General features: G+C 39.1%; 1 protein-coding gene across 1 annotated transcript; it reads left to right on the forward strand.

The window, feature by feature from the left end:
* The first annotated feature begins 69476 nt into the window (after window positions 1-69476).
* Window positions 69477-69986, forward strand: LOC149256988 (uncharacterized). Its single transcript, XM_089430155.1, has one exon. It carries the CDS (start codon window positions 69477-69479, stop codon window positions 69984-69986), a length of 510 nt encoding a protein of 169 aa, XP_089286281.1.
* The last annotated feature ends 74193 nt before the right edge of the window (window positions 69987-144179 follow it).

Below are 144179 nucleotides of genomic sequence, written 5' to 3' on the forward strand. Positions count from 1 at the left end.
AATCTTGGTCTCAATTCCTTAGCCAAAATGCTGATATGAGTGTACAATGAAGCCCAAGGCTTTCTCAAAAGTCCAAACTTCTACCAAAATCCAACCCCTACACTATAAAATTCATAAAATATATACATTTTCTCATCCTTGTACTAAGGGATTGAGCTCAACGATTTTCTTCAAAATAGAATTAGTTCCATTAAACTTGTGCCAAATTTCTGAAAATAGGTGTTGAAGATAAACTCGTATCTCATAAACCCTAGCACCTGTTACAAAACTGAAAGAGGTTTTTGTAGATAAGGTCATGATGGAGAAAAACCTCTCTCAAATTTTGGAAATTCGTTTCCATTTTCTCGAAATATATTCCACAAAATCATCTCTAAAACAGAAAATCATTAAAAATTTAAATCTGTGAAAGTGAGCTATAAAGATCTAGTCACATTTCCCAATTCATGACACCTGTGGATAAAATGAAAGAGTATTTTGTTATATGACTTGTGGTTAACAATAATGTCCTTGGGTTTTGCAAAATTACTTTCCATTGTTGTAAAATGACCCCGCACTAAAATGACTAAAACAGTAAAAAAATATGAAAAATTTGCTTTGTTTTAATGTAGGCTCCAAATATCACTGTATATCTCCCACATAGTAGCACCTGTGCATAAAATGAAGGAGGTTTTTTTTATTTGGTATGTGATGAACAAAAAACTCTTTCACTTTTGAAAAATTCCTTACCATTATTTCAAAAACTGATTTTGTACTAAACTTGTCATTGTGTGCAACAACTGACCTCAAAACATGCATAACCAAGAATCACTCATTCATTTCGATCATATCTTCTAATCTAGAAACTGGTTATGGGAGCGTGATATACCATTGGAAATATTTTCCCGAGCTTCTTCTGATGGACACACTTATGACATGTTTTGTTCTGAACATCATGTGCAAAACATCTAACAAAACCAGACATAGTAAGAGCTCATGTTGATCCCTGTTGACAGGCTACAAAGACTGGAACTAACATCAGCTCCATTGGGGATGGTAGCTCCTTGGAGGTGCCAAGAACTACAGATCTCTGGAAAGCAGAAAATGACTCTTCCATTGGGCATGGATGGTCAAACAACTGCAAACCCAAAACAACTCATACCAATCCAAAAACATATACATACTATAACATGTACATAACCAAATACCGAAAACTGAAATGCTGCCTCAGGCAGCTTATTTATGTACAAATCTAAGCGACTTTGCTGCGAAATTGATAGATCAAGTAATGTTGTAATGCCATGTCAACCAATCAAGTAACTGTGACAAGGATGCTGCTTGGAAGTGCTCGAACCAAGACACAACTGGAAAAGCTGGTAGCCATACATGCACATAATGAATTTGGTTGTGTAAAAGGCAACCTGATCTATCATTCAAATTGAAAAAAATTTCCATGTACACTGCAATAGGATCGAAGAAACCAAACTCTATTTGCTGCCCCAACTCTTCAATACATGCTTCCAGCTGCAAACTATCAATGCAAATATCCACGGGCAGCCTTACCTTTTGTTCTTTCTATTGAAAAAGGTCCCCAAAGAATGGGACTCCACAATCCAGATCCTGGGACTGTATTTGGGTCTCCAATTCAGCTAGATCTCCTTCAATTTTGATGGCAAACTCTTGCAAAAAATTGAGCTTAGCTTCAGGGCTGCATCGATAGGATTTCAGATAAGAAGAAAGAGATGAAGAAAAGTTCTCATCTATCTCATCATCCGTGCACATATCTTCCCATTCTCTAAAACCTTGAATAAAGGGCACCTCTATTTTGAATTCTTCCCCTTTCTCCATCCATGTTTCAAGAAAGATATGCCAAAAATCTGCAAAGGACTTAATAGATCTGATAGGAAAATCTTGAAACCATTTTCTACATTTTCCTTGAAACGAATCAAAGAACAATCTGATGAAGACATCTTCCTTTTTAACTCTAAGAATTTCCACAAATGTTTTAAAATTTTCTATATGTTCTAGAGTCAAAGTTAGATCTTCCCCATTGAATTTAGGGCCATTACTCAAAATGTATGCATCCTTTGGTACTTGATTAGGAAAACCAAGAAGATTAGAAAAATCGACACATGAATACCTTGAAAAAATAGAAGCAACATCTGAGTCCTTGATTTAGCCAGTGGAGCCACCATCAATACTTTGAAACTTGGGACTTCGAACAGTGGAGTTGCTAGGTAGATGATTTCAGCCTTCATATGTGTCTGACTGCTGTCCACCATCAACAATCAGATCTAACTTGATACATGTACTGGGGCAATTTGCAAGTCAGATGTTCAGTTCATAAGACTAGACCGGAGATTGACTGAAGCAGCTTTTATCTACTTTCGATAATGCAAAGCAAGAGCATTTCGAAGGCTACCTGGCTAATCTTCAGGCTCCGTCTGTAGTTTATAAAATGAAGAATACTAACAAGCAAAAAATTTATTTCCCAGTATGGTCGCCACTATGTTAGTGCCTAGATTTACCTTAGGCTGAAGAAGGTAGGATCGAGGGCCAACATCAAACCACGCTTAACCTGGTAGCTAGCCCTACCAGGTCAGGAGAGGGCTCTCTCCATGTCAATCTCAGCAAATTCTAATTGATGAGAGCTTGAGATGACTGATAAAAATACTGATCTTAAGCTAGGTATATGTGTGAAAAAGTTTGATTGAATAAAATGATGTTTTTGTTGGCTCAGATGGAAAGGTTGATTTTGGATGCGGGGATTGAGGCTCAGTCTTGTAAAGGTCTCAATGGGGCAAGGTAGGAAATTGTTTTTGGCACTTAAAATTGAATGAGATGGAAGGAATAGATAGGTGAGGTGTTGAAGAGGGCAAGAGCAACCATGGATCCTCTCCAAACAGCTGAAAACATCAAGAAACTAAAGCAAACCTCAAATAGAGCACTGCAATTTCAATGGATTATACTTACACTCTTGTTTGTTTAGTTAAGAAGAAACAAGATATAGAATGGCATACATAACACATAAGAAAATTCATAATTACAAAAGAAAGCACTGTACCAAGACAAATTGCCACATGGATCCCAAAGAGTGCTGCAAATCTTGGTCTCAATTCCTTAGCCAAAATGCTGATATGAGTGTACAATGAAGCCCAAGGCTTTCTCAAAAGTCCAACCTTCTACCAAAATCCAACCCCTACACTATAAAATTCATAAAATATATACATTTTCTCATCCTTGTACTAAGGGATTGAGCTCAACCATTTTCTTCAAAATAGAATCAGTTACATTAAACTTGGGTCGAATTTCTGAAAATAGGTGTTGAAGATGAACTTGTATCTCCTAAAACATAGTACCTGTTACAAAACTGAAAGATTTTTTTGTAGATAAGGTCATGCTGGAGAAAAACCTCTCTCAAATTTTGGAAATTCGTTTCCAGTTGCTCGCAATCTGTTCCACAAAATCATCTCTAAAACAGAAAATCATTAAAAATTTAAATCTGTGAAAATGAGCTGTAAAGATCTAGTCACATTTCCCAATTCATGACACCTGTGAATAAACTGAAAGAGGCTTTTGTTATATGGCTTGTGGTTAACAAAAAATTCCTTGGTTTTTGAAAAATTACTTTCCATCTTTTGTAAAATGATCCCGCACTAAAATGACTAAAATAGTAAAAAATATGAAAAATTTGTTTTGTTTTAATGTAGGCTCCAAATATCACTATATATCTCCCACATAGTAGCACCTGTGCATAAACTGAAGGAGGTTTTTTTTATTTGATATGTGATGAACAAAAACCTCTTTAACTTTTGAAAAATTCCTTACCATTATTTCAGAAACTGATTTTGTACTAAACTTGTCATTGTCTGCAGCAACTGACCTCAAAACATGCATAACCAAGAATCACTCATTCATTTCGATCATATCTTCTAATATAGAAACCGGTTATGGGAGCATGATATACCATTGAAAATACTTTTCCGAGCTTCTTTTATGATGGACACACTTGTGACATGTTTTGTGCTGAACATCATGTGCAAAACATCTAACAAAACCAGACATAGTAAGAGCTCATGTTGATCCCTGTTGACAGGCTGCAAAGACTGGAACTAACATCGGCTCCATTGGGGATGGTAGCTCCTTGGAGGTGCCAAGAACTATAGATCTCTGGAAATCAGACAATGCCTCTTCCATTGGGAATGGATGGTCAAACAACTGCAAACCCAAAACAACTCATACCAATCCAAAAACATATACATACTATAACATGTACATAACCAAATACCGAAAACTAAAATGCTGCCTTAGGCAGCTTATTTATGTACAAATCTAACTGACTTTGCTGCAAAATTGATAGATCAAGTAATGTTGTAATGCCATATCAACCAATCAAGTAACTGTGACAAGGATGATTCTTGGAAGTGCTCGAACCAGGACACAACTGGAAAGGCTTGTAGCCATACATGCACATAAGGAATTTGGTTGTGTAAAAGGCAATCTGATCTATCATTCAAACTGAAAAAAATTCCATGTACACTGCAATAGGATTGAAGAAACGAAACTCTATTTGCTGCCCCAACTCCTCAATACATGCTTCCAGCTGCAAACTATCAATGCAAATATCCACGGGCAGCCTTACCTTTTGTTTCTTCTGCTGAAAAAGGTCCCCAAAGAATGGGACTCCACAATCCAGATCTTGGGACTGTATTTGGGTCTCCAGTTCAGCTAGATCTTCTTCAATTTTTATGGCAGACTCTTGCAAAAAATTGAGCTTAACTTCATGGTTGCATCGACAGGATTTCAGATAAGAAGAAAGAGATGAAGCAAAGTTCTCATCTATCTCATCATCCGCGCACATATCTTCCCATTCTATAAAACCTTGAACAGAGGGCACCTCTATTTTGAATTCTTCCCCGTTCTCTATCCATGTTTCAACAAAAATCTGCAAAGGACTTAATAGATCTGATAGGAAAACCTTCAATCCATTTTCTACATTTGCCTTGAAACGAATCAAAGAACAATCTGATGAAGACAACTTCCTTTTTAACTCTAAGAATTTCCACAAATGTTTTAAAATTTTCTATATGTTCTAGAGTCAAAGTCAGATCTTCCCCATTGAATTTAGGGCCATTACTCAAAATGTATGCATCCTTTGGTACTTGATTAGGAAAACCATGAAGATTAGAAAAATCGACACATGAATACCTTGAATAAATAGAAGCAACATCTGAGTCCTTCATTTAGCGAGTGGAGCCACCATCAATACTTTGAAACTCAGGACTTCGAACAGTTGAGTTGCCAGGTAGATGATTTCAGCCTTCATATGTGTCTGACTGCCATCCACCATCAACAATCAGATCTAACTTGATACATGTACTAGGGCAATTTGCAAGTCAGATGTTCAATTCATAAGACTAGATCGGAGATTGACTGAAGCGGATTTTATCTACTTTCGCTAATGCAAAGCAAGAGCATTTTGAAGGCTACCTGGCTAATATTTAGGCTCCGTCTGTAGTTTATAAAACGAATAATACTAACAAACAAACAATTTATTTCCAAGTATGGTCGCCACTATGTTATTGCCTAGATTTACCTTAGGCTGAGGAAGGTAGGATCCAGGGCCAACATCACTCCACGCTTAACTTAGTAGCTAGCCCTACCAGGTCGGGAGAGGGCTCTCTCCGGGTCAATCTCAGCAAATTATAATTGATAAGGGCTTGATATGACTGATAAAAATATTGATCTTAGGCTAGGTATATGTGTGAAAAAGTTTTATTGAATAAAATGATGTTTTTGTTGGCTCAGATGGAAAGGTTGATTTTGGATGCAGGGATTGAGGCTCAGTCTTGCAGAGGTCTCAATGGGGCAAGGTAGGCAATTGTTTTTGGCACTTAAAATTGAATGAGATGGAAGGGATAGACAGGTGAGTTTTTGAAGAGGGCAAGAGCAACCATGGATCCTCTCCAAACAGCTAAAAACATCAAGAAACTAAAGCAAACCTCAAGTAGAGCACTCCAATTTCAATGGATTCTAATTACACTCTTGTTTGTTTAGTTAAGAAGAAAAAAGATAGAGAATGGCATATATAACACATAATCAAATTCACAATTACAAAAGAAAGCACTATACCAAGACAAATTGCCACATGGATCCCAAAGAGTGCTGCAAATCTTGGTCTCAATTCCTTAGCCAAAATGTTGATATGAGTGTACAATGAAGCCCAAGGCTTTCTCAAAAGTCCAACCTTCTACCAAAATCCAACCCCTACACTATAAAATTCATAAAATATATACATTTTCTCATCCTTGTACTAAGGGATTGAGCTCAACCATTTTCTTCAAAACAGAATCAGTTACATTAAACTTGGGCCGAATTTCTGAAAATAGGTGTTGAATATTAACTTGTATCTCCTAAACCATAGCACCTGTTACAAAACTAAAAGATATTTTTGTAGATAAGGTCATTCTGGAGAAAAACCTCTCTCAAATTTTGGAAATACGTTTCCAGTTGCTCGCAATCTGTTCCACAAAATCATCTCTAAAACAGAAAACCATTAAAAATTTAAATCTGTGAAAATGAGCTGTAAAGATCTAATCACTTTTCCCAATTCATGACACCTGTGAATAAAATGAAAGAGGATTTTGTTATATGGCTTGTGGTTAACAAAAAAGTCCTTGGGTTTTGCAAAATTACTTTCCATCTGTTGTAAAATGACCCTGCACTAAAATGAATAAAACAGTAAAAAATATGAAAAATTTGCTTTGTTTTAATGTAGGCTCCAAATATCACTATATATCTTCCACATAGTAGCACCTGTGCATAAACTAAAAGAGGTTTTTGTTATTTGGTATGTGATGAACAAAAACCTCTTTCACTTTTGAAAAATTCCTTACCATTATTTCAGAAACTGATTTTGTACTAAACTTGTCATTGTGTGCAGCAACTGACCTCAAAACATGCATAACCAAGAATCACTCATTCATTTCGATCATATCTTCTAATATAGAAACCGGTTATGGGAGCGTGATATACCGTTGGAAATATTTTTCCGAGCTTCTTCTGATGGACACACTTGTGACATGTTTTGTGCTGAACATCATGTGCAAAACATCTAATAAAACCAGACATAGTAAGAGCTCATGTTGATCCCTGTTGACAGGCTGCAAAGATTGGAACTAACACCATACATTTCTGATTCTCGCAAGTGTGATTGGTTTGATAGTTTCCTTGCTTTCTATGATTTTATCTCCTTCGCTATTTATTGTTTTCCTGTATTGATGAAATATCTCTACTTTATATGATTTACAACACTGTCGTTTGATTTAGTTTACCTTCATTATAGATTAAGTTACTTAGATAAGTATTTGAATTGATTTAATCAACTGTAAAGAGTTTAATTATCGCTATTGGACTCTCAGATTGATATCATTGCTATTTGGATTGTTTACTGGAGATTGAGTTTGATTTAGATTAAATCAGTTAAGAAGAGATGAGTTATTGCTACTATACTCTCAGCTGATGATGTTGTTACTTGAATTGCTGTAAGATTTGATTTCGGTAGAGGATTGAGTTTTGATATTTCCTTTAATAATTGCAATTGGAGTTTATTAGATGCATCCATTTACTCTTGTATTAAAAGATCTATACTACAATTTAGGAAACATTACTCTCTAAATTAATAGCAGCCACATACTGTGTACACTCTTGAAATAAGAGGACTTTCTCGGGTTAGTGATTAATGTGGGATAATTAGGAGTTTTAAAAGGCACCTTTTATCATTCAACATAGTGGGCAAGATTTTTGATAACCTTTTTTCAGTTCAAGTTTGGAGCTCTCTCATTATTCTCTCTCTCTTTCTCTCACTCTTGGTCACTTAGGGTTTTCTTGGAGCACTCTAGCTTTGGATCGAGGAAGGAAAAGCAAACAAAGGGAAAGGAAGGAAACTAAGGATCAAGGAAGGAAAAGCATGATCAAGCAACTTCGGTAGGAATATTTGTAGGTAATCTTTTGCATGTGTGATTTCCTAGCTGGTTTGGACATGCATGGCTTTGCATGTTGGTGTATGGTTCTCTTGCTATCAGTGGCATGGTTTTGTCGGGTTATGATAGTGGTTTTCAACCTAGCCTTGCATTTCTCTGGATGCCATGGTATGTTGGGATGTTTATCTCAATTTTGAGCTTTACTTTGCTAGATGGATTTTAGAATCTAGGGCAGAGATGGTCTTAAGGTTCATTCCCAAAGGCCTAGGAATCCCTTAACCATTTTGGTGGGATACATGGTAAAGCCTAAGGAAGAAGTCTCGGTTTAGGGCCTAGTGATCTGGGTTTGGATTGTAGTAAAGCCTGAGAGACTGGTCTTGGTTTAGGGCCTAGTGATTCAGGATTGGATTGCGGTAAAGCTTGAGAGACAAGGAGACGGAAAATTCCTCAAGGATAGTGATGGATTCTGGATGGCATTCCAAGTTCGGTTTGGTTGTGATCAGAGCACCGGTTTTGGTGTGATCATGGTTTGGTGAGGGTGGAGGTGGTTTAACCTCTGGATTCCCTTGGTTGTTCTATGAGATCCCACATTCATGCTTGGAATATGGCAAGGGGGTGACTGGCTGAAAGAGAGTTTTGGTTCAACCATGTCTATTGTCAGGTGGTATGTGGAAATCCCGACCCTGGTCAGATTTGCCTATGATTAATCAAAGCTTAGTTCTCTCACTTTTGTACTTTTTTTATATGTAGATTTAATGGTTGTCATATCCTTGATATTTATATGTTTTAATGTTGGTTATAAGCATGGTTATGTGACTGGTTCATGTCATGGTTATTTCATGTATTCACTTATAATTGTTAAATGGATTGATGCAAGACCTAGTTGATGATATAATAGTCCAATGGAGAAGGAGGTGATCCTTTTGGTTATGTTTCATAAGTTCTTTCAATCATTTATGCTATGTCTTGTATCCTAGACCTGTAGGTTGCATTGATGCCAAGTGTTTGGAAGAATGTCAGTCCCAGTTGGGGATGCTCAGGCCTAGTCTTGAGGTTGATTTTTTATTTATCAGCATTGTTATCATGTATTTGATGGATTTTGAAGGTTGTAGCAAGTTCTGGGTAGAGGTTGGGATTCTAGGCTAGAAAAGTGGCTTAAATATCAGAGTTGATGGCACAAGTCTGCTAAGAAAAGTCCACAGTCGCTGGCACAATGGCCTATGAGAGTGACTTTGAGTTGCTAGTCACTGTCTTTCCTATAGCATTAGAGTGACTTTGGGTTAAGACGCTTAAAACATCAGTGGGACCTAGGGACAGGATGTCTCAGTGGCTGACATGTCTCCCGAGGGTGTAGTTGCTGATGTGGATGGGTTTGTTTGATAAGTTCCATCAATTTCATTTCCCTAAGGTCACTAAGGAGATTTAATCCCTTATAGTAACCTCTCTCATCACATTTTTTCCCGGATGGTTGGCTGCTTGGGTGGACCTGGGAGGAGGGGGTGTTACAACCAAGCCTAGGAAATATACATTTGTCTATAGTCATAGATTTTGCATAACATCTATGAAATTGATTATGAATACCTAAGAGGGAGTGTTAAATTTGTAACTATGGGTTGTATTCATATTGTACTTTTGGTCACTTTATTTAATTATATTTAACATTGTAAATTGTATTTATTATTTCTTGATTAAAAGGGAAATTTGTTTGGAGTTAAAGTCCCATTTCAAATTTTAAAAGCTGTAAATTTTAATTTTTGAAATGGATTTTTTGTCTCCAAAAGTGACAAGCCGCCTTCCCTCCAAATCAAGTCCTCATTTGGGAAATTTACATTCCTCTCTTAAGATTGTTTTTGGGCAAGTGAGTGAAGGACAAAGAAGAAGGAAATGTTTTCTCTCTCCTCTCTCTCTCTAGAATTTTTCACGTGTGAATGAATCTCTCTCTCTCTCTCTGATTCACATTTTCTGGGGCAACTATTGCAGTGATCCGGGTCCGGGTGTGACAAAGGACCCTTCCAAGACCTTTTACTTTCGTGATGTGTTAAATTGCATTTTTAAAAGAACATAAATGAATACATCTACATGCTGTAAAGAAGAGGAACATGACAATCATCAGCACATGAAAACATAAGCCGTTGATAACGGAGTTCGTCCAGGAGGGACTACGTCTCCGGGCCCCGATGTCAAGATGGTGTAGGCCACTGCATTAAGTGTTGTCAATAGTGATGATGTACATAAGAGGTGATGTCGCTATCATACAAGGAAAATGCCCTCACGCAGGAGTGGCTCCAAGAGATGTTCCACTGCAAGAAACTCTCATTCAAAAAGGTACTCCTATCAGTATGACACAAACTCATGCATGATGAGCATCCCGCCGACATGGCATAAAAGGGATCTCAGTACAAACCTACATGGCGACAACATGAGTATCCCATCAACATGACGACAAAGGGATCTTAAACAAAACATGATGAATCATGACAACAAGTACATCCATAAATGATTCTGCATCAGATCAAGCAGGAATCATGAAAACAAGTAAGAAAACAAGATCCTTCATAAAACATCAAATAGGGATCTGTGCAACACAATGCGTAGCAAAAAGAAGTACATGAATGCACTGCATATACTTCTCATCCTAGGGCCATCTGAAGAAAAGGGTGTCAAATTGTTGAAGCTGGCCATACCATCGGTCTCACGACGTCGAATCTCATGGAAATGGTTGCTCACACATGAATGCTGACACCTGCACTCCACTTAGAAAAGTGGCCGAAAAATGAAATGAGAAAATGGAAAATTTGAACACACCATCAGATTTGTGGCATCGAATAGTGCAAAATCGACTGTCAAATTTCTGAATTCTGAGAAAGTGGAAATTTGGGGCTCAAGGAATCTTTTAGATTCCCCCTAGATTCCTCAAAGATTCCCTCCTCCGGGTCCTCTGCAAATCTTCTACTCAGATCAGGAAACTGACTACGCCATCGGGTTTGTGTCACTGAGAGGTGTAAGATCGACATAAAATTTGTCCAATTTCGACACTGCAAAAATTTTACCCTCCTGAGAATTTTGCCCAATCATGGTTCCACTTGCAATAAATTAATTAAAAATCTACCTCGATTTCCATGCGCGCTCCTGATTCATCCATGCCTGGTGCACTGAGAAATGATAGGTTTATATTAATTTTCTAGGGTGGACATTACAATGAAGTTTGTTTGGGCAGATTGGTATAAGGCAAAATTAGTTGAGGAGGGGTCGGGTGATCAAACCCTGCCCCTCCCATTTTAATACATTATTGTTTCTTTTATAAAAACCGCGCGCATATTTTTATGGGGGTCGGGTCCGCATTGGGTGGCCCACCTCTTAACTCCTCGCAACAAATGGGATGGAGGTCGTATTAAGGTTGGCGCATTAAAATTTGGGGCACATTTGTTTTGAATTGCGTTGGCACATTAATGGTTTGGTTTCCACCACATGGCGCCGCTTAATGGCGGTCGGCCTGTGTGGGTTGGGCAGGTTCGATCCTTGCTGGCCTCACATCAAATGGCATATGGTTATGATCTTGTGGATGTGGGCCGGGTCCACCGGAGGTGGCCCACGCCCACCCCATATATTATGTTTAATGTGTAGTTACGGTTGGAGGGTCCGACGGGATCATGGCCGCCGACCCATTTAAACATAGTTAAAGCAGTTGGTTGGTTGGGGGTCGGCGGGGTCATGGCCCGTTGACCCAAAATTTATATTAAATTTTGATTTGGGTCCCAGTGGGGGTGGCGGGGGTCATGTCCCGCCACCCATTTTAATATATTTTGTTTTATTATAAAAACTAATTAGTCATTTTTGAAAATTCGAAAAAGGGACCAAAGGAGAGAAATTAAATAGGCCACAAATTCACCCTGAATTTTGCCCAAGTTGGCCGGAATCTGGTGGCTGGATTTTGTCCAAATTGCGGCCTCCTTAAGCCTGCCCAGTCACCAAAGTCAACCTGAAGTTTGACTGCTCCTAACTTTCGCATACGGACTCAGTTTGATGAACCATTCACACCACTACAATTAGGACAATGAGATCTATGCTCTGGTCCTGGTTCGAAATCACTCTGATCACTTTGATTTTTGAGCTTCCATAAGCCCTCTTTGTCTTGTGTGTGTCCCTAGAACCACCTAGATCAATTACTTTTGGTCACTTTATTTAATTATATTTATCATTGTAAATTGTATTTATTAGTTCTTGATTAAAAGGGAAATTTGTTTGGAGTCATAGTCCCATTTCAAATTTTAAAAGCTATAAATTTTAATTTTTGAAATAATTTTTTTGTCTTCAAAAGTGACAAGTCGCCTTCCCTCCAAATCAAGTCCTCATTTGGGAAATTTACATTCCTCTCTTAAGATTGTGTTTGGGTAAGTGAGTGAAGGACGAAGAAGAAGGAAATGTTTTCTCTCTCCTCTCTCTCTCTAGAAATTTTCACGTGTAAATGAATCTCTCTCTCTCTCTCTCTCTGATTCACATTTTCTGGGGCAACTATTGCAGGGGGTCGAAATTTTCTAGTTTACTAGGGCAACTGCTACAGGGCTGAAAATCTGGAAGTGCAGGATCAAGAGAAAAGTGTAGAATCAGTTTGGGTGACTTGACTTGGAGAAGAAGACCAAGTTTGACCATAGGTATACATGTGTCTCTCATTAAACAAGAATAATTTCTCTGCTGAAAAGGTTGTTGGGCTTTTCCCCATTGTGGGTTTTCTCGGGGCAAATCTCATCTCTCTTTTGTGCATTATGATCTCTATTATTCTTTTGTTCTTTATTGATGAATTTATGAAGTATAATTGTTGAATAATATAATGGAATAAGTTAAATGAAGATCTACATCAAAAGTAATTATCGAAAATTCCGAAATATTGTGCTAACCCTAATTTCACTAGAAAATCAACAAGGGGAAAGGCCTAGTTTGGTGATTTGGTGTCCAAAAACATCCAAATCTGATTTGAGGTGTCAAACAACAATTTTTGATGTCAAAAATTTGTAATCATAGTTTCTAGCACCTTTATGCTATTATAGACATTGAAATATTTCCAATAATGCAAAAATAACCTCAATCAAAGTTTGTATGTAGAAGTTATGCTTCCCATAAGTTGACCAACCTTGTTGACCACCATAATATCGGGTGGATGTCATGTGAACCCCCTTGAATCACACATGTGGGGCTGGGATAGTAAGGTGTGGAATAAATATGGTTTTTTGTGGTCCAAATCCTTAACATTGATTAAGGGTTAAGACATGAAAAACCTTAACCCTAACCCTAGAGGGCTACAACTTATGTTAAACTAAATTTTGGGCTACTAGGAAAGGAGGGGGTCACATTATTTTGGTATTGTTATTGTTCTATGGTTGAGTTGAACATATATAAGTGGATATTGAAACATAATAAAAGAGGAATAAGATTTTTTAGCATGCATTTAGACCATGGTGTCCATTGTAAGTCCCTAACGAGTGCTCCCTTTTTTTGTGCTTGCATTAAGAAAAAGGAGCAAATCATAGGCCTCACCTTCTAGTAGGGTTTTCCCCATATTGGATTTCCTAGGAAAATTTCGTGTTCATATGTCTGGATCATGTGTTCATTTTCTTGTTATATGTTTAAGTGTTTTCAATACTTTTGAGTTCCATGCTAGTAATAATAAACCTAGGATCTAAACTAATAAAGTGCATGATAAAATATTTCAAAGAATTTTAAGCCCTATTGTGATGAATTGTTTTAGTGGAATATCCACAACAATAGACAAATCATATTAGTATTAAAGAAATTTTCTTTGCGGTTTTGAAGGAAGTAGCAAGATCCAAAGACTGAGTTAAAAAGGAAATTTCAGAACCTTGGCCGTGGTGGAGTCTAGTAGTAAAAAACCTTGGGATGAGGCAAAGGATATATTTTCAAAGATAGAAGAACACATTTCTAATATCTCTTGCAACATGGGCCTCCCCAAGGAAACACTAGAGAACAATTTTGGATCTTTTTGGGAGGTTGGTAGTACTAACTTAGAAGTTGAATTAGATGAAAAAATCAAGAAATAAAGAAAACCTAGAAAAGATGTTGAAAATAGTGTAATAAAAAGAGCAACCAAGTTCTAGCATCACCAGTTCTACAAAATATCTATTTAAAATGGAAGGGAGATTAAACATAAAACCCTACCAAGGAGATATTGTCATTTTAAGTTGAATAAATTGTTGCAATTTTTACAAGTTTATTTCAATGTCTATAACATATGAGAAGATCCAAATATTTCATTTTTCCCTATTGAAATTAGAGGGACATGCCCTAGCCTAGTGAGAAATCCACATGTAGACACTTTAGTTGGAAGATGATCCCTCAAAAAATAAGTGAGAGGTGTCTAAGACTCTCATCAAGTCACAATTCTACCATATTGGTTATGTAGAGGACCAATGGATCCATTGGCATCACTTGAAGTAGAGGCAAAGGTAAAGTATGTAAGAATACAACACAGAATTCAGAGAATGGTGATTATGTTGGGTATGTCTCTCAAGAACCAATATGTATTCATAAGTATCTAAAGGGTCTACATTTATGGAAGCATGTGATGCTCCTTAAACGTAGGATAGTTGATGAGGCATGCATGAAATTACAATTCTTAAATAGTCTAGGCAATAAAAAAGGACAACCATGTGGTTTCAAACAAAAAAATCCCAGCAAAATGATTCCAAGGAAGTGTTGAAAAGTATGCAACAAGAAATGCTAAATTTAGGAAGTGCTAAAAATAGAACTGCTAAAAATAGCACTTCTAAAAATAGCTATTTGGCCAATGAGCATTTTTGCCACCTTGGGTGAGAGGTGAAACTGCTAAATATAGCATCTTCTAAAAATAACATTTCTGGGTCCCTTCCTATTCATAGCAGTCCCTGGTCTATCTATAGGAAGTAAATTCGAATTTGGTCTTACCAGCACTTTGGAATGTTAATTAATCAATTCTCCATGAGTTAATTAGTTAAGGAAAAGCAAACTTGAAGTCTTTGTGAGAACATGCAATTATTTCTCCACTAATTGGGGAATGTGTCCTTGATTTGCTCCACTGATTGAGGAATTAAGGATGAGTTCTATATTGAGAGGATTAGTTGACTTAGTTTAACCTAGTCAAGTTCAGTTAGATTAATTTAACAAGTTGTTAAATTAATGAGATATAGTTTGTTGATGCTTGTGACGACTATTATTTTCATATAACTGTGTATTCACTCATGGATAACTGATGCATGTTAGTTCTGTCAGAGACCTAGTTGAGATCATATGTGGGACAGTGTACTATCAGATGCTAGGATATTTCTAGTAAGTATTCCTTGCATGGGGAAGGAAATAGGAGCTTGGACCTGAGGTGTAGCCTTTATATAGAGGGCTAGGTAGTCCATGAGCTTTATCATCAGAGTACAGAGAGAGCAGGATAGCTTTTGAGCTGATTCTTTTTGTATGTTGTTCAGGATCTCCACTTGATTGATAATACAGTGTTGGGGTTTTATGCTGGTGCTTTCCCCAGTGATATATTCTATGTTATGTGATTGATTCCTTCTTATCAGTTATATGTGTTCATGCTTGATGTTTCTCATGGTTGATTAGCTTCCGCAAAGTTTATGGTAGATGTAGATCTAGTATTATGCTTTAGTACATTGCATATATCAGTTTGATCTACAGGTGAAATTTCTACATGATATCAGTGAGCTAGCTGATTTGTAGAGAAAATTCTACATGGTATCGAAGCACAGGTGATCAAGGAAGAACAATATACTGAGAGGAAATTTCAAAGTTTTGAGTTTTGGGCCAAGAGTTTGCAGAACAGATTTGAAAATTTTTGTAAATTTTTTTTAGAAATAAATAGAAGATTTGGATTCCTTGCGGAAAAATACCCAAAATCAAAAAAAAAAATCGGCTGAATCAGAGTTCGGATGAGGGAGATATTGTTGATTTAAAATCAACTCTTTTTCTAGAAAATTTCGTGATGGCGGGAAAGTGGAAATAGATTGGTGTGCTAGCCAAGAACCTATATGCACTTGAGGTACAAGATGCATGCAAGGCCTTGAGGAGCAAGACAAAGGTTAGATACTTGGTGGTTGAGAGGGAGAGTAAATTACCTCTCAACATGCAGAGCCAGAAGAAGTCTCAGACAATTGTGGAGGAGCCACGATTGGTGCAGCAGCTTTAGGAGGTTGTGGAGCAACCACAACAGGGGAAGTTGAGTGGAGATTGAGTAGAGACATCTACTCATGTAGAGACCTCCAGGAGGGGGAAACTTTGAGCCAGGTGGGTAGAGGGATCACATGTAGCCATACCTCCAGGTAGGAGGTGGGGCGATATAGAGTGATTGTCCCAAGGAGGAGGGGCAAGATCCTTGAGGTACCAAACCTCTTGGATGAGACCTTGCTACAAGAGCCCCGATGTGGAGTAGCAGGAACTGACTAATTGGGTAGAGATAGATGCGGATGGACCAACAGAGAGAGCTACGGTGCAGGGAATCCCAGGACAGAGCAGAGCATGCAGGCTGCAACAATGAGGGGCACAAGTGTGTTGCACAGTGCAGGGTAGCACAGAGAAGGGTGCAATGGTGCGAGATGCATGGAGATGTTGCAGTAGCGTAGAGGTCAGAGAGGGAGCACTTGTCAACAGCAGGTAGAGCTTCAGCATCAGAGTATGTTTCTAGCCCAACAGAGAGGTCAGTTGGGAGTTTTTTTGTTTCGAGTGTTGCTGGAGCAACCACACTTGATAGATGTGTTGCATGCAGAACATTCCAGAGTTACATGATTGGGTTTGAGAGGAAGCCTTTCTTGTTGAGAGGGAGTGTTGAAAAGTGTGCAACAAAAAATGCTAAATTTAGGAAGTGCTAAAAATAGCAGTTTGGCCAATGAGCATTTTGGCCACCTTGGGTGAGAGGTGAAACTGCTAAAAATAGCATTTCTGGGTCCCTTCCTATTTATAGCAGTCCTTGGTCTATCTATAGGAAATAAATTCGAATTTGGTCTTACCAGCAGTTTGGAATATTAATTAATGAATTCTCCATGAGTTAATTAGTTAAGGAAAAGAAAACTTGAAGTCTTTGTGAGAACATGCAATTATTTCTCCACTAATTGGGGAATGTGTCCTTGATTTTCTCCACTGATTGAGGAATTAAGGATGAGTTCTATATTGAGAGGATCAGTTGAATTAGTTTAACTTATTCAAGTTCAGTTAGATTAATTTAACAAGTTGTTAAATTAATGAGATATAGTTTGTTGATGCTTGCATGCATGTGACAACTTTTATTTTCAGATCATTGTGTATTCGCTCATGGATAACTGATGCATGTCAGTTCTGTCAAAGACATAGTTGAGATCAGATGTGGGACAATGTACTATCAAATGCTAGGATATTTCTAGTAAGTATTCCTTGCATGGGGAAGGAAATAGGAGCTTGGACCTGAGGTGCAGCCTTTATATAGAGGGCTAGGTAGTCCATGAGCTTTATCATCAGAGTACAGAGAGAGTAGGATAGCTTTTGAGTTGATTCTTTTTGTATGTTGTTGAGGATCTCCACTTGATTGATAATACAGTGTTGGGGTTTTATGCTGGTGCTTTCCCAAGTGATATATTCTGTGTTATGTGATTGATTCCTTCTTATCAGTTATATGTGTTCATGCTTGATGTTGCTCATGGTTGAATAGCTTCCGCAAAGTTTATGGTAGATGTAGATCTAGTATTATGCTTTAGTACATTGCATATATCAGTTTGATCTACAGGTGAAATTTCTACATGATATCAGTGAGCTAGCTGATTTGTAGAGAAAATTCTACAGAAAGAATTGTGCATTAGTACAAGGATCGAAACAACTATTGTAATATCAATGGTCACCTCAAATATAAATGTCAGAAGTTACAAAAATTGAAACCAAAAAACTGTAAAAGTATGCCTAGAAGAAGATCAAGCTAGCCATGGATTTAAGCAACCATATAGAGGGTTACTTGAATATAGGTGATAATATTTTATACACTAAAATGTAGATGAACTTGAGTAACCTTGATCACAAGGAATAAAAAAGAGATGATTAAACCCTTCCATATTAAGATGTTGAACTTAACTCAATTGCAAGTTCCAAAATATTTTGGAAATTTGATGGACGTGAGTGAAGTTAAATAATTGACTTCACTCAAGTTTGTCAGACTTCAGAAATATTCTAGAATATGCACTCAAGATAAGGATGGTCTGTTGGAGCAGTGTTTTGGGGTAACAAGTGTTGGGGATTTGCGCAGAGGAGTACCGCGTAGGAAGGCCAACAGAGGGAGAGTGCGCGGAAATTGGAAGATTAAGGAAAGTCATTGGGATAATTTTGTATGTACTAGCACATAATAATGTTTAATGCCCCATAGTATTAATTATAATACAAAGGGGTTTTTCGTTAGATTAGGTCCAAATGTAAATCTATACATAAATTAAAGCGAAGAATTAAAACACATAATTGATATGTCTAAGATATACGGAGACATATAATTTTGCGTTGTAATGTTTGATTATTTGCTAGGATGGTGAGTTGTGATGGACGTGATTGTAATAGAATATTCACAGTGATATAAAAAGATTTATTTTGTCTTATTCTATCTTCTTGCGTGGTATGTAATGGCTTGTCTATTTTTCATAATATTGTTACTTTAATTTGTATGCATGATGGAATCACTGTGTAGAATTAGGGTATACTTCATTTATTTTTCTAAATAATAATAAGGAATAATATGTCGTCTATCAGTATTTCTAGCTTAAGGTCCCCATCTCCTTCATCACTGCAAAACCATTCAGGTTCTTGCAATCCCCCTTAGATGCCTTGCGAGAGACTTCACCTTCTTGCAGGTGTTGCCGAAAGGGTTGTTATCTGAACTGGTTTTGTTGAAAAACTCTCTCAAACTTTGGGTCTACCCCTTGTGTGCCAACATGGTCATATTAAGATCTAAGGCGAGGAGACAAAAGTGGAAGCTCTATTTGATTCTGATTCACAAGGCAACCTCATCACAAAATATTTGTTGGCCAACCTCATTGTGAAGATTTAATCAACAAGCTTACATTGAAAATTCATGATCATCCTAATCCATATTTATTGAAATGGTTAAATAAAAGTATGATACTCAAATTCAAAAATTGTAAGAAACACATTACTTCTAATTTTATAATTTCAACTAAAAATTAGAAATTCTCTAATGTTGGGAGCTCTCTAAGAGGATTTTTCTAGTGCCCCGATACCTTATAATATGATACAGAAATAAAAATGTGAATTGAATGTCCAAGACATTCTATGACTATGTTTCAAACCCATCCCTTATACCTTCTACAATAATACACGAATCCAAATATGAATTAAATCTCCAAGCCACTATATGACTATGTGGCAAACCCATTATTGCAACTAGCTATAGGAGGAACACAGATAGAGAAACCAAGAATCCTTAATGGAATTTGACAAAATTATTTTATGAGTTCTTGTGGAGATAGATATGGCTAAGGGTCTACCAAAAAAATGGACATATCTGTAGGGGACTTCTATTTCATCGAGAGACTAGATTTTTGGAAGATACCATTCAGATGCTTTTTTTGCCACCAAATGGTACATCTCAATGTGAATTTCCAAGTTCCGGAACCTCATGGCATAAAAAACCCTCATCCAGTTTCCTTTTTGCAATAGTATGGATATTAGCGGGAATATGATTATGGGGTTGAAAACTTAATTCCTCAACATACCAATTTCAGGTTAGAGGTGTAGAAATTTTGAATAATTTAACACATATTCAATGGAGATTATCCTGATCATGTACTATTACGGAATACATACACAATACATAAGCTCCTCTACGTTGATCATCAATATAGCAGCATCAATAACAATAAAACATCAAGAGCATCCACACATTAACACAGTATGTAACCCGAGGAAAGCTTACAGCTGAAAACCCCACACTATCTGTATATTAATGATTGAGAACATGTAACATTACAAAGTACAATGCTTATCACAAGAAATCCAGTACCAGCTCCACCTGTTACACACAATACAGCTTAGATCTGATCTCCAAATCTATTCCACTGCTTGCCTGCCTCCACTGCTCAATACCTGCTCAAGAATCAATGAGAATGGATTAACCAAACTCGTATTTACCTCCAAAGAATCACTCACACTGGGAAAGATGTGAGCAGAGGCTATAATACTGGGCAATACTCATTGGCATACTCAATCCCTTGATTGTGCAAATCCTCATGCACAACTATAGTCACAACTGATAGCAATCTGATCCTCTAACACTTGTCCCTGTTGAACTGAACATGCACTGACATGCAACTGAGTTAACTGATGTATTCTATAGTTGCATTATGAGTTAATAATTAGTTTAACAACTCATCATCAGTCTATTTGTAGTTAGACTAATTACAACTAGTTTAACCAAGTCAAACTGAACACAACTCCATCAACTCCACAATCAACTCCACCAAACTCAACTGATTGAGTTCTAACTGAAGTCATGCATGCAACAACTCAACTGACCCATAAAGAAAGCGTACTTCCTTCTGACAGCTGCATGTGCCACATCTGTAGCTCAAACTGAAGTGCTCCAAGAGAATAAGATCAAGTTTATAGTCCAAATATTATTATGAGACAATAATATTTGACTTTTCTATTTTTGACAGCCAGTCTAAAAATAGACTTTGATCACTCCTGCTGTGATCACTCCTGCTGTGATCACTCCTGCTGTGATCATCCCTACTGTGGTCACTCCTGCTGTGATCATCCCTGCTGTGATCCAAAAATAGAACTTGCGCCATAATTTGCCTGCGGGCCCACTTAGTGAAGGCGACTCTTTTCACTAAGCTCCATCATCTTGTTGCAATCTCAACAAGAGGGTTCAAAGGGTTTTCTAAATGGTGCTCGGGCTCCTGTGCCATGTGAGGCTCCTTCTCTTGTTTTTGTTTCCCCTTGTGTTGTATATTATCCAAAAATGAAACTACGTCTACAGTGGACTCCTATGGCTAGAGTTTTTTCAAAAATGTCGTATCTATGTAATGGGGTTCAAAATGTTGTGGAATCTACTGTTCATGACATTGTCGAGATTGATGCTTCGATGGTGGCTGTGGTGGTCAGGATAGGGGTTTTTTTGATCTCACCACTCAGGGCGAATTCTCTGAGAATGGGAGGGTTGATGCTCCTAGAAAATGTTTAAGCATTATGGTATGGGAAACTTCTCCTATCACACCTGCTCTCCTGCCTCCTTTGTAGACCACTCAATCAATTATTGACTCCATAATCAATAAGCTTATTAGCTCCCCCTATGAAGATAATATTTCTTTACTATATGGTATTGCTCATTCTTTATCTACTCCTACTTCAATGGTTGTTAGTTATATGGTGAACCCTATTTTCCAAAACCCTACCCTTTGTTCTAAGGGTGTAGAAAAATCGAAACTATTCTCATCCTACTTCCATAGTGACCCCTTGGTCAGGCCCCCTATTTTGGATGTTTCTCCTCCCTCGTAGACATCCCTGAGTAAATTATTGGGGATTCTTCGGAATAGGTCTCTGTGTCTTTAGATCCCTCTCTCATTTCCTCTCTTAATGTAGTTGTCATCCCCTCTTTTCCTTCTTCTCCAGCATCCCTTCTCCCCTAGATACACCATTTCCCACCTTTCAGAATGTCACTGTTCAAAAGAAAAAGTATTTTAAGCTTCTTTTAGATTGTGCAAATTTTCTTCTAGGAGACTTACCAATATTCTTATCTCCTTGGAGCCTCTAAGGGCTCTTAGAGCACATATTCCCTCCTCCAAGGGTTTTCCATGATTATTATGTCTATGAATATTAGAGGAGTCGAGGGCCCTCCCAAAGTTCATGCCCTCTGCAAACTTGTTATTGTTCATTATCCTTCCATCATCTTGTTCCAATAAACTATGGTTCTTACTTCAAAATCCAGAGACACCTTATCGAAAATTTTCCTCAATTGGTTTATCTGTGGAGTGGATGTTGATGGGCATTCGAGTGGCATTGTTGTTATAAGGAATCTTAAAGATGCCACTCTAAAGCCTTTTCACTCGTTGGATGGGATTATTATGGTTGATTTATTCAAGGGCCTTGATGGATAGGTTGTCTTAGTTAATTGTTATGGCCCTTTCCAGGATTGGGAAAATTTATGGAACCTGCTATATCGTAGTGTTATGCTTTGCCCAAAAACTATTATTCTTGTAAGGGACATTAATTTTACTTCATCTATTAATGAGAGCTGGGGACAATATACATGTACTGACCCTTTCACATAGGTGATCTACTAGATTATCATGAACTCCAATCTTGTAAACCCCTTCCTCATTCCTCTGGTGTAGAGAAATGGAATAACTGGTGTTGATGGGGTTGCAAAGAGGTTGGAAAGGTTTCTCATTTGTTGGCTCTTATATTGATCTTGGAACTGTCTAGAAGTTATTTCAAACCATCTTTATATTTTCCTCCAACTTGACTTCAATGGTTTTGGTCATGTTATAGGGAAAAACCAACACCCCCCATTTTTTATTTATTTACTTCAATTACTTCAAATAATGGGGATCCTTTCCATAATTTTTGACTAAACCAACTTTTAATATTTTCTTTTGGTTAAGTGTCCTACAATTTTATCATTTTTTTCATTTTTGTCAGATTTCTATTTTGATTACTTCATTGAGTTCAATTTTTCGCTATCTTTCATCAATACTCGTTTCATCTTATTTGGTTATACGGTTTGCAAATGGTGTTCGTCCAAAGTTCGATAATTTTTATCGCTTGGGTTAAAAAAATGTAGAAAATGTATATTATTTTATTTTATTGTAAATAAATTAGTAATTGATTGTAAATATTATTCCCTAGTTAATTTTTACTATTTTTTCCATTTTTCAGTAACGGTCCTACAAAATCACCCAGCCAAATTGGAGAACAATTAAAATAATGTGCTTTCGGGATCTTGGTAATTTATTCTAATTTATAATTTTAAAAGAAATTACAAGACCCAAAATCTCAAAATTGCAAAGTGATTGTAGTTCATTTTGTAGGATTTTTAATTACCAAAGTGGGTCCCACTTCACCTCACCTCCTCCTTTACTCTTTTGCAAAAAGTCCCGATGGAGGAAGTCCCGACAAAAATATCTCTAATAAAATTTTTCTGATATTTAAAAAATTAGCCAATATAAAAGTCCCGATATGAGGATATCAGAAATAGGCGTTTTGATATTATAACACTTCCGATCTTCGATATAAAATATATTGTCCCTATTGGTTTTAAGGTTACCTCCACCATTTAATTCACACGTCCCTCTTTGTTTTAAATCCTCCGCCTCCATTTTCATTTCGTTCCACCATGGATATAAGCCACATGAATGAGATTTCAAATTTGTTATTATAATATATATATTATATTAATATTATAAATTATTATATTTTAATTATAGTTTTTATATAATATAATTATAATTTTAATCCATTTTAATTTTTAACTAAAATTTATTTTTAATGGTATATAATGAATTTATAATTAATGTGATATTTTTTAATTAATATTAATTAACTAATAATTATTAATCTAATTTAGTATTATATGTTTAATTAAAATTTTAATTTTTTTGGTTTAGTAGCAAATTTTCTAGAATTCTGACAATTTTGACACTTCAACTTTGGAAGCTCATAAGTTGAGTTTTACTTGGCTAAATGAGGCCTAGGACCACTCATTGGATAGATAAAATCATGGAGAATATTTATGAAGTGGTTTCCTAATCAGATTTGATCATTTAATAAGTCTAAAATTTAGTAGAAGATCAAGCTCCGAATTGTTAAATAAAATTAATTCTGTAAGTTTAATTTTCTATATTTTCATTTGCTCATAACCTATGTTGAAGATAGATCCATTCGACTATGTTCTCCTCGTCCAATTACATCTTTATAGGGATCAACGAAAAACTCATATCTCCTTTAATTTATTTATTTAACTAAGTTTTTATTGGAGATATTTTGTGTTCCAAATTCGGTATTTTGATTTTAATTTGTATTTTAATTGAATTTTAACTGGGCTTGATAGGAAAACAATTGAAGAGATGAGGAAAAGAATATTTCAATCAATGAAATTTCTCCAGCAATAGAAGAAAAGGAATTTGTACCAGTAAAAATTGTTGGAGCTTAATTACTCTTCAACAGCTCGCTTATTTGGAATTCATCTTCGTAAATTATAAATGGTGAGTTGTAGGATGTGCAAAGGGCTTCTCCCTTCTGCAATTTTGTGATCCTTAAAACACTATTGTAATAGGGATTTCAGGTTGTAGGTTGAGAGGATCAATCTCAGATCTAGGAATTATTGGGATTTATCTTTTTCCTTTTGAACTTTGTATGAGAGGCAAATTTTTCACTATTGTAGCTCCTACTTTGGCAGTAGAGTTTATGTTTTGGAGAAGATATAGGAGTTCAGATTTAAAGAACAGAACAACAAAACATGTTCAAATTTATTTGTATTAGAAATACTATTATTTTTAATATAAAATTCATTTTTGATGGCAGAATTATGTTAATTGGATTTGCATTATGCACTATTATAGATATGAATTCATGTCTTACAGATTAGCTATCTAATCTGTTTGTTTCATAGATCTATTGTTAATTCCTCTTATGATCTTATGCTTAAATCGGCTTTATGAGTAACTATTTACTCATAAATATGTCATCTAATTCTGATTTAATTTCCATTGGCATTATGAGAACTACTTCCTCATATTATTGGTTCATGATTTATTGTTAATGGATCTCTAAACAACATGTTTGGTAAATTATAATATCAATTAATTAAACTACTTCATTAGCCAAATATTCATCATAAACCAAGCATGTTGAAATCTCGATCATTTAATCGAGATAGGCTTAGAATTTCTTTGTTTTTGCTTACATTTAGATTTAATTCTACATTCTTGGAAGTCCTCTTATCAAAGAGGCAAAATTTAGTTGTGGTTTGGCTGAGCCCCAAATCAGCTTAAGGGTCACTTTCTTGCTTGATCAGCAAGAGGGTTGATTTGATGTCTCTTCTCTATTGGTAAGTGAAATTCATACTTTAAGCCAATAGAGAGAGAGAGAGAAGGTTACTAGATCTAGTTTAACCAGTTGGAGCCACCATTCCAAATGGAAAAGGAGTTGCTTTAAGGTCCCGATCGTGTGGTCTTCCTTATAATGTTGCGGCAAATAATTTTGAGCCTTCAACATTTTTGCCGCTAGAAGGAAGGTCTGCTAAATTATTGTCTTTGAAATTTTTTTCTATTTACTATGGTCCTATGTAAAAGACTTCCTTGTAGTTGCTTTATTGGACCTCATCCAAAAACCACTCTAGTAAAGACAGTCAAGATCCCGTATCAGGTAAAATACAATGGTAAGACATTTGTTTTTAGTCATCTCCTTCAATTTCTTTTAAGTTGCAATAATTTCAATATTGATGAAGATATTATTTGCAGAATATTCACTCGTACATTGACAAGAAAACCCAAAGACTGGTGTTTGTCACTTCCAGTTGCCTCTATACGTAGTTGGGATGAATTTTTGAAGATTTTCCTTCACACATTTTAGGAATATGACTACGAAAAGGTGGGTGATCAGTTAGAAGAATTGCATGGGATGGAAAGTGAGACTTTGGATATGTTTTATGTTATATTTAAATTAATTATAATGCAACTTTGACCCAAATATTTGCCTCCTCGATTCCAATTAATTGGATGGTTCAGGAATTCAGTGTCTTTGTCTTGTGATAACTATCAAGATCCAGAAATTATAAACTTTGTTGATAGTGATACACCTTCTCAAAATAACAACTTTGACTCTTCACAAATTGAAATTACAAATGCTAATCAATATGTTAGAAATGCTCCAAATTTACATAATGTTGATCAAGCAGAATTTCAACAAAATGCACAATCTATTAGCAGCAATCAACAACAATTTAATCAACGAGAGAATGTCGGCAATGCACAGTCTAATGCTTAAATTAATTCACAATCTGTTGATAATAAATTGAAAATGATGGAGCAACTCAACAACAATTTGCACATCGATCAAATACATGAAAAATATGAATTTTCTATTTTGTGAAATTAGAAATCATCTACGCATAGGGCAACCTTCAGGCATATATCTTCAACTTCCTATTTTTCTCTCTACCTCAATATTTTCAACAATATTAATTTAATTTATGATCAATCAACTGTTGGCATTATGATGTATGTGTTGTACTTGATGGCAACCCATTTGTAGCAGAACAACTCACTTGTATATGGTAACTAGATGAATCTATAGAAGAGATATCAGATGTGACAGAATGCGATGTGACTTGGTGTGGTTGTTGCCATCAAGTCCAAAGGGGGAGATTGTTGGCATTATGATGTATGTGTTGTACTTGATGGCAACCCACTTGTAGCAGAACAACTCACTTGTATATGGTAACTAGATGAATCTACAGAAGAGATATCAGATGTGACAGAATGCATGACAGTAGTGTTTACAAATGTGATGAAATGCAGGGCAACTTCAAGGAATCAGTTCAGAAGGCAACTCACTCAGATGAAATATCACAGTATAGCAGGTAAACAACAAAGAATTACAGATCAGTCTTCACAGAATGAAGAAAGAGAGGTATACGCAGGTTCACCATTGACCAAGCTACGTATACACACAGGTTCACTGTTTACAAGTCACGTATACGTACACACGCACTTTCACAAAAGGAAAAGTGCGTATACCTTGGAAAACTAAATTTTTGGTTCGAAGTATTTGGTCCATGGTATTTTGATCCATGGTATTAGTCCAAGGTATCTGGTCCGAGGTATTGACCCTAGGTATTTGGTCCAAGGTATTGGTCCTAAGTGGTTTTGGTCCATGGTAATGAGAAAGGCATAAAACTAAGGAGGAGAAGATCATTAGGCCAAGGTGTGCAAGTATCGAAAATCTGATGAATTGTGAGATCTAGTATGCAGGTTATTGGGTTATGGTGCATTGTTGGATCTGAACCAAGGATGAACCTTAACGGATGATGAGGAACTAGATCTAATGATGGATCGGGAACTTAAGACGTAAAATGAACTATCATTATGTGTTGTTTCTCATGAATATTCTAGATCTAAATACTGACGCATATATTATTCTGTAAATGATCTGATTTGGGTATAACTAAAGTCTGGAATAGCTGCAGAATTTTGAATTTATATTTGCAGATATATACGCTGGTTGGCTTTGAGTAAAGCGCGTATGCACACAGGTTCAACACATGGAAGTAGTGTATACCTTATAAAATATGTTTTAGTTGCTTATATTTGCTGATGCAGTGTTCTAGGTTCTGGCTTGGGTTTTGGTTACTATATTCTGGTGACAACATTCTGAATGATCATATTGATGGGTTGTCAAAGTGATTGATTGATTCGGTTGTGGTTGGTTCAAAAGGAGATTGGTTGATGCAGATATATTTGATGATTGAATGATGTTGTTGATGGATCCAGTCTGAAAATTTATGAAACGTGGTCCCTGGTAGAAAAGAGAAGGTTGTAGCCTTCTGTAGGCCGGTACCTATGTACTAGTAAACATATCAGCTAGTACAAGAGCTAGGGGGTTGTAGATCCCTTCCAGTAGAATATGGAGAACAAGAGAAGGTTGTAGCATTCTGCAGGTAGAAGCCTGCCTACTGGTATAAGACTGCACCAGTACAAAATTATAAACAGAATTTTCTTATTATTAAAAGAAGACAGAGACGACAACAGCAGGTGGTTTTTACCCACATTGGGTTTCCACCTTATATCTTGGTGTTCTTGTGTGTTTCTTATGTGTGACACTTTATTCTTCTTTTACTGCACTATCTAATGAATTCCTGATATACTAATTAAAGTTCAATACATGATAATTTGGGCAAATCTAAAGATCTCTTCATATATGCTGGTTTCATTAAGTATAGTTGTGTATACACGCTAGTTCACTGAGCTGAACTAGCATATACGACTCAGTTTTGAAAATTAAATTATTGATCTAATAATACTGATTCACCCCCCCCCCCCCCCCCCCCCCAAGTATTATTTCCAACAATTGGTATTAGAGCAGGTCCACTGCCCATAGAGACATTTGAATATCTCAGGCAAAAGCTGGGAGTAGTTGCTGCATCATCCTGCTGTTAAAACCTATTTTCTTCAAAGAAAGGTGGTTATACACGAGTTTCATAAAGTGTAGTCATGTACATACGCGGGTTTCTGTGGGCACAGTTGCGTATATGTTGGTTTAAAGAAAAGCAGTGGGCCAGACTCAGAAAAAAAGGGGTCTGCTATGGTTCTGTCAATTATTTGCTATGTTTGATGATGGTTTCAATTTGCTGATAACATGTGGAAATATATTGGTCCTCATAAAGTTGTTGATAACTTGATGTATATCTGATTGATGATGATGCTTTGATATCTCTTACTGACATATGCAATGATCAAATCTAACAATGAACAGGTGGAACAGGTTCAAGGGGAGAACATGGTTGATGATATTTTGGGAACTAATGATGGACATATACAGGTTGCTGGTTTGGATGCTGTTGATAGATGTTGCTGATGGTGCAGATCATATGATAATTGCTGATGACTATCATGGTATTGTTTAAGATATGTGGTCTCTGTTATATATGACATGTGTATCTTTTAATGTAACAGTCATGAACAGACCTAATTTGTAACCCCCCCTATGCATGGGATGGATGATGTAATGTTTCTTGGTTTTTTTTTACATGTATAAACAATTGATATGTCCCCACTTGGTTGGGTGGATGAGTCAAATTTGGTATATCCCCACTTGGTTGGGAGATGGATGTATGTATGAGTCATTGGTGATAGGAAGGTCATTTGTGATGTATGTATAGAGTCATGTTCTTCTTTTAGAACATCTTTTTACAGACTTTGCTTATGCTCAGGGGGAGCATGGACTCAATCATGGGAGCTCAATTAGCACACTTCAGCATATCAGAGAATTCAGCATGCACTCAGGGGGAGCATGACCCTTTGCCCTTGATGTCAAAGGGGGAGAGTGACTTGGTGTGGTTGTTGCCATCAAGTCCAAAGGGGGAGATTGTTGGCATTATGATGTATGTGTTGTACTTGATGGCAACCCACTTGTAGCAGAACAACTCACTTGTATATGGTAACTAGATGAATCTACAGAAGAGATATCAGATGTGACAAAATGTGATGTGACTTGGTGTGGTTGTTGCCATCAAGTCCAAAGGGGCAGATTGTTGGCATTATGATGTATGTGTTGTACTTGATGGCAACCCACTTGTAGCAGAACAACTCACTTGTATATGGTAACTATATGAATCTACAGAAGAGATATCAGATGTGATAGAATGCATGACAGTAATGTTTACAAATGTGATGAAATGCAGGGCAGCTTCAAGGAATCAATTTAGAAGGCAACTCACTCAGATGAAAGATCACAGTATAGCAGGTAAACAACAAAGAATTACAGGTCAGTCTTCACAGAATGAAGAAAGAGAGGTATATGCAGGTTCACTGTTTACAAGTCGCGTATACGTACACAGGGACTTTCACAAAAGAAAAAGTGCGTATACCTTGGAAAACTAAATTTTTGGTCCAAAGTATTTGGTCCATGGTATTTTGATGCATGGTATTGGTCCAAGGTATCTGGTCTGAGGTAGTGACCCTAGGTATTTGGTCTAAGGTATTGGTCTTAAGTGGTTTTGGTCCATGGTATTGAAAAAGGCCTAAAACTATAAAAGGAGGAGAAGATCATTAGGCCAAGGTGTGCAAGTATCGAATATCTAATGAATTGTGAGATCTAGTATGCAGGTTATTGGGTTATGGTGCATTGCTGGATCTGAACCAAGGATGAACCTTAGCGGATGATGAGGAACTAGATCTAATGATGGATCGGGAACTTAAGGTGTAAAATGAACTATCATTATGTGTTGTTGCTCATGAATATTCTAGATCTGAATAATGACACATATATTATTGTGTAAATGATCTGATTTGGATATAACTAAAGTCTGGAATAGCTGCAGAATTTTGAATTTATATTTGCAGATATATACGCTGGTTGGCTTTGAGTAAAGCACGTATGCACACAAATTTGACACATGGAAGTAGCGTATACCTTATAAAATATGTTTTAGTTGATTCTGTTTGCTAATGCAGTGTTTTGGGTTCTGGCTTGGGTTTTGGTTACTGTATTCCGGTGACAGCATTCTGAATGATCAGATTGATGGGTTGTCAAAGTGATTGATTGATTCAGTTGTGGTTGGTTCAAAAGGAGATTGGTTGATGCATATATATTTGATGATTGAATGATGTTGTTGATGGATCCAGTCTGAAAATTTATGAAACGTGGTCCCTGGTAGAAAAGAGAAGGTTGTAGCCTTCTGTAGGCCGGCACCTACATACTAGTAAACATATCAGCTAGTACAAGAGCTAGGGGGTTGTAGCTCCCTTCCAGTAGAAGCTGGAGAACGAGAGAAGGTTGTAGCCTTCTGCAGGTAGAAGCCTGCATACTAGTATAAGACTCCATCAGTACAAAATTATAAACATAATTTTCTTATTATTAAAAGAAGACAGAGACGACAGCAGCAGGTGGTTTTTACCCACATTGGGTTTCCACCTTATATCTTAGTGTTCTTGTGTGTTGCTTATATGTGATGCTTTATTTTGCTTTTACTACACTGTCTATTGAATTCCTGATATACTGATTAAAGTTCAATACATGATAATTTGGGTAAATATAAAGATCTTTGCATATACGCTGGTTTCATTAAGTACAGTTGCGTATACACGCTAGTTCACTGAGCTGAAGTAGCGTATACAAATAAGTTTTGAAAATTAAATTATTGATCTGATAATACTGATTCACCCCCCCCCCCCCCCCCCCCCCCTCTCAGTTTTATTTCCAACATCAACAATCCCTTTAAATTCAAATTTAATTTTGAACAAAGGAACTAATATTAAAAATGAATTATTAAACTTTGGTAGAGAAAATTTAATCGATAATTCAATTAATAAACCTAAAGATTCTCTTAATTTGGTAGTCAATCACTTGCCTGGTTTTGATTTATTTAATTCAGAGGAAAATAACACTTATGAAGTTACTTATGATGATGACTTGGAAAATGAAAATACTCAACCTCTTTTCTCTTCGGAAATGATTTTGTCTGATTCCTTAGATGAATCTATTTTTTAAGATAAAGAGAATTTTAAACAAGGATTTATTTCGGTCCATTCTAATTTTCAAACATTCAATCATCATATTAATTTTGGTATTCAAGAAGCTATCCCAATTTTTGATTCCTACAATGATGAAATGTCATTGTTGGATCATAAGCTTGAAATTTTCTCATTCTCGCAAAACAAAGCAAACAATGAGTTTAATTTTATAATTTCTATTGATGCTTATGGAAAAGAAATCTTCAGAAATGAATCCCAACCATGTTGTATCATTATTTGTAATATTAATGTAAACTTGAATTTTCTTCATTTTCAGTTCCCTCCGTTTGAATTTGTTTTTCTTTTGAATCTCATTTTTGTTTTTGAGCACATTGTACTAGTATTTTGAACATTCAAACTCCATACACTCATCAAACACATTAATAAGCATATATAGAAATTAATTCCAGAGGTTCACGTAAGGAAACCAGCTACTTTTTATTTTGAAATTGTATTTGTTCGTGTTTAATCAATTTATTTCTTATTTTCAAATAAGTTCATCACAAATTATGGCACTTGAGAGTACACCATTTCATTCTGACCAACAATGCAATACTTATAGAAACCTTTTAAATATTCACTCATTCTTTATTGATCCATTTGAAAAATATCTGGAAGTTCCAGTGCTCAAGAATATTTCTGACTTTGTCAGTGTTCAACAGGGTTTAATGATTAAAAATGTATCATTCAAGTTTGGCATGATGTTTCCTCTTCCTTCGAACTTCTTCCATTCATTCACTAAAATTAATGCTATTTTTTATGATCTTGTAAACATTTGGTTGGAAGAATTTCAAGACAAGAATTTTGTAAATAAATTTATTTCGCTAAATTTGTTAACTATGTATAGTAGGTTGAAATTTTCTTTTTATAATTTAGTTTCATTTTTACTCCTATTGATTGACTTATACATACATGCATGAATTAAAATGAGAGAATGATTACATTGGAAGTATGACTATACCTATTCATGTTTCTTTTCATTGAATTAGAATTAGAGATAAATTAATTTAGATTTATATTCCTTTCTTGTTTGCATTTATTTCATTATTTCAAAATTTCAGTAAACAAGTAATGAGCCCAAGTTTTTCCCTTGACATTCCCTTTTACTTTTTGGCAAAGTAGCTTAGAACATATCAAAATTCTTATATAATCGAATCATACACACTTGTTGAAGCACTTGATTGTTTTGTTTTTGTAAAACTTCATTACATTGTTAAAAAATGTTATACGAAGAAATTCCAAGGATTATACTCAGCAGGAGATCATTCTCCAGATGGCTCCCAGCTTCGCGAAAATAGTTGTTGGCTCAGTTCTGTCCACCTCTGGGGGGCAAGCTCCTGCCCATATTGTCAGTGAAGCCCCAGCTCCCACTATCTAGGTGGTCCAGGCCTCACTCGATGAGGCTTTGAAGTTCTCTGAAAGTGCCCTAATCTGCCGATTCAATGGTTTTTGGCCACGACTGACAGCTCTCCACAGTTGGATCTCGGAGGTATGGAAGCCTCTAATTCCTGATGCAATTAATATCTACCCCTGTGCTAGGGGTTTCTTTATAGTAGATTTTGAAAACCCTGAAAGCAGACAATGTATTCTAGATTCCGGCCCTTGGTTTTGGGAAAAATCAAGCCTATTCATGAGGCCAAACCTACCCTTGCATCTCTAGAATTTCTCTTCACTAAAAGCCATTGGAAATGCAATTGGGAAATTTTACTGCAGGTGCCTAGAAACAGAGGAATATGCCAGAACCACCTATGCACACATCTGTGTGGAAATGGAATTCAGCACCTAATTCCCACCTGAAATATGTTAGGATATTCCGACACATAGGATATAGTTAAGTTCAACTTGGTCTAGTATAGAGTTAGGTTAGAGTTAGGTAAAGTGTGTTTCTTTACCGTTGTACATTTTGTAACTTACAATCCGACGGTCACGATATGTAGTGATCCGACGGTTCACTCTCACCTCGGTATTACCGACACTTGATCCGTGGCTTGACACCCGATTGGTCCATGAGTTCTATTTAAAGCGCATGGAGGGTCATTGTTCGGGTAATCCGTGCATGAGAGAAGCTTATGTAAATTTTCATTCTTTGATTAATAAATTGCCTGTAGTACCCACGTTGGGACAGGCCGTGGACTGTTTCCCTCCTTGCACTCTGAGGGTTTTAACCACGTCAAAAATACTGGTGTATTGATTTGAGATCTGGTTGTGAGCGGTGTCCTTTTGGTATTCTTTCTGTGGAACTTACCCTGTAAATTCCTACATGGTATCAGAGCTATTTGAGGGCCGCGTCCGTTGGTGATCCAAATCTGAAGCCGGTAGAACTGCATGCGGCTGTCGTTTCCTAGATCTGCTGTTTCTGACTGCTTTCGGGCCGAGAGGACTGCTCTGTTGCGTTCGGAGCATCTGTTCCAGTGAGGAACCCCTTTCGTTTCACGCGAAAAGGTTTCCGGTAGCCCTAGCTGCGTCATTTTTCAGATCGGGAGGTATACAGTGTTTTTTTGCAGTTTACTGTTATTTTCTCTCTGCTTATTTCGGTCTCAGTTTATTTAGCCTTTTTTTAACCGGATCTATACCTTTCATTTCTGCGTATGCTCTTTGCCCTGCGACTCTGTGCGATCTGGGCAAATCAGAAACAGAAAGGAAGGATTTTTCTCATGCGTATGCTCTTTTCCCTGCACCTTAGTGTGATCTCGGAAAATCAGAAACATTGAGAAAAATATTTAGTTTTTCGGCTAAAGCTAACTTTGAGATTTTTTTTTAAAATTTCTAGTTTTTTGGCTAAAGCTAACTTCGAGCCGTAAGGTTCGTTTTTCTTTGCATATTCGTGTTGGGTTTTGTGTTTTGTGTTTTGTAGGGAAAAAGAGCTTTCTCAAGGCAAGCACGCAAACCAAGCCCCCCCCCCCCTCTCTCTCTCTCTCTCTCTCTCTCTCTCTCTCAAATTTTTTGTATAGATCAATTGGTTCAAAGCTATTTTAAGAGAGTAGAGGTCTTGGGTTCAAGTCTCCATTTTGTGGGGGCGGATTTTTTCATTCCCGCACATTCGCGCACTTTGCCGGCAACGTCAACATTTTTTTTTCAAAAAGCCATAACTTCTTCATCCGGAAGCCTTTTTCAGAGCCGTTTTTTTTAAAACCGCCTATTTTTTCGAGATCTATCCATTGGAACACTTACTTTCAGCATCTTCAGCTTCAGTTTTTTTTAAAATGGAAAGTCCATGCCAAGTCATTCTTGACAGCACTAACTACTTCCAATGGGTAGCCTACATGGGAGATTTACTTAGAAGTAAAGGTCTCTACAGAATAGCCACAGACCAAGAGAAGAAACCAAAAGATGAAGACAAGGCGGCAAAATGGGAAAATAGACAAGATCAAGCACGTGGTTTGATAGGGATGTCTATTTCTCCTGATCTTAGATTCCACATTGCAGAACTTGAGACTCCTCATGAAGCATTAGAAAAACTTGCTAAAGTTTTTGGGATTAAAAATGAAATTAGAGCCCATCAACTTGAAAATGAGCTGCTTACTTTGGATCCTAATAATTTTTCTTGCATTGAAGATTTCTTGTCCAAATTCAAGACCCTTAGATATCTCTTGGAAGGTGTTAAAGTTAAGAAAGAAGATGGTAACCTTATTTATTCCATCCTTACTAAGTTGGGACCAGCCTACTCTGTATTTGTTTCCACTTTCCATTCTACAAGGGAAGCTTTCATTTGTCAAGGACAAGACTACAAGGCCCCTTCCTTTGACTCCTTTTGTGATTCCTTAATAAGAGAACAAGAAAAACTCTTACACCTTGGTCTTCTTAATCTTGGAAACTCTTCCACGAAAGCGTTAGCCGCCCAGCAGCAACCAAATTCAAAGAATCCTAAGAAGTCATATCCTCAAAAGAATGGTCCTAAACCATCTCAGCCTCAAAATGAAAGATCATTTCAGCAAAATGATAAGACCAATAAAAACAAATGGAAGAAGACTGATAGACATTGTAACTTTTGTAATCGAGATGGCCACTTAGAATCTAAATGCTTTAAGAAGATGGAAGCCTTGGAAGCCGCAATGAAGAAACATAACATCCATGTGGAGCCTACTTCAACTTCAACTTCCGGAATGGCACTTTCTGCATGTCATTGTCAATCATCTCAGTCTGGTTATGCATTAAATGTATCTTCTTCTTCTTCTCATTCTCATGAGTGGCTCATTGATTCTGGAGCCTCTTGTCACATGGCCAAAAACCAAGCCATGTTTTCTTCTTTAAATGATTGTAACACCAAAAATATATATATTGGTGATGATAGATCTCTTAATGTTGTAGGGACTGGAACTGTTCATCTAGACAATGGTCAGTTTAATGATGTATTATGTGTTCCAACCTTATCCTGCAACCTTCTATCTGTCTATCAGATAACTCATTCAGGTGAAGGTAAAATTGTTGAATTTTCACCTCATGATGTTGTAATCAAGGATCTAAAAGATCCTAAACAGATTCTAGCTACTGGTCTTGCTGATGATTCCAAAAGGTTGTATAAGTTTCACAACTTTGGGTCATCCAATCTTCCCTCAGTATTTGTTGCTCATAATGATGAAGTGAGCAAACTTTGGCATGAGCGATTTGGTCACTTAAACTATCGCTCCCTTCAGCATCTATGTAAAGAAAATATGGTGACAGGTCTTCCTATGGTATCTTGCAGAGATGGTGTTTGTTCCGGATGTGTACTCGGAAAACATCATCGGGACAGTTTTGACAAACGTGCCTCTTGGCACGCCTCAGCCCCTTTACAGCTTGTGCACAGTGATTTATGTGGTCCTCTTCCTGTTGCTTCATTCTCTGGCTGCAAGTACTTCTTAACTTTCATTGATGATTTCTCCAGACGCACTTGGGTATACTTCTTAAAACTCAAGAGCGAAGTATTTAACACTTTTTTGGCCTTCAAAGCCTTTGTTGAAAAACAATCTGGACATCAAATTCTTAAGCTAAGAACTGATAATGGTGGAGAATATGTTAAAAACACATTCATCAACTTTTGCACCGAAAATGGAATTCAAATGCAACATACTGTTCCATACACTCCACAACAAAATGGTGTAGCTGAAAGGAAAAATCGCACCTTAAAGGAAATGGCTAATTGTATGCTGCAATCTAAAGGACTCAGTCTTAGTTTTTGGGCCGAAGCAATTAATTGTGCAAATTATATAATCAATCGCACTCCTACTAAGGTTCTAGAGAATATCACTCCAGAAGAAGCTTGGAGTTCCATTAAACCAGATGTAAGTCACTTTCGTGTGTTTGGAAGTGAAGCATGGGCCCATATTCCAGATGAAAAGCATAAAGCTTTAGAACCTAAGAGTGAGAAATGTACTTTTGTTGGATATTCTGAAGATGTAAAAGGTTATAGACTTATTCCATTTAAGTCCAAAAATGTTATCATTAGAAGAGATGTAAAATTTGATGAAAATAAATCGGCCTGCGAGCCTAGTCCGGCGGATGTGCCACCTCTTCCTATCTCTTCTACTTTTGAAAACATTTCTTCTTCAGATGATGAAAGCGAGGATGATAATCCTCCCCCACCTTCTCAGGATCCTCAACTTCCAAGATGGGTCCGTGCTACTCGGGATGCAGCAGGTGATCTTGCCGGTGATCCTACAGATCAGCGACGTACACGTTCTCAGTTTGAAAGAGCCTCTTCTTTACTGGCTCAAGCTCCAGTAAATCATGATCCTGACACTTTTGCAGAAGCTTCAGGCCATCCACATTGGGAAGCAGCTATGAATGAAGAATATCATTCATTGATGACAAATGATACATGGGATCTTGTTCCTCTACCAAAGGGACGCAAACTTGTTAGATGTAAATGGGTTTACAGAACCAAGTATGGACCAGATGGGAAAGTTGATAAACATAAAGCTCGTCTCGTTGCTAAGGGCTTTTCACAGGTTGAAGGCATTGACTACACTGAAACCTTCTCCCCTGTTGCCAAAATGAACTCTATCCGCCTTGTTCTTTCCCTTGCTGCCTCTTTAAAATGGGAAGTCCATCAGATGGATGTTAAATCTGCCTTCTTGCATGGGGACTTGCAGGAAGAAATCTATATGGAACAACCCATTGGCTTCATACAAACAGACTCCAGCCTTGTTTGTCGACTTAAGAAATCCCTTTATGGCCTCAAGCAAGCTCCTCGGGCTTGGTATGCCAAAATGGATAGCTTTCTTTTAGAATCTGGCTTTTCTAGGTGTCATTCTGACAATACTGTCTACACCAAGAAAGTGGGCAACTCTCTTATCATCCTTGTTCTTTATGTTGATGATCTTATTCTTACTGGTAGTGATCCCAACCTTATAAACCATGTGAAGTCCAGCCTTAAAAAGAAATTTGAAATGACAGACTTAGGACACTTACACTATTTTCTCGGTCTTCAAGTCTTGCAATCCCAAGAGGGTATTTTCCTTTCCCAGTCCAAGTATGCTTGTGATATTCTTCGTCATTTTCACATGGAAGACTGTAAGCCAGCCCCTTCTCCCTTTCAGTCTGGAGTCAAACTTTCAGTCTCTTGTACTTCTCCTGAAGTTGATGCTACCTTATACCGTCAACTTGTCGGAAAACTCTTGTATTTAACCCATACTCGTCCTGATCTTTCCTTTGCTGTTGGCCTTGTTGCTCGTTTTATGCAAAACCCCCGTGAAAGTCATTGGAAAGCAGCTAAAAGAATACTTCGTTATGTTCGAGGTACAGTACAGTTTGGGATTCATTACAGTGCCAAAGCAGCTCCTCTGTTAGTTGGTTTCACTGATTCTGATTGGGCTGGTGACCCTGATGATCGGAAGTCTACTGCCGGTTATGTCTTCACTCTTGGTTCAGGACCTATTACATGGGCTTGTAAGAAACAGGCTGCCATTTCTCTTTCGTCAGCAGAAGCAGAGTATCGTGGTGCCGTGGAAGCTAGTAAGGAAGCCTTGTGGCTTCGTCAGATCCTATCAGAGTTTGGCTTTGAGCAGCAGCATCCAACCACACTTTGGTGTGATAATCAAAGTGCCATTCAGCTATGCAAAGATCCAGTCCAGCATCAGCGCAGCAAACACATTGAACTACACATGCACTTCATCAGAAAGCTCATTCATGACCATGTTCTTGAAGTGCAATATTGTCCAACAGATGATCAGGTTGCAGACATCTTCACAAAGGCTCTCACAGAGGCGAAGTTCACTAAACTTCGATATATGCTTGGAGTTCAGGAAGTTGTCACTAAGGGGGGATAGGCTCTAGTGCCTCCTTCCTTCTCCTATTGTGTCATATTTGTAAATCCTTCAATCCTATCCCAAGTTGTTCTTAAGGGGGGATGTGATCCAGGTGGATATTGGTGGCCACCTGCCAAGTCCACCTGGACCCCCACCATTGTCTTTCTCAGCATTTTCAGTTTCCTTAATTGTAGCACAACTTACTATTTTTAGCAGTTTTTCGGGTCCTGAACTTCCGGAGCCGTTTTGAGGCCCTAAACGACGTTTTTTGGGAAATCTGGGGGCAACATGGGTCCATGGACCAATGTTGCCCTTCCCAAAGTGGTAGTGCTCGGATAGATCTTTCTAACGAGCTATTGTACGCGTCAAACAGAGATCGTATGCCAAAGTTACGACCCCGGGAAGTTGATGTACCAATTTACCCAAACGGGGCCCACAGTTTGGCGTTTCATCTCCTAGGGTTAGGTTTTGGAATGTTAAGGGTTTTCCATTGTTTCTCAACAATAAATAGGCCTTCGAGCCTCATTGTAACACAGTTCAGAGGCATGTAGCCATCACATCTCTTCTCAGAGATAAGCTACCATCGCCCTAGCTAGTTTATTGCCATTTCTGTTTGTAAGCATATTTCAGTATTTTCCATTAATGAAATGAAGTATTATTTCCGCTGCATCTTTGTGTATATGGTTATCTCTGTAATTTGTTGCGTTCCTGTTTAAATCCGGATCAGTGGGATCAGTGGTATCAGAGCGGTCTGCTTTTTCTCTGTTTTTCTTTGCATGTCCCCAACAAGGTCGGGATATAAGGAGTTAGGGCTTGAACTGGTTGAACCTTTGCAAGACCAGCCTCGCAAATCCCGACGGCCTCCCATGGCGGACGAGAAGAAAGACGAGGGGGCAGGAGATCCCATCAAAATCTTGCTCGAAGAAGCGCTCGAGCGACAACGGAACGCGATGATGGACAGCTTTGCGCAGATCCTTCAGCGGCTACCCAGAAGCGGCGCATCGGCTTCCAGCAGCTCCTCTGGAAACGCCACACCCTTTAAGGTACAAGTTAATTTTGAAATCCCCATATTCGAGGGTCAGATAGACGCCGATGCCGTAGATAAATGGTTAAATCTGCTAGAGGGTTATTTTTCTGTTCATGAATTTTCGAGTCGGGAAAAGATTGTTTTTGCTCTTCTCAAAGCAGCCCCCCACGTCAAGGACTGGTGGGAAACCTACTGCGAGCAGAAGGATGAAAGTACTGGCTCACTATTTTCAGCCGCACCCACCTGGGATTCGTTCCGGGATGCCATCAAGGAGCAGTACTACCCTGTCGGAAGCTATGAGGATGAATACATAAAGTGGACCACGCTGCGGCAGGGAAGGGACCAAGACGTGCCGGAGTTCACCAATCTTTTCCATACCCTTCGCACAAAGTTGGGTATCAAGGATTCGGAGCAACATTTGATACTCAAATACCGTGGCTGCCTGCACAAGTACATCCAGGAAGAAATACAGTTCCTAAACATCCCCTCGCTCGGCGCAGCATACCGGTATGCCGTCAAGGTCGAGCAGAAGTTTAAACAAAAGAAGCGAGACTTTGGATCTGCGAATCCAAAGCAGGGGAAAGGTGCCCCTAAACCACAGAACAAAGGACAAAGCCAAGGCGGGACAGCCCAAGACAACCAGCCGAAGCTGCAAGCAAAGAGCAACGCCGCGAAGCCGAGAAAGGACACTGGAAAATGGTGCGAGTTCCATAAGAGCTCCACTCACAACACAAGTGAGTGTCGGGCCAAGCAGTCACTGGTGGCTGAGCTAAAGGTTTCAGAATCAGATGCATGTTCCGACTCTGAGTCAGAACCCGATAAGGGGTATGAAAAAGGGAAGCAGATCATTGATGCGGATCCCAGCGCCACTGTTGCTACCGCAAAGATCCAGAAAAATGAACCCGAAGATCCAGAGGAGGAGGAGCGTCTCTTCCACTCCCAGATGTGGGTAAAGGGCTCCCCGATACAGTTCATTGTTGATAGCGGGAGTCAAAAGAACCTCATTTCGGCAGAGGTCGTGAAGCGGTTGGGCTTACCGACCACAGCACATCCACAACCATACACCATTGGGTGGCTTCACCAAGGGCGAGATCTTCGCGTGAGCCAGCAGTGTCGCCTTCCATACAACATCAAGCCCTTCACGGATGAGGTATTGTGTGACATTGCTCCCCTTGAAGTTTGTGATGTATTACTAGGACAACCATACTTGTGGAAGCGACATGCTGTGTATGAATCAAGGCCCCGTGCTGTTATTATTACATTGGGAAATAAGTTGTTCAGGATACCAGAGGTAGCACCACCTGCCGCCATCTCTTTGATTACTGCAAAACAATGCAGTAAGATCATTTCCAAAACCAGGAAATTTGTTTTCCTGATGATACGCCCTCAAGGGAAGAAGAAGACAGTGGCCGCGGCCTCCAAACGGGGTCCCTCTGCACGGCAGCTACAGATGGACAAGATTGTGGAGGAGTACGAAGACATCTTCACCTCCCCGGCAGGGGTTCCTCTGCACTGTCAAGTCAAGCACTCCATCGATCTGACCCCAGGTGCGCCGCTACCCAATGGACCAATTTATCGGCGCTCCGTTCTGGAGAACAATGAAATCAAGAGGCAGATTCAGGAGCTCCTGCAGAAAGGTCACATCCGTCCGAGTTCTTCGCCCTGTGGGAGCCCGATAGTGTTGGTACAGAAGAAGGATGGGACGTGGAGACTCTGTATTGACTATCGGGCGCTGAACAAGATCACTGTCCGTAATAGGTACCCGATCCCGCGGATTGATGACCTCCTAGACCAACTAAAGGGGGCGAAATATTTCAGCAAGATCGATCTGAAGTCAGGATATCACCAGGTACCAATTGAACCCTCAGATGTGTGGAAGACTGCCTTCAAATCCAAGGAGGGCCTCTTCGAATGGTTGGTCATGCCTTTCGGATTGACGAATGCTCCTGCAACCTTTATGAGGCTAATGGATGACATCTTGCGGCCATTCACCAACTCCTTTGTAGTAGTATACTTGGATGACATTCTGATCTTCAGCCAGAGTTGGGAAGAGCACCTCCACCACATCCGACAGGTTCTCCAAACACTGCGGCAACACAAGCTATGTGCCAATTTGGAGAAATGCACTTTTGGCATGACCGAGGTTCAGTATCTGGGATACATCATTGATGAACAGGGGGTGCATGTCGATCCAGCCAAGGTCCAAGTCATTCGGGATTGGCCCTCTCCAACCACTCTAACAGAGCTCCGCAGCTTTCTAGGTCTTGCCAACTTCTACCGCAGGTTTGTGTTGGGATTTTCTCATATTTCTTGGCCCTTGAGTCAAGTCACCAAGGGCGGGGCGAAAGCAAAATTCTTTTGGTCTGAATCTCAACAGAAGGCATTCAGGGAGTTGAAGGATCGCCTCTGCACGGCACCAGTGCTCGCGTTACCAGATTTACAACAACCATTTGAGGTCGAGACAGATGCCTCTGACTATGCTATTGGGGCAGTCCTTACTCAACATGGACATCCAGTGGCATATCACAGTGAAACACTTTCAGACACAGTCCGGAAGTACCCCACTTATGATAAAGAGATGTATTCCATTGTACAGGCCTGCCGACAATGGAAGCATTACATTTTGGGGAAGGAAACGGTCATCCACACAGACCACCGACCTCTGCAGTTCATACAGACCCAAGGGAAATTGCAGAATGATCGCCATCAGAAGTGGTCTACATACCTGCAACAGTTTCACTTGAATATCAAGTATAAAAAGGGCAGCACCAATAATGTTGCAGATTGCCTCAGTCGACCACCGATCATGGCGCTAACCACCGTGCTCAACTCTTGCGGGCACGAGACTTCTGATTGGCCACTTCTCTACAAAAGCGACCCAGAATTCGGCCACACATACCAGACACTCTTGGAGGGTCGGCAGGTTGCAGATTTTCACCTCCAGGATGCCCTATTATGCCACCTCGGTCACCTTTGTGTTCCTTCAAGCGAGCGTGCCAAGATGATTTGGGAAGCACACTACAGTCGGGCTGCTGGGCATTTCGGGGTCGAGAAAACAGTGGCAGTACTGCAAAACTATTTCTATTGGCCGAATCTTCGACAGGATGTTGGGAAGTACATCCGATCATGTACTGCCTGTGCCATTGCCAAACCGACCATTAAGAAGCAAGGCCTCTATACCCCGTTGCCTACCCCTAGTCGACCTTGGGAATCCATCTCCATGGATTACATGTCAGGCCTTCCTTCCACTAAGCATGGAAATGACTGTGTTTTTGTGGTCGTCGACAGGTTCTCAAAGATGGCCATTATGATGGCCTGCAAGAAGAATATCACAGCAGAAGCCACTGCTAAACTCTTCTTTGAACGAGTGTGGGTGCACTTTGGGATCCCACAGTCTATCATCTCAGATCGGGACAGTCGGTTTCTCAGCACCTTTTGGTCCAGTCTCTGGTCAATGCTGGACACCAAACTCACGAAGTCCACAGCCTTCCATCCTCAAACTGATGGCCAGACAGAGGTTGTCAATAGGATGATTGTGCACATTCTGCGCATGTATAACTCAAAGCATCCACGCACATGGGACGAGAGCCTCCCCTACGTTCAGCACAGCTACAACCGAGCTCTTCACAGCTCCACTGGCCATAGCCCTTTTCAGGTGGGTTTGGGATTCCAGCCACTATGCCCCATTGATGTGGCCATGCCACTTGCAGCTACTCACATGAATTCAGCTCATGTCCAGTCCGAAACAGATAAGGCCACCAGCTTCATTGAGCGCATCCAACATATTCGCCAGCAGGTCCATGACATTCTTGAGAAATCAAATGCCAAGTACAAGCAGCGACATGATCAACATCGGGTGCCACACAAGTTTCAGGTGGGCGACAAAGTCTGGTTGCATTTGCAAAAGGAACGCCTTACTGGAGCCTATCGAAAATTGAGACCACTCCGATATGGTCCTTACACCATTACTAAGGCTATGGGAGACAATGCATTTGAGCTCAGCATTCCCCCATTCCTTGGCCTGCACCCAGTATTTAATGTGGACCGCCTTCGGCCATACTTTCCACCATTGCTAGACACATCCGACATTGCAGAACAGCTCAAACCCACAGAATTAAATCCAGATTGCATGGAACAAGCTGCAACTGATCGGATCATGGACACACAGATCAAGAACACTCGCCAACAGAATATCCAACTGTATCGAGTTGTCAAAGCGGGCCAACTCCTTCAGCAGGGCAAGTGGCTCACCAGGGAACAAGTTCAGCAGAAGTTTCCTCATCTCATGGAGGAGCTCAACGCAATGGGGACCATTGCTTCCTAAGGGGGGAGGAATGATCCAGGTGGATATTGGTGGCCACCTGCCAAGTCCACCTGGACCCCCACCATTGTCTTTCTCAGCATTTTCAGTTTCCTTAATTGTAGCACAACTTACTATTTTTAGCAGTTTTTCGGGTCCTGAACTTCCGGAGCCGTTTTGAGGCCCTAAACGACGTTTTTTGGGAAATCTGGGGGCAACATGGGTCCATGGACCAATGTTGCCCTTCCCAAAGTGGTAGTGCTCGGATAGATCTTTCTAACGAGCTATTGTACGCGTCAAACAGAGATCGTATGCCAAAGTTACGACCCCGGGAAGTTGATGTACCAATTTACCCAAACGGGGCCCACAGTTTGGCGTTTCATCTCCTAGGGTTAGGTTTTGGAATGTTAAGGGTTTTCCATTGTTTCTCAACAATAAATAGGCCTTCGAGCCTCATTGTAACACAGTTCAGAGGCATGTAGCCATCACATCTCTTCTCAGAGATAAGCTACCATCGCCCTAGCTAGTTTATTGCCATTTCTGTTTGTAAGCATATTTCAGTATTTTCCATTAATGAAATGAAGTATTATTTCCGCTGCATCTTTGTGTATATGGTTATCTCTGTAATTTGTTGCGTTCCTGTTTAAATCCGGATCAGGATGTTAGGATATTCCGACACATAGGATATAGTTAAGTTCAACTTGGTCTAGTATAGAGTTAGGTTAGAGTTAGGTAAAGTGTGTTTCTTTACCGTTGTACATTTTGTAACTTACAATCCGACGGTCACGATATGTAGTGATCCGACGGTTCACTCTCACCTCGGTATTACCGACACTTGATCCGTGGCTTGACACCCGATTGGTCCATGAGTTCTATTTAAAGCGCATGGAGGGTCATTGTTCGGGCAATCCGTGCATGAGAGAAGCTTATGTAAATTTTCATTCTTTGATTAATAAATTGCCTGTAGTACCCACGTTGGGACAGGCCGTGGACTGTTTCCCTCCTTGCACTCTGAGGGTTTTAACCACGTCAAAAATACTGGTGTATTGATTTGAGATCTGGTTGTGAGCGGTGTCCTTTTGGTATTCTTTCTGTGGAACTTACCCTGTAAATTCCTACAAAATACACCTAACAAGTAAAGACTATGTGTGGAACCAAAAACTCAATTATGAAAGTGTCCTCTTCAAATTTCAATCCTGTTTTGAGACAAGCGACCTAGCCAAAAACTGCCCAAAAGCCTCCCAGAAAAATTCTGCTAGAAAAAATCACCACAGATCTACATGGTGGGAAGGAGCACAAAAGGAACACTACACTGTCATCAAAGAAGAATACTCTCGAGAAAACTCTGAATCATAAGAAATCGGGCAAGAAAGAAACAACTCTCAAGACAAGCAGGGGGAAAGCCCCGCCCAACAACAAAAGAGTGAACTCGACAACCCCTCAAGCATCAACAGTTATGAGGATTCGAATACCACACAAAATAAATCTTTATTTAACAGCAAAGCAGATCTCTTAGATTGAACTTCTTCTCCGACTATCTTCAAAAGGATGAACACAATAGATCACGAAGCTAAGACACCAATGTCCCAAGGACCAGAAGAGATGAAGGAGATGCAAGATAGAGAAAGTTGGAAGACCGTAGAGAAAAAAAAGAACGCTGCAGCACCAATCTCACCAAGAAAGACGTGGAGCCAAACAATTAGAAACTAAGAAAATTATAGGTCCGATAGACCAATTTGGTCTCAGTGGACGTTAACCACCACCACCATCATCATCATCATCACTTAGCAATTTTTTTATTCGTAAGTATTTCTGAAAAAACTCATTTTCACCACTCTTGTCCTATGATGTAAATTTGAGGAGGATGAAATTTGAAAGTTCGTTACTTAACATTTTTTACTGAATAAGTAGATGATTTTGAACATATGAAAAATTTGAAAAATGCATGGGAGAACTTGAAGATTCATGTGGTAAACTTACAGTCAAAATTCTTTCATGTATGCATTAACAGGTTCATATTCATCTATTTTTAGTTTTCTCTTTTTCATAGTTTATTTCTTATTTATGTTTTGTTTCTTTTGCAAGTCTTCATTCACTTGATTTTGGAGACTTGAAATAAGCAAGCAACCAACCTTTTCTAAATTTGCAACATGTTCAGGGAAGTATTTGTTGTTTCATTAGAATTTGGGTATTCTTTAGTTTTGCTTCTATTCATTAAAACACCGATAGGCCCTTTTGTATTAAATTAATGCATTATCGAAATATTCATATCGGATCATTATAATATCATAACTCTCCTCATAAGAAAGTTACGATAAAATCATTCTCTGATCAAATATTCCCGATATTTAATGTAATTATTAAAGGGGCTTTTGTAAAAAGACGAAGTTGAGTTGGGCGCTTTCTTTTGAATTAAATACTTTAAGAGTTGTTAGCCCCACAACTGCCACTTGGCATATCGACCTTCACAAATATTGTAACTTATAAAGTGTGTTATGCTCAAAACTCTCGATATCTCAATCATATGATATTCTGACACTTTGATATCTCGATCATTTGATAATCTGATATCTCTAATCTCCCAATGTCCCGATATCCCAGTCTCTCGATAACCCCCTCCCCCCTCCCCGATATCTCCATCTTTATCATATCGTAATTTTTTATAAGAAGTACCTATTCACTACAATCTCAGTATTCCCAATATAACATTCCCCCAGTGAAAATTCGTCCGATATGTTATCCCGCCTCCTCTCATAACCATTATAATTTTAAAAGGCTTGGATCAGAAACCTCACATATCGTAATTCTAAAGTATAGCCAAGTGATTCTAGCCACTATGTCCCATTGATGTGACCATACCATTTGCAGCTACTCAAACAAATTCAGCTCATGTCCAGGCCGAACCTGACAGGGCTAACAACTTCATTGAGCACATTCAGCATATCCGCTAGCAGGTCCATGACATATTAGACAAAGCCATTGCTAAGTACAAGCAGTGTCATGATCAACATTGGGTGCCACAAATGATCCAAGATCTTTTACTTATGGATGCATCAGAATTACATGAAACATATCTTATTAACCATGGAACTTAAAAGCACATAAAAACAATGCATAAATAATATGATAATCAAGAAACCATGACACAAAGATTTGATTATGGGGTTTGTCCAATTTGGACTACGTCTTCGGGCCCCGCTCAATAGTGGGGAGGCCTTCTTTCATTAAGTAGCATAAAAGAGATAAAAGTACAAGCAACATTCAATTACAATCCTTATACCTCCAAGATGGAAGATTGAAGAATGGAGGGCCCAGATTCTGAAATAGACAGTACCACCAAAATCCTGGCGAAAAATCGTGCAAAAACGCCTATCTGAACACCCAATTCGGATAATCAGGCTTTTTGCAGCCTCTCGAAACCTCCCTGCTATTCAAGGTGAGGTTCCAGCCTGCTGCCAAGTTGGGTTACTACTGCACGTGATGTTCTGACTATCGGATAGTCTCCTCCCCCTTCCTATGTGGACTGTCTCATATATATAACCTGATTGTTCAATTATTCAATTTCGGTCAGTTCCAATAGATGACCAATTTAGGCAAACAAGATGTTTCCAATAGATATTCTTGGGCCTCGAATAGTACGAAGGTAAAAAACCTATCATACATGGAAAACCACCATCGAACAATTCAAATAGATCATTCCATTTTAAACCTCAAACTGACGAAATAATACAAAGGATCAGCATATTCCTGAACCAGGCGGATAACACAGAGAATTGACAGTTTAACTTGGTGGGAAAACCTGACCTTTGCAACAATTGACCTGTGCTAAAGGCGGAATAATCGATGCATTGCAATCGATGGAGCCAGAGGTAATATTGTACATGGGACCCTGCACATGGCGATATGCAATAAATGATGGACGTGATGGGACTATCAACTGGAACCCATAACAATATCGCATCTGAGATTCGTCAGCATATCGCAATCGAGGGAGCCAATGGGTAACACATTGGGACTCCGTGACGTGCAATTGCAATATTGAAAGGCACAACCTGATCTTTCCAAGGGTTGATTCTTTACCACTCCTTGTGATGTGCGATATGCGATTTATCGCATCATACCCCTTCCCTGCTCGGGGCCGATTTATGACCATCGTTCCTTGCGATCTGCGATTACGATTATCACATCACAACTTGGTAATGTTGGGGCCGATTCATGAACCTCAGACTTTTGTGACCTGTGATTAGTGAACTGTGGGGTCAATGGAAGACTTCCACTTGTTAGTTCCCATTTGCTGAAGACTTAGCCACGTCATTTTCTCCTACCGCCTGTCCAAGTCAAACATGATCTTTTACTTTCTCTAACTTCTTCATATGAGCTTAGATTTGAGTGTCATTCACATCATTGGAATCAAGATGATGAGCAATTCGATCTGATACTAACTTTATCCAGATTCTTCCACTTTGAATTTTGAGCCTTTTTACCATGTCACTGGTACTTTTTAGAGATCTGCCTAGATCAATCCTCCCACTAAGAGGTTTTGGACTGCCAAAATCCCTTTCAGTCTATTGGCAAGTGAGGAAATTTCTCCCTCACTTTTTCTTTCTCCATCCACCGAGATTTACTCGGATACATTCCTTTGAAGCTACACGAATGTACTCCACCAAAAGTATTAACACATCCAGTACACTGCCCGTGTCCTCGCCAAACCACACTTTCAACCACTTGCACGCAAACTGGTACATCCTTTGCAATCATATACAAACCATACATGACTCAAACAACCCTTCACTTTCCAAGAGTTTATAGCACACACTCTTTGGCCAAGGATTTCATAATAAAAACCAATACCTCAACTACTCATAATAAAAGGCCACAAACATCATCGTTGCATTTTTAAGCGATGGGAAACACATCATCACTTTTACATTTATTCACAATGCATGACTTACAAACGGTGGCCATAACAAGCTACTACATCTAAAAAAACCATATTTGACTTAATAAAGAAGACCACCATGAATGTGGTGGGTTCGTTTGTTGAAAATTTTCACTCGTTGGCCTCTTTATCTATGATTTCTCAGCATGGAGCATATGACATGTGACTCCCTAGTGTCCCACCTCGTTACAATGACTACAACAATTCTTTCTCCTCCAAACTTTCTGGGTCGTCTTGGAGTGCTTTCCCCTGATGTGCCTCTGATAAGTGTTCATGGATCCCTCACTATCACTGGAATGTGATGAGGTTCCCTCATCATTTGTCATTGGTGGGTCGCTAGCTGTTTTGGAGCATTCCCCAAATTCCTTCCTGACATATCGGAGTGCTGCATGATGAGGCAATTCCTCCACTTTGATGGAATTTATGTTTCCTTGGCCATTAATGTCGAGGCCCTTCCCCTGATACCCCATTTTCTTCAACAGTTTGGATCTGATACCTGTAGTATGTTTTTCAAAAGCAACGAAATCATCATCAGGAAAGGTACATGAAATCGAAGAGTCACTTTTTACCTCAAGGTGGTTATGCTGCAGCTTTTCTAAAGCCTTGTCTTTAACCTACAACTTGAATAGCAACCTTTGTTTCTCCTTCTCTGCTTCCTGTAGGAGTCTCCTTAGCTCAGCATTATATGCTTGAATGCTTTTGTTGATCTCCTCAAGTTCCTAGAGCCATGCTGCATTGGGTGTCCTTTTCATCTTTGGTGCAATATTTATTGAAACTTGTGTTTCATCGCCCAAATCAGAACCCAAATCGATGGGTCCATCTGCTGCGATCCCAAGAGCTACAATCTTCCTTTCATCACAGAAATCCGGCCCTAGGTCAATTGGTCTACCTCATGCAAATCTCATAGTTGTGACCTTCTCATCTTCTTCTGATTCATACTCGTGATCTTGTTGCATGGTGGCAGTTGTCTTCTGCCTCTCCTTCATGTCATTCTTCTTAGGTCTCAGTTTGTTGAAAATGGCAACAAGAAATGCTAAAAATAGAAGTGCTAAAAATAGCACTACTATAAATAGCAGTTTGGGTACCAGTGCTGGATTGAGCAACAGGGAATGAAAAATGGAAGTGCTAAAAATAGCATTCTATTTTTAGCAGTTCAGGATGGATTCATATTTTTAGCCAGTCCCCAAACTAAAATAGGAAGTAAAATTCGAATTTGAACTTAACAGTTGTTTGAAAATAAATTAATTAATTCACCATGAGTTAATTAGTTGTGAAAAATCAAACATGAAGTCTATGTGAGGACATGCAACAGTTTCTCTATTAATTGAGGAATTTATCCATCAGTTAAAGAGATAAGGATGAGTTCTATATTGAGTATGATCAGTTGACTTAGTTTAACTTAGTCAAGTCCAGTTAGATTGATTTAAACAGTTTGTTTAAATTAAGTAAGTTCAGTTAGTTAATGCATGATTGCATATAACTACTACACTTCAGATAACTGAAGATTCTCTCATGAATAACTCATGCATGTCAGTTCAAATAGAGACCCAGTTGAGATTAGAGAAGGGACAGTGTACTATCAGTTGGATGAATATTTTTCCTATAAAGGAAGCTCATCCATGATGAGGATTTATCTCCTTCAGGACTGTGTAGTTGGATCAGAGGTTAGTGAGTGTGTGAAGAGGCCAATTCACACAAGTGGTTGCACTGGACCCCAATCAGAATTGCGCAAAGAAATAGGAGGCTTGGAGGGCAAACCAGAGGTTAGATAGAGGCCTTTGACTGTCTATGAGCAGCAGAGGTATTGCAGAGAGAGCAGGATAGCTTTTGAGATGATACAGAGTTAGGATTTTAGGCTGAGGCTTTCCCCGGGTAAATTCTTCTATGTTATGTGTGATTGATTTCTCCATATCAGTTATATGTGTTCTTATTGATGTTGCTCATGTTCAATTAGGCTTCCACTAAATTGGTTGTAGAAGTAGATCAAGTATTTTGCTTTAGTCTATTGCATTATCAGGTGATCTACAGGTGGGAATTTCTACATGGTATCAAAGCAAAGGTGATCAAAGTGGAGAACAATATACTAGAGGAGATTTCAAAGTTTTGAGTTTTGGGCCGCGAGTTTTCAGAGTAGATCTGAAAATTTTTGTGCAAAATTTTCAGAAACAAATAGTAAATCTGGATTCCTTGTGGAAAAAATACCCAAATTCAAAATAAAAATCAGCTGAATCAGAGTTCGGATGAGGGAGATATCGATGATTTAAAATCAGCTCTTTTCCCAGAAAATTTCGTGACGGCAGGAAATATGAAATAGATTGGTGTTCTAGCCAAGAACCTGTATCCACTTGAGGTACAAGATGCATGAAAAGCCTTGAGGAGCAAGGCAAAGGTTAGATACTTGGTGGTTGAGAGGGAGAGTAAATTACCTCTCAACATGTAGCGCCAAAAGAAGTCTCAGACGATTGTGGAGGAGCCACGATTGGTGCAGCAGCTTTAGGAGGTTGTGGAGCAGCCACAACAGGGGAAGCTGAGAGGAGATCAAGCAAAGACATCTACTCATGTAGAGACCTCCAGTAGGGGGAAACTTCGAACCAGGTGGGCAGAGGGATCACATGCATCGATACCTCCAGGTAGGAGGTGGGGCGATGTGGAGTGATCGTCCCAAGGAGGAGGGGCAGGATCCTTGAGGTACCCAACCTCTTTGATTCAACTTTGCTACAGGAGCCCTGATGAGGAGTAGCAGGACTGACTGATTGGGTAGAGACAGATGCAGATGGAGCGGCAGAGAGAGCTACAGTGCAGGAGTCCCAGGACTGTGTAGAGCTAGCAGGCTGCAGCAATGTGAGAGGCACAAGAGTGTTGCACTAGTGTAGGATGGCACAGAGAGGTGTGCAACAGTGCGAGATGCATGGAGTGTTGCAGCAACTCAGAGGTTAGAGAGGGAGCACTTGTCAGCAGCAGGTAGAGCTTCAGCATCAGAGTATGTTTCTAGCCCAATAGAGAGGTCAGTTGGGAGTTTTTTTTGTTTCTAGAGTTGTTGGAGCAACCACACTTGGTAGAAGTGTTGCATGCAGAACATTCCAAAGGTACAGGTGTTAGAGCCTAGATTTGCCTCAGGCTGAAAAGGAAAGGTTCTAGGTCCACATCAAACCACGCTTAGCCTCGTAGCTAGCCCTACGAGGACAGGAGAGGGCTCTCTCCGGGTCAATCTCAGCGAAAGGTAATCAATGAGGCTCGAGATGACTGATTTAGCAACTAATTTTAGGCTAGGTATTTAAGTGCAAAGGTTTGTTTTGAGTTTTTGAGAGTTTTGTGTTGGAAACAGGGAAAGGCAAATTGGGCTCGGGGATGAGGCACAGTTTCTGTAGAGTTCTGATTGGGGCAAGGAAGGCAATCGCTTTGATGCTTTTAAGTGAGTGAGATGGATAGATCGGACTGGTGAGGAGCTAAGGAGAGCAAGAAAATCTCAAGAATTCTCCTTAAACAGATGAAAACATAAAAATTTAAACAAATTCAAAGGCAGAGCATAGCAGTTATGGATTCTACCTTAATCACTCATTTGTTCAAATTCAGAAGAAGAAGCATGAAAATGATACACATAACACTAGATAAACTTACAATTACTCAGAGAAGCACACCATCAAAACATAAAGCCACATGGATCCCAAACAGTGCTGCAAAACCCTGGTCTTTCCTTAGCCAAAAATGCAGAAGTGAATGTACAATAGAGTGCCAAACTTTTCCCAAGAGTCCAACCCTGAAAATGACTTAGAAATTACATAATATAGGCAAGCCAACCTATTCCCTTGCCTCTAGGGGTCGAGCTCATCATTCTAGGAGCTGTTTCAACCAATTCTAAACAAAGCACTAAAATCTAGGCAGTCAAAACAACTTGCCTCTATAAGGTAGGAAACTGATTCATTCATTAAATTTTCACTTTTTGGTGAATGAATCCTCTAGAACAAGTAAATAAGTACCAAAATTACATCATTTCCACCCAATTACATCAAGATAGATAAAAAATTACATCACAAAGCAAAACTAGTCAAACTGGCCGAATTTCTGAGCTGGAAGGTGAAAAATTGGGCAAAAAACCTCTATGCGCCGCGCCAATTTCTGTATGCATTGCGCCACTTTGATGCTGATTTTGAGGCACTTTCTGAAGTCCAAATTGAGCCCAAGTGTGCTTGTTGGAAAGCCCTACCTGTCTACTTTCCAACCCAAGTGGAATTTCTGAATTTGGTGCCCATTTGCCCCTCCAAAACCTCAATCTCCCAAGACTGCTTCCTGTGTGTGAAATTAGGGGCAGAGAGGTCATTTTTAGGGTGTTTTTGACCTCCTGAGGACTCAAAACTTGCCCAAAATTCTTGGCCATGCAAAAAAAGTCATGATTTTTCATGAAAAATCCAAAACTATAAACATTTTTGCATTTGGAGCCTCCTATCATAAGCGCGCGCGACGTGGCGCGACGCACAGGGAGGAAAACCCTGTTTTTTTGTACAAAAATACCAAAAATGCCCCAAATTTCTTGAAATTTGGGCTGGAGCTTCCTCATTAACTGTTATGCTGGGCTTCAGCCTGTAGATCATGCCAGCACAGCAGAGTCATCTTGATTGGGTCAAAGTTGGTAAAAAGAAAGGGAAAAAATGCCGAATAGTTGATTCTACCCACGCTGGGTAGAATCCTTTGTTCTGTTCCTGTTTCTATGTTCTTCTTGCTTCTTCTTGTTTAGTACTGCTCTCTTCTTGTTCTCTCTTTGGGGCCGAGGTGGATAGTCTATCCTTTCTGGCTGCCTGTTTTCTTGCCTTTATTGGCTGTAACTTCTTACTATACCATACTTCCTCTTAATAGAATTAGTTTTTACCGAGAAAAAAAAAAGTGTTATGCTGGGCTAAAGAGGCTTCGGCCAATATCTGAGGATGATCGAGCTCCCTTTGCCTCTTTTGCTTCTTGATTTCCTTCCTCAATTTCGCCTTCAAGTTCCTGATTCGGGCCTTGCACACCTTGTTTCGCACCATGTAGTGAAAATCCATGTGTCTCAGAAATGCATGGTCTTTGTCAGCCTTGTCCAACAACCTCTCTAAGTGCATGTTAACTCTCTCGAGATTGGCCTCCCAATCCTCATTAATCTCTTGCTCCAATGACGTGAGCTCAACTCTTCTCCTTTGTGCAGCTTGGCGATGCTCACGAATGTTTTTTAGCTCCATGATTGCTTGCTGATCCTCAAGCTATTTGTTCCTATGCTCCAAGTACTTCATGGTCCACTTAGCCCTTTCCAAGTCAAGGGATAAGGCTTCGATCTCTGTTTGCTGCTCCTGGATGATCTCTCTAAGTTTTGCGCTTTGTGGACCCGTATCTGTATCATCATCATGAATGAGAATGAAGTCGGTCTCTCGTTCACCTAATGGCTCACCTGAAGGCCCCTCATCCTACATTGGCCTCTTGCCTTTGTCCTGTACCTGTGATGCTGATGGAGGAAACGAGGCCCCTTCCACCCCGGGTGGAGATAACACTCACTTTGCCGCTGCAAACAAATGTCTGGTGCCTCTCTGATATGTGATGAATACTGGCACACTAGCAGTCTCATGGCGCTCATACTGATGAGAAGGTTCACCTTCATGCTTAACCTCTGATAATCCCCGTGAAGCTCTGAAGAAGTCACGAGAGATGAAATCATCCCAAGTGATGCCCTGCAATCCAAGCTGATGAACCACCAAAATCTTAATAAGAGAAAAATGATAGACACTGTTAAGTTGCTGCTGAGGGGTTTTATGTTGTATAAAGGTGGTCATCCTCTCTATGTTCCGGCAAATGAAATACGGAATGTTCATCATCCGTACCCTGGTGAAATGCATGAGCAACCTGATGTGATAAGCATAAAGACGAGAGAACCGTCCCTCACAACTGAAATATTTCATGATCAATCTCATTAGTGGAGCATATTCATCTTTCAGATATCGGAATGGGAACACTCTCTTGAGCTGCCTCAAGAAACTAGTTTTGATGTATGGCTCATAATGCTGCCGGTCAATCTTCTGTTTCTTGTGCCATGGTTCACCAATGTTTGGTATACCGGTTGCTAATGAGACAGATTCTGGTGTAAGTGTGAAGGTGACACCAGCCAAGATAGCTTGATCTCCGTGCAAGTGCAGCACAAAAAGACGAGCCAACTCATGATGAAATTGGACACTAGCCACCTTTTGACAAAACTCATAGCATGACTGATGCTGAAAACACTGCATAGCAAGAGGGCAGGCCTGCAATTCTGTAAGGGTGGTCGGTTCTTCCCTAACATGTCTGCCACTTTTATGAGGCCTTCGGGGTGCCTGTTCTTCCAAGGGAGAGTCACTTTGGGTTTCCACCTCATAGTCCGATGAATGCTCAGATGCCATGACTGTTGTACAATATACCTTGAAGAAAAGATGCTGCTGTATATGAACTGTGCTTGGACTGCTCTTTAATGATGTATGAAACTGCTGTGTTGTAATGCAATATAGTTGGATTCTGCCACCAAGGGGAAAAAACAAATGCAACCAGGGAATGTTAGGAAGGGGAAAATAGTAGGGGATTAGGGAATGTTGAAATAAATTTTATCAGGGAGAGGAGGGGAATTTTATGTATGGGAATAGGGTTTAGGGTTTGGGATTATTGTATAGAGTTGGGAGATTTTTATAAGGGCTAGGGTTTTGGGGTTTTTACATTTGGAAATGTGTGGTAGGGAATTGGGAATAGGAGTTTAGTAATTTTTTAGGATAGGGAAGAATGAGATTAAGGAAAAATGGAATAAGGGAGAAGGGAATGATGGAAAGAAGGGAAAAATGGAATGGAGGGGGAACCTTGGTACCAAAACAATGGATTTGCAACCCTAATAGCAATTGGCTTGAGGACTTTTAGAGGTAGGGTATGAGAGTTTTTGTTGCAACCATTAGTAGCCATAAACCACCATCATGTATCACAAAATTTGATGCAACATCAAGAAGAAGGCCCTACCTGGAAAATCCATGCAAGGAATGAACAACTTGAAGAGATTTGAAACAATTTCGGGCTTTGGACTATATGCGCTGCGCCAAGAGCCCAGTGCGCCGCGCGCTTCCAGTGCGCCGCTCCCGTTTAGAATAACACTGGATGAAAACTCCCAGTGCGCTGCGCGCTTCCAGTGTGCCGCGCCACCTGTTATGTGTGCCGCGCCGGCTAGCTGCAAGCTATTTCTCCCCAAAACACGCACTAGCTCACCCAACTCAGTTTGAAATGCTTTTCTTTGACCTTGGCATGCAAAATGATATTGATCTTCATGGCAAAAGCTTTATAAAGACATTGATTTGATTTTTGGTTCCTCAAAACCCATTTTTGTAATGTTTTGCAATTGGCACTTTTTCACAATTAATACAACTCTGACTTTTTGTTTCCTCCTCGATTTTTTGGTTGAAATGATGAATTTCTTGGCAAATTTTTGCAGGAATAGCTGACATGGAATTTGGCAAAGGAGACCAGGGCTGCGCCTGAAGATTTCAAGAACTGAAAATTTTTGAAAATTATTACAAAAAACAAAATGTCGACTTGTCTTCAAAACAGAGTTTTGAAGAAAAGTCATAATCCATCCGTATGACGATAAAAATCTTTGAAATAATAACTTATCAAGAACCTCATCAAGAACCTCCCTCTGGCCTGCTGGCTTTATTAGACTTTGTTGAAGACCAAATTGACTAACCCTAGACCTAATGACTAAAATGACTGTTATGACCTAGAAACTGAAACAGGACTGCAAATGACTTTTAAGACTTGATTTTGATGAACAGACCTGAGCCAGCAGTGTAAAGCATGAGGGGGATGAATGACAAAAGCCCTTCCGACAGATTTATGGCATGCTCCTAACGGAATGCAACTGATCAAGCGAGATGGGACACCTAAACATGAAATGCAAAAAGAGTTTTGATCTCTGACGGAGGGATGACCAGACCGACTCTAACAACAGGATCAGGTTCGAGTTGAAGCCTTTCTTGTTGAGAGGGAGTGTTGAAAATGGCAATAAGAAATGCTAAAAATAGCACTGTTATAAATAGCAGTTTGGGTACCAGTGCTGGATTGAGCAACAGGGAATGCAAAATGGAAGTGCTAAAAGTAGCATTCTATTTTTATCAGTTCAGGATGGATTCTTATTTTTAGTCAGTCCCTGAACTAAAATAGGAAGAAAAATTCGAATTTGAACTTAACATCTGTTTGAAAATAAATAAATTAATTCACCATGAGTTAATTAGTTGTGAAAAATCAAACATGAAGTCGATGTGAGGACATGCAACGGTTTCTCTATTAATTGAGGAATTTATCCATCAGTTAAAGAGATAAGGATGAGTTCTATATTGAGTATGATCAGTTGACTTAGTTTAACTTAGTCAAGTCCAGTTAGATTGATTTAAACAGTTTGTTTAAATTAAGTAAGTTCAGTTAGTTAATGCATGCTTGCATATAACTGCTGCACTTCAGATAACTGAAGATTCTCTCATGAATAACTCATGCATGTCAGTTCAGACAGAGACCCAGTTGAGATCAGAGAAGGGACAGTGTACTATCAATTGGATGAATATTTTTCCTATAAAGGAAGCTCATCCATGATGAGGATTTATCTCCTTCAGGACTGCGTAGTTGGATTAGAGGTTAGTGAGTGTGTGAAGAGGCCAATTCACACAAGTGGCTGCACTGGACCCCAATCAGAATTGCGCAAAGAAATAGGAGGCTTGGAGGGCAGAACAGAGGTTAGATAGAGGCCTTTGACTGTCTATGAGTAGCAGAGGTATTGCAGAGACAACATGATAGCTTTTGAGCTGATTCTTTTTGTAATACTGGCTATATTTCCACTTGTATCATAATACAGAGTTAGGGTTTTAGGCTGAGGCTTTCCCCGAGTAAATTCTTCTATGTTATGTGTGATTGATTTCTCCATATCAGTTATATGTGTTCTTATTGATGTTGCTCATGTTCGATTAAGCTTCCGCTAAATTGGTTGTAGAAGTAGATCAAGTATTTTGCTTTAATCTATTGCATTATCAGGTGATCTACAGGTGGGAATTTCTACATGGTATCAGAGCAAAGGTGATCAAAGTGGAGAACAATATACTATAGGAGATTTCAAAGTTTTGAGTTTTGGGCTGCGAGTATTCAGAGCAGATCTGAAAATTTTTGTGCAAAATTTTCAAAAGAAAATAGCAGATCTGGATTCCTTGTGGAAAAATACCCAAATTCAAAAAAAAAAAAATCGACTCAATTAGAGTTCGGATGAGGGAGATATCAATGATTTAAAATTAGCTCTTTTCCCAGAAAATTTTGTGACGGCGAGAACTATGAAATAGATTGGTGTGCTACCCAAGAACTTATATGCACTTGAGGTACAAGATGCGTGCAAAGCCTTGAGGAGCAAGGCAAAGGTTAGATACTTGGTGGTTGAGAGGGAGAGTAAATTACCTCTCAACATGCAGCGCTAGAATAATTCTCAGACGATTGTAGAGGAGCCACGATTGGTGTAGCAGCTTTAGGAGGTTTTGGAGTAGCCACAACAGGGGAAGATGAGAAGAGATCGAGTAGAGACATCTATTCATGCAGAAACCTCCAGTAGGGGGAAACTTCGAGCCAGGTGGGCAGAGGGATCACATGCATCCATACCTCCAAGTAGGAGGTGGGGAAATGTGGAGTGATCGTCCCAAGGAGGAGGGGCAGGATCCTTGAGGTACCCAACCTCTTTGATTCGAATTTGCTACAGGAGCCCTGATGAGGAGTAGCAGGACTGACTGATTGGGTAGAGACAGATGCGGATGGAGCGGCAGAGAGAGCTACAGTGCAGGAGTCCCAGGACTATGTAGAGCTAGTAGGTTGCAGCAATGCGAGAGGCACAAGAGTGTTGCACCAGTGTAGGATGGCACAGAGAGGTGTGCAACGGTGCGAGATCCATGGAGTGTTGTAGCAGCTCAGAGGCCAGAGAGGGAGCACTTGTCAGCAGCAGGTAGAGCTTCAGCACCAGAGTATATTTCTAGCCCAACAAAGAGGTCAGTTGGGAGTTTTTTTTGTTTCTAGAGTTGCTGGAGCAACCACACTTGGTAGAAGTGTTGCATGCAGAAGATTCCAAAGGTACAGGATCGGGTTCGATTTGAAGCCTTTCTTGTTGAGAGGGAGTGTTGAAAATGGCAACAAGAAATGCTAAAAATATAAGTGCTAAAAATAGCACTACTATAAATAGCAGTTTGGGTACCAGTGCTGGATTGAGCAACAAGGAATGAAAAATGGAAGTGCTAAAAGTAGCATTCTATTTTTAGCAGTTCAGGATGGATTCCTATTTTTGTCAGTCCCTGAACTAAAATAGGAAGTAAAATTCGAATTTGAACTTAACAGCTATTTGAAAATAAATTAATTAATTCACCATGAGTTAATTAGTTGTAAAAAATCAAACATGAAGTCTATGTGAGGACATGCAATAGTTTCTCTATTAATTAAGGAATTTATCCATCAGTTAAAGAGATAAGGATGAGTTCTATATTGAGTATGATCAGTTGACTTAGTTTAACTTAGTCAAGTCCAGTTAGATTGATTTAAACAGTTTGTTTAAATTAAGTAAGTTCAGTTAGTTAATGCATGCTTGCATATAACTGCTACACTTCAGATAACTGAATATTCTCTCATGAATAACTCATGCATGTCAATTCAGACAAAGACCCAGTTGAGATCAGATAAGGGACAATGTACTATCAGTTGGATGAATATTTTTCCTATAAAGGAAGCTCATCTTTGATGAGGATTTATCTCCTTCAGGACTGCATAGTTGGATCAGAGGTTAGTGAGTGTGTAAAGAGGCCAATTCACACAAGTAGCTGCACTGGACCCCAATCAGAATTTCATAAACGAATAGGAGGCTTGGAGGGTAGACCAGAGGTTAGATAGAGGCCTTTGACTTTCTATGAACAACATAGGTATTGCAGAGAGAGCAGGATAGCTTTTGAGCTGATTCTTTTTGTAATACTGGCTATATTTCCACTTGTATGATAATACAGAGTTGGGGTTTAAGGCTGAGGCTTTCCCCGAGTAAATTCTTCTATGTTATGTGTGATTGATTTCTCCATATCAGTTATATGTGTTCTTATTGATGTTGCTCATGTTCGATTAAGCTTCTGATAAATTGGTTGTAGAAGTAGATCAAGTATTTTACTTTTGTCTATTGCATTATCAGGTGATCTACAGGTGGGAATTTCTACACAGTTTAGGGTGCAGTTTCCAACAATTCTCTTTGTCATGTCCCTCTTTCTCACAATGTGTACAAGAGGGCGTTTCCCCTCTTCTCTTAGTTGTTGTGGCTCTTTTGGGTGGTCATTTTGTTCATGCGTCCCCCTGCTCTCAAGATGCATGGCCTTAATACTGGTCTCATCAATAGTAGCAGGCTCAAAAAATAGTAATGAATGACTTATGTAACTATGTAAAGAACCGATATACTTAGTTACAATCTCTTGTGAATGTAATGGAATGCTCAAATTCAATGCTTTTTTCCTAAATTCTTCGGTGAATTTTTGGACATTTTTCCCCTTGCCTTGCCATAGGTGTTGTCAATCCATTAATTCTTTCTGTTTATATCCCAAAGGGAAAAACTGTTTCTTCAATGCAGAAACAAACTTTGACCATGAGGAGAGAAGGTTACCCACATTTTTGCCACCTTGCAATCTGCTATCCCACCAAATGAGAGGAGTGCCACTTAGTCGAAGGGATGCCAACTGGATCTTTGCCTCGTCTTCCTTAATCTTTTGGATCCAGCAATAGACTTCAATCTGTCTAATCCAATTGTTGAGATTTTCTGCATTACATTCTCCAGCATACATAGGAAAGTAAAACTTTACATCTATTTTAAGGAAAGGTTTCTTAGATGTATGTTTGGAATTGTGATTATAGTGATGAGAACTATCACTCGAAGAAGGAGAGGGAGGAGGCCCTTCTCCACCACCTTCATGATTTTCTGGTCTATTTTCACTAAGATCTTTCTTCTCCTGCCCAAGTGCCTTCTCATACTCTGAAAACAACTTGTCCACTTTCTCTGCCATATTGTACAATACCTTGCGGAAATTTTGTCCCTCTTCCCAACGAGTTTTTTCATTTTCCATGTTTCTTCTTCATTGTGCACATCCTGATTCAGGATAAAAGGACTTAAGCTTTCCTTTATCTTTTTGCATTTTGTTTCGAGTTAGCATATACTCATGCAATTCACATCGAAAAAGACTTGCTCTGATACCAAACTTGATCCAAGATCTTTTACTTATGGATGCATTAGAATTACATGAAATACAGCTTATTAACCATGGAACTTAAAAGCACATAAATAAAATGTTGAAATAACATGATAATTAAAAAATCATAACACAAATATTTGATTATGGAGTTCGTCCAATTTGGACTACGTCTCCGGGTCCTGCTCAATAGGGGGGAGGCCTTCTTTCATTAAGTGGCATAAAAGAGATAAAAGTACAAGAAACATTCAATTACAATCCTTATACCTCCAAGCTGGAAGATGGATGAAGAATGGAGAGCCCAACTTCAGAAACATACATTACCACCGAAATCATGGTGATAAATCGTGCAAAAATGCCTATCTGAATACCCAATTCGGATAATCGGGCTTTCTACACCCTCTCGGAACCTCCTTGCTACTCAAGGCGAGATTCTCGCCTACTACCAGGTCAATTTTCTACTACACGTGATGTTCTGACTATCATACAATCTCCTCCCCTTTCCTGTGTGGATTGTCCCATATATATAACTTGATCGGTCAACTCTTTAATTTCGGGCAGTTACAACAGATGACCAGTTTAGGTAGGGGGGTTGTTTCCAACAGAGATTCTTGGGCTTGGAATAGTCCGCAGGTAACAAACCTATCATACATGGCAAACCACCATCGAACAGTTCAAACAGAAAATTATGTTTTAAACCTCAAACTAGTGGAATAATACAAAGAATCAGTGTATTCCTGAAACCAGTCGATAACACATAGAATTGACGGTTTAACTTGGCCGGAAAACCTAACCTTTGCAACAAGTGACCTATAATAAAGGTGGAATAATCAATGTATAGCCCATCACAAATTGCAATTGATGGAGCCAGAGGTAATACTATACACGAGACCCTAGATGCAGCGATATGCGATGTGCGATAAACGACGAATCTGGTGGGACTATCAACTGAAACCCATAACGGTATCACATCGGGGATCCATCAGCATATTGGAATTGATGGAGCCAGGGGGTAACACATCAAGACTCTGCGATGTGCGATTTTGATATCGCAAAGCGCAACCTGATCCTACTAGAGGCCAATTTATGACCATCATTCCTTGCAATCTACGATTGCAATATTACAAAGCGCAACCTGATCCTTGCGATGTGTGATATGTGATTTATCGCATCGCACCCCTTCCCTTCTCGGGGCCAATTTATGACCATCATTCCTTGCGAACTGCGATTTCGATTATTGCATTGGAACCTGGTAATGATGTGGTCAATTCGCGAACCTTGGGCTTTTGCGATCTACGATCAACGAACTACAGGGCCAATGATAGCCTGCCACTTGGTGCTTCCCCATTTGCTGAAGATTCTGCCATATTATTTTCTCCTGCCACCTATCCAAGTCAAACATGATCTTTGAATTCTCTAACTTTTTCATATGAGCTTGGATTTGAGTGTCGTTCACATCATTGGAATCAGGATGATGAGCACTTCAATCCGATGCTAAGTTTATCTAGATTCTGCCACTTTGAGTTTTGAGTTTGTTTACCATGCCACTGGTACTTTTTAGAGATCCACTTGGATCAACAAAGGTTCCAAGTGAGCGACAAAGTTTGCTAACATATGCATAAGGAGCACCTCGCTAGACCCCACTACAAACTTTTCCCACTTTGATATGGTCTGAACACCATCACCAAGGTTGTAGGGGCCAATTCCTTCGAGCTCAGCATTCCACCATTCCTTGGCCTACACCCAATATTCAATGTTGGACACATCGGCGTTGTTGAGTAGCTAACACCAACATAGCTCAACCCAAGGTCTCAAACATGCCACAATTGATAGGATCATGGAGACACATATCAAGAACACTCGTAAGTAGAGGATCTAACTATATCGAGTTGTCAAAGCAGGCCAACTCCTTCACTAGGGATCAGGTTCAACATAAATTTCCTCACCTCATGGAGGCTTTGCATGCAATGGGGACTACTACTTCCTAAGGGGGGGGACTGATCGAGGTGGATATTGGTGGCCACCCACCTATTCCACCTAGACCTCCATTTGGTTTCATATGTTTCCTTGATTATAAGAGAATTTACTATTTTTAGTAAGTTTTTTGGGTCTTAAACTTCTGTATTTGTTTTGACCCCCTAAAAATCATCCTTTTGAGGTCCGCAGTAGACCCATAGCCATTGGCAGTGGCATGCAATAAATCTTTTAGTACTCAAAGAGATATTTCCAATGAGGTATCATACTTAAAAAATAGAGATCATATGACCAAGTTACGACCCCAGGAAGTTGGTTTCCCAACTAACCACAACAGGGCCCACAAACTCTTGGTGTTCTATCTCTTGGGATTAGGGTTTTGGTTGTTTAGGGTTTTCCCTTGTTTTTCAATAATAAAACATTCCTTCAGCCTCATTGTAACATAGTTCATAGGCATGTAGCCACCACATCTCTTCTCAGGGATAAGCTACCATCGCCCAAACTAGTTTATTTCCATTTTGCTTGTAAGCATCTTTCAGTTCCTTGATATTAATGAAATGAATTTTTATTTTTACTACATCTCTATTTTTATGTTTATATCTTTATTTTTTTGCGTTCCTACATAAGTTCAGATCATAATTGATGAAAGGAGTATAACAGGTCCAACAAAAATAGCTAGAATAGAACACTACGGAATGAAGAATGGAAGTGAAACAACTGGAGTAGAAAATGGCAGGACATAATACTGAAATGTAGGAGATTTAGAAAAATATACTTGAATTTGATGAACCAAATGCTCTAATTTGTGCATATGTAACCTAATACCTTTGTCTTATTTTGAAACACTTAATCCTTGAAAAGTAGTACTAGGAATATAAGATTTAAATTTTGTTTCATCAAGGACTGTTTCTGACAAATTAGACTCTGATTTTGACTTAAATAAAATATGCTTGAATTTTAGATCAAATTGAATGTCTTCAATATATTTTATCTCTTTAGGTAGAGACAAAGACTTTTCTAAAAGAACAGTACATGTTTCTTTTGCAAACTTCCTTTTCCTAAAGATATTTACCGGGCTTGACAGGATGTCTAGTGGATTAGGATTTGTGTTTCTCCTTGTGTGAATCCTTCTATACGCTAGAATTTCCAATAAAATCACCTCAAACTTTGTATTGTGGAGTCACTAGAGAAAATAGAATAGCCAATGTTGTTATCTAACCTTTTATTTTTCCTCACAAAGTAGGCCTGATCATTAAAACGGTTTTGGGGAAGACATAGTATCGTGTCCCCAGTATGGTTGCCAAGATGTTAGCACTCAGAAATATCCTCTTTCTTGTGAAAGAGGAAATCCTAAGGTAACCTCTTCAAACTAGGCTTGTAGATTGAATGGTAGCCCCTTCAATCTAGAGAGGGCTCTCTCTGACAACATAATCACAAAGATTAGCAACTAGTTGTGTATTCAAACAATGGATAGATCTTAAGTATGGGTTTTGGATTTTGAGAGTGGTGGTTGGGATGAAACAAGTAATATATTGGGAAATGGATTCAACCAATTAGGTTTTAGATATAAATACCAAGATCTTGACTATATGAATTAAGACGAAATAATTCAAGGTAGATGGGAGATTGTAGACATGTCAAACATTTTATGAATGGTAGTAGAAAAATAAAACAATCCACTATAGCAGGGCATGAAACATGAATCTTGCAAGATTTAGGAGAAATAGTGCAGATGCTTAAACCATATGAACCAGAGCATTAACTAATGAATTTTGTCACATAATCTCATTTAAACATCATAAGATAGAAGCTAAATTATATCATGTAGAATAGGAAACTATCACAGTAGAATAATTGACTGAGTATAACATCACAAGAATATTTATGTCATGAACATAATCTCCTAGTCTTCTTGGTACTTAGAAAATAACAAATTGATCACACACAACAATGAAGATTATTTTTGTTTCCGAAATCCAAATTTTTTTCCTCCTTTCTGATGTATTATATAGGGAAAATATATAAAAGATATGATCCATAAAGTCTGGTAGCATAATTGTAAAATATTCACAATGTCTGAGAGTTGAATTTACAAAACATAATCAAAATCCTATCCTTCTAGCTATTCATATCTCTATTTACATTTAAGCATTGGTCAAACCATCTAAAAATGGTTGTACGTATCTTCCTCTACTATTCTTCTGGGAAAAGAAGGAGTCATAGTTGAAGTGTAGGCCTGAAACTATTCACATCATTGTAGGATTCATATCTGGAACTATAACTCATATTCATCCTTGTTAGCAAAACTGATAAATGAACCTGTGAAATCTACTGAAATTGTGCAACTATCATGTGATTGTTTACATCGTTTAAGGATCTTTTCTCTTGTGTTGACTCGTATTCTCTGCTCCTATCCATTCATATAAATTCATCGCATATTACCATAATATACCGAATATAAAATCACTTCCAAAAAGATAAACTAGAGCATCCCAAAACACTGAGGTAAAATTAGGGTTTTTTCCAACAAAATTAGGGTTTCATATATTGCTTTGCCAACGCGGTAAGCTCATAATTATTCCATAGCTTTTGAAAATTGGGCAAGGAGGTTTAACTTTTATTTTCTTATATTCATCCTTCTATTACCTTTCTACATAGTTCTGCTAGATTCTAGGGTTTCTTTCCCTTTTCTACCTACATACTTTGTTTTCTTTTGTTTGGTGACCTTCTTTCAATGCTTCGAAATCTTCACAATTTATTCTTCTTCATCAACAATCACTGCCTCCTTTAGCTTAGGGTTGATCTTTACATTTAAACTAAGTCTTAATTTATTTGTAGGACGAGTATGGGGTTTTATACAATAAACCCTAGGCTTTGTTTCTATTTCTTCATCCCCTGTTTCCATACTAGGTTTAGGAATTTTCACTTTTTGTTTTTGTATGTTTTTCCTCCTATTCTTCTAACATTTTCTTCTGTTGTATTCTTGTTCTCCTCTCATAGACCCTAACCTATGGTTAATTTACAAGGTTTTTAGTATGTTCTTCAATAGGGATATGAGTAGGATCTCCCTTTGTTTCCTGAGATAGGGTTTTGACAAAACTGTAGGGTTTGTCATATTTATTTTTCTTAGTTGTTCCACTTGATTTTTCAACTCATGAGTGTTGTTGGTGAATAAATTTTCATACTTTTACTCACACTTTTACCTTGTTCTTTTTATCTATCTAATGCCAATAATGGTTAATCAATATCTTAAAATGCACATGGATACCTCTTGTCATGTCTTTATGGATTATTGGTCAATGAAGCATAGTTGTAGGGGATTATTACCTAAGCATCTTGCTAATTCAGTTATTTATGTAGATTTGAAGGGAGAATGACCAAGAACATGATTCGTTGGATGATACCGTCAAAGTTGGTAGGGTTATCCTTGGATATTGGCTGCAACGGTGAATCAATCTTTTGATAGACACACTGCTATGTTTTACATTCTGTTTCGTTATGAAAACCACAATGTAATTAAAGGCGGAAAAAGCCATAATTCTAGGAGTTGTATTATCGGCAAAATGTATAAAGTATAGTTGTGGGTTGTGAAAGTTATCGCTATTAAGAGTCGTTAAGGTTACAGAAGGAATAATCTAACTCAGAGTCTGTAACAACATACTTTGTAATATTTCTTTAATTAATAGCAGTTTTATCTTTTGAGCATATCATGATTCATTGATCTTGCCACAACCCTGATTAGGGAGTTGGGCCCACTCTCCTAACTAGGTGCTACTGGATTAAATGTGTGGTAGGTTTATTTCCGTGAGTTTATGGTTGTTGTGAATTTTTATCAGTGTGTTGTTGTGATTCCTAATTGTTGTTACTCTTATTGATCTTACAATTATTAGTTGTTGTCACTCTTATTTGTTGTTACAGTATTGCTTACTATAACACTTTGATGAATTTATAATTAATGTTCAATGCTGGGTAGGGAAACGGTGGCCTACACATACAGTGCACGATAACCTTGAAACAAATAGTAGAACCTCGTGTTGACAATTAAATGTGGATTGGGTGAATTGCATGGTTCATACTTGAACACCAACATTTTGGCTTCGTTGCCAGGGAGGATATCAAAGGTGCAAAAATACGACCATTATTGACCATATGACTGATCTCTCGTCCTGGGGAAGGCAACTTACACCTTGCTCCACGTCCCAAGTATTAGATCGTTTAGTTGTTTGGTTTCTTGTTTTTCTTGTTTTTAAGGATTATTCTCTCATCCTGGGGAAGGAAGTTTTTATCACCTTTCTCCAGGTCTAGAGATTTAGATTAATTTTTTCTGCTTTCATAAGTATTTATCTCTCGTCCTGGGAAGGGAAGTTTTATTTTTCACCCTGTTTTAGGTCCTGAGCTTGATTTTTTTGATTTCCTTTCTCTTGTTTTCTTTAGGGGCCACTCTCTCATCCTGGGGAGGGAAGTTCTTATCTTTCTTCAAGTCTTCGGATTTAAATTTGTTTGAATGTTTCCATTTTATTTCCTGATTTTATGAGTAGAGACACCAATAAAAGGGGCAGAGGGAGACCCCCAAAAATAAAAGGGGTTGATTTGAGTAGAAAAACTTATATCTAAGAGATCATCCCAAGGAATGAGTCTAGAGCATCATCACTAGATGCTGCCAGGGTAAGATCTCATACGAGATTTGGAGAACAATCAGTTTCACAACCAGAACCTCCTTCAATAGCAGAAGTGAAATTCGGGGAAGAAGAAGTAGCAAGCAGAGGATCTAAGGAATTGCATATTGCAAGTTTAGAGGAAGAAGATTTGAGGGGATTATTGGCACCATTTGATCAATGGATAGCTATTAAACAACTTCCATCACCTGTTATAGAACAACCAGAGCCAAAACCTATTGAAATTCCAAGTGAGTATTGGCAGATATGCATGGCTCTTGCAACTTCTTCAATCAAATTTCCAATTGGATATATTAGAGTTGACACACCTATGAAGCCTATTCCTTTGACAACGCTACCTAATTTCCATGGTCTTAATTCCAAGGATCTGGAAAAATTCCTTTTTGAATTCGACATTATTTGTCGGGGGTATGATTATATTTCTAATGCTCAGAAATTGAAGATATTGCCCGCTACTTTGACGGTGAGAACTTTGAGATAGTTTATGGGTTTAGGGGGAAACTCTATTGTTACATGGGATGATATGAAGACGATTTTCCTCAAGAAATACCAGGACTACTACAAATCCCGGGATGTAAAGGAAGCAATCTTTAAGATTATGCATAAAGAGGATGTGAATATGGAAGATTTTGTGGAACATTTTCAATATAGTTTGCAGAGATCAAGCCACAATGACTTCGATAAGAATATCTTGAAGATCATCTTTCTCAAAGCATTGAGGGAGGAATCCCTGAAGCTATTGAACATAGTAGGGAAAGGAGATATATCAAAGGAATATTTTGATACCATCTATGAATTATGCATCAAGTGTTCACAAGGGGCTGTGAGATAGAGGCAGGGAATTCGAACTCTCAAAACATCCAGCGGTGGCATTACAAAGGATGAAATTTGGAATCTATTGGACAACCTAAGAACTGATATCCTGAGAACATTATCATCGCAACTAGATGTGTTGCAGGTGAAGCAGAAGCAGATGGAAGAAGATAAGTCTATGTCTATTTTCTTCCCTCAATGCAGGAAGAAGCATTCATTGAAGGAATGTACATTAAATTCTGTAGGGACTTCTGCAATATGTGAATAGAATCATTCCATTAGAACTTGCTCGTCACTTCCTAGATTGAAGGCAATCTTTCAAGGAACAAATGAAGAACTAAATCATATTTATTTTTTGGGATCAAGGAAACCATGGCAACCACAGCCACCTAACATGAATCAAGTTATGCCTGAAGACCCGTCTCAGTATTTTAATAATATGAATTTTGGTCAACAATATGTACCTTTTTCACCTTCTTGGCCGTAGTATTACCAATATCCAGTGCCCTGTCAATCCTAGTACCCTCAATCTGGTCCAAATTCTTCATGGTCCCAAAATTGACATGGACCTCCTCCTCCTCCTTCAGGACAATTATCCCAACCTATGCCACAACAACAACTACATCTGCCTGCTAATGTGCCCATTAGTAATCCTCCTCTTCATCCTCAATTACCACTCCAATCCAATCCAAATCCAAATAATAGAGTGGCTCAACAGGTTGAGACACTCAACCTCCTTGCATATAGTATTGCCACTATGGAATGTAACAAATTAAATCTTCGATCTGGTCAGGTGGTCAATACTCAGACTTCACCTATAATTGTTGAACATACCGATGATGAAGTCTCAGAATTAGAACAAAGAACAATAGGGGATGAGCCAACACAGATTCCTATAAAGAAACAAACCCCTTCACAAACTATTGTTACTAGAGGATGTCAGATTGGTCCACCTTATCCGAAAAGATTATCTTTGAGCAAATAAAGTCCTCATCTTGAATTTGACTTTTTAGGGGAATTGCAGAATTTATTTGTTAAAATTCCGTTACTTCAGGCTATGAAGGACGTACCGATTTATGCTAAGACAATTAAAGAATATTGTTCTAAGAAACCTAGCAGAAAACCGAAGGACCCACTTACTATTCATGTCATGGGTAAATTATCAGATATAATGTTGGGGAAATATATACCTGTCAAATACGGGGATCCTGGGAACCTGATTATGACAGTACAGATTAATGGGGTGGATATCCCAAATGTACTGGTAGATTTGGGGGCAGTGATTAATGTTATAACCTCTGCAACTGTGATTACCTTGGGTTTGCGGAACCTTAAACCAACTCCCACCATCCTAGAATTGGCAGATCGGTCTACTATTAGACCAGTAGGGAAGATGGAAGATATCACTATTTCGGTAGACTCATGGGAATACCCAATTGAACTTTTGGTTTTATATACCCAATCCCCAGCCGATGGGAATCCTTTGATTTTAGGAAGACCTTGGCTTGCAATGATATATGCTTACATTGGGTGTCGGTCTAGAGACATGGTAATATCCAATGGGTAAGTTACAAAGAACCTTATCCTTTACCCCCCTGTAGAACCAAGTTCATCAAATAAATCCAGATTTACCTTGATACAAAAGTCTCTACCTACTAAAGAGCTTGAATCTGAGAATGAAGAAATTAGACCCATCCTTACCATCAGCGAGGCTCTCTGTTTTAAAGATGAAACAGAGGAAAATGCCATTAGCACCTTTCTTAGCAGTGTCGACTTCGTGTTTTATTCAACCTATCGGCTGTTAGAAACTGTCATGAGTTGCAATGTTCAGGAAGATATTGAACCTAAAATAGAAGTAGAAACCATTCCTGAAATTGTATCTCATAATAGTTTTCCTGTAGAAATTGAACCAGGGAAAACATTGAATATTAATCCTGACCTTTCACACTCCCAATCCGAACAGCTACTAAAAGTCCTTCAGGAGCATAAATAAGCCTTTTCTTGGGAGTATATAGATATGAAAGGCATCCCTGCTGATTTATGTACTCATCATATATACATTAAAGAGGAATGTCGACCTATTAGGCAACCACAAAGAAGAATGAATCCTTCCTTAAAAAACATTGTCAAAGATGAATTACAGAAGCTATTAGATGTGGGTTTTATTTATCTGATATCAGACAGTCAATGGGTTTCCCCACTAGTCATTGTTCCTAAGAAGAATGGAAAGTGGCAGATCTACGTTGATTACAGGGAACTAAACAAAGCAACTCAGAAAGACCATTTTCCCTTACCCTTTATTGACCAAGTCCTTGATACATTAGTCGAGAAGGATTTTTTCTCCTTTCTGGATGGGTTCAACGGATACAATCAGATACAAATAGCTCCTGAGGATCAGGAAAAAACCACCTTCACATGCCCTTGGGGAACCTTTTCCTACCGAGTCCTTCCATTTGGCCTCTATAATGCACCTGCTACATTTCAAAGGGAAATATTAGGAATTTTCTCTGATCTAGTTAATGATAGTGTTGAGATTTACGTGGATGAACTTTACCCCATATGGGGATTCCTTTACATAATATTTGAAAAACTTATAGAAATTACTTGAAATATGCAAGCAAACACATGTTTTTTGAAGTACAGTCAAATTTCATATGATGATGAAAGAGGGGATAGTGTTGGGACACGTTCTTTCAGCTGCAGGAATTCAGGTTGATCCTACGAAGGTAGAGGCAATATTAAAATTTCCTACACCTAAGACACCGACACAGGTATGCAACTTTATTGGTTATGATGGTTATTATAAGCATTTCATATATTTTTTTTTTCTAAAATAGCATTCCCACTTTTTGAATTTCTACCTAAGGATGTAGAATTTGTGTGGACAGATGAATGTGAAGCAACTTTTGCAAAAATCAAAGAACTAGTCTGCAAGGCTTCAATATTACGTGGTCCTGACTGGAAGCTCATGTTTGCCATCTCTACTAATGCTTCTCAAACAATGGTAGCGACGGTTTTGGGGAAACATGAGGACAAGAAACCATACATAACTTATTATGTCAACAAGAATTGACCCCTGCTGAATTAAACTATACGGTAATTGAAAAGGAGTTCTTGGATGTCATTTATGCTATTAATAAATTTCGGCATTATATCACAGGGTATCCTACTTTTGTGCACATTGATCATACAACTATCATGTATTTGATGAACAAACCAATAACCCCTAGTCGCATTATTATATGGTTATTGTTAATTCAAGAATTTGATATTACCATTGTAGATAAACCAGGGAAAGATAATTTAGTTGTAGATTTCCTATCTAGGTTGGATACTAGTGATGAAGGTACACCTATAGAGGATAGCTTTCCAGATGAACATATTTTTGAAATTTCTACTCACACTCCGTGGTATGCAGATATTGCTAACTATCTTGCTATAGGAAAGGTGCCTCAACACTTGCCTTACAGAGATCAATGAAGGATTATCCATCATAGTGCTCATTATTAACGGATAGAGTGATATCTCTTTTACATGGGATTTGACCAACAAATCTGGCACTGCATAAGTGGTGATGACATCTATGATGTCCTGAATGCTGATCATGATGGCCCCTGTGGGGGACATTTTGTAGATAAGCAGACATGTCATAAGTTACAAATGGGATGCTATTGGCCTTCTATTTTTCGTGATGCAAGGGAATATGTTAGAGGGTGTGATAGTTCCCAGTAGATGGGTCAGCTTGGTCAGGAAGATGAAATTTCATTACAGCCCCAGCTAGCTCTTGAGCCCTTTGAAAAATGGGCTATTGATTAGTTGGGCCATTCAATTCACCTTCACAGTAGAAAATTCACATTCTAGTTTGCATGAATTACATGACAAAGTGGGTAGAGGCCAAATTTGTTGTGAAAGAAATAGAATAGGTTGTCTCGGAATTTTTATTTGAAGAAATTCTTGCACGGTATGGAGCTCCTAGAGAGATAGTTTCAGATGGAGGGGAACAATTTCCATCACATCTGATAGCGGGACTGATGAAAATGATTGGAATCAAGCATAGGGTAACATCTCCATATCACCCTCAGGTGAATGGTCAAGTCAAAAGAAAAAAACAAGGTACTAGAGAATATTCTTACAAAGACTATAGTGAACCATAGCCGGAATTGGGTTGAAAAGCTTCCTGAGGCACTATGGGCGTATAGAACAACATGGCGGAACACAACAGAGTTTTCACCATAGGAGCTTGTCTATGGGAAATCCCCTTTGCTTCCAGTGGAATTCAAAATTAAGACACTCAGGACATCCCTTGAAGTAGGTTTAGATCTTTCAGAATCCTAGAAACCCCAACTAGAACAGTTGAATGAGTTGGATGAAATTCGTTTGGTAGCTGTCCAAAATACAACTACAATCTAGTAACAGTGAACTAAATGGCATGAAAAATTCATCAATAGAAGGGTGCTTCAAAGAGGATATTGGACATTACTCTATGATTCTTGGTTCAAGGATTTTAAGGGAAAACTCTGCTCCAGGTGGATGGGACCGTATGAAGTTGACATGGCGTTCGATAATGGGACTATTAGACTTATAAAAAATGATGAGGCACATACTCCTTTGATCGTGAATGGACATTGCCTCAGATTATATCACCGTCCAACTTCAAGAGACTCCTTTATTAAATATCTCTTTGATAACTCTGGTTTTGAAGTTATTAGTGCAGGGAATTCCTCCTCTGCACCTCTGATCTAAAAAAAAAAACCCAATCATATATATATATATATATATATATATATATAGATATTTGTAATATAATAAAATGTTGTTACTACTCTATCAATGTTTTTCTTGCAGGTACTTCAATGGCATTGTTACTCCTCCGGTGTTGTTACTCTAACCATGGTGATTTTGAATAAGTACTTCACTGGTGCTATTACTCCTCCGGTGTTTCTACTCTGTTGCGATTTCGTCTAAGTACCCTAGTATTGTTACTCCTTCGGTGTTGTTACTTCTCCGATGTTGTTACTCCGTCATGATTTCGTCTATGTATTCTAGAGATGTTACTCCTTCGGTTGTTAGTGTCAGTCAATTCTGCCTGTCGCCAATGATCAAATATGCTTTTTACCAAGTTTTTTTAGAGTCTCAAAGTCAAATTTTATCATGTCACTAGGTTTTCAGAATAAAATTTGGTCACTGGCTAGTGTGTCTAGGTCTATTGTTGCTCCTTCAAAATTTTCATGTTCCGGTCATTACTGTCACTCAATTGGATGTGCCATCATAGAAAAAATAGTTATCATCATCTTAGTCATGTCACCATGGTATTCATTTCAATCAGTGTCTCCATTAGGTCATTAGGGTTAGAGTCATCAAAACTATCATTTCATTCAATAAACCGGGAAATGAAGGAGTAGTGGTAGGATTTGCTCAAAAAAATTTGTTTCTAAGTGTAATTCATTTCAAAGTGATGTAATAAGTTATGTTCTGGAAACTACATTGAATGTTCCTAAGCTACATAGTTTCCAAAGAAAAAGTGAAAAAGACATAGTGTGGGCCACCCCACTACTATGAAAAGAAATTGACTTCTACAAGCTGAAAAGACCATCATAACTCATTTCCTCACCCATTTCATTGCTAAAGAGATCTCATTCATCACAAATCACTTCATCACCATTTATAGGGCCAAAGACATTCCAAAAATTGAGTTCCAGCTCTTTCGCTGCGTTTTTAAGCCATTTCCCTGCGCTTTTCACTGGGCACGTTGCACTTTTCCCTGCACGTTGTGTTTTTTGTAGTGAACGTTGCCCTTTTCCCTATGAACGTTGCACTTTTATTCAGGGGTCATCAAGTGAATTTCCAAGGGTTTTCAAGGGAAAATAAAGTCTCCAAAAGGGTTAATCAAGTAAGTTGAAGGCTCACATCCTTTCCAATCAGTTTATTTCATATTTTCTATGGTGTAAACCTCCTCTTTTGCCCCTACACTGCGATTTTTTGTAGCACTCTTCATTCCTGGTTTTTTAAACTATCAAACCCCTGCTTTCCTCTCATTTTCATCTCCCTGCCCTCTTACACACATATCTATTCCCTAAAGGCCCTAATACCCCACACTCATACTCCCTAAACCCCTAAAACCAAACCCTACCCCTATGCTGCATTTTTGGTAGCCTGATACGTTGGGCCTGTGTATAAATTCCACAACCCATCTCCCCCACTCATTTCACTCCCTATCACTTCCTAACACTACCTCATACCCTTCCCTATCTCTCTAAATTTTTCTACACTTAATTCCCATCCTTAACCCCATCATCCTATTTCCTCTTTCCCTGCCCATGTTTTTCCCCTTAAGATTTGTATTAATAGTTTGTTATGGAGGAGGATAAGAAAACTTATAACAAGGGTGGAAAGGTGTCAAGGTATGAACCTCTAAATACTCAGGAGTTGATGTCTTCACCACTTTCAAAGCATGGTTTTCAGCATGTAGGGTGTCTTGAGTTTTGTGAATTGGTGCAAAAAGTCCAACATCTTGCTGAGTTGACTAGATTGTTTGTTAGAAACCTCAAGAAGGATAAAGTCACAATTGCAGGGGTAACTTTTTTAATCTCAGCTGACATCATAGAAGCATCTATAGGAATACCAAACACTGGTGAAAAGTGGTTTAAGACTCAAGAATTGGATGCTCAACTATATCAAACATACCTCAAAGCTCCATACAAAGACAACATCAAGAAAATATTTCCTTTTGGCCATCTCCTTGACAGGTTTGCACCTTTGATGAAGATCATAATGAAATATTTCACTTGTGAGGGGAGATTCTCTAGGCTCTACAACTATCACATCAGACTGCTTATGCATTTTACTAGGGTGAAACTGCTCAACATACCCTACTACCTGTATAGAAGCCTAGACAAGATGGCATACAAAGTGCAGCATAGAAACAATGAGCTACAACAAAACGACCTCTTTCATCACTCCCTCATCAAGATTATTTTCCTTCATCATCTTAAGCAGCTAAACATTTCCTGGGAGACATTCATTGAAGCAGAGGTCTTTTTGCCTTCTTTTAACCAACCTACTAGACCTATTTCATCATCAACACCCCCTACTCAAACATAAATTGGCTCATCTATTAGGTATACAGTGAAGAAGAAGAAAGGTGAGGATAAAGTGGCCAAAACTTATCAATGAGGGAATAGGCTTGTGTTTTATCCGGAGATTGTGGAAGGGGCCAAGCCTTCTACATCAACACAACAGGGATCACCTTTACACCATGAGACACTTTTCCAAGATGATGACTCTTTTCATCTTGATTTTGATGAGACTACCTTGAAGGATAATGAGGAGCCTAGGAAAATTGAGTAACCTATGGTGGACAAGGAGAATGAACTCAAAAGGTTGAAGGACAAATTGACAGAGGCAAATGCTTTGATGGCAAGCCTACAGCAAGAAAACATGCAGCTGAAAGTTGATAGAATGCTTCAAGAGAAACACATTATGAAATTTAAAAAAGAAACTAAAGGTAAATTAGTGATATAGGTAGAGGACCTAGTTGAAACTCAAGAGCAAGTGGCAAGACAAAAACCAAAGACAAAAGGCCTTAAAAAGGCACTTCAGCAACAAAGGAAGCAGATCATGGTGAATGAGCTTATTGACAGGGAAATCAATGAAGACAAGGAATATTGGCTAGGAAAAGTCAATGATCTTTAGAGAAGATTCTCAAGAGGGCTAACAGGGACAAGAGGCTTCAAAAACACATGGCTGCCCATTATTACACAAGGAACTTGATTTTGAGAGCAAAGGTCAAACAGTTAAAGAGAAGGCTCAATAAAACCTTAATCAAGAAAAAAGGGAAGGAAAAGTTAGATTTTCTTGTTGATGCCTCCCTTATAGCATAGCATACCACTTGGTGACCTTACATACCAATTTTAAAGAATTTTGGAGGAAATTTTGTTTTTTGAGAATTTTTGTAACTTTTGGCACAATCACCCTACCAAAAGTGTAGCATGGGCCACACTGCGCTTTTTCTGGAGGGCTCTAAATGACATAAAATCTACATGGTTGGATAGCTATTTACTTAAACATTAGATTTGGACACTTGGAAGCCGAAATCATCAGCTTTTTCAGGGTGAAAATGACCAAAAACCACCTAAAAAACACCTTTCTGCCTTGTTTTTGGAGGCCATGCTATGCTTTTTAAGTAGTCTTGGGAGAAGTCAGGTTTGAGGACCTATACTTCATCATTGTCAATGCTTCAGGGCTCTATGGATAACTAGACAGAGAGAGATTACCAATGAGCTATCATGAGCTCAATTTGGAGTTTAGGAGGGCCTCCAAAAGTGGCCTTCAATCTCAAGCTGTGCTTTTCCTCAGCCACGCTGTGCTTTTTCTAGATTCGGCGCGCTTTTTCCAAGAGGCTGATTTTCTTCATTAGTTTGACCTAGTTTGACTTTTTACCTATGTCAATGATGTAATTGAGGTGTAATTATGCTAGATGAATGTCAAATTACATAGATACATGCAAATTTCACTTGTTTTGGTTCAAATGAAACAATTTATCAAATTGAGGGAGAGTTTGTTAACCTCCCTAGTCATTAGGGTTTTGTTTGAGACCTTTGGGGAATAACTCCACAAGTCATGGATTTGACCCCTGAGAGTGAGGATATGTTGTTTTGGTCTATATCTATCATTTTCTTAGTCAGAGGAGAGAACTATTGTAGCTTGTACTTGGATATTTTCTGGAAATCAAAGGATATAGTTTGCAGCTATTATCTAGGAATTCATGTGTACTAAGTTTGTGATGTTGTTTTTTCTCTGTTATAACTTTATATGAAAGGTATTCATCTTATCTTCCCATTTATCAATTCTTCAATGGTTTTCTTTACAGTTTATAAATATAATTCTTTGCATGAAGCTCTGTTTTGATAGAAAAATCATTATGTGTTACTTTCTTTCTTGTTTAATGAATTCATGTTTCATGCTCATTAAGACATTTCGCTTATTCTGAACACTACACTACACCGACAAACCCTAAAATCCATCACAAAATTATTGCTACTTTTCTCCTCTATATCTTTGATGTTGTAACCCTTTGATCCTGTTGACCTAGCTACCGGCTTTTTCTCTCTTATCCAGCAACAAAACCCAAAATTTTCCAAAACCTACCTGAGCCTATCTATCTAGCGTAAAATCATTTACATTATAGTCATCTCTTGGTTGTGATTTCATAGAGAAAGCCCTCTCTTGTTTGGTATGGCTAGCTACTAAACTAAAAGCTTGGTCTATGGTTACCTCCGTCGATATCCTTATCAACTTGGGACATTATGGAGGATAACATTTCGGCACTGTTTCCGGGGAACGTAAGATCATATCTTCCCTGGTAAAGAACGATAAGGACCAGATCTAATTGCTGATAGTGGACAATGGTCAGACAAAGGAAGGATGAAATCATTCACCTAGCAACTCCAAATCAGTTTCAACTTTAATTCAAAGACTCCACTGGAGGATGAACCTTACCAAAAGAAACATACAAGGACAATATCGGAAGATCATGTATTCAAATTGTAATTTCATCCAAGATATAATATGCTTTATTGTAAATTATTTCTTCTCTTTTCTCGAGAATGTCAAGAAGGTTTTAATGTAGTATACCTAGGGGGGATAGTATGGGGTACAGAGGGAGGTACCCAAGGGAATAATGTAATAATGGGATGGGCCATAGTTAATAAATAGAGTGGTTAACCCACATCATGTAAGGGACCACAAGTAGTTATCAATAATGTGATAAGCCCATTGTAACACCATACAATCACTCCTTAAGGAAGAACACTCCACAAGCCATATGATTTCCAATACAATAATCCTTGACATCTCTCAATGGGGAGTCTCTAGCCTCTATATAGGCTTCATACATACAATACCATGGGTCTGTGAATACCATATATCTAATACAATGGGCTTATCACATTATTGCTAACTACTTGTGGTCCCTTACATGATGTGGGTTAACCACTCTATTTATTAATTATGGCCCATCCCATTGTTACATTATTCCCTTGGGTACCTCACTCTATACCCCATACTATCCCCCCTAGGTATACTACATTTACAAAGTATACAATATTGAGAAAAGATCCTAGACTCGCATTTGATTCCTTTCCTTTGAAGATTGTGAATACAAATTTTAATTTTGATCAAGACCCTTCTTCTGGATATTATGTTGACCATCTTCAACTTGATGAGCCTCAAGACATCAAGACTAATCCTATAGCTTCTTTACATACTCCTATAACTTCTAAAATTCCAGATAGATACAAGCCACTCATCTTACCTCTTATACTCTATGATTTCCCTGAAAATTATTATAAATATCTTCCCAGGTTTGATGGAGAATATGGCAACATCACTACTAAAAAACACACTCAGAGTTTTGAAAATTTTCTCGACCTTTTTGAGGTTGAAGAATATGATGTCAGTATCAGGATTTTTTCTTTATCTTTGCAAGGTGAAGCCAAGAAATAGTTCAAGAACTTACCAGCTGCAAGAATTTTCGATTTCCATCAGTTTGTGAAAGTATTCCTTGATAGATGGGTGATCAAGGGAAATCCTTTTCTGATTTTATAAGAATATAATAATTTGGAAAGACAACTAGGAGAAAGAGTGCAACACTTTTCAGATATGTTCAATCATGTAAACCATTCAATCCCTGCTGATATCAAACTACCACCCGGTTTAGCTCTCTTACACTACCTGAATGCCTTTGATCTGGAAATGGCATTTCAATTGAGAGAAAGGAACACTACCACACTCGAAGAAATGCAGGATAGTGCAATAGTTGTGGAAGCTAATCTGTTGGTCAAAAGGTCAAAGTTGAAAGAAGAAGCGAGGGAGAACATAGAGAAGGAACATCTAACATCTTCAGAAGTGAAGCTCGACATTTTGGTAAGCACAATGGAAGAAATGATGCAAAATATCATCATGAGAGATAAACTTGTTGTTCAAAAACACCATGTCCCTCTTATTGCTGAAGAAGAAGAGGTTGTTGACCCTAACCATTATCCTACTCATTCCAGTTACCATAGATCAGAAAATGATTGTTTTATGTATTCATTTATGGACAATCATGAAAATGGATCTGTAGATCAACCCATGGAGGATCAATATGCTGATCTAATGTTTATGTTTGATGTCATTCCTTATAATGATGAGTTACCCAAGTATGATCAGTATGATGATGATTATGTTGTTGAAATAGAGGTTGACTCTACAAGGCAATTAGTGACATGTTTTTGGGAGGAAGAAGCTTTATTACAGCAGCTCAGATGTAGCACTCAGCCTATGCATATCAATCATGACAACAATGAAGAGAATCCAGAAAATTTCAAATCAGGTGAAAGGTCTTTGCCTTTATGTTTTACTTCATTTCAATTACTGAGAGAAAACTTTCCTAAGATTAGAAATCAGCAGTCTTTCAATTTTGATGTTGAGCACGAAGAAGACCATGAAATTCTTGACCAAGACTCCTTACCTTTGTGTTTCTCTTCTTTCGAAATAATAAGAGAAAACTATAAGGTTACCAAGGAAGAAAATAAGCAAGTTGAAAGTAGTCAACAACCTTATCCTGAAGTTGTTGAGAATGTTGTTTGTAATATAGAACCTTTTTTCAGTCCACAATCATTGTTACCAAGCAACATTCAGTTTGAAAATGCAGCCGAAAGTGTGGAACATGAAGAGTTTATAGAAAATCATGTAGCCTCATTGGAACCAATGTATGACAAGTTGCAGCAGTCCTCTCAAGTTCTCCTTGATCCAATAGCTGATGTTGTGGATGATATCTATAGTCAAAGTCCTTCTCCATTAGTTAACTATGAGCTTCAAAACAAAGATGACACGAATTTGATCAGGCAGCTGGCTTCATTATTTTGTTCAGCAAGAGTCTCATTAAAAAGTTTAGCCAAACATTTGCAGTCTACATCTATTTCACTTGAGAATGACAAACTTCATTTTATAAAACAACCAATGTCTAAAAAGGAAGAAGATTCTTGTCTCGTTGTTGATCATCAAGAAAAGGTAGTCATTCACAAGTTTCAGGATCCTTTTGTCAAGTTGCTGCAGTCATCAAGGGAGATGAGTTTTATTATATTTATGGATCATGTACACATGTTCAATGGACACTTGGAGTGGCCTAGCTTTTGTTTTTTCTGCCTGCTCAAGGAAAGTACGAGAAGAATTCAAATAAGTAGCCATTTGTTGGATTGGTTAAAATGGAGGGATCATTACACATGATTGTATATTTATCTTCAACAGGTGGGTGGTTATCATAAATATTTGAAGCCCAAGGTGAAGGCCCTAAGATCTCGATGGTCTGTTGCCATAAGTAAGTTCTGTCAGTATCCCTTTTATAGTCAAGTCAATTCAGTTAGTTAGTCAATTTTCAGTTTCAAGTTTGGTATTTTTGTTTTGACTCCATGCCCAATGGATAAGGTTGCCTAGTCTACGGTGTCCTTAACACCTTTAAGGAGCTTCCATCCCCAGTTGGAGCCAATGTTAGTGTCAATCAGTTTTTCCTGTCACAAATGATCAAATATGCTTTTACCAAGTTTTGTTAGGGGTCTCAAATTTTATCATGTCACTACGTTTTCAGAATAAAATTTGGTCACTGGCTAGTGTGTCTAGGTCTATTGATGCCCTTCTAAATTTTCATGTTCCAGTCACTGCCATCACTCAGTTGGATGTGACATCATCAAACAAATCATTATCATCATCTTAGTCATGTCACCATGGCCTTCATCTTGCTCAGTGTCTCCATTAGGTCATTAGGGTTAGAGTCATCAAAACTGTCATTTCATTCAATAAACTGGGAAATGAAGGAGTAGTGGTAGGATTTGCTCAAAAAGTTTTGTTTCTAAGTGTAATTCATTTCAAAATGATGTAATAAGTAGGGAACATTTTAAGGATAGACGTTTATCTTAAAGTTTAGAAACCTTGGCGAATCTGATTAGTCCCGAATATGTAAATTGTAAAAAAAATTATTATATTTTTGTAAAATATTTAGGTTTCTAATTATTTTATATTAGCTTATATAAAATTTTGGCAATTTTTAGGGTAAATTAATTGTATACTATAAAATTTGGGTGAATCAATTTTCAAAAAAATGGAAATTAGTTAATCTTCTTTTTGGAAAAAGCATGGAAAATTAGCCCACCTTCGAATATTAGCACCTAAAATTTTCCCTGGTAATAAGTTATGTTCTGAAAATTGCATTGAGTGTTCCTAAGCTACATAGTTTCCAAAGAAAAAGTGAAAAATACATAATGTGGGCCACCCCACTACTATGAAAAGAAATTGACTTCTACAAGTTGTAAAATACCATCATAACTCATTTCCTCACCCATTTCATTGCTAAAGAGATCTCATTCGTCACCAATCACTTCCTCACCATTTATAGGGCCAAAGACATTCCAAAAATTGAGTTCGAGGTCTTTCGTTGTGTTTTTAAGCCATTTCATTGCGCTTTTCACAGGGTACACTGCACTTTTCCCTGCATGCTACGTTTTTTGTAGTGAACGTTGTGCTTTTCCCTGTGAAAGCTGCACTTTTCTTCAGGGGTCATCAAGTGAATTTCCAAGGGTTTTCAAAGGAAAATAAAGTCCTGAAAAGGGTTAATCAAGTAATTTTAAGGCTCAAATCCTTTCAAATCAATTTATCTCATATTTTCTATGGTATAAACCTCCTCTTTTGCCCCTACGCTATGCTTTTCTGTAGGACTCTTCATTCCTGGTTTTTTAAACCCTGAAACATCTACTTTCCTCTCATTTTCACCCCCTGCCCTCTTACACACTCATATATATTCCCTAAAGGCACTAATACCCCAGACTCATACTCCCTAAATACCTAAAACCAAACCCTACCCCTATGTTGCATTTCTGGTAGCCTAATACCTTGGGCCTGTGTATAAATTCTACAGTGCATCTCCCCCACTCATTTCACTCCCTATCACTTCCTAACACTCCCTCACACCCTTCTCTATCTCCGTAAATTTTTCCACACTTAATTCCCATCCCTAACCCATCATCCTATTTCCTCTTTTCCTTCCCCTGTTTTGCCCCTTAAGATTTGTATTCACAATTTTCTATGGAGGAGGAGATTATGGAGGAGGAGAAGAAAAATTATAACAATGGTGGAAAGGTGTCAAGATATGAATTTATAAATACTTAGGAGTTTATTTCTTCACCACTTGCAAAGTAGTATTTTCAGAATGTAGGGTGTCTTGAGTTTTGTGAGTTGGTGCAAAAAGTCCAATATCATGCTAAATTGACCAGACTGTTTGTCACAAACCTCAAAAAGGATAAAGTCACAATTGCAAGGGTAACTTTTTTCATATCAGCTGACATCATAGCAGCAGCTACAGGAATACCAAGCATTTGTGAAAATTGGTTTAAGACTCAAGAATTGTATGCTCAACCGTATCAACCCTACCTCAAAGCTCCATACAAAAACAACATCAAGAAAATCTTTCCTTTTGGCCAGCTCCTTGATAGGTTTGCACCTTTGATGAAGATCATAATGAAATATTTCACTTGTGAGGGGAGATTCTCTAGGCTCTATAGCTATCACATCATACACTTATGCATTTTACTAGGGTGAAACTACTCAACATACCCTACTACCTATATAGAAGCCTAGACAAGATGGCATACAAAGAGTAGCATAGAAATAGTGAGCTACAGAAAAACAACCTCTTTCATCACTCCCTCATCAAGATTATTTTCCTTTTTCATCTTAAGCAACTAAACATTGTCTGGGAGACATTTGTTGAAGCAGAGGTCTTTTTGCCTTCTTTCAACCATCCTACTAGACCTATTTCATCATCAACACCCCCTACTCAAACAAAAATTGGTCTACAATGAAGAAGAAGAAAGGTGGGGATAAAGTGGCCAAAACCTATCAAAGATGGAACATGCTTGTGTTTTTTCCACAGATTGTGGAAGGGGCCAAGCCTTCTACATCAACACAACAGGGATCACCTTTACATCATGAGACACTTTTCGAAGATGATGACTCTTTTCATATTGATTTTGATGAGACTACTTTGAAGGCTAATGAGGAGCCTAGGACAATTGAGCATCCTATGGTGGAAAAGGAGAATGAACTCAAAAGGTTGCAAGACAAATTGACAGAGGCAAATGCTTTGATAGCATGCCTACAGCAGGAAAACATGCAGCTGAAAGTTGATAGAATGCTTCAAGAGAAACACATTATGAAATTGCAAAAGGAGACTAAAGGTAAATCAGTGATAGAGGCAGAGGACCCAGTTGAAACTCAAGAGCAAGTGGCAAGACAAAAACTAGAGACAAAAGGCATTAAAAAGGAACCTCAACAATAAAGGAAGCAGATCATGGTGAATGAGCTTATTGACAGGGAAATCAATGAAGAAAATGAATATTGGCTAGGCAAAGTCAATGATCATTTAGAGAATCTTCTCAAGAGGGCTAACAAGGACAAGAGGCTTCAAAAACACATGGTTGCCCATTATTACACAAGGAAATTAATTTTGAGAGCAAAGGTCAAACAGTTAAAGAGAAGGCTCAATAAAACCTTAATCAGGAAAAAAGGGAAGGAAAAGTTAGATTTTCTTGCTGTGTTAATCTAGGTTGTCATTGATGTCAATATGGCACTAGCCGAGATGGAAAATATTCTTGATATGCCTAGTTCCAAATGATGATGTCATAACTCTTGTTTAAAGAAGATGTCAAGCCACGAAGATATCAAGCAACTAATGAAGAAGTCTTACCCGAACAAGTCCTTGAACTAGATATAATGTTGCAGAGTGCCAATCATGTGCCTTGATTGGTGATCTAGACCTTAGGTGCCAATATACAAGCCTTTGAAGTGGAGGACTATAATTGATGAAATCATACACGTGATAATGTCATACTCTTTAAAGAATGACCACACTTTGACATAATTGGAAGACTACTTTGGTGTTTTTGACAAATTAATTAAGGCTACACTATGACATATTACTGCACTATCATTGAATACATGATGATATACCTTCATCATGACGCTAGATACTATCATGATGACATTATTGGTGCAAAAAAATGGAGAAGCCACACTGTCCCAAAACATTCCTCGTACTGTTCCAAATATTTTATGCACAAAAATTTAAGGACAGTCACAAAGAAAATTAATTTTCACTATGTTAGAAGAAACATTTCATTATGACACCTACACCATCTTTTAGAGCACATTTTTTCCTTTCCAACAAGCTATTACTTGGCCCGAAACTCCAAGCGGTTTGGGAGAAATTAAATTTTAAAGTTAAGAAAATCATTGCTTTTGGTGAGCCGACTTGTGTAGGCTCATACTCCATGACCAAGAGACATGTCTTTTCATTGGAGGACGAAATATGTATAAATACAAGTTAAAACAATTCACTTTGACTCATTTTTTTCGGTGAAAACACAGAGAAAAAGTATAGAAATTATAGGAGGCCGAGGAGGATGTTTTAAGATCATTGTTTGGGTTGATTTTTGTGATTGGGTTATCATCTAAGAGCTAAAGAAGTGCAGATCTCATACCAGACCTTAGAACAAGCCCAGATGTGGAGATCAAGTCACAGACCAAGTACAGAAGTAAAGTATAGGCCTCAGACTTGTGGAACAAGCAAGATTTTTGGACCTGTAATATCTTTCTGAAGATAAATTCAAACCTGTGCAGAATTCCTCAACTACAGAGAATTAGATTGTTGAAGATATTTGGTATTTTCTCTTGTGAACAAATCTGAGTTGGAAACACAGTCTTGGAATTGTTTGAGACACAATGCTGGATTGTCTTACAGTAAAGTCTTCTAGCAGACCTTGGTTGGAGGGACATAGTTCAGATTGGTTTTTACAGTGAAAACTCACTTGAAGACTTGGATGAAAAAGACCAACTATGTTTGAAGACTATTTGGATAGAAATGTTGAATTGTTGAGCTCTCTTGAAACATATTTTGAAGGCTTATTGTAGCAGGCTGATAAAGATTTCTTGAAGGCATTGTTTGGACAGAACCTTAGAGCAGCATTGTGTAGACATCTTGAAACAGTCCTAGAAGCAGCTGAAAGCAGACTTGGGTTGGCAGTTACTTTGGAACATTATCATGATGACAAATTGAAGGATTATCTTTGGAACTTTTGAAGCGTTTTTTGAAAAACTAATATTGGTATAGTTGATTTGAATATTGTTTGAGAGCAATCCATCATACATTGTTTTGAAGATATTTTGAAGTAGTATATCTTGAAGTGGATGTGTAGCTTCCTTGGGGAGATTCTTGAGCATACCTTGGAGAGTCATCTAGCAGCTCATTGAAGACACCTTGAGGGATTCTTGAAGACATTTGGAAGACTTGAAGAAGTTGTTCCTGAAGGCACCCTTAGAGATGATGATACATTGAAGTCGTCATGAGGTGACCTTGAAGAAGTTTTGTTTGAGTAACATGAAGAGCAGTGGTGACACCTTCTGAGAAGACAAGGTTGTCATTGATGAAGTGATTTGGAGAAGGCATTGCTGAAGAGATTGACAGGGCTCGTTGAAGAAGATATTGGGAGCCGTGAAGTACAACCAAACATACCTTGACAAAGTGAACCAGATATAGGGTTGGAGCCCTTGAGGTTGGTGCCTCAAAATTGACAAGGTTGGAGCCTTGGAAGTCCAAGTCGGTGCTTGGAAAATACAGGTTGGAGCCTGGAAGATTGAGGATTGGTGTCCTTGGAGTTGGTGCTCCTAAACTCAAGGTTGGTGCCTTGGATAAGATAGGGTCGAAGCCCTAGAGGTCGGAGCCTCACTAAAGTCCAAGTAGGTGCTTGGCACATCCCAGGTTGGAGCTTGGGTGTCTTCATCAAGGGTTGGAGCCCTACCCATATTGTACTTGATTCATTATAAAGATTATATTAATAAAAGCGTTTACTTCTATTGTTCATTTTTGTGTTCTAAATATAAGTGATCTAACTGGTAAAAGTAACAATTGAAAAGAAATATTGATTCACCCCCCTCTCAGTATTTCCAACATGTTGATGCCTCCCTTATAGCATAGAATACCACTTGGAGACCTTACATACCAATTTTAAAGAATTTTGGAGGATTTGTTTTCTGGGAATTTTTGTAACTTTTGGCACAGTCACCCTGCCAAAAGCATGGCGTGGACCATGCTGCGCTTTTTCTGGAGGGATCTAAATGACAGAAAATGTACATGGTTGGATAGATATTGACTTATACATCAGATTTGGACACTTTTCATCCCAAATTATCAACTTTTACAAGGTGAGAATGGACAAAAACCACCTAAAAACACCTTTCTACCCTGGTTTTAGAGGCCATGCTATGCTTTTTTACCAATATTGGGAGTAGTCACTTTTGAGGAGCAGTACTTCATTATTTTCAGTTCTTGAGGGCTCTGTGGATAACTAGATAGAGAGAGATTTCTAGTGAGCTATCATGAGCACAATTTGGAGTTTAGGAAGACCTCCAAAGGTGGTCTGCAATCTCACGTTGCGCTTTTCCTCAGCCATTCTGTGCTTTTTTGAGGAGGCTAATTTTCTTCATCCTTTTGACCTAGTGTAACTTCTTAACTATGTAAATGATGTAATTAAGAACGTAATGATGTAATTGAGGTGTAATTATGCTATATGAATGTCAAATTACGTATATACATGTAAATTTCACTTGTTTTGGGTCAAATGAAACAGTTTCTCAAATTGAGGGAGAGTTTGTTAACCTCCCTAGTCATTAGGGTTTTGGTTGAGACCTTCAGGGAACAACTCCAAAAGTCATGGATTTGACCCTTGAGAGTAAGGATATGTTATTTTGGTCTATATCTATCATTTTCTTAGTCAATTGAATGGTTGGACATCAGAGGAGAGAACTATTGTAGCTTGTACTTGGATATTTTCTGGAAATCAAAGGATACAATTTGCAGCTATTATCTAGGAATTCATGTGCAGTAAGTTTGTGATGTTGTTTTTTCTCTATTATAACTCTATATGAAATATATTCATCTTCTCTTCCCATTTATCAATTCCTCAATGGTTTTCCTTACATTTTATAAACATAATTCTTTGCATGAAGCTCTGTTTTGATGGAAAAATCATTATGCGTTACTTTCTTTCTTGCTTAATGAATTCATGTTTCATGCTCATTAAGACCTTTCGCTTCTTCTAAACACTACACTACACCGACAAACCCTAAAATCCGTCACATAATTATTGCTACCTTACTCCTCTATATCTTTGCTGGTGTAGCCCTTTGATCCTGTTGACCTAGCTAGCTGGTTTTTCTCTCTTATCTAGCAACAAAACCCTAATTTTTCTGAAACCTACCTCATCGTAGCTATCTAGCCTAAAATCCTTTACATTCCAGTCATCTCTTGGCTATGATTTCATAGAGAGATTGCTCTCTAGTTTGGTAGGGCTAGCTACCAAACTAAAAGCTTGGTCTGTGGTTACCTCTGTCGATATCCTTATCAGTATGGGACATTGTGGAGGATAACACTGATGATGTTCCTCCTCCAGTGTTTTTACTCTGTCGCAATTTTAACTAAGTGTTCAATTGGTGTTGTTACTCCTCGAGTTTTGTTACTCCTCTGGTGTTGTTACTCCTTTTGATGTTGTTACTACTCCGCTGCTGTTACTCCGCAAAGGTAAGTCGTCAGGTATGTCCCTGATCGACTTTGTGGATTTGATTAATAATTCATATGACATGATTTGATATGACCGCGGATGGTCATCCCTCAGTTGGGAGGAGGTACTATAACAAATGAAAAAGATGCCATAATGACTTATTATTATTCCATTATTTTCCACCATACTTTGCACGATACCCATATGCATCGGGACATGAAGTTAGTACTATTGTACTAATGAACAGACCTTTCCAACGTTGTGAAGTAATTATGATAATTATCATTTATCATTACCATTATCCGCCATTATTTTCCATACTTCACAGTTATCCTCCTGGTTTTCACTCTCACTGCATCCCATTGCTATCTGTTGTAGCGGCTACAACCACCCTCCAAAATTTTGCCTTAGCTTTGTTTTGGAGCCTCCCTACCAACCCTTCATAGCACCATGTCTTTCTTCGTCAAGTACACAAGCTTCAGTGATTTTCTTGTAGAAAGATAACCTGTCTATCAAAGCTTGTTACATTCCCCTCACACGTTATTCCCCTGGACTTGGTCCAGCTGCAGGCTAAGCGGCTCCCTCAAGAAATTGTGCAATTCTGGAGGGCAACCAACTTCCCTCCAAAAATTACGCAATTCTGTCTGGCAGCCTGCTAGGCTCCAGAATTGGGAAAATCTGTCAATCAGGCTTCATCCAGAAAATTGTGTAATTCCTCCTAGCAGGGTTGCTCAACCTAAAATTTGCACAATCCTGGGCAGCAGTCAACTGCTCTGCCTAAAAATTGCACAAATATTTTGGGTACTAGCCTAGCTCCCTTCCAGAAATGCACATTTTTTCCCAGCAGTTGAGCAGCCTCTTGCATGTGCAGTTGGGTTGACCAGTTCCACCCGGGACCAAGGAAACTTGACTTGCATGCATGACTTGCTTTTCCCAAAATGAAAAAAGGAAACATGCAAAAAACATCCCTTGATTTAAGGAGCTATTTTTAGCAGCTGGAGGTTACATGCAAATATTGTTTTAGAATCTTTCCTCCAAGTGTCACCTTTTCCTATATTTGTGGCATGCACGTCATGAGCTAAACTTATTTATTCAACGCTTCAGATCTCATTCTTTTACTTAGATCTTGGAGCTCTAACATCCCACAATGCATCTAGGACTCTTCGACACATCCAACTCGGCTATTCACGAGTAAGTGGTCTCAACTTGTCTTTTTTAGCATTTTTGTCACTTTTTGTGTTTTCACTTGTGTGAGTGTTGTTTGCTTGATTTCTTTGAACAGTGGTTGTTGTTTACATGCATACTAGCTTGTACTAGCACCATTTCAGTTTTCGTTAGCATCTCACTGCTGTCACATGCATGAAACTGTTTTGCATGAACGTTCGTCGATTCGGCGACTCGCCTCACCCACATGCATGATGTTCCTTTTTATGAATCTTTCATTCACTATTTGCATGCACGATCATTCTCTTCTGCTTACACTCAGTGTCACCATGTATTCACTTTCACATTTGCTTTCAGTTGCCCGTCAGCGAGTTTGGCCAGCCTTGGCCCGGACTCTGCCTCACAAAGACAACATTACGCAATCCTGAGAGGGAAGGCTCTGTATTCCTCTCCAGAAATAAGCATTCATGCCCAGTGACTATCCTATAGGCCTCCTTTGCACAATTTTGAGGGAAAGTGATTGCTCGCCCTAAAAATTGCGCAATGCAGTCATTGAGCCTACACTCATTGCCTGCTGAAATTGCACATTGCGCAATTCCAACAGTTAGTAGTCAGCCTGGATTGTGCATTGTGCAATTCCAACAGCCAGTCATGCCTCCTAGACAACCCAGACTACCTTTTGTGCAAGTCTGGCATCCAATCTCCCATCCTCCCAGAAGAAATTGTGCAATCCTTGTCAGTCATTCCCTAGGTATGTGTTATGTCATTCCCCGAATTTACTTTAGTTTCTGCTGACAGATTTCTTGCCATGCATGTCGCTTTGTCTCCAGATCTAGCAGGTTTTTGTCCACTTATTAGAATGTCAGGATCAATGGCCTCCAAGAGAGTAGGATTAATGGAAACTTACAAAAGTGCAACCGGAGTAGCAGTTAAGCGAGTGTCTGCAAGTCTACCGATCTATGAAGATACCAATTTGTTTCTAGACAAAGACATTAATCTGAAATGGAAAAGGTCAATGATGCATTTGCAGGCACTTTTGGGGAAGATCTCGAGGACCGCTAAGTATACATGAACATTCACAAGTCCGGCTTGTATCGGATTGCATGTATATACCCCGTGTTCCCATGTGCGGACATGATACATTGGATCATCTCGCACATTGATCCCGGGACGATGAATTTGAGGAGTTTCAGCAAGACAAAGATTGCAACCTTCAGGGCACTGGATTATGATGAGACGTATCAAATTTCAGAGCCCGTGACCATCATGGAGACTCCCTTCAGCTTACCTAGCAGTAATGCTAACTCCATAGACATTTTGAAGAATTGGGTAAAGGAGACGGCTAGATTTAGGATGACACCCAACCAGATCTACAAGACAAAGATACTGCGGAAGGCGTATCGATACTTGGCCATATTTTCATGTTGACTGTATGGCCAAGAAAGCACGAAAACCTTCCCACAGAGTTGGGTGATCGTGCTGGACCAACTGGCCAGAGAAGGAAAACCATGTAACTGATCTGGCGTGTTGGCTTGTCAGCTAAAGGAATAGGTAACAAGGTCTCGACAGCTGCCCAAAGGTATGCAAGCATAAATATACATGTTCGCCTACATCTTAGATGTAATCTATGCCTGACAGGAGTTCCCGGGCTTGAAGTGGGCATGGTCACCAGTGGAGACTGCTGTGAACACTTATTGTAAGATGTTGTCTGAATGCAGCTTCAGAGGAGTTATTGCATGATTGTCTGATCATTTTGTTATTACAGAGTAAATACTTGTTATTTTTTTTCATATTTATTGGATTTAGAGATCCCCATCACCTCTCTTCTTCCATGATTACATGTTTTATTGCAAGTAGACACTTGTTTTTTGTAAGTCCCAAGAGAATAAAGGAGGTCAATTCTTTTTTTTTGAACAAATGATTCTTGGAGGAAATGATAATGAAATAATAGATTTTCATCCAAGCATCTATTAAGAAATCTAATATCATATAATTTTGAGTCTTTCTAGGTGCCATGAAAAAAAATTGATCATAAGAGTTTGTTACAAAATTATTCCCGCTATTGTTCACCAACAACATGAAGACTTTTTCATTACCTAATGGATTCATAACAGGAGAAATGGAGAATTGATTTCCATTTGAAGATCCAAGTAATTTCCGCCAAAACATTGTTCCATTCATTTACTATTGATATAGATTGATATTCCCTTAGGAAACAACATTGCTGCAGTCAAAATCATAGCCGTTGCAACTTAAGCTATTTATTTATTTATTGTTTTTCAATAAAATTGTTGTTTCTTTTCTGATTCCTCTTATGTTTTTATGTTTCAGGTGTTCAAAGTCACAAATTTTGTTCCTTCATCAAAATAAAAGGAAGTTCTCAAGTTTCATGATGTTTCTCCATATTTATCCATTTGTTCCCGAGTCTTATTAGTATATGGTTTCCTCAGATCCATTGGGTGTTGTTACTCTGCCACTGTTGTTACTCCCGAAAATTTTCTAAGTGTCAGATGCTGTTACTCTTGGGGTGTTGTTACTTCGCCGCTGCTGTTACTCCCAAAAATTTTCTAAGTGTCGGATGCTATTACTCCTGGGGTGTTGTTACCCCGTCGCTGCTGTTACTCCCGAAAATTTTCTAAGTGTCGGATGTTGTTACTCTGTCGCTGCTGTTACTCCTAAAAATTTTCTAAGTGTTTGATGTTGTTACTCTACCATTGCTGTTACTCCCGAAAATTTTCTAAGTATCGAATGTTGTTACTCCTTGGGGGCTGTTACTTTGTCGCTGTTGTTACTCCCGAAAATTTTCTAAGTGTTAGATGTTGTTACTCCGCGGATGCTGTTACTCCCAAAAATTTTCTAAGTATCAGATGTTGTTACTCCTTGGGTGCTGTTACTCCGCCACTGCTGTTACTCCCGAAAATTTTCTCTAAGTATCAGATGCTATTACTCCTTGGGTGCTATTACTCTGCCACTACTCTTACTCCTGAAAATTTTCTAAGTGTCGGATGTTGTTACTCCTTGGATGTTGTTACTCCGCCGATGCTGCTACTCCGTGGTGAAAATTTTTCTAAGTAACCAATGTTGTTACTCCTTCAGTGTTGTTACTCCTTCAGTGTTGTTACTCCCTCGATGTTGCTACTCCATGGTGATTTTTTTTTCTTCTAAGTACCCGATGATGTTACTCCTTCGATGTTGTTACTCCTTTGGTGCTGCTACTCCATGGTGAAAATTTTTCTAAGAACCCGGTGCTGTTACTCCACCCATGTTGATACTCCACCAAGGTAAGTCGCCAGGTACGTCCCCAATCAACTCTATGTATTTGATTCACGTTTCACTTATGACATGACCAACCATGACCGAGGACAGTCATACCTCAGTTTGGGGGAGAGGGGGAGGTGTTGCATTTAATAGAAAATGTATCATAATGATGTCATGTCATCATTGTTATTAAAATCTCGCGTCAACTCATACATCTCATGATTATTACTACTATAATCCATAACAATCTGTAACCCTTGCTTATCCACGCACATTGGAACTTGAATCATGCACGATGACATTAACTTGGTGAATGGGAAATACTTTTAAGTGTCTAGGTCCTCTTTGACATAATGATTGGGTAGCCAATTTATCTTTGTTTATCTATAAACATAATCTTATATTTAAGGAATAATTATGCAAAGATGATTTCATCATGCCAACTTTCAACTTTCCTAATTTTTCGAGTCCCTAATCTTGTAAAATTTATGATGATGACCACAAAATTGTACTTAAATCTTTCTGTCACTATCTAATGAACTATTCCTCAACCCAAATCTTAACAAAGAAAAATATATTTATCAACAGTCATTTGAAGGTTATTAGTTTTTGAGAAGCAAAATTACCCAAGTTGAAAATAGTTACTACAAAACTTTTTACACCATCCCTAGCTCTTAAGGAGCTAGCCTGCCACCCCATCTATTAAGTAATATTTTGTTGATTAACAATAACCATAGTTGAATTTTAAACATAAATAGTCAACTGGAGGATAGGAGGTCTCATCATGGGCCGACTTGTTCAGTTTTGTTAGCTCCTGTGAATGGCAATGTTATTAACTGGTTACCAAGCTAGAACAATGATCTTCAGTAGACATCTAGTAACTATGTACTTAATTCTAATAGATGGGACACTGGCATCTCAATGGGTTAAAAAGGAATCCTTATCAAGGCTATGGACGCCTACTGGTAGCAGTGGCCATGCCTATGGTATAGAAGTTAATTCAATACTATGATCTACTTGGTTACCTTGTTTTCTCAAAACTAACTGCTAATAAAGCCCATTGTTGCATATATAAGGTTTGCTAGAACTCATGGTTCATGGGGTAATATTTAAATCAGTTCTTAGATAATGGTGGTTATGGTTTATATCTATTATTGAGTTACAAATATTTACTTTACATGTTAGGGATGAAACTTTTAGGATATTTGATATTTGACATTTTGTATCATCTAATCTATCATTCCTTTATTCTACAAGTTTCATATCTTTAACCAAAGATAGTTGCTTTACCCAATCAATCTCTATTTAATCCTAGCTTAACAACACTACTATTATTTTGGGGTAGGATAAAGAGGCCTAATTCTAATTCTGATCCTGATGAATTACTGATTGAGGATACTCATGAGATGTGTTATAGAAATCTTGATGACAGGGAAACTAATGAGTTTGGGGGAAGGAAATCTTGCTACACTTTCTGATTACTTTCTTTCAGCTTGCATGGCTTCCACCTTCCACATCACTTTCAACATCAACTCAACATACATTAGCTTCAACAAATATCAATCCATACATGCCATTCCACATTTTTATGGAGGTAAAACTTGAGGTAAAATAACATAAGTTTTAATTTATTAAAATTTTAGGAGAATGTCATGAAAAAACCACTGAGCATTATTCATTCATATTTTTCAACCACTATTTCCCCTTCTTGGTTAATACAAAGGCATTGGGTTGCATGAGGACATGCATCATGTTCAGTTTGGGGGAGATGTTGGGTCCCTAATTTGTCATTATTATTATCACTTCTTAACATCCATTTCATCCATTTCTACTATTCTTTTATCACATTATTTACCATAATTTATTATATAATTCCATTTCATAATTAATTATGCTCTTGTGGATAAGTAATATTTGTTCTCCTTTATTTTTAATAAATTGATGATTATTATGAGTGATATTTCTAATAATGGTTTATAGATAAATTTGTTATAACATCACTCATGATTTTAGCCTCCAAGTTCTCTTGCAGATTGCAAATCTGATCTTCAACGCATAATCAAATATTCCAACTCAGAATTTCACTGGAATAAAATGTGACAGTTTTTCATTGGAAATTTCAGGAAAACAAAGAAGAATATTAAAAATCCAAGACATGGGTTTTCAGAATGGACCAAATTAGTTTCCCAATGAGCAGTTTTTAGAAATTCGGTTTGGATTGGGAGAAATAAAGGTTCTTCAAAGGATATATTCGCAAATTTTCTGTTGTGGCCGTTTTCCAAATTGCCCCAATTGCAATGACCAAATTCGACTTGTTCCAGCTGAATCATGATGGAAATATCTCTCAAATCTCATCTTTCTTATTGATATTTTGTAATCAATCTTGTTGTAAATTTCCCTTTGCTGTTTGTATATTTAAAAAGACACAAATTAGGGAGAAGGCATGTAGGGGAGCAGATCAGATATTGAAGGTTTTGCTTTGAGAATGTAACATGAGACTTCTGTATTTTCATTTTTATTAATGCAATATTGATATTCTAATTATCTAGCCTTCGATCCTTTCTACCACAACCCTGATCAGGGAGTTGGGCCCGCTCTCCTGATCAGGTGCTGCTGAAGTAATGTGTGCTTAGTTTCTTTTTAATTAATGTATTTCTTCTTTTCACTGTAATGGTTTGATGTGAATGCTATGAATCGGCTTGTTGTTACAGATTAATTATTTCTATCATTTCCATTGCTGTTACAGATTAGTTATTGTTGTCATTTCCATTTGTTGCTACAATTTATTTATTATTTCAGATTGCATGTTTAATTAATTAATTGAATTCTTGATCAATTGTTGGATTATGAATTTGCCCCTGCATATACAGTGCATGATACCCTTGCAATAATAAACAACCCTGAATTGACATATTAATGTGGTAAAGGGTTGAATCATAGCATTCACACTCGGACACCAAAAGCATCCAACTAAGCTGAACTAAAGAAGGAAATACTAGATGAAGTATTGTCCCTTGACACAATTATGCGAGCGTTGTATTCCAAGTTTGGTGTCGTGCATAAGGCAGTCGTCCATCTTAATGGATGGCAGTAGTGATGTGCTAGTAGAGCACGTATCTTGGTGAACGTGCATGCTTCTGTTGATTACATGCAAACATGGATGATGAAATACAAGAGAGCCCACTTCACTTGCCTAAGATGATGAAGCCCTATTATAGAACCATTTACCACTCTTGGTAGATCTAATGCTCTGATTATGGCCTAGGGCAACCCTTCCTTCTAGACTTGGTCCAAAATTTTAAAAACCAATGTTTTATTCCCTATATGCTACTTTGCCTTGTGATAGAAGTGTGTACACTCAGGTTGACATATACCCAACCCATGTACATATGTTAAAACAGTTTAAAAAATTAAATTTCCTTAATTTTGAGCAGAGTTCACGAGTTTTACCTGTTACTAACCTCCTATTGCCTGTGGCCCAACTGTTTCCTAACTGAAAAAACTAATTTGGGGAAGTATAAATAAACCTCCATGGGAAGGCCTTAGGGGAGAAGATATGAGATATTGATACTATAGTGAGATTATCTCTGATCGAGTCTGACGAAATCCCTGTGCCTCCTACACTCCCCAAAGCTTCAGGAAACCCTTGTTTCCTTGTTGGAGATATTCTTCATCTTTCTTGAGATATCCTTGTATTGGTGATGGAGGAAGATTGCTGAGGCTGAGAAAGGATGGATCCGGAGGACGGTTTCGCTTGGAGTCAGAGAAGAACTCAGGTCATATTTCTCTACTTTACTTGTAGCTAACTTCAATAAAGGAATGTTTTTCTATTTCCGATATTGAATGTGTTTATGCATCGATTCATATTGTAATTCATTTATGAATCTTACATTGATGTGTAATTGTTCATTCATTTATATGGTTTAAAGTTAATATCATGAACATTATTTATATTTCTATTGTTGTATATGTTTCATTTGAATAATTTTTAGGTTTCAAAGATATCAAGAGAAGCTGAGAGTTTGCACCCTGTAGGATCTACTCAAACGTAGGAATTCTGGGTAAGGACACTCTTACATAGTTCAGTAGAATAAGCATTTAGGTTGATTGCCTGAGCATTTCTTGTTGTGGTTTTCCCTCCGCTCTGTTGGGGTTCTCAAACCAAGACCCTAGGGTTTTCTCACCCACAACAGAATTGGCGACTTTGTTGGGGATAAAATTATTGTTATTCTTGGTTTGGGTTATTTGTTCTCAATCAGGGTTCAATTCTTGATTGCTTGATTTTAGAGTGGTGTTTGATCCATTAGTGTCCCAGGCATCAAAGAAGATCAGACTTTGATTTTTTGTTTTTTCCTAATTGAGCTTTGTATACATTGTTTTCTTGGGTTACTGTCACATATACACGAAGGTTTGTTCAAGCAGACTTGTGTATACGCGAGTTTCTTGTATTAGAAATGCGTGTGCACACTACTGTGTCTTTACACAGTCGCGTATGCAATTTTTTAAATTGTTTTCTCAAATATTTTTGCCTAGTTAGGGCTAATGCTTGGTGATGTATGCTGTTGTATGGTCATTTATTGTTTGAGAACTTAGTTTTCCTACAAGCTTTCTTTTTCAAAATCTCCTTCTCACTGAAAAGTCTTGATTGGCCTAGGATTGCTTCTTAAGCAAGTTTGTAGTTTGTGTCTTGGGTTCAAGGCTTCGTTTTGAAGTTCTTGGATGTTCTGGTTTTCCAGAACAAGAAATTGATTTTGATTTCGTTTTCAACCTAGATTTCAAGTTCCCTTTCTTTGCTTTTCCTTGTTTCATGGCCTTGTTGCTTTTCGTGATTTTTTTAGAGTCTTTTTGGCAAGTTTGAAATTATTTCTTTCTTGACATTTTTTTGGTTTGCCAAAATATTTTTTTGTTGTTCGGATCAGTTTGTGCAAGTTTGTAGTCTTTCTTGTTTCAAGTTTCATTTATTCATGAGTTTTATAAAGACTCCTTGTGCTTATTTCTTGATCTTTCAAATTTTAGTAGTACTTTTGTGACCTCAAAAACTTTTGTTTCCTTAAAAGAAAAAACACAAAAACATCGCTTTTGTTTTTCTTTTTCCAAGCTTTTGGTTTACGGTTTCTTTTGTTTTGTTGTTGAGAAGCGAATTGTGATCTTTTGCAATTTGTTCTGCTTGCTTTGGAGAGAGATTTGTTTTTAAATTTTGCCCTCTTCATTTTCAAGTTGGCTTATTGTCTCTATAAAGAACCACATTTTCTTATGAGTGTTGTTTAGGATCTTGCATCATCATTTTGACTTGCATTAGGTTAGTTTGCATTTTAAGCATTCTTAGTCTTTTTAGATTTTGGGTGTGTGTGGATTGTTTCAGAAAAGAAAAGAAAAATATTTTTCTTATATATAGGTTTTCGTAGAACCCAAGTAGAAATCACTCTTCATCGAAGAAAATGACTGCATCCATATAGTTAGTTTTCTATTGGTTTCTTTTGCATCATAAAACATCATCAGTTTCACTCTCGTAATTCACCTTGACTAATCAAATATTGATCAAAGACCTTAATGATAACTCAAATTTCAAAGTGTTTGAAAGAGTGTCAAACCTAAGCGACTAGATAGATCTCATCTTCCTAATTTTGGTGCCGCAAACGGTTTGAAAAACTGACGTTGTATGAAGGAGTTATCGCAATTTTAAAAGTCCAGTAAAACTGCAATTTATGGACATTTGACCAAGATTAATTTGGTTTAAGCGCTAAACCTTTCCTTAAGTGCCTTTCTTAAAAGTGTGAATTAAGCACGTGGGAAGTATTCAGAAAGTGGAAACTAGTATCTTGGCGCCCTAAAGGCTGGAAATAGTATTTCTAAAATTCATGCAATTAACCTTAGTGTGCAACACGTAGCATGAGAAAACCACTTTTCTCGCGCGCTCTCGACTTGATATCGGTCGTGCAAGAATTTGCGCGAGATTGCGTGACAGTCGTTCGATTGGATGGGTCACATCGACAGTGAGATCGTCGGGTTAGTTGGTAAGAGGACGGCATGATATCCGTTGGAACGAGCAGGATAGATCGACAGTGGAGATTCCGCTATTTGAAATGCTTCATGACTGCCAGCTCTACGGAGGATTATCCCTAACCGCCGGGATTATATCGCCTCATATGCATACCCAAACAGTTATTGTAATGGCTCACCTCCGACGGTCAGCCTGGCGGAGCAGATAAACTTAGGCGGATATGCTAAGTTTAACTGGAATTAGGTGCAGTTCACCAAATTTGGTGGAGTATCCCTAGGGGATATTGATTAAATGCACTCCAAGAGCAGTTTTCATACAGAGCCAGAGAGAGAGGGAGAGTGAAAAAAGAGGCTAGCTAGGCTAATTGGAGCCTTCTGAAGCCAATGGAATAGTCCAAAGAAGCTGAGTAAGTCATCTTCATACAGATTTTCATCCAGGGAGATTTTGGAGCTCACGGCCACCAGGGGTTCGAGGCAGTTGTAGGAGCTACCAGTACTCGTTCTCAACAAACCAATAGTCATTCCTGACTGTAATGAGCCTTCTGAATCCATTGCAGGGATTTTTAAAAGTATTTGGAGACTTCTAAAGGCTGAGATGCTACAGGGAAGTTTCAGGCAACCTAGTGCCAACCGTGGAGGAAGGCCTAGTTTGGGGATGCAGTGCTCATTTTGAGCAAATGATCAGTCTATTGTTGGTGTCTAATATGTGTTGGAGACAGTAGAAGAGGTTTCAGTGACAGTTAAATAATTCTAAAGGAATTAGTGCCATCAAGAATCTCAGGGTAGCTCAGTGCACTGATTGAAGGAATCAAGTCCAAGGGATCTTGAACTGTTTGCAGAGTAATGACAACCATGACAGGGATATAGATGGTATTCTAAGCCCATTGGTTCAGTTTAGTAACCTTTGGAGTTAAGTTTGAAACTTGTAAAAGAAACTTTGCCATAATCCCAAAGAGACAAGTCAAGATGACAAAAGCTCAAGGAGACGTAACCCACGATATTCAGGTGAACTCCTAGATTAAATTTGATGTTATGTGTTGATGTTTATTTGCTGCATTATATGGTTGTTATATGTGTTTAATATCAGCAGAAACAAATGGACTTAAAGGATTTAAAATAGTTAAAAACAAACAACATACACCTGTCTCAAGTATTTAATTCCACAAATGTCATATATAAGCTAGATCATTTATTTGTCAAGTTTTGAGTGGGAGGTTCTTGTAAGCAATACAAGTTGTTAAACACCCATTTAGATCATTGACTTAAAGAACAACTATATAAAATCAAGCGATTTAATAAAATTAACTAGAACTTTTATTGTTGTCATTAACAAACACCAACAAGTTTAGGTTCATTAGGGCCTTGGAATAGGTAAGTGGAGAGTTAACTCTCCAAGGCCACTTAAATTATAAAACTTAGAAGTTGAATAAAGAACAAAATCCAATATCGTTAGGAAGACTGGGAAAGCTTTGTGACTAGGAGTTAAGCACAAGGGAGAGTGAAGAAAAGGAAGAGAGATACCCCCTCTCCTACTTGTTGGATCCCGCCTCACGACTGTTCCACCCTACTTTTGATACAAATTGGTGCCCATAGTTTCCTTTCCTAGGGATCTTATAGGTGGCTGTGGAGGGGAATCCTGTGGCACCTGAGACTGACGTTGCATCACGTTCAATAGTACTTTTGGAGGGTACCCTTTTGAAGCTTGGGTGCTTGCACCGACAAAGGTTGTTGTCTAGAGGTTAGTATAACTACTTCTAATACCTTCTCTAGTAGGTGTGGGGCGTAATTACCCCAGACTATTTTTGGAAGGCCCTTGATTTTTGCTTTCTTGCATTTTGGTGTCCAGTCCTCATCACTCAGAGTGGAAGTACTTGGAAGTTTCTTGAGTGGTTGCATCTTTAGGGACTTTATAGTCGAGTGCTCTCTGCTCTTTGTATTTAGTTGGGTTTAGGTGGACTTATCTTGTCACTTTTAGACTTTAGACTCTGAGTGACTAACCTACCACTCCACCGATCTTGAAAGGCTTTTGATCTTTTGCAAGTTGTGGAGTTTCCTCCTCAAGGGCAAAGGTTTTTATTGTGTATCTCTCTTCCTTGGAAAGTCATTTGTACATTCCTGCGAGGGAAGGCTCTGCGAATAAGTTAGATATGGCCAATATTCATGTGGAGACCAACCAAGGTACCCTTACAAAAGGGAACCCTTGTGCTTTTCCTTTCTTTGGAAACGTTGGTACCCCCTTGATGGCCACTTTAAATATTCCTGGATTGAATGTTGGACTACCAGTTTGGCTGTGGTCCACTCCAAATATTCCTGATGTTCTTGAAGCTTCTCAGATGAATTCTTTATTTCAAGGGCATCAAATGGGTGTTAGTTGTTCATCTTCTTCAAAGAGAAATCTGGGATTCCTCTTCCTCCTCCCTCTTGTAATAAGAGATCTAAAAAGAAGAGAAAGAGGAAGACGAAGAAGAAGAACGATTCTATCCATTCATCACCAACCTCTACTAGTCATGTTGGGGATTATCCTTCAGCTGTTGCAAGTCATGTTGGGGGCATAAGTCTAGTCACTGCAAGTCATACTAGCAATGAATCATCATCAACCTCTACTAATCATGTTGGAAATGAGCTTTTAACCGTTGCAAGTCACGTTGAGGGCATAAGTCTAGTCACTGCAAGTCATACTAGTAATGGGTCACCTACCTCTGTGATTCATATTTCTGTTGACTCACATGTTTCTCTGAGTAGCGCTGGGGGAACAAGTCCTATTTCTCTTGGGAAAGAGTCACTGACCTTTGCAAGTCATGTTGGAGATTCTCTGCAAACCACTGCTACTCATGTTGGTGGAATGGATGTTGATCAGAAACCTAGGCATGGAAGTTTTAAACCTAAGTTCCCTTGTAAGATATGCAAGGGATATCATCTTACTCATTTGTGCCCTCATATTCTAGAGGTACAAAGGATATGTTTCGAGTCTAAATTTTCTTCTACTCATGAATCTGATATGGTTTCTCAACAGTCTCATCAACCATTGGTTGATAATGTGGTCGAGCCAGTGCAATCTCTGGCTGATTACACTCCTCTTTTGGGGGGTGAAGTGCCTAACAACAAAGTCTGTTTGATTTCTAGTATAGAGTCTTCTGGTATAGGGGGCATTCCGGTTTCTTCGAATGTTCCCCCTCCAAGTTCTAGGAGTGTCTCCTTTGATTGGGATAGTCTTGTCGAGCCTCGTCTTCCTTCAGCTGCACCTTTCCAAATAAAGGTTAGAGTTAATTCCACAAACGTCTATCGATGTATGGTGGATGAAGGATCCTCTGCAAGTATTATATCCTCCTTGACTTGGAAAGCTTTGGGTTCTCCAAAGTTGTTGACAGCTGATAATCAGTTGTTAGCCTATGATAGAAGACTTGGTGAATCTATGGGTGTTCTTCCTCAATTTCCTATTACTTTAGGTGGGAAGACTATTTTTATCGATATGATGGTGGTTGATTTCCCTTTAGACTTTAATATGCTACTTGGGCGTGATTATGTCTATGCTATGAATGTTGTGGTGTCTTCACTCTTTCAAGTGATGTGTTTTCCTCATAATGGGAATATTGTCACTATTGATCAGCTTGCATCTATTAATCACCATCCTAATTCGAATTTACTGTAGAATACCCCTTGGTTTGTTCAAGTAGAATCTACCCTGCCACGGGTGAACTATATGGCATTGAATCCTCAATGTTCAATTTCTTCTGAGAAGGATCCGTTGAGCTATTATTTTTCTTCTTGGGACTTGGTCCCAATAGTTGACCGAATGATTTCTCCTATGGGGACATGGGACCCCTTAATCCCCTCATTGAATCCTTGTAGTTCTCATGATTTCTTGGAGTTTGTTTTGCCTTCACAGGAGGAACTTTTTGAAGCCATGAGTTTTGACTTCCAAAGGAGTCCTTGGCCTGAGCCCTGCAAGGGTTTTATCCAGAAGAACCATTATGCATAAGCCGCAAGGCTGCGTGGTTCCCTGTACCATATTGTACATATAAGGTACGCATTTTCAAATTTTGTATTCTATAACATAAGGATTTGTCTGAAGTTTATATGTGGGATGTATTAACTTCTTGTCTAGTGTTCCTATTTATGTCTACAAAACATGGAAGATTTCTCCTTTGGACATTTTTATGGTTGCTCCATTCTGACAGGGATTGATTCTCAAAACTGGCATATAGGTTAGGGTTTCCACTTGCATTTTGCATTTATCAGTTTCCTTTCCCATTTTGGCCTTACAATCGACCCCACCAAGATATGATGTAGAACCTTCTCATTGCTTAGAAGTGTCATAACTTGTGTGGTAGAGCCTACCTTATCATGGGCACCGTAGATAGTAACTTGTTGTCACTTGGCACCCATGTTTAACTCTTGTTCTTAGGCTTGGGAATCCTCTTTAGTCCCGCACTATTTTTTGGCCTTATACCCTAGAGGCTCCTTTGTGTTAATTTGTACCATTGCATTTCATATTGACTATTTTCACCTTTGGCCTTGAGCTGGATTCACTTGGACTCGTGTTTAAGCCACTTTTCGACCATGTCTTCTGCAAAATCAACCTTGCAATCACTTAGCCTCTGCAACTTGACGCACCCCTTTTACCCGTGCAAAGAACATTCCTTTGAGTGTCCTTGACCAATTTCACCACCTTGCATTGAGCATAGGAATGTTCCCCTCCCAGGAACTAGAGCATTTATTTTTTCGACACTCGTTATTTCCACTGTACTATAGAATTCTTTTATTATTTTTCAATCTTCATATAAAAGAAAAAGACAAAAAAAAAAATATATATTCCAAAAAGAGCGGGAACGGGATGTTATTTCCATATTTGATGGCAGCTAGAGTCAGTTGTGTCGCCCTTGAAAAAATCACTCAAAAAGTAAGTCTTACTTCCATTGGGATGGGCTTTAGTTTGACTTTGGAGAGCCTTAACCTTCTTATTGAGTCAATAGTCCTCCGATTGGTTACCTCTTCCAATCATATGGAGAGTTTGTTTATGCCTCTTGCATGACAAACTTATACAAAGTTATCATATGTTGCCATGTAGTCACAGTTGAGTTAGGCTTTTGTTCAAGGGAAGTAAACCTGAGACGGCCTCTCTGCGGTGTCCCTTGACCTATTTTTCAATCGGCCATCTCTAGATGTCAGTGTCATGTTTGTTATAACCTCAACTATATTGGTCCTTTGCTCATGCCAGTTTGAGAAGGTCTCCATTGACTTCTTGCTAGCGGATCTTTCTCTTATCGACTATGACAAATTGCTCTAAGGGAAGATCTAGAGCCGCATCTTGGACCTATTTTCATTATTGATAGGTCACCTTGTGCTCAACATCGATTAGTATCATGGATCTTTGACTCAGTGGTTTCCCTTGTGTTTGACATCAGCTTTCATTATCACACATTAGGATTCGTGCAATGCCTTGGTTTCCATTTGACCCTATTGGTGGATTCTGTTGAGTACTAAAGAAGGTATGTTTTTATTGATTATTTTGTCATCTTTTCTTTAGAACTCATAACCTCTTTGCATCATGAACTAGGTAGATAATAAGAAACCATGACAAAATCTATAAGATTTATACGCAACACGAAAACACTAATAATTGCTATTCTTATGCAGGAAAAGGGAAAAACGAAAGACTGTCGTTCCAAAGAAAAAGACATGGCCAAGTTAATTGTTGTCCCTTTGGCGGGGAACCATATGCAAACAAGGTGACCTAAATTAAAACATATCAGCCAAGGAAAGGAAAAGGAGATATCGACTTGGCGCAAGAAAACAAATGGATAATTGGGAATTAACAGTTTGGCGAATCCCTCAGGATCCTTTGATCCTGAGGGATTGCTGCCTTAACTATTTTTGCATCATTGATATCTCCACTTTAGCTGTTATAAAAAGGGGCAACACTGCTAGCCCAAGAGAGGATCTGCTGTTATTTTTTCTATGTAACTTTTCTCTGTATTTGAGACTTTGATCATCGACTCTCGTCGAGGAGTGATCCGCTGTAACTCTGTTTTGATGCTTTAATATAAATCTGGTTGTTGTTCCATCTTTGATCCTGGAATAATCTCAAGCGGTGTGTCCCTGGAGGCTAAGGGCCCGGCCCTGGTGGAACACTTGCTCCTGTACCATTATCTTTAGTTCGTGTGTGGTTTTCATTATCAGCTTTGTTCGGTAATCTGATGTGTTTTGTTATTTTACATCGCGGTTCTATGATATTTGATTCATGTTCAATTGAGTAATATCGTTCTCTGTGACAGGAATGTCATATTGTTCATTCTGACTCTCTAATGCATTGTTGTTCCTTTAATCATTAATATAACATTGCCGGTCTTTACAGAATGCTATTGCTATTCAATTACAGAGTACCCGTGTTGTAACATTCATAAATTGGTATTACTGCATTCATCTATGGTTTACACTTAATTGTGATTATTGTTCAATTGACACTGCTGTTCCATTACGAATTACAATCGTTATTCTTTATAACTAAGATTGATATTTGTAGTACCAAAATCAGATTACTGTTTTTCTCAATACTAAGGTGTGTTGTGTGTGTTATTTATCTTAGTTTATTGTGCATTTACATTTGGTTCCAAGTGTTGTTCTATATTTCATTACTAATCAATTACCGTTCTATTTCTGTGTGCTGTCCGATTTATTCCTAGAGTAAAGATTGCTATCTAATTTCTATAGGATATGATTGTTGCACTTGTTTATGTAGATTAAGGTGTTTCTGTTTATAAGAATTAGTTGCCGTTCCATTTCTTAGTTGCTATTCCATTTCCTAGTTGCTGTTCCATTTCCTGTTATTTGCGTTCTCATTGCTTTGGTGTGCAGAACGATCTGAAACTGTAGTGGGCGTTGACATTTGTTGTCTAGTTCCCAGATTGATGATCTGTTCCTTGATTATCTTTAATTACATCAGTTTACAGAGGGATGAGTTACTATTACTGGACCCTTGACTGATAAACCGCTTAGTTTTCCGAATGCATGATTTAGGTTTTAAAGTGCTTTGCTGTAAGTAGATCTTGTTTTAAGCATCCATTTACTCTTGTATTCTGAGCACTATACTACTAGCATTACTCTGGCAAATGACAGCCTCAAACTGAGTACACTCTTTGAAATAACAAATCGTTCCTGGATTGACAAGTTAATGTGAGGTAATTAGAGGTGAAAAAGACCCTTTTTACAGCTCGACATTTTGGCGCCATTGCCGGGGAAGAGTGTAGCCATTTGTCTCTTTTCAGAGTAGTGTAAGATCCTGTTAGGAAAGGATTGGGTTTTAAAAATGGAAGGTAAGAACCTGCGTGTGGAGTATGTAATATCCCTGCTCCCCTGCCCGCTTTCCTGCAGATTTGTTGCTATTCTGTTTGGGTAGAACCTAGCAGTTGATTTGTGTGCATGACTAAGCAGAAAAAGCCTGAAAAGAACCCTAAACCTCTACCCAAGCCTGATAAAGCTAAGGGGTCGGTGACCCTTGGCCAATCAACCTTTATAGACGAAATCCTTAAGAAAGCATAATCTTAGCCTTTAGTAGGACCTAGAAAAGTTACTTCTAGACAGCCTACTAGTTCCCTTCAGGCCACAGGATCACCATCTGTAGCCTTTGCTAAGGTGCATAGTCAAACCGAAGAGCAAGATTTTCAAGAAATTGAAAATTCTAGCCCAAAATCATTACAAGAAGGGAACCTTAGCAACCTCTGTGAAGGAAGAGGAGAAACCGGAGAGACTAAAGAACCAAGATCTCCCCTTGGGGTAATTCAACCATTAAGTAGTCCAAATAAGGGAAGTACTGCAAAAATCATTTATAACAAAATTCAAGAACCTGAATCCCCCCAGACGTTAGGCACTCTCATTATCCCAGATAAAGGAAGTGTTGTCAAGACCATTCCTGTTAGAGCCATTCCCCCTCGACAACCTAGGAATACCCTCCTAGACATCCCAGAAGGTTATTGGCATATATTTGACCAAATGGCCCAAAATGAGCCAAACACCCAAATCTCTACACTGCAATACCTCATTGTGGATACTACAGCTAATGCACCTATGAAAGCAATTCCTCTTCAGCACATCCCTACATTCCATGGCCTTACATCAGAAGATCTGGATGCATTCCTGTTTGAATTTGATGTGTTGTGTAGAGGATATGACTATACCACTGATCCCCAGAAACTGAAATTATTTCCCTCTAAATTAAAAGGGGCTGCTTTAAGATGGTTTATGGGATTGGGTGGTGGTGTTATAAATAACTAGGATCAAATGAAAGAATATTTTCTAAAAAAATATCAGGACTATTGCAGGTCTAGAGAGTTAAAAGATGAAATATTTTAGATGGTAGCTAGACCAAATGAAACATTAGAAGAGTATGTTGAACGTTTACAGTATAATCTTCAAAGATCTCCTTATGCATCATTACCCTTACCTAATAATGTGTTAAAAACAACATTAATTAGGGGAATGACGAAACAATGGATTGAAACACTAAATATTATGGGAAAAGGAGATATTTATCAGGAAAATTTTGCCGACATTATTAATCTATGTATCAGGAGCTCAAGAGGTAGCACAAGACTAAAACCAGCAAAACATGATCGGTTTGCAAGAGATAACAGAATTTTGGCAAAAGGAGTAACTCATGCAGAAATTGGAAATTTATTAGAAAATTTTAAAACTGACATATTGGGGACACTGACAACACAACTTGATATTATGCAGGCCAAACAAAAGCAAGCAGAGGCAGAACAGAATTTGGCAATCTTCTGTCCCCGATGCAGAAAGAAACATAGCCATAAGGAGTGTCCATTAGATGCAGTCCAAGTTTGCGCCATTTGTACAAAAGACCATTCTACAGAGAGCTGCCCCTCACTTCCTGGATTGAAAGCAATATACAAGGAAGCAGAAGAAGAACCAGAACCAATGTATCTACTCAATCAGCGCTGTCAATGGAAGCCACGACAATCAGGTATGTTTTCAGACCCAGCTTCTTCTTTTCAGCCTCCACAATATCATGCTTAACAATATAATACAATGTGGCAAAATCAACCTCCCTTCCTGAATTGGTCACAACAATCATTTCCTTCATCATCTCCATGGCCGAATCAAGCAAGCCAACCCAATTGGCCAAATTTTCCCTATACCCCACCATATTGGAAAAATAATGCATATCCAGCACAATGGGCTCCTCCTACTTCATAGAGTCAAGCCTGGCAGACAAACTGGCAAAGATCGATGAATCAGCCAGTAGGAACTATCCCACTCCCTCAACCTACACTGCCAGCATTACAACAAAACCCCCAGCCTAACTTAAGACTGCAACTCCCAGCCCAACCCAACCCCAACCCAAATAATAGACCGGTCCAATCCATTCAAATAATTGAGACACCAGAGATAGGAACCGATCTAAGGGAGTGCAATGATCTTCAATTAAGATCTGGGTGTATCATTGAAACAGAGGGAGATAAAACAACTCAATTTGAAAATCAATTACCTATGGAACAACCGCTACAAGAAGAGGACGTGACCAGACAAAAAATTCATGACCCAACAGCCACATCCTCTCCGCCATTCCCAGAGCGATTAATTATACCTCGACCTATACAACACCCTAATTTTGATATTCTGGGAGAACTACAAAACTTGTACATAAAAATCCCACTCCAAGCCATTCAAGACATCCCCATATATGCAAGGACTATGAAAGAATTACATATAAAGAAACCAAGGAGGAAAATAACAAATAACCCAAAAGTCCAAGTAGTTGGCACTCTATCCGACTTATTATTAGGGAAAGAAACACCCGTTAAATACAAAGACCCAGGAAATCCAATAGTAATCATACAAATCTATGGTCAAACCTTCTCAAATGCCTTAGTTGATTTAGGAGCTACAATTAATATCTTAACAACCACTACTTGCCAAAAACTGTGCATTACATCAGTAGAACCGACCTCCACTCTATTAGAACTGGCTGACCGATCTGTGGTTCGGCCAGAAGGTACACTGAATGATGTCATGGTATCCGTTTACTCCTGGGAGTATCCAACCAATTTTCTGACAATAAACCCCAAAAACCAACTTGATGGACATCCATTGATTTTAGGCAGACCTTGGCTTGCAACTGTCGATGCTTATATTGGCTGTCGACAAGGTAGTATGACCATAGCTAGGGGGACAAATATCAAGAACCTAGCTTTATATCCTCCAACGCAGCCAAGTGTCACAATAATAAAAACTAACAAGCATCTTGTATCATAACTCACCGAAAATATTAGATCTCCATTAACCATAGAAGAGGCCCTTGATTTCAAAGACCAAACAGAAGATGATGCCATTAATAATTTTATTAGCCAAGCTGAACCCAGATCCCACATACAATGTCACATGATAGAAGCAACATTTGATAATGAATTAGAAGAAGATCCTCTTAAAGATACACACTGTTATCACTTAAGAATTCTAATGCCAAAATTTCTCATACTAGCTTGATGATAAAGGTCAGTGTTAGTCTAAGTTTGATTTCGTTTTTCCTTAGAGTCTGAGTCTTAGGAGGTCTTGAGTCAAGCATGCATTCTCATCTATCACTGGTCACCCTCATTCATCACCGATCTCATAGCCATGTGTCAGTTTGGTTTAAAAATCATTATGTACCACAAAGCCTTTTTAGGTGATTGCGTAGCGCATGTAACCATTCTGAAGTGTTTTCGCAGTGCATTAATCCTGTTTAGCAGTTTCGCAGTGCAAAAGTTCATTAGGTGATTACGCAGCGCAATAGTCCTTTAGGTGTTTTCGCAACGCGATAGGTTTTAGGTGATTTCGCAGTGCATCATTCAAAATTTACACTGACCGCGCTGCGAAATCGGAGATTCGTGCATTCCGCAACGAATCTTTCCCAACTGTCAAATCTGTCAAGTTAATCTATGGCTACGTCATTCATTGTCAGTTTATGCACTCCATATATCATCTCCAACCGCTTATCTCCATTATTGCAATCACTAAGTACGTTGGTACACACGAAATACAAGTTCCAAGAAAGGCCAGGTATGCTCAGTTTTAATGATGATTGTAGGCCTTGCATGAGAAACAAATCTACTAGATTTCAATTTGAAAACATCGTCATCAAGTGAGGCAGCCATTCAAGCGAGGCAAAGTTTGGAGTTTGAGCAGCGCTAGCATTTCCAGCCTACAGGTCACTGAATCTTCATGGAGGGATCAGCAAAAAGGAAAGACCATAGATCAGGCAAATGTCTGAGAAACGAGCCTGAAGGTTTGGATATAACCTTGAAGAACAGAGAGGTCGAACAGGCATTTAAACAAGCTGGATGTTGGAATTTTTGCAAGAAGCTCTAGGGAGGACATGCACAAGTGACTAAGGAATTTGCACTGAATTTCACAGGGCTAAACTCAAAGGTTGGCATGCTGGAATTGCAGGTCTCACCAGACATGATATCCACAGTTACAGAAATTCCAAGAGGGCAAGAAAATTGGTTCAAGAATTTCAAATTTGACATGAATCCATGCAAAGAATTTCTAAAGCAGGAGTTCATTAACTCAGATTTGAGCAAGTATGTTCCTAGAAGTTATGTTAAAGAATCATATACCCAATTGCTTACTTGTATACAGAAGTATCTGACTTGTGAAGGGAGATATAACAAAGTGTATTCATACCATTTTAAACGGTTGTTTCATTTCACAGGGAAAACATCTATTGATCTACCTTTTTACTTGTTCCGCAGCTTAAGTAAAATGTGTGACAAGGTACAACTGAGAAAAGAAGCCTGTGAGACTTCACTATTCCACCATGGCTTGGTTAAGTTAATGGTTATGCATGAACTCCAGAGGGTAGGCAGAGACTGGGATACATTCATATTCATGTCCGGTTTTAAGAGCAAGACCGGTCTCAGCCCTCAAGCGGCAAAAGAACCTTCAACAACAACCAGTCCTCAAGCAGAAACAAGAGCCAAGAGGGTTTCAAAGTTAAAAGCAAGGAAACAAGTTGGAGAGTCTACCAAGCCACTGACTATTCAGGATACACCTCAGCAGTCAATTAAAGAAAAAACTCAGGTCAAAGAAACTGCACATGAATCAAGCACAGGTGGAGGAGTTCAAAGAAGAAGAACTAGGAGCCAGGTGGCCAAAGAAAAAGGTAAGTCAGTGAGTATTGAAGAAAGCCCTGTTTCAAAGGGAGACTTAAATGATTTATTGCAAGCAATTGACATTGAAGAGTCCCCACTAGTTCAAGCTGATTTGATGCAGTCAGGAAAAGAGAAGGCTAAGAGGGTCAAGGCCTCAAAGAAACTCAAGTTTGATGATCAAGTTGATCAATTTGTTTTTAAGCCCAGGAGACCCATAACAAGGAAGTTCAAACAAGTACAAGAGGTACCACCAAGAGCTGATGAAACAGGGGAGGTGACACGGCCACATGAAAGAAAGGATAAAGGCAAAACAGTTGCCACTCAAGAAGAAGGTAGTGTGGAAGACTTGAAAAGGAGATTGGAATCTGCCAACTTTGAGATTGCTAGATTGAAGAAAGCTGCTAGGAAATTTGCAGTTAAGGAGGCTTATTTCAACCAAATGCAAGCTCGGTGGGAGGACCAAACTTTTCAAATTCCTGAAGTGGTTGACTTTAGTGTTCAATTCTGTAGCTGGACTACTCCTGCAATAAAAGAAGCTCAATTTATCAGAAAAGTCAATACAAACCTCAGGTCTGGGATCAAAGTAATGAAGAAACAAATTGAAGACTTGAAGATACAATTGAACCAGCAAAAAGAATCTCCATAAAGAAATCTCACTTCAAGTAAGGATATGTTTCAAAGTTTTGATAGTTTTGCTTGGTATAATCTTTTCAAACATTCCCATTCAGTTTTGGAAGGTCTTGAAACAGTTGAAAGAATGTTTTAACAGCAAAGTGCTCAAATAGCAAAGTTTTGGGTTGAAACTGTGATTTTTGAAACAACTCAGCAGTTTCATAGCGCGCTACGAAACTGCTGAAGGTGATGACTAGAGCTCAGCAGTTTCGTAGCGCGCTACGAAACTGCTGAAGCTAAATAATCCAATATCAATCAACCGGTTTTGAAACATAAGCGGGAAATTTGAAAGGGGAATATATACAAGGCATCATCTGAAGCTTCAACATTCAACCAGGTCAAGACAGGTGGAGAAAATATGGATTCGAATCCAACTTTAAATTTTTGTCATAAAGTGAGCACATTTACCACCGTTCAAGATATGTCAAAGCATCTTGAAAGAGTTTTTGCCTTTACACATAAAGGAGGTGGACAGCACATCAAAGACGTGGCCATCTGTTACATTTTGGATAATCAAAGATAAAGGACATGCTTCTTTGGATTCGAAAATTGTAAGGCAAACTAAAGACCGATGAGCAAGGGTAGTTTCCTATGTTTCAGGACAATGGAGAAGATGTGGCATTGAAGACCAGCATGGAGTTTTGAACATTCATCACAGCCAAACTAAAAAGGAACCAGATGTCAAAGAACGAGAACCATTGTAATTAAGGCTATTATTAGCATAACATGGTGTTAGAATCCTACTTGATTTAGACCTCTAGAAAGTCTAGTTGAAGTTTGTTACATTAAATAGGCAGTTAAAAGTTAAACAGGTGTCATTAGAAGTAGATTTCGAGTTCCCCTAATGTTTAAGGAGGAATCTCAGTCAGGTCTATATATAGGAGAAAGGGAAATGTAATAGGGGTTGGAAGTTTATGTAAAAAAGCTCTGTTGTCAAGCTTATGTAAAGACTCTGTTTCTTTTGGTAATACAGTAAATGGCTTCTGCTGCTCAAGAATCATAGTGACTTCAATGTATGAATTCCTCTTGTTGTCTTTCATGTTGTCTACAGTATTATGAGTACTTGATTACTTAGAAATCACATGCAGTGTTCTAATTTCCTTCATATGATCATATACTGTCCCTTTTGTGTCTGCTATACTTTATCTATATTGAAGTCTGAATGCCTTGATTTCATTGCAAAGCCAATTCATTGATTAATGCTAAATGACATATGACTCCCTTGTTAATTTAGATTTTACCAGCCTCATTCCTATTTGTTTCATAAAGAGTTAGCCATCTCAATTATAATCACAAACCTTGAATCCTTTGAGAGAGCCCTCTCAGGCTAAGGAGGCTAAGCCTTAGCTAAAAGATTGGTCTGAAACAGTTACTTGAAGTCTTCCTAGTCTGAGATAACACACACGATCAAACAATACCTACTACCTTTGTCTCAAATAGTAAAATTGTAGAAATTGACCCAGGAAAGACTTTAAACATTAATGCCAACCTGACTCCCGAACAAGAAGAGAAGCTCATCCAACTATTGAGGAAATACAAAGGAGCATTTGCATGGGACTACCCTGATATGAAAGGAATTGATCCCCAGTTATGTACACACCACATTTACATAGAAAGGGATGCGAGACCTATTCGCCAACCACAAAGGAGACTTAATCCTCATCTAAAAGATGTTGTAAAAGCTAAACTTCAAAAACTTTTAGATGTCAACTTCATCTACCCTATCTCCGATAGTAAATGGGTCTCTCCACTTGTTGTGGTACCAAAGAAGAATGGAAAGTGGAGGATTTGTGTAGATTATAGAGAGCTAAATAAAGCAACACAAAAAGACCACTTTCCCCTTCCATTCATTGACCAAGTATTAGACACTTTGGCAGGGAAGAAATTATTTTCTTTCTTAGATGGCTTTAGTGGATACAATTAGATTCAGATTGCCCCTGAAGACCAAGATAAAACCACTTTTACTTTTCCTTGGGGAACATTCGCCTATAGAGTTCTACCTTTTGGCTTATGCAAAGCTCCTGCCACATTTCAAAGGTTTATCCTCAGCATCTTTTCAGACTTAATAAATGAAGGGCTTGAAGTATACATGGATGACTTTACACCATACGAAGATGATTTTGACCCAGCATTGGACACACTGGAAAAAGTCCTGCAGCGCTGCATTGCCACCAAGCTCTGTTTGAGCCATGAAAAATGTTATATGATGATGACTGAAGGACTTATTCTAGGCCATTATATCTCAGCAGCTGGCATACAGGTAGACCCAGCCAAAATTCAAATAATTTTGCTAATTCCCACTCCTACCACTCAAACAGAGGTACGCAGTTTTCTTGGATTTTTTGGTTATTATAGAAGGTTTATAGAACATTTTTCACATATTGCTGCACCTCTATATGCACTGACATGTAATGTCAACTTTCTTTGGACAGAAAAATGTGACCGTGCTTTTCAGGATTTAAAGAAGCTTGCGTCCATAGCCCCAGTCCTTCAAGGACCAAATTTGGACCTGTCATTCCAAATTTCATCAAATGCCTCAGATACAGCTATTGGAGCAGTCCTTGGGCAGGAAGAAGATAAAAAACCATATGCAATTTATTATATTAGCAAGAATTTATCCCCTGCTGAATTGAATTATACTATTACTGAAAAGGAATTTCTAGCTGTAATACATGCTGTCAATAAGTTCAGGCATTACATTACTGGATATCCTGTTATCTTGTATACAGATCACTCTGCCATAAAATATTTAGCAAATAAACCAATCACAAATGGTAGAATAACTAGATGGCTGATTTTATTGCAGGAATTTGATATTACAATCAAGGACAGACCAATTTCCAGATGAGCATCTGTTCGCTGTCACTGTTAAAACACCCTGGTATGCTGACGTTGTGAATTACTTAGTAGTAGGCAAATTACCGAAACATCTGACCCCCAATGAACGAAAACAGATTGTCTAGTGAAGTGCTCGATTTTCCTGGATTGGGGGCTACCTGTTCCATACAGGAGCAGACATGCACATCAGGAGATGCATCTGAGAAGATGAAATTGTTGACATTTTGAAATCTTGTCACGACGGACCATGTGGCGGACAATTTGCCGATCGGAGAACTGGACATAAGGTGCTCCAAACTGGGTATTATTGGCCTATGATCTTCAAAGATGCAAAGAAGTTCGTTCAAGCCTGTGACAGTTGCCAAAGAACAGGACGCCCTGATTAGTCTGACTAAATGCTCTTGAATCCACAGCTCGTTATTGAACCATTCGAGCGATGGGCACTCGATTTTGTTGGTCCAATTAACCCATCCTCGAACCAGAAAACATATATTCTGGTGGCAATAGAATATGTCACCAAATGGGTTGAAGCAAAGGCGATGCCAAGAGCTACAGAGGATTCTGTCATATAGTTCTTGTTCCATATATTTGTGCAATATGGGCTTGCAAGAGACATAATTACAGATGGTGGACCACAGTTTGCTGGTAACAAGATTGCTGCAACACTCAAAAACTATCATATCCAACACAAAATTACTACTCCATACCACCCACAGGCAAACGATCAAGTAGAAAGCAACAATAAAATAATAGAAGTAATCTTGACAAAAACCATTGCGTCACATCGACGCGATTGGGCTGCGAGACTACCAAAAGCCTTGTGGGCTTACAGAACAACATGGAGAAGCACTACTGGCTATTCACCATACCAATTAGTATTAAGAAAGGAACACATTTTTCCCATAGAATTCGAAATCCAAAAATTGCGAACAGCACAAGAAGTTGGTCTAGATCTAAACAAGGCACAAATTAATAGATTACAACAAATCAATGAGCTAGATGAGATCAGGCTCTTTGCCCCTCAACACACTGCATTAATCCAACAGCAGCGAGCTAAATGGCATGATGCTCTCATTAAAAATAAAGTCTTCCACAAGGGAGATTGGACGCTCTTATACGATTCCAGGTTTCAAGATTTTCCCGGGAAGCTTCAGACTCGCTGGCTGGGGCCATATGAAATCCATAAGTTACATGATAATGGCATCCTTACTCTAGTCACTATTGACGGATCTAGACATACCTTTAAAGTAAGTGGCCACCGATTTCGATTATACCGCAAACCACTTACTTGGGAATCCTTCTACCAGCAACTCCGCGAAGATTCCGACATGAAAATTTTGGTGGAGGAAGAGAAATCTTCCTCACCTGTGATTCATTAAGTGATTCACCTGTTTTTACACTTTGTACATAATTTCTTTGTTTTGTTAAATCATTCTCTATACATATTTTTGTATTTTCACTTTGTTGTTCCTTTTCGAAGCAGCGGCAATTCCATCGTTTTTGCTATTCCTTTTTTTTCAAAAGAACAGCACTTGCATTTTTTTCTGATGTTCCTTTTTCAAAGGAAACAACATTGTCGTTTTTGCTGTTCCTTTTTCCTAAAGAATAGCATTTGTGCGCACTTTTGTTTTTCTGCTATTCCTTTTCCAAAGGAACAACACTTTCATTTTGTTGTTCCTTTTTCTGATCCGAATGGAAAATGGCATCAACCCATGGTACTCATCCACCCATATTATTCATCGACCCATGGAATTTACCCATGGTATTGTAAATGGCATCCGCCCGTGGTATTGTAAAATCCACCCATGGTAATCATCCACCCATATTATTCATCGACTTATGGAATTTACCCATGGTATTGTAAATGGCATCCGCCCGTGGTATTGTAAAATCCACCCATGGTATTTATTCACCCATGGAATTGACCCGTGGTATTGTAACTGAAAAATACTATAAGTAACAAGTCACATTTTGTAAAAGGACAGATTTTCCACCACAATGTAGCCTTTACAGTTCAAAGGCATGTAGCGACCACATCTCTTCTCAGAGATAAGCTACCATCGCCCTGGCTGGTTTATTTCCACTTCTGTTCGCAAGCATATTTCAGCATTTTACAGTCATGAAATGAAGTATTATTTCCGCTGCATATCTGTCTCTATGGTTACCTCTATATTTTGTTGCATTCATGTTTAAATCCAGATCAGTCGGTTTTAATAAAAAGTTTCTTTGTGGTTTTGTTTATGGGGCATTCTCCTCTTTTTTTCTTCTGGCAATTCAAGTTTTCAGATCTTGGGGGTCCCTCCTCCCAAGATCCATTTCAATCTCTTAGATCTTGGGGGCCTCCTCTCAAGATCCGGATCAGTGGTATCAGAGCAGGTTATGATTCCATGGGAATGAGGGTTTGATGCATATTTCAGTTTCAAATTTTGCAGCAATATTCAACAAACTTCAAGCATGTGCTACAACCTCCACAGAGCACTTTCTTGGGTCAAGCAGGAAGAATTTTTCTTTTTTCATTTTTTTGCAGGAATTTTTTTTGGGCGGCGACTTTGCAGATCATATCTGAAACATTTGGTACAAAATTTACAAAAACAAATACCAGATTTGGATTCCTCTCGAAAAATCACCCAATTTCAAAAAACAAATGGGTTGAATCAGAGTTCGGATGTGGGAGATATCGCTGCTTTAAAATCAGCTATTTTATTAGAATTTTTGTGACGGCGGAACTGTTGCAGCACGAATCTGAGATCTCAGAGTGTCCAGATAGGGATTTCCAACTCATGGGAAGATGCAAAATGATCCTTCTGCTTCTAAAAACAGGTTATAATAAATATTCTGAGTTATATTGGCCGAGTTATGTCCATTTTAACTTTGGAGCAGCATTCGGAGTGGGTTTCCATTGGAGACGTGCCCTCCCACCCCACTTTAGTAGGCACCTGCTTCACATTCATCAGTTTCAACATAGCAGCATTCGGCTTGGGTTATTTGGAGACGTGCCCTCCCACCCCAGGCTATGTAAGCACTTGCTACTTCATCAGCAACCAGCAACATGGTTATGGGTCAACCGCATAAAATCCTTGTCATCGAAGTCCATTTGCTAGGCCGCACACTGTCAGAATCACAGTTGGTCACAAGCATTACAGGGTATCTCTATCCTCGGATCTTCGTTTATCAGGGTTTTGGGTTAACCACATAAAACCCTTATCTTTAGCGGCTCTTCATATTCCACAAAGGCTTCGAAGGAGGGAACTTTACGCAATGGGGACCATTGCTTCTTAAGGAGGGAGGAATGATCCGAATGGAAAATGACATCAACCCATGGTACTCATCCACCCATATTATTCATCGACCCATGGAATTTACCCATGGTATTGTAAATGGCATCCGCCCGTGGTATTGTAAAATCCACCCATGGTACTCATCCACCCATATTATTCATCGACTCATGGAATTTACCCATGGTATTGTAAATGGCATCCGCCCGTGGTATTGTAAAATCCACCCATGGTATTCATTCACCCATGGAATTGACCCGTGGTATTGTAACTGAAAAATACTATAAGTAACAAGTCACATTTTGTAAAAGGACAGATTGTCCACCACAATGTAGCCTTTACAGTTCAGAGGCATGTAGCGACCACATCTCTTCTCAGAGATAAGCTACCATCGCCCTGGCTGGTTTATTTCCACTTCTGTTCGCAAGCATATTTCAGCATTTTACAGTCATGAAATGAAGTATTATTTCCGCTGCATATCTGTCTCTATGGTTACCTCTATATTTTGTTGCATTCATGTTTAAATCTGGATCAGTGGTATCAGAGCGGTCTGCTTTTTCTCTGTTTTTCTTTGCATGTCCCCAACGAGGTCGAGATATAAGGAGTTAGGGCTTGAATTGGTCGAACCTTTGCAAGACCAGCCTCGCAAATCTCGACGACCTCCCATGGCGGATGAGAAGAAAGACGAGGGGGCGGGAGATCCTATCAGAATATTGCTCGAAGAAGCCCTCGAGCGACAAAGGAACGCGATGATGGATAGCTTTGCCCAAATCCTTCAGCGGCTACCTAGAGGCGACGCATCGGCTTCCAACAGTTACTCTGGAAATGCCACACCGTTTAAGGTACAAGTAAATTTTGAAATCCCCATCTTCGAGGGTCAAATAGACGCAGATGCCGTAGATAAATGGTTAAATCTGCTCGATGGGTATTTTTCTGTTCATGAATTTTCAAGTCGGGAAAAGATCGTTTTCGCTCTTCTTAAAGCAGCCCCCCACGTCAAGGACTGGTGGGAAACCTACTGCGAACAGAAGGATGAAAGTACAGGCTCACTATTTTCAGCCGCACCCACTTGGAATGACTTCCGGGATGCAATCAAGGAGCAGTACTACCCTATCAAAAGCTATGAGGACAAATACATCAAATGAACCACACTGCGGCAGGGACGAGACCAAGATGTGCCGGAGTTCACAAACATTTTTCATACCCTTCGCACACAATTGGGTATCAAAGATTCTGAGTTGCATCTGGTACTCAAATACCGCGGCTGCCTACACAGATACATCCAGGAAGAGATGGAGTTCTTGAACATCTCCTCACTCGGCACAGCATACCGATACGCTGTCAAAATCGAGCAAAAGTTCAAACAGAAGAAGCGAGACTTTGGATCTGCAAATCCAAAGCCCAAAGGACAAAGCCAAGGCGGGGTGACCCAAGACAACCCGTCAGAAAAGAACAACACCACGAAGCCGAAGAAGGACACAGGAAAGTGGTGTGAGTTCCACAAGAGTCCCACTCATAACACAAGTGAGTGTCGGACCAAGCAGTCGCTAGTGGCCGAGTTGAAGGCTTCCGAATCAGATGCATGTTCCGACTCTGAGTCAGAACCCGATAAGGGGAATGACAAAGGGAAGCAGATCATTGATGCGGATCCCAGCGCCACTGTTGCTACTGCCAAGATCCAGAAAAATGAGCCCGAAGATCCAGAGGAGGGGGAACGTCTTTTCCACTCACAGATGTGGGTGAAGGGTTCGCCGCTGCAATTCATTGTTGACAGTGGCAGCCAAAAGAACCTCATTTCAGTAGAGGTCGTGAAGCGGTTGGGCCTACCAACTACACCACACCCACAGCCATACAGTATCGGTTGGCTTCACGAAGGACGAGATCTCAAAGTTCGCCAGCAGTGCCACCTTCCCTATAGCATCAAGCCCTTCACAGACGAGGTATTATGTGATGTTACACCTCTGGATGTTTGTGATGTACTATTAGGCCAGCCATACTTGTGGAGGCGACATGCTGTGTATGAATCAAGGCCTCGTGCTGTCATCATTTCTTTAGATAATTCATTATACAGGATACCGGAGGTAGCCCCACCTACCGCCACCTCTTTGATTATTGCTAAGAAAGGCAGCAAGCTCATCTCACAGACTAGGAAATTTATTTTCTGTCTGGTTCGCTCCCAAAGTAAGGGGAAGATCACTGCTACATCCATGACCCCAGCGAAGGGTTCCTCCACACAGTAGCAGCAACAGAGGGATACAGTCGTGACAGAACACAGGAACAACTTCTCCTTACCCGGAGGGGTACCACACAAGTTTCAGGTGGACGAAAAAGTTTGTTTACATTTGCAGAGGGAGCGCCTTACCAAAACCCATCAGAAACTCAGAGCACTTCGACATGGTCCTTACACCAGTAACAAGGCTACGGGAAACAATGCTTTGAAGCACAACGTTCCTCCATTCCTTCGCTTGCACCGAGTGTTCAATGTGGACCGTCGCCGGCCATGCTCCCCACCATTTCTGGACACATCAGAGATTGCAGAACAGCTCACCAGAGACCCAGCTCAGCAGAAGCTTCCTCATCTTAGGGAGGAACTCAACGCAATGGGGACCATTGCTTCCTAAGGGGGAAGGAATGATCCAGGTGGATGTTGGTGGCCACCCACCTATCCCATTTGGACCCCCACAACTGTCTCTTTCAGTTTTTCAGTTTCCTTAATTATAGCATAGTTTACTATTTTTAGCAGTTTTTCGGGTCCTAAACTTCCGGAGCCGTTTTGAGGCCCTAAACGACGTTTTTTGGGAAATCCACCGCTAGCGATTTTTCTGATAAAAATCGCCTTTTCCGTCATAGTCCTCAGAGAGATCTTTCCAACGGGCTATCATGCGCGTCAAACGGAGATAGTACGACCAATTCGCGACCCCGGGAAGTTGATGTACCAACTTACCCAAAAACGGGGCCCACAATCTGGCGTTTCATCTTCTAGGGTTAGGTTTTGGAATGTGAAGGGTTTTCCATTGTTTCTCAACAATAAATAGGCCCTCGAGCCTCATTGTAACACAGTTCGAAATAGTTCAGAGGCATGTAGCTGACACATCTCTTCTCAGAGATAAGCTACCATCGCCCTAGCTGGTTTATTTCTATTTGTAAACATATTTCAGTATTCTCCATTAATGAAATGAAGTATTATTTCCGCTGCATCTCTGTTTTTATGGTTATCGCATCTCTGTATTTATGGTTATCTCTGTAATCTATTGCGTTCTTGCTTAAATCCGGATCATTTTCGAAGGAACAACACTTTTTACTTTAATCATTCCCCTTTTCACTTTCACTTTGTTGTTCCTTTTCCAAAAGAACGGCACTTGCGTCTTTGCTGTTCCTTTTCCAAAAGAACGGCACTTGCATCTTTGCTGTTCCTTTTCCAAAAGAACGGCACTTACGTCTTTGCTGTTCCTTTTCCAAAAGAACAACACTCGCGTCTTTGTTGTTCCTTTTCCAAACGAACGGCACTCGTGTTTTCTACTGTTTCTTTTTCAAACGAATAGCATTTTTGTGATTTTGTTGTTCCTTTTCCAAAGGAACGGCACTTTTGGTTTCTGCTATTCCTTTTCCAAAGGAACGACATTTTCGGTTTTTGCTGTTCCTTTTCCAAAGGAACAGCACTTTTAGTTTCTGCTGTTCCTTTTCGAAAGGAACGACATTTGCGTTTTCTGCTGTTCCTTTTCCAAAGGAACGACACTTTCGGTTTCTGTGGTTCCTTTTTCAAAGGAACAGCACTTGTATTTTTTTTGCCCTTCCTTTTTCAAATGATAACATTCTCGTATTCCTTTTACTTATTCTTGTTCTCCTTGTTGTTCCAATGTAAAGATACCTGTTGTTCCTCCTGTTTCAGGTCTTTTGGAGTATAGCTATACACTTATGTAATGGATACAAAGCTAGAGCATACTGAAATCAGAAAATTATATAAAATCTCTACTTTTACAAGAAATCACTGTGAATTGATAGGAGGAAAGAGGAAATGACACAATTATCCATCACTTTCGCTGTCATTATCCTACTAATACTGATATGATTGGTTATCTTTATCATGCTGGTTCTTTTTAAATTCCCAAAATCTTCTTTGATCATTATTAAGGAATAAGATCAAAGGGTCTATATTTTTCTATTGAGATGTTAATACTTCTTCCACCATTCCTACTCTTAAGGAGTGTTGAACAACCCTTTGTGTATAAATAGGAAAGTACTTTATAAAAGAGAAAAAAAAAGAAAACTATTTATATGACTTGTCAAATGCAAGATAGGGGGTCTCATCAGGAGCTAGCCTACCATGATCATAAGGAAGAAAGTGAAGTGGCATTCCCACTATGGCCACCACACCAGGGATATGATCCAAGAGGCACATCAGAAAAGCAAAGAGCCCTTGGAACAAGAGGTCTTATTATGAGCCAGCCTGCCCACCTTTCACTCCTTCCTGGTGAATGGCATTATGGTTTAACTGGTTACCAAGCCAGCATAATGACCTCCATTTTGACATTGAACAACACTTCCTAAGCATACACAAAGGATCATGGTTCCATGGGTGAAACAAACAACTCTATCAAGGTTATGGACACCTATCGGCAGCAGAGCACTGTTAATGGTATTGAGGTCACATTCTTTATACACCAATAGCAATCATTAACACCCTTCTCTGTCGTATACCTTTGTAATCCGTCAAATAAGATTATGTATATCACTTCCCCGAACCATTAAATACATGAAAATCTATTACAGCCAATCATGACGGAAAAAGTTGATAATGACCGCATTAGGCTGGTTGTGCACGTCAGCTGTCCTATCCTCCCAGCCTCGCATCATATCATAACATTCTCTTATTTATTAAGCGATCCTACTATACCTCAATTTCAGTAATCTGCTCCTTTTGTAAAACATGGCATTTCACTGTACGCTGTTCCTTTATGACTCTGTACTATGGCAAGTTGGCATGTTGCTCCCTCATTTGATGGCCGAGGGTGGCCTATCACATTGCAGGGGGAGGTAGGTGACCTCATAAGTTACTGGTATACGTGTCAGACTATTATTCGGAAAACTGTTTACTTGGAAATAGCAAGGCTCAACGGTATATTGTTTTCAATCTGCATGGCTTGTTGTTCCTAAGCCATTTCCATATTATGCTCTGTAGCAATTAGTAAGTTACCCAAGATTTGAACGAGCCCTGCTATTTCATTATTTTCTCTGTATTCTAACAGTGTGTCCAACCTGCTATTCAAAAACCTGTTGAAGAACAGTCTGCTGTTCAAAATACTGTTGAAGAACCATCTGCCGTTCAAAACCCTGTTGAAATGCAGACTGTCATTCAAAAGCAAAAGGAACAACATTCAACTGTTGCCCATGTTGAAGTGCAAACAGACGATATATCGGCCTATGACAAAGAAATTCAGACAGAGGCATAGTCCTCTGAAGGAATGCAGACTATAAACACGAGGCGACGCAATAAAAAGATTCAAGTAAATCTTCCACTTGCCACTACTACGTGGGAAAGTGATCCGAGGACAGTAACCCTACAAGAGGGTTTGGTACAAGCTTAGCAAGCAGTAGAAAACTCATAGAACAAACAGTTTCTCGAGAAAAGTATGAAGAATTACAACAACAACTAAGGAACGTCAATCTATCCGAAAGCCAGGCTTTTGAAGGATGGCAAAAGGAAGAAGAGAAAGTCGCAAAGGTAACTCATAGGTTAGATGTAGTTATCAAGCAGATGGATACCTTATGCTCTTTGTACACTGACGTCCTAGCATGTAGAGCCCCTACTAAGAATTATGCCTTGTTTTTAATGGAACGATATTTGCAATTGAAAATTAAGGCTGTCAAAGCAGGAGCCCCTATACAAATTAATACTATTGATGATTTTATAAATTGTTGTAAGCACTATGGAGTAAAGGTTCAAAGATTATTGTGTGAATTCTATCTGCATAACCTTGTGTTAGATCAAGAGACAGAGTAGAACCCTGGCCCTTTCGTTGGGGATATCCAATTGCAGGCATTTATTTCGTTTGTGGTTAATCAAATTAAATGGCTTAAAGCCTATAATGCCTTCCAAAGACAAGAAAACAGATTAGATTTATGGGTAAGAGCTGAGCCTAGAAATCCAGTACAGTTATGGAGGGAACATAGGAACCTCATGAGGACTCCAGGCGTGATTGAAGCATTAGGACCCATTCATACAGCAATCAATCAACAAGGAATAGAATACTTTTTCACTATTAAAGACCTTGCCATTGATGCTGCTAAATTTCGATATCAGATTTCTAATCCGAATATTCAACTCAGGGAACCATTTAATTATGAGAACTTTAAATTAGCTGCCGATCGCTTGAACCTCTATGGCAAAATTATCTTGAGGGCAGGGCCATCTTGGTTAGGATATAGGTTTCGGAGTCCGATTATTTGGCACCCTGCACCTGGATACCAAGCCCTGTATGAGATGCTTGAGGGTCAGACAGGCCATCTTTTTGAACACCTAGTTAGGCATCATGGCTATAGACCACCACATGAGATCCCATCTCTAGCCTACTCTCTCACTGCCTTACATGTCAACTACAATGTTTTCATGAGGGCATGAAAAAGGGTAAGTAGGGGGGTGTGTGGAGTACTGAAGAAGGTATGTTTTTATTGATTATTTTGTCATCTTTTCTTTAGAACTCGTAACCTCTTTGCATCATGAACTAGGTAGATAATAAGAAATCATGACAAAATCTATAGGATTTATATGCAACACGAAAACACTAATAATTTCTATTTCTTATGCAGGAAAAGGGAAAAATGAAAGATTGTCGTTCCAAAGAAAAAGACAGGGCCAAGTTAACTGTTGTCCCTTTGGTGGGGAACCATATGCAAACAAGGCGATCTAAATTAAAACATATCAGCCAAGGAAAGGAAAAGGAGATATCGACTCGGCGCAAGAAAACAAACGGATAACTGGGAATTAATAGTTTGGTGAATCCCTCAGGATCCTTTGATCCTGAGGGATCGCTGCCTTAACTATTTTTGCATCCTTGATATCTCCGCTTTAGCTGTTATAAAAAGGGGCAGCACTGCTAGCCCGAGAGAGGATCTGCTGTTATTTTTTCTATGTAACTTTTCTCTATATTTGAGACTTTGATCATCGACTCTCGTCGAGAAGTGATCCGTTGTAACTCTGTTTTGATGCTTTAATATAAATCTGGTTGTTGTTCCATCTTTGATCCTGGAGTAATTTCAAGCGGTGTGTCCCTGGAGGCTAAGGGCTCGGCCCTGGTGGAACACTTGCTCCTGTACCATTATCTTTAGTTCGTGTGTGGTTTTCATTATCAGCTTTGTTCGGTAATATGATGTGTTTTGTTATTTTACATCACATTTCTATGATATTTGATTCATGTTCGATTGAGTAATATCGTTCTCTATGACAGGAATATCGGATTGTTCATTCTAACTCTCTAACGCATTGTTGTTCCTTTAATCATTAATATAACATTGTCGGTCTTTACAGAATGCTATTGATGTTCAATTACAGAGTACCCATGTTGTAACATTCATAAATTGGTATTACTACATTCATCTATGGTTTACACTTAATTGCGATTGCTGTTCAATTGACACTGCTGTTCTATTACGAATTACAATCGTTATTCTTTATAACTAAGATTGATATTTGTAGTACCGAAATCAGATTACTGTTTTTCTCAATACTAAGGTGTGTCGTGTGTGTTATTTATCTTATTTTATTGTGCATTTACATTTGGTTCCAAGTGTTGTTCTATATTTCATTACTAATCAGTTTCCGTTCTATTTCCATGTGCTGTCCGACTTATTCCTAGAGTAAAGATTGCTATATGATTTCTGGAGGATACGACTGCTGCACTTGTTTCTATAGATTAAGGTGTTGCTGTTTATAAGAATTAGTTGTCGTTCCATTTCTTAGTTTCTGTTCCATTTCCTAGTTGTTGTTCCATTTCCTGTTCTTTGCATTCTCATTGCTTTGGTGTGCAGAATGATCTGAAACTGTAGTGGGCGTTGACATTTGTTGTCTAGTTCCCAGATTGATGATCTGTTCCTTGATTATCTTTAATTACATCAGTTTACAGAAGGATGAGTTATTGTTACTAGACCCTTGATTGATAAACCGCTTAGTTTTCCGAATGCATGATTTAGGTTTTAAAGTGTTTCGTTGTAAGTAGATCTTGTTTTAAGCATCCATTTACTCTTGTATTCTGAGCACTATACTACTAGCATTACTCTGGCAAATGACAACCTCAAACTGAGTACACTCTTTGAAATAACAAATCGTTCCTGGATTGACAAGTTAATGTGAGGTAATTAGAGGTGAAAAAGACCCTTTTTACGGCTCGACAGATTCCTCGCCTCTGTATCAGCTTTTATTATTGGTTGGTTCAGAGGGTTTCTATCATACACTAGCCACATCTTGTGTACACCAAAAACATGCCTCGGTTGGGTTACTACATCTTTGTTCATTCGATTCCTTCCACATTATTGGCTTACAGGTTACACTTGCGCTAGATTGATGGAGGATGCCTTAATGCATTCCTTCTAGTGGATCTTTTCCCATCGACTTCAACTCATTTCTCTTGGAAAGAGATCTAGAGTCCATTTGGAAGTACCTTAGGGTTTGCAATCATTAGTGGCAGATTCCTTTGCTATTAACAGTGGGAAAACATCATTGTCTCCTAAGTCATAGATTCTTCCAAGTGTTTGACTATAGCTCATTTATTCGCACTTGTTAGATTGTACTGGGTACCTTGACTCTCATCATCATTATGAGTGAGTAGCCTCACGTTTGTTAATGGTATACATCAATTACCGGTAATCAAACGATTTCTCACATGGTCGACTTCAGATAATTTATTCCCATTGTGTAGAAATGTACCACAGTGGTCGGTGAAGACATCGGGTTTGCATCAGCATGTCTTGGTTCACTTGTCAGTTACTCCTGTTTCTACTAGTTGACACCATCCAGCTTATATATTGCAGTTCCTTATAGTGATATCTTATATCTTGGCACCCGCGTTGCAATGTAGTACCATTTATTCCATCATGCTCACTTGGTACTATTTGGATCAGTTTCTTGACTTTAGTTATCAGCTTCATACTTCAGCATCATTGATCAGCTCTTTATATGTGATATTCAGACATGTACTTTCTTGATTATGATCAGATGATCCATTATGTATTTTCAGTTCCTTTATACTTGTATGCATATTGGATCCGCTTTTGTACTTGACATGCAGACATGCTTTACTATTTCTGAGCATGGGTATGCCTGCCTCAGATAGCAGTTTCTTTCTGATCTCTTTTGCTGGCTTGGCAGGCTGAATTCTAGTGAACTCCTCCTCGGTCTCAACATGATTCTTTCTATACACTTAATACATTTCAGCCATCATGTACCCATTCTAACCTCATATATTAGGGGGCATCTGTTATAGCACCATTTACCACTCTTGGTAGATCTGATGCTCTAATTATGGCCTAGGGTAACCCTTCCTTCCAAACTTGGTCCAAAATTTAAAAAAACGATGTTTCATTCCCTATACGCTACTTTGCCCTGTGATAAAAGCATGTACATGCGGGTCAGCATATACCCAACCCACATACATATGTTAAAACACTTGAAAAAAATAAATTTCCTTAATTTCGGGCGGAGTTTGCGGGTTTTACCTATTACTCACCTCCGATTGCCCGTGGCCCAACTATTTCCCAACTGAAAAAACTAATTTGCATAAGTATAAATGAATCTCCATGGGAAGCCCTTAGGGGAGAAGATATGAGATATTGATACTATAGTGAGATTATCCCTGATCGAGTCTGACGAAATCCCTGTGCCTCCTGCACTCCCCAAAGCTTCAGGAAACACTTGTTTCCTTGTTGGAGATATTCTTCATCTTTCTTGAGATATCCTTGTATTGGTGATGGAGGAAGATTGTTGAGGCCGGGAAAGGACAGATCTGAAGAACGGTTTCGCTTGGAATCGGAGAAGAACTCATGTCGTATTTCTCCACTTTACTTGTAGCTAACTTCAATAAAAGAATGTTGTTCTGTTTCCAATATTAAATGTGTTTATGCATCGATTTATATTGTAATTAGTTTATGAATCTTAAATTGATGCGTAATTTTTCATTCATTTATATGATTTAAAATTAATATCATGAACATGCTTTATGTTTCTACTGCTGTATATGTGTCATTTGAATAATTTTAAGGTTTCGAAGATATCAAGAGAAGTTGAGGGTTTGCACCTTGCGGGATCTACTCAAACATAAGACTTCCGGGTAAGGACACTCTTACACAGTTCAGTAGAATAAGCACTTAGGTTGATTACCTGAGAATTTATTGTTGTGGTTTGCCCTCCGCTCTGTTGGGGTTCTCAACCCAAGACCCTAGGGTGTTCTCACCCACAACAAGCCCAAAGTGGTCGATCTGAAGACACGTATCTGGAGTTAGATTCATAACTATGAAGAGCTCCCACAACTCATCACTAGTCTACAGGCCTTCCATGCATGTGTATTCAAGAGTATGGATGTTGTGGTGCGCGCACATGCAATCCCATATATTTGGACACTCACCTAGGTGAAGACAAAGGCATAGGTCCAGCTAGAGCTTGACTCGTACTTTGATGAGTTGATGCCCATTGCCGCCAGCCCATACTTCCCCATTAGTGCAGACATCATGCACAAGTATGTTGCTGGTCTGACTGCATTGAAGACAATGATGCACATGCTTTCAAACGAGTTGGACATAGGAGCCTGATAAGTGTACCCAGATGCTATGGAAGCAAGAGTTAGGTTCCAGAAAGATGTCACCTTGGAGTATACAGACACCATCGCAGACTACCGATCTTGGCATCAATATGCTACGATTGATCATCACGAGGATGTCGAAGAGTTGGACTTCCCACAGTTGTACGAGTCATAGTAATGTGTTGCATGGCTTTCTCAAGCCACTTTTGTCTCACATGGGTACATGTGCATTGTAATGTAACTTCTTGTCAAGTGTAAGCTCAAGTTTCAATAGTTGGATGTAACAGTCATAGAGTAGATGAAGAGTCATGAGAGTAGATGAACTGTCACAAAGGGGAATGTCAAGGGTCACCCCACCCTTTTCTATAAATAGTCCCTCATAACTCATTGTACAGGATTTTGGTCAACCAAGCTTCCAATAGGACTATCTTAGAGAGAGCTTGGACATTATTGTAATGAGCCTTGGTTTCTCCACTGTGCAGAGCTAGTACATCTCTTTAGAGGAGCAGGTGGTTGTGGCTATAACGTTCTGTTATCGGAACTAATGGTTGGACATGGATGTATTGTATGACTATAACTTACACTTCTTAATATAACAAGAGCCAACACGTTTCATGCATATGTTGTATTGTATTCTATGTTATCTAGTTTACTCTAAATGATATATGTATATGTTCGCTTATGCATGCATGTATAGCTTTCTGTGTATGTATGTATGAATCTTTCTGAAATGTGTTGTTGGTTTAACCATCACTTCAGATTGCTAGCTAACTTGCCTTCCATGTTGTGATGCATCTTTGTTTGTTTGTTCCCTTCTTAACTACGTGCTATCACAGGCTTCCAAGGGGCACACTCATCTCAACACCCGTGTGTTAGAATATCTCATGCACCTTCCTTGGCTCACTACATATGTCACACCCTTGCTACCAATAGAGTTATCTTACTTGCCTCTGTGTGAAATCGCAGTCAAGGCATTATGGTACGACCCACTGCTGGGACTCCTACACCAAACGGTCTAAGGTCTAATTAGCACTTCTTACCGGGGAGATCCCCTGACATGTTGGCAGGTCCAGCACCGTCAACATTTTTGGTGCTAGAAGGAGGGATAGATGAAAAGCTGTGTCCTCTCATCCTATTTTGAACCTTTGCATATCTATCATGGAGTCTTGCACTCTTCTCCCTTAACGATGTTTTTCGAATCTTGAATTCGTTACCATGACGAGGGATTTTTTCGATCAATTGTCCATTTACACATATGATGGTGAAGGTGAAGTGACCTGGCCTGAGTTCTTACATGAATTTCTCTCCATGCTTCATGAGGAAGATGGATGTTTTGACGAACAAGCCAGTTTGTTGCTTGCATACACACTTTGCAAATCTCCACATCGGTGGCTATGCAGCCTACCAGCTGACAGTGTGCACTCACTTGAGCACTTCTGTTATCTCATTGAAGACACTTTCTATCATTTTGATCCAAACCATCTTGACCAAAAACTGTTACAACAATGGAAGGCTCCGCATGAATCACCTATGGATTTTTGGCAGTGCTTCCGTGATTTGTAGTTTGAAGCTCCGAAGAACCAGATGAAATTTTTATATCTTTGGGACCGATTCGAGTATTGCGTTAAGAAATCTGCTCGTCCCAAGAAGAAGTTTTAAATCAAGCATTGCTTCGTATTCTTCAGTGATGGAGCTACACAATCATAGATGGACAGGGTGACTGTCACAAGTGACTATCCGATGTCCCCTCATCAAACAGATCCACCACCGCAGAGTGATGCGAGAGATCATGCTCACACACCTATTCGGCTGTCACATCCTCCCAACATCAATTTGCTTAATTTTCACGCAGATTTGGTTGTGAATCCATTGAGTTGTCATATGTTTTTTGTTCCACAAACTTCATCTTCATACTCAGCTAATCCTCTGGATGATAGTGTCTTGTGTTCTTCCATTCGGGACTCCACACTTGTTGTGAACAAGGATCAAGCCATCAACAAAGTTGGTGTTGCACAACCAACATGCACTGTCATTCATGAAGAGTATGACTAGGAGCTTGAGCATCAACACTCAGTGAAGGATGACTTCCTTCCATTCGAGCCTCCTCCATTCTTTCCTGACATCTTTGGTGAACCTCCCATCCATGATTTTGCATGTGTATCTTCATCTACAAATTCACCCATTGTTGATCACTCGCAAGACACATCGGATGTCAATCCATCATTCGACAGCGGAGAGGATGAGTTATTAATTGAAAATCCACTTGATCTTTCATCTACCTTTTCGGGAAACACAGAGGATGAATTTGTCCTCTTTTCATCCACCCCTTTGTTTGATTCATCAGATCATGAGGATGCCAATGAAATCATTGATTTTTCTGATCGTGGCTATCGTGATCCATTTACTCCCATATTCGATCATGATCATGATTCTATTGTAGTTAATTTTTTGAAGCCACCAGTTTATGATGATCTATCTGATGATGAAGTTGAAACACCCAAGACTATTGAGGCACTTCAACCTGAGCTGATGGTTATGTCAGATCCTTGCTCTCCTGAGTTTGGTTTCACTTCCAATCAGGAAATTGTTCAATTACCCAAGGCTCCTCATGAATCGTCTATATGCATTGAAGATAAATATCACACACAGATCATGCTTCCTCCACTCGAACTACACGATCCCATCACCCATGCATTGGAGGAATATTGCATTGCAAGCACACGTGCACGACGCAAGTTGTATTTGTTTCTTTTGTTTGCTTGCATGTCACAGTCAAAAGTGTGCATATACTTCAAAGCTGCACACAGTCTCGCACAACACCATGATAAGTCCACGGACAACATGTCATGTACTTGCACTCACTTATGTCATGTGTGCACTTTGAAACATGAAGTGTGTTTGTCTTCATTGTTATATCTTTCTTACTTGCTGGTTCGCACAACTGGGTTTCTCGAGGACCAAGCCTTCACCAACATGGGTCAACCAATGTGTCAGTGGCTGCATTGGAAATATCACTTCACATGATCAGGCCCATGCACCGTTAGTCTAGGAGTAAGAATAGTGTTTTATTTCAGTTGTTTGTTTGCATGATTATTTGCTTACTTGCTTCTCTTGTTTGTTTGTTTGCTTTCTTGTTTGTTTACTTTGTTTTCGCATTTACTTCTGCTTCTGATTTGCTTTGTGTTTGTTTGCTTTTTATGTTAGTAGGTTAGTTTCGCATGAAACCATGTATGACTCTTGAAACAAGCTGGGTAAAGTACAAGAGGTCTTGTGCAACTATCACTACTTGGTTATCTGTCATCCTGCCTCTCTATGAAGAACTTGTTACTTTTAGTCCATGATACATCGATGGAAAATACGTAATGTTCAAAGTAAACCTTGGTGAAAACACAATGCTTGCACGCTAACTAGTGTCACCTACTCTAGCTAGTTGTTTTTGGGTTAACCCTTGTCAGCTCAGTCAAGTAGAGTAAGGTGAAGGGGAAAGCCTTAACAAACATGTCAGAGGTATATAATTAACCACTTCTCTGAAGGAACAACCTCTTCTACTCCCAATAAGTCGAGATCCCTCTTTCGCCTATGAAATGAATAAGTGCTATGCATAGTTATGAAAGAATGAAAAGTTAAAAATGAAAAATGAATAAGGTGAAAGAAGAGAAAGGCTTCCTGTGCAAAGAGGTGATGCAAGTAACTCCACCAGGGTATTGACCATGCTCACTGGTAGCGGAGCAATGCTTGTGTTCCTACGTGACTCTGTCGGGGTACTGTCAAGGCTTACTGGCAATGGAGAAACACCAGAGATGAAACTAAGACTCTGGAAACTATATTGATTATGCACCAATATACCCCTCAACCCCAATTAAAAAAACTATGTTGCCTTGGCGTGGAATGTGTGTCAATCGACTAAGAGCTTGGCAGATGCTACATCTTACAATCAGGCTAGTGTGAAACCAAGACGAACTAAGAACTGAACAATACTTCCAGAGGTGTTAAACTTTCCTTTTCACGAACAAGGTCCATTTAGAGAGCTGGAGTTGTATTAGTGTGTTGCCAAGTATTGTAACGGCTACAACCACCCTCCAAAAGTTTTCCTTTGCTTCGTTTTGGAGCCTTCCTACCAACCTTTCACAGCACCATGTCTTGCTTCGTTAAGTACACAAGCTTCAGTGATTTTCTTGCAGAAAGATAGCCTATCTATCAAATCTTGTTGAATTCCCCTCATAGGTTGTTCCTCTAGACTTGGTCCAGCTGTAGGCTGAGCAACTCCCTCAAGAAATTATGCAATTCTGGAGGGTAATTATCTTTCCCTACAGAAATTGCACAATTTTGTCTAGCAACCTACTAGGCTCCTGATCCAAGTGGATATTGGTGGCCACCCACCTATTCCACTTGGACCCCCACCATTGTTTCTTTTAGTTTTTCAGTTTCCTTATTTGTAGCAGAATTTACTATTTTTTGCAGTTTTTCAGGTCCTGAAATTCTGGATCCGTTTTAAGGCCCTAAACGACGTTTTTTTTGGGAAAATTGAGAGAAACATGGGTCATGGACCAATGTTTCTACCTTAAAAGTTGTAGTCCTCGAATAGATCTTTCTAACAAGGTATTGTGCATGTCAAACAGAGATGGTATGCCCAAGTTACGACCCGAGAAGTTGATGTACCAATTTACCCAAACGAGGCCCATAGTTTGGCGCTTCATCTCCTAGGGTTAAGTTTTTGGATGTTTAGGGTTTTCCATTTTTTCTTAACAATAAATAGGCCTTCGAGCCTCATTGTAACATAGTTCAGAGGCATGTAGCCACCACATCTCTTCTTAGAGATAAGCTACCATCGCCCGAGCTAGTCTTATTTCCATTATGTTTGTAAACATATTTCAGTATTTGATATTAATGAAATGAAGTGTTATTTCTACTGCATCTTTGTATTTATGGTTATATCTGTAATTTGTTATGTTCCTGTTTAAATCCAGATCAGTGGTATTAGAGTGGTTTGCTCTTTCTCTATTTTTCTTTCCACGTCCCCAATGAGGTTGGGATATAAGGAGTTAGGGCTTGAACTGGTCGAACCTTTGCAAGACCAACCTCGCAAATCCCAACAGACTCCCATGGCGGATCAAAATAAAGATGAGGGGGCAGGAGATCCTATCAAAATCTTGCTCGAAGAAGCCCTCGAGCGACAAAACAACATGACGATGGAAAACTTTGTCCAGATCCTTCAACGACTACCCAAGGGTGACACATCTACTTTTGGCAGCTACTCTAGAAGCGCCACACCCTTTAAGGTACAAGTTAACTTTGACATTCCCATATTTGAGGGTCAGATAGATGCAGATACTATAGATAAATGATTAAATCTTCTAGAAGGATATTTTTTCGTTCATGATTTATCTAGTCGGGAAAAGATCACTTTTTCACTTCTCAAAGCAGCCCCCCACATCAAGGATTGGTGGGAAACCTACTGTGAGCAGAAGGATGAAAGTACAAACTCATTGTTTTCAGCCGCACCCAATTGGCACTTGTTCCGGGATGCCATCAAGGAGAAGTACTACCCTGTTAGGAGATATGAGGATAAATACATAAAGTGGACAACACTACGACAAGGAAGGGACCAATATGTCCTAGATTTTACCAATGTTTTCATACCCTTCACACAAAGTTGGGTATCAAGGATTCTGAGAAGCATTTGGTTCTCAAGTACTGCGGCTGCCAGCACAGGTACATCCAGGACCAGAAGGAATTCCTAGACATCTCCTCGCTAGGCACGACATACCAATATGTGTCAAGATCGAGCAAAATTTTAAACAGAAGAAGCAAGAATTTGGATCTGCGAATCCGAAGCAAGGGAAAGGTGCCCCCAACCAAAGAACAAACGACAAAGCCAAGGCAGGGCAGCCCAGGACAACCTGCCAAAGCTGCAAGAAAAGAACAACACCGCGAAGCTGAAGGACACAGGAAAGTGGTGTGAGTTCCATAAGAGCTCCACTCACAACACAAGTGAGTGTCGAGCCAAGCAGTCACTGGTGGCCGAGCTAAAGGCTTCGAAATCAGATGCATGTTCCGACTCTGAGTCAGAACTTGACAAGGGGAATGATAAAGGGAAGAATATTATCAATGCGGAGCCCAACACCATCGTTGCCACCATGAAGATCCAGAAGGAGGAACCCAAAGATCGAGAGGAGGAGGAGCGCCTCTTCCACTCCCAGATGTGGGTAAAGGGTTCCCCGCTACAATTCATTATCAACAGTGGGAGCCAAAAAAACCTCATTTTGGCAGAGGTCCTAAAGTAGTTTGGCTTACCGAACACAACACATCCATAACCATACACCATCAGTTGGCTTCACCATGGACGTGATCTTCAAGTGAGCCAGCAGTGTTGCCTTCCATACAACATCAAGCCCTTCACGAATGAGGTATTATGTGACGTTTCTCCGCTTGATGTTTGTGTGTATTATTAGGCCAACCATACTTATGGAAGCGACATGTTGTGTATGAGTCAAGGCCTCGTGTTATTATTGTTACTTTGGGAAATAAGTTGTACAGGATACCAGAGGTAGCACCGCCTACCGCCATCTCTTTGGTTACTACAAAACAATGGAGTAATCTCATTTCCAAAACTGAAAAATTATTTTCTTGATGATACGCCCTCAGCGAAAGAAGAAAATGGTGGCCACGACCTCTAGACAGGGCCCCTCCACACGGAAACAATAGATGGACAAGGTCGTGGAGGAGTACGAGGACATCTTCACCTCCCCCACAAGTGATCTAAAAATTGGGCACGAAAGGCTTCTTGTCAAGCTTACAAGAACCTCTCCCACTTCCAAAGCTTAAGTATTCCCAAGATCTAGTGATTAACCAATTGCGGAATTAATAATGCTTGAAAATAGGTGTATGTTGGTCTTTGTTTTTAGTTGTTCAAATGCCTTAAGTTCTGTTGTTTATGCTGATATGTAAATACATGTAACAGTAAAACAATGCAGCAAATAACAAACACATAAGACAACAATTTAATTAGGAGTTCACCCAAAACTCTTGGGCTACGTCTCTGTGAGCTCTAGTCAACTCAACTAGGCTCTCTAGGATTATGGCATAAGTTCTTTTACAAGCTCCACGCTCAACTCCACTGGTTTACACAGAACACAATGGGCTTAGAACACCATCTTATCCTTGGCTCTAAAGCTCTTAGGCTTTCTAGCTCTGGCTCTCGGCTCTGGCTCTGGCTCTGGCTCTGGCTCTGGCTCTGGCTCATGGCTCTAGCTCTGGCTCTGGCTCTAGCTCTCAGCTCTGGCTCTGGCTCTCTAATCTCTCTCTCTGCCTCTACGTGCCTCTGTAGTTTGCTTGACCTCCAAGCGAATCTTCAGCAACCTTCCAACGACCCTTTTCAGCAACTTTCAGCTCTCTCTCACTTTTCGCTCGACCTCCAAGCGACTCCAAAAACTCCCTCAACTACCTGTGCTTCTCGCTACCTTGTCAATTGAGCTCTTTGGCTTTCTTGAGGCATCCTTCCAGCTCTGCAACTTCCCCAGCCGTTTCTCTGCGTGTAATCATTCCTCTGCGGCTTCTTTTGCTCCTTGTCTCTTCGACTGCCATCTGGCTCTGTGGCTCTGTGGCTATCTCTGCGTTACAAACACATAATTTTCTATAAAACACCCGCTTGCAGCGTGGCACAATGATCAGGGGTAGTTACAAAGGAATCAAGGCCTTCCTTCAGGCAAAACCTGAAAATGGAACAAAATTCCAATACACAGAGTTTTACTGAAAAACACTATCGGGCACGAAATGCAGACTTCAAATTCTATGAAATTGTCCCTCTAAACCCATCAAGTCTTCCATTCTATCGCAAATCGCTATCACATGGCATAGGGCTTAAAAACCCAATACACTGATAATACACAGAAAATCTGAAAAACTCGGATTTCAAATTTTATGCAATCGAGCTTATAATTCCCATTGGGTCTGACCCTTATCGGCTTATTGCAAGTCACATGCCCAATGGCCCTTTGTATCGAGGATCACCGATCACCTAATCACTGATCGCCGATATCGGCATATCGCTATCGGCATATAGCAAGTGCAACGGCCCCGGGGGTTCCTTCCTTTGGCCGTGCCAACCGCCGATCTGCCAATCCGCTGATAGCTGATATCATCCATCGCATATCACATCAGCGGGGTCCATATCCCTGCTCCTCCAATCTTCGATTGGCTGATCACCAATTATCGCAATCACATTATCGCAATTGCCAATTCTAGGGTCTCGATATCGCATACATGCTTGCCTCCGATGCGATGAGTCAGAGATCACTGATCGGGGGTCCTTCTGCCTTGGGCTTAAGTCCGCCCTTTGAACCTTTCACGATGCGATTTTTCCTTTATAAGGCCTTTTATGCCATTTTTAGAAGAAATGCCTCCTTTTTCAAAGGACAAAGGCAATCTTCCTTTTGTGATAACTTCATCATCCGAAGTCCATTTTAGTCCATAAAAATTGCATCATATCATAATGAAAAGATCTATGCAATGGGAATATTTCTAGGAGAAGCCCTTGACTTTCATTTTCCTCTGTGAAGAACACTCATAGACTTAGAAGTCTATTCTAGATCCATTTTGGATCACACCTTCCCACTAAAAAGAACTTTTGGTCTCCAAAAGATTGACATACTAATCTAAACAATAAAGGAGAGTAACAACACCCTCTTCTTTCAGCCTCCATACACTTGCCTTGCATAGTGCCTCTGAACCAAAGCCTTTGACCACTCTCCTTCCTGGATGTGCTGGTCCTCCTGGGAAAAACTGTTTTCCTCCTTGACTTCATGCAGAACTCCTACTGAGACGGTCACAGAAGGTAGTTTGAACTTCTCTTCCTTGATCATTGATCCAAGGTGGCTCAAACCAATGTGAAGTTCCATCTACTTCACAATATTTTCATTTGTACCTATTTGACAAGCTGTCAACAACAACTGTTAACAACAACAAAAATATAGACAACAACTAGATGGCATAAAATCCTGCTTCAACAAAAGAAACAGATTTTCACATCTTGTGAATTACCTCCATGTCTTAGATCTACATACAAATGATGGACTAGATAACAAGCCCACAAAACATGCCTTTAAAACAAATGACCCTTCAAGTCAAGCATGTAGAAAAGATCTCAAGGATTCTTTTCAAAAGATGAAACACTTCATCATCATCTCCATCTTAGAGACCAAATCAACTTTTCTCAAGTCAATATTGCATCACATGCATGCCAAAGCAATCAACCCTTCAAGTTAATTACACATACATGTTCAAATACAAGGAAATCATCAACATCCCTGTGTTCATGCATATCATGCTCATGCATGCATTTCATCCTTCAACTTTCACTTAAGCACACTGTACTTTCGAAGCTAAAATGAATATAATTTTGCAGCAACAAAGTGAGTCTCCTACTCAACTTTTCCATTCACCTTCTTGGTAAAATCCTGCAACTCGCATTCCATTAACAAAGAAATGAAAATAGATGCATCAAATCAAAGACATGCAATCTTAATTGGATAAGAACTATAACCATTTCTTACCAATCCATTTCAAAGGTGCTACCTTTGTCTGCACATCAACATCAACATGTGAATCATCCTAAAACACATCAATCATGGAAACTTCCTTTCCATTTCTGTCATCTTCTCTTTCCACCTTCTTCAAGTTTCGTGGAAGCATTGCTGGATTCAAAGTCCAACGCCTTTCAGCAAGATGTCCTTGCTTATGGTAGTAGGTGCAACACATGTGCATCCTCTTGACAACATGATTTTCCTTGTCCAATGGACCTTTGGCTTCTTGCTTCCTTTCCTTTAGAAGTTTCTTGTATGTGGCCATTCTCTTCCAACATCTAGAAACATTATGGTTATCCAAACCACAAAAGGAACATGCAATTCTTTTCCCATACCTATATGGAAATTTATCATGCTTTGCATAATCAAAAGGAATATTGTTAGAACCAGATTTATACCTTTCTCTTTCACCTTTATTGCCTTCATGAGGAGGTGAACTAAATGAACAAGTGGCTCCCCTTGGAACACCAACAATCTCTTCAAGGCTGTCAGAGTTTCCACAACTCTATGGTTCAAGTGTATGCTTATGAACACCTACATCTTGCAAATGATGTTTCAAGCTATTACATTCTCCATGAATACAATCTTTACACTCTTGAGGTAGAAGACCTGAAATGAAACTCCTTCTTGGAACTGTTTCAATGGCCTTCATGGCAACTTTGGAACTTTCTCCATAAGACTGTCCATAACCAAGACCCAAATACTTAGGCCTTTCCTCAACTAGTATTGGCTCAACAATACCCTCTACATGTTTACCCAAGCCTTTTCCTTCATAGCCCATCTTGGAGATTAACTTGGAACCTATGCCTCTGGTATGTTTTTCAAAAGAACCAATATAAGCATTCTTAGAAGAATTTGAAGACAAACAGGAATTGTTTACCTCTTCTTCAAGCTGATACTTGACCAAGGCTTCTTTGGCAACAAGGAGCTGTGTCTCCAACTCATGCATCCTTTTCAGATTCATATTTGCAATATGAAGTTACCTCCATTTCCTGCAATTTTTCAGAAAGCAACTGCTTCTCTTCCTCCATGGAATTCAACTGCTCTCTAAGTATGTTGCTCTTCCTTCCATCCTCATACATTTCCCTCACCTTGTCTCCATTAAAGAATCTTGTGATGAAGGAGGAATTTGAGGACTCACTTGTAGAAGTTGTCATTATCAAAATGAAACAAAGGAACTTCAAACAATATTAACAAAGATCTTATTCAGCAACCTTTTGCAACAAACCTCTTGTGCTTCAAGGATTGCCTTAAGGTGCTTTGGGATAAGAAGAATTCCTTCAACCCTTCTTACTTTTTTTCCTCTCCTGGACTAAGCTATTAATATATTTCCCTTCACCTCTGCAAACTCAAAAAATAGTCAGTCTACAAACAAGCATACAATCAATCTCTGACTGTTTAAACACCTTTTAGACAGCAATCTTTGCTCTGTCAATCAAGCATTCTGATCTGATATCACCTTCCTGAAGGTGGGGTTAATCAATCTCAGGCTCCAATACCACCTTATCTGAAAATGGGGCATGAAAGGATTCTTGTCAAGCTTACAAGAACCTCTCCCACTTCCAAAGCTTAAATATTCCCAAGATCTAATGATTAACCAATTGCCGAATTAATAATGCTTGAAAATAGGTGTATGCTGGTATTTGTTTTTAGTTGTTCAAATGCCTTAAGTTCTGTTGTTTATGCTAATATGTAAATACATGTAAAAGTAAAACAGTGTAGCAAATAACAAACACATAAGACAACAATTTAATTAGGAGTTCACCCAAAACTCTTGGGCTACGTCTCCGTGAGCTCTAGTCAACTCAAATAGGCTCTCTGGGATTATAGAATAAGTTCTTTTACAAGCTCCACGCTCAACTTCACTGGTTTACACAGAACACAATGGGCTTAGAACACCATCTTATCCCTAGGTCTGAAGCTCTCAGGGTTTCTGGCTCTGGCTCTCGGCTTTGGCTCTGGCTCTGGCTCTGACTTTGGCTCTTGGCTCTGGCTCATGGCTCTAGCTCAGGCTCTGGCTCTCTGAGCTCTCTCTCAGCCTCTATGTGCTTATGTAGTTCGCTTGACCTCCAAGCGACTCTTCAGCAACCTTCCAGCGACCCTTTTCAGCAACTTTCAGCTCTCTCTGGTTTTTCGCTCAACCTCCAAGCGACTCCAAAACTCCCTCAGCTACCTGTGCTTCCTACTACCTTGTCAATTGAGCTCTCTCACTTTCTTGAGGCATCTTTTTGGCTCTGCGGCTTCCCCAACCGTTTCTCTACGTGTAATAATTCCTCTGCGGCTCTACGGCTTCTTTTGCTCCTTGTCTCTTTGACTGGCCATCTGGCTCTGTGGCTCTCTCTACATTACAAACATATCATTGTCTATAAAACGCCCACTTACAACGTCGCACAATGATCAGGGGTAGTTACAAAGGAATCGGGGCTTTCCTTAAGGCAAAACCCGAAAATGGAACAAAATTCAATACACAGAGTTTTACCGGAAATACACTATCAGGCGCTAAATCTGGACTTCAAATTCTATGAAATCGCCCCTATAAACCCATCGGGTCCGCCATTCTATCACAAATCGCTATCGCATGGCATAGGGCTTAAAAACCCAATACACGGATAATACACAGAAAATCTGAAAAACCCAGATTTCAAATTTTATGCAATTGGGCTTATAATTCCCATCGGGTCCAGCCCTTATCAGCTTATCGCAAGTTGCGTGCGTAATGGCCCTTTGTATCGAGGATCAATGATCACCCAATTGCCAATTGTTGATATCAGCGTATCACTATCGGCATATCGCAAGTGCAACGGCCCCGGGGGTTCCTTCCTTTGGCCATGCCAACCGCCGATCTGTCGATCCGCTGATCGCTGATATCGCCCATTGCATATCACATCGGCAGGGTCCATATCCCTGCTCCTCCGATCGTCGATCGGCTGATCGCTCTAATTGTCGATTATCACAATCACATTATCGCAATCGCCAAGTTTGGGGTCTCGATATCACATACATGCCTGCCTCCGATGCGATGAGTCAGAGATTGTTGATCGAGGGTCCTTCCACCCTGGCCTTAAGTCCGCCCTTTGAACCTTTTGCGATGCGATTTTTCCTTTATAAGGCCTTTTATGCCATTTTTAGAAGAAATGCCTCCTTTTTCAAAGGACAAAGGCAATCTTCCTTTTGCGATAACTTCATCATCCAAAGTCCGTTTTAGTCCATTCAAATTTTTTCAGATTTAGAATGAAAAGATCTATGCAATGGGACTATTTCAAGAATCAGCCCTTGAATTTAATTTTCCTCTATGAGGAACACTCATAGACTTAGAAGTCTATTCTAGATCCATTTTGGATCACATCTTCCCACTAAAAAGAACTTATGGTCTCCAAAAGACTGACATACTAATCTGAACAGTAAATGAGAGTAACAACACCCTCTTCTTTCAGCCTCCATACACTTGCCAATGATTCCCGGGGTATGTGTTATGTCATTCCCCGAATTTTCTTTGGTTTCTGCTAACATATTTCTTGCCATGCATGTCGCTTTGTCTCCATATCTAGCAGGAGTTCGTCTGCCTCTTAGAAGTTCAGGATCAATGGCCTCCAAGAGAGTAGGATCAAAGGACACTGATGGAAGTGCAACTGGAGCAGCAGTTGAGTGAGTGTCTGCGAGTCTACCGATCTATGAATATACCAAGTTGTTTCTAGACAAGGACATCAAGCTGAAATGGCAAGAGGTCAATGATGAATTTGCAGGCACTTTTGGGGAAGACCTCGAGGACCGCCAAGTATATGTGAACATTCACAAGTCCCACTTGTATCAAATTCCATGCTGATACCCCGCGTTCCCATGTGCGGACATGATACATTGGATCATCTCGCACATTGATCCCGAGACGATGACTTTGAGTAGTGTCAGCGGGATGAATATTGCAACCTTTAGGGCATAGGATTATGATGAGATGTATCAGATGTCGGAGCTTGTGACCATCATGGAGACTCCCTTCATCTTACCCAACAGTAATGCCAACTCTAGAGACATTTTGAAGAACTAGGTAAAGGAGCCGACTAGATTCAGGATGACACCCAACCAGATCTACAAGATGAAGATACTGCGGAAGGCGTATCAATACTTGGTTATCTTTGCATGTCGACTATGTGGCCAAGAAAGCACATAACCCTGGGTGATCACACTAGACCAACTGGCCAGAGAGGGAAAACCATGTAACTAGTTTGACATGTTGGCTCATCAGCTAAAGGAATAGGTAGCAAGGGCTCGACAACTACCCAAATGTATGCAAGCAGAGATATACATGTCTGCCTACATCTTAGATGAAATCTGTGCTCGACAGGAGTTCTCGGGCTTGAAGTGGGCATAGTCACTAGCGGAGGCTGTTATGAACACTTATTGTAAGATTTTTTCTGAATGCATCTTTAGAGGAGTTATTACATGGATGTCCAACCATTTTTTCACCCTAGTTTACAAGATGATATTCAAACAGGATCCACCATGCATGTCGAAGGCATCAATGGAGGCACTGATAGACATAGTTGATTGGTATGCCTCCTTGTCCCGCACCTTCATATGGATGTAAAATGCGGAGAAGCCTCCGCATGTTCTACTGAGGTTTTCCTTGGACATAATCGTCATGTAGGAAGTAGCATATCACATCTCGGCACGATTGACAGTTAGGCTGCACTGGAAGAAGAAGGCACCTTGGCCTGCTCTTCCACTGCGCATTAGGTTATACGAGATCTAGAGTTTCAAGTAAGCGAATGTCGAAGCAGAACAGATCAAGAAGTATCCATTCAACCTCCAAAGTTAGAATCCGTATGACCCACATTGTCTTGTGAAAGATCATTGCATGAGAGTACAGTTCAACTAGATCCAAGGGGCATGTCATTGGGTGGAGGAGGACCCACGGAGATATTGTTACAACTCCTCTAGACTCAATGAATAGGTCAGCTTCACTGTGGAATGGTTTGTGAAGTAACATGAAGCAGCATCTTGGAGAGCACTAGAAGCAGCAGAAACAACAACAACAACAGAGGAGAACATACCATTGCATGACAAGGGCAAGAGTAAGATTGTTGATCTCATGGAGGAAGATAAAATCTGCAAGTTCTAAGCAGATCCACTTGTGGAGAAAGCAACTATGGCTATAGAGGCAAAGAGGCAATAATGCGACAAGAGAAATGCGTAAAGGAAGAGAGAGAAAAGGAGAATGGAGGAAACAGAGAAGGAGTTGCATTAGTTGAAGGAGCAAATCCGAAAGGAATAGGAGCTATGCAAACAGGAGATGGAAGCACAACAACAACCAATACAGCAAGGGGTGCAACATGTGTAGACGAATGAAACAGCACCCGTACAGGTACTGGACTCATCAAAACAACTGGCATCAGGCGAACATGGTGAACCATCACGGGAGCAAACTTCGCTCAGGAGATAGAACAAGCACTTGAACAGATGGATACGGATGTGGAGCAACAAGAGATAGAACATGACATCGACCTCATGCCTCACCACCAAGAGGTCGACCCACCAGCTTCACCACATCCAGAAGATGAGCAAGTCCCAAGAGACCAAGGAGACACTGAGATCCTTGGAGATCAGCCGGAAGGAGAGATGATGTTGCACAAAAATTGTCACCTTGACATTCTGCAATCTGTGTGAGTCTATCATCACTCATACTTCCCTCCTTTGCAAGTCTTAAGGCTCAGTTCTTCATATCAAGCCTTGAAAATAAGAGAAAGCCCTTAAAAGTCTCTAAAACTATAGTTCTGCACTTTCTCTTAGCATTACCTGTGGTCTTGCACCTAATGGTCATGTCCCCTGCGCACCTGACCGCTCTGTCTCTGTGTTATAGGTGCGGACCCCTGTAAAAGTTAAAAAGGCTTAAAAACTCACTTTGAGTCATTTCTGGAAGCTTCTGGAAGGAATCTCGAGGTGGCAAGTTTGCTCCTTAAAGGTTCATGCATCCCCATACCTTAAGGAGCTAACCCGTTGATGTGAGGAGCTTATCCCTTTGAAGGAGGACTCTATCCCTTCATAGGTGGACCTGTAACCTCCTTCCTTTGCCCTCTAAAATGAAGCATTGGGCTGGTTACTGAGGAGGTTGAAAGCTGAATATTTTTGAGGTGAAATGCTGCTGGAACTTAGTCTTCCTAATTGAGCTTTTGTGAGGAGAGATTACATACCTCTTTGATCTCATTTGGAAGAGTGTGAGGCTTTTAAAAGTAGAGGAGATTCCTATTTCGAACCCTGGGAAGAGCTTGTACAACATCAAGGCACCAAAGGTTGTAAAGTTCTTTTATTTCAAAGTTAATACAATCAAGTTTATTTTTCTCAATAAGCTGTGTTTTATGGTTTATTTTATGGATTACTTTATCACCATGATGAACATGA

This window comes from Pinus tabuliformis, chromosome 6 (assembly GCF_031772625.1).
Source record: "Pinus tabuliformis cultivar Carrire ecotype Pingquan chromosome 6, CPIR1, whole genome shotgun sequence".
NCBI classification, from domain to species: Eukaryota; Viridiplantae; Streptophyta; class Pinopsida; order Pinales; family Pinaceae; genus Pinus; species Pinus tabuliformis.

What these genes read in the sequence shown, in the direction of transcription:
- LOC149256988 (XM_089430155.1), top strand. Translation starts at nt 69,477, where the DNA reads ATGAAGGACGTACCGATTTATGCTAAGACAATTAAAGAATATTGTTCT.